Source organism: Aegilops tauschii, chromosome 5 (genome assembly GCF_002575655.3).
Source record: "Aegilops tauschii subsp. strangulata cultivar AL8/78 chromosome 5, Aet v6.0, whole genome shotgun sequence".
Classification (NCBI taxonomy): domain Eukaryota; kingdom Viridiplantae; phylum Streptophyta; class Magnoliopsida; order Poales; family Poaceae; genus Aegilops; species Aegilops tauschii.
In genome coordinates, this window is record NC_053039.3 from 381,935,508 (window position 1) to 382,077,962 (window position 142,455).

The following is a 142,455-nucleotide window of genomic DNA, read 5'->3' on the forward strand; positions in this document are numbered from 1 at the left end:
GTCATATGCTCTTCCAATATGAAGTTTAGCTTTTTTGGAGCCTCTTCCATTCTGCAGTACCTGCCGGCTCTGATCAACATACCATTCATCTTTCCTAATTAAATGCGTGTTCAACCTCAGTACCCTCAGCACCCTTGCTCTGGCAAGAAAGAACCTGGCGAGTGTAATCTCCGGTAAGGTCCCTCGGTAGGAGTTCAAAGTAATATTTGAGAGATGCACATCCAGGCATTCGATGTGATTGTCGTTATAAACATTATCCACCTCCGGGCCTATTATTATCTGCAAAAGAAGAGAACGCGTTAGTGCCTACATGCAGTTTTGACCACTACTACACCCCTATTTGGTTTGCAGGATTTGTAAAATGCACCAACTTGCCATCTTCGATCTGACATGATTAACATGGGCATTTGATTACAATCTAGAAACATGTAGCCTTCTTCACAAGAGGTTGGATTGGATAAAAAATTCCCTAAGAAAACTAGTACAGATGAATCCAAAGGAGAAATGCTTATGGATTGTAATCATATGAATCAAGCAACCAATATGGGGTGGGGGTGTATGTCCTGAAATCCTCCAAAACTCCTTCAAAAATCGTAGTACATTGTCATTGTAAACTTGGGAAAAGGTGCAAAAAATTGAACTCCCTTATGGTTAACATTTAACAGGAAAGGAAAGCATCTCGGGCAACTGACAACTTGGTCCAAGTTGGGGCTGACAGATTCTAGTGCCAAGACCTTCACTGTGCCCAGAATCTGGGTGAAGCTTTGCTGGATGACAGACGAACATACATCTTCAAAACTAGAAATAATGTTGATATCAAGAAGGAGAGGTATAAGGCGACTGTTGTACCTGAAAGTAGTAGTATTTGATGACGAGTAGCCCACCACTGTCAATTTCGGCGCAGAAATGACATTGATTCTTGTTGGACCTTGTTAATCAACTACAAGTAATCTCTCAAGTGAAGGTGTGTCCTCAATGACCATATTGTGGTCCACCTTTTGTGATCTCTCGTTGCAGCACCAGCAACACACATAAATAGTCCGGAGAGTCCTGGAGGTGATGTGGAAGGTACTCGACCAATTCATCGCCAGAAGACGAAGGAACTCGAGTGTAGTACAGCCGCGGAGCAGGCGCTCCATGTCATCCTTTGGGATGCAGACGACGACGAGCTCGAGGTGCTTCAGTCGTGGTAGAAAAAGAGCGGGTGTGTCATTAAGGGGGGTGGCAGTTCATGAACTTGGCGAGGCGCAGTGTGGGCGCGAAATGGAGCGCGGACATTGGCAGCGAGCGCATATGCCCATCATTAAAACTGAGCTTCTCGATCTGATCTATGGCGGGGGATCGGAACCACCCGTCAAGCTTGGCTCGGTTCTTGCCATTGGAATGGAACTTGCCCGTGATAAGGCCTCTGATTGGGCCATGGTGACTGCCGAGGATCTGGGAGAACGCATTCAAGCTTTTGCGATAGCCATGGCAGAGCTCGTGGGCGTCGAGGAGGTCGACAGGGGTGAGGAGCCATAGGGGGCGCCACCGCTGGGAAAGGGCGGCTGTCCTCGCCCCGCATTTGATTGGGAGGAGGGATATGATGACTCTCAACATATCATCGGGGAGGTTGCTGATGAAGTCTAGGCCTGCTGGAATCGCTTGCGGTTCTTTCTCGACCCGCCTCCGCTTGTTGGCAGCCTCGTTCTCCACCTCGTCGGCGGCGACGGAAACCTCTGTCTCCATATTCACGCCGTGCCCAGGTGCTTCAGCAGCCCCGGCATCGCCACTCCCTCCGATGGGGTGCTTCGGCGGCATCCTCATACACTGACGGCTTTGAGGACTGAGAGTGGCGTCGAGGATGTGGACGGAGAGAGAGGATTGTGTGTGTGGCGAGGATGGGGGTGCGTCCGCTCGGCCGCACCATTAATACAGACCAGTGGGAGCAAGGCGGGCGGCGGTCCAAGGTTGTCTCACTTCCCAGTGAGAACGACTGCTTAATCTATGAATGAAATCTATGCTTAATTACTGAATTTTAGTTGAAAAATTAGATAGTGCTAGTGATTTTTAGCTGCATATTTTGACAAATCGCAGTGTCTCTTGGCTTAGCGCCGAAGTATGGCTTTAATTTGTACCGTATTCAATCTGAACCGTTTGCGTTGAAGAGATGCACAAATACTGCGTTGAACAGCTCACACGCTTCCCGGTGAGCCTCTCGGTGAGCCTGCGCACCGTACTGCGCTCGAACGCCTCCCGTTCAGTCAAACAGCTGTCCGCACGGCACCTCCTATAGCCATTAAAACCAAGACACATGGCGTCACGTGAATGGTTAATAGAACGCACATGATTTGAATTATACAAACATTTGAGATATTAAAGTGGCAGCTATTTTTTTCAAAAATGCCTTTGTTGGCTGTTATTTGAGTGCGCCTTTCCTCAAAATGGACACAAAAAACACCACAGCATGTCAAGTGTCATTCCATGATAGCATGCCAAGTTTTATTAATTTCGGACTAGTTTTGGATTTACTAGAATTTACAAATAAAGTATCTCAACGTTTTGCCGGCAATCAACAGTGCCCTGGTGTTTGACATTCATTCTCATTTCTTGCATGGGACCTAAGCATGCACCCAAGGATGCAGTCACATTCATGTTTTTGTAAACTGGAATAAGGTTGTGTAATATTTTCGTAAATTAGAATAAGGCCGTGTTAGTCACTAGAAGCGGATTGGTTGTTGTCCAGGGATACAAATTCATTATCGCGTTCATGTTTTTTTATTTCAGAATTAAATGCCAGCTCTTTCCTTTTTTATAGATGTTGCCAGTGTAGGCTTTACTTACCTCCTGAGCACATCCTGTTGTGCATTTTTCTCACTTACCATGTTATAAGTTCAGTTTCCAAGAACTTGTGACTAACATATGCAATCATTGCACGTGTCAGTGTCCATGGAGAGCCACTTATGATAAAATGATCAGTAATAATGTCTTCAGACTTATCTGATTTCATTGAAATATTCATAATCTTCTCCTTTTCTTTTGTTAAAGGAAGTTGTATTGAAATCTTTGTCTATTATTTGTCGTATGGCGTATTTGTTCTCTGGGAAGAGCAAAGTGTACATGATCATTTGCATGGAGTACTATTATAACATTATTTCAGTGTATTGTTTTCCGCAAGAAACAAATATACTTTACTGCCACCCTTTATCCACTTACTATTAGACACTGATGTTAACTACTCAATCAGTAGGTTCTACAGATCATCTCCCTCTTTGTTTGGGTCAAAGGAAATTGTATATTGCCTGTTTTGATAAGTTGGACAAGAGGCTGTCAGTTCTGTTAATGGTTGCACATATGCTCAGTTACTGTATTAAGAAAGCTGCAGCCTGCCCAAGGGGCTGTCAATCCACCAGGTTACAGTCCAGGCCAAGATATTAATTCCCATCCTGCCCAAGGGAACTATGAGTATTGTTTTATCCGGTTTATATCGTGCTCCGCATTGGTTACCTAGAAAATATACTAATACATCAGCTGTTTCGTGCTGGAACAAGTTCCTAATGTTTTCACATTTCTTACTTTCTCTTGGATGTTCATATTTCATACAAACACACGTTATGCTCTTTGTGTATACGATACGTCTAGAAACTTTAAAACTTCTGCACAATCTGACAGTGATCCTTTATGTTTTAGGATCTTGAATGTACTGTTAGGATCAGATTGGTCAGGTTTTCCAGTTTATTATTCTTATCAGATTTCTGTTGTATGTATTTCCGCTCTCTACTCTGTTTTGCTTCCAATAAGTAGTAGTTAGTATACCATTTTCTTTTCTGATTTTGCAGTGGTAATTATGTATGATTCTCAATACATGCATTATTCTTTCTCTTGATTTGTTCCTCTTTTACTTGCATGCTATTCTTTTTTAATGGTTTTACATTCATTATGTAAAGTAAAATGTAGAGGCTGGATATATATTTGCTATGCATTATTTGACGCGTTGCAGTGCATAAGTATCTTTCCATGTATTTGGTGAACAGAAATGGAACCGCCACCTTCACAGCAAAACATCACACGCGAGTGGTCGATGGACTGCCAATGCTGCTCCAAAGGGGCTGAGCTTCACCTGCCCGTGTCCCTTAACAAGATGGACCAACGAGTTGTGACCATGTCCTCTGTGAGAAGTGCATCAAGGTGGCCATCAAATTGTCGCTGCTACTACTGCTCGACCTGTGCACTGAGCGGGGCTGACGCTGCATGTTGCTTGCCATTGGAGCATGGAGCTTCTGCTTGCCATGCGTGCCTCCTTCCTTCGGCAGAAGCACCAGGTAGTATTTACTATGTTGACTGATCTTCATTTTCCTCTTAAAAGTACAGATTTGAAAAAAAATCTAGACTGGTTCAGTGTTTTGCCTAATTAGAAATAACTCTAATCAATAACCATTACAAAGCCTCCTAATTAGAAATAATTCTAATCAATAACCATTACAAAGCCACCTAATTAGAAATAACTCTAATCAATAATCATTACAAAGCCTCTATGTGCCTAGCTCGAACCCATTTGTCACTCCAGCGTCTTCCTTTCTACTTCATATATGGTTCTGGTATGTCCTTTATACTCAGTACATTCATGTCTGGTCTGTGAGATCTGCTAAATTTAATGTTGCGCCACATGCAAGATAGATGATCTCCGTATATTATTACTTTTGACTGACAAGAAGTTCAGATATTGTTGCTCTGTACTGATTATACTGAGATTATTTCTCTCTTATTGCTTTGGATGCTGAAATGTATTTCTGACCCTATACGAAAATATTTTTGTGTGTAAATAATGCATCACATAGTTTTTCTGTTGATAAACAAATTTTGGATGTATAAGCACTACCAAATCAGACTACCAAATCAGATTACCAGACTAAGAAATCTACCGCTCGCTCCAGTTTAGCTGTAGTTCTGGATCAGGCTTTTAATCTAAAACTACTTGAGGCGACAACAAAATACATATACGAATCTGTAATTTGTAGACCACTGTGATAGCTATAGCATAGTCAAGATGTTGTTGTGTCACTATAGGTATTGATAAACGAAGAAAAATGATAAATCTAACTAGTCGGAGGACGTAAGCCAGAAGCGAGAATTTGAGCAAGCCATGCCGCAACTGAATTAGGAAGGCTTGCATCACCATTATTTTAAGGAAGTTTAATCCACGTATGTTTTGGTCATCTAATTTTGAATTCTTAGCTGCATAGAAGTGGTACCTTTTAGTTCTTTGTGCTGCTACAAAAATAATCATAGTTGGGCTGTACATTTGACTGGCAACCTAAGTTGATTTTTCGTATTTTTCTTCTTGGTAAGCTTTCAGTTATATTGGCAAAAATGTTGCTTGAAGGTTTCAAATATATCACACCGGAACTATTCCAAGATTGCTATTGAAATCTTCCTTCGGGAAGTACTTGAAGGAAGATTCTTGCCCAGTTCAGCTGCTTTAATATTCTTGAAGGACACATCAAAGTTTTCTGGATGATGCAAATTTATATGAATTACACATGGTATTTACTTTCAAAAATCTGGAGAGACTAAAAAGTAGTTATCTAATCCTACTTAGTATTAGCTCTTGCCAATCACATTGTATATGTATAGTCTGTAGTTCTCTATCGGCGACGGAGGATGAGGTGTGCGTGGAGGATCCCATCGAGGAAGAGGTGAGCCGCCGCGACATCGAAGCTCTCGCACCGCTGCTCCCCGTCGAGCTTGCGTGTGCGCCAGATCTGGTGGCCAATACAGCATGTCCATCTGCCGGCACCTCCAAGCAACACCTACAGCAGCGGGTGAGCCACCCTACTCGGCAGTTGTTCTTTGCATCCTTTGAAGCGAATCGACATACTACTGAACTTTATATCTGGTCTGTTGTCCTGAAAAATAATACTATCTACAAAGATGTCTCTGTCCAAAAGATCACCGATATTCCAGATGATCTGAAAGCAGTTTACAAGTATGTGAAATATGACCACCCCACGCTTTAATTTCAAAAGGTGTCAGTTTTCACATGTCTAATTTTTTCTATATCATTGAACTCTTTAATAGATCAAGCAGAAAATTGATGTTGACATGGCTGTCGGTCGTGGCTGCTACATTAATCAAAGCCAGGGCCTTAATTATCCTATAGGTTGACTATACCTTGATTTTAGTAGCTCTTTGTTGATAACTATCATACTTGCATAGCTGGTTGATTGATTTGATCATAACCAAACTGCACCGTAATAATTTTAAGATCGATCATTCAAATGAAAAATGATGAAACAAATACATGTACCAAAGTCGCATCTGTTGAGATCATGAGTAGGCATACAATTGCTCCTTTAAATTATTATGATATTGTAGTCCTCTTTAGTCTTATAAATTATGTATTGTGATGCTCCACCTCCTTTTCTCTTCTTGGCGGGACATATACTCTGCATGGGAAGTTGCGTGCTTGTTACGAGCTTAAGACGCATCGGCATCCGCTACACCTTTCGATGTACTTTTGTTGTTATGATGTATCTCTTGCTTTTGGTATATTGTAGTGAACTTATTATCGTGGACAACCATTTGTATGCTATGAATTGGGTCTCTATGCCTTTGTGATCAAATAGAATCTATCAAAGGGCAGCTACTCTGCTCTTTGTTATTTTGGAATCTGAGTTGCTTCTGGTATATTAAACATCTATCCTCTGTAATGAATGTATAGTTGTTAACCTTCTATCCTTTGTAATGAATGCATAGTTGTGAACCTATGTCAGACATGGGCTATTACTATTCCTTACTTGGGTCTTTATGCTGCCTAATCAAATAGCAATCTATCATAGGTAGCTACTTTGCTCTTTTATTTTGGATCTGGCATTACGTCATCATTTAGGATTGGGCATGCTGCACCTATGGGATGGACCAGACAATGTGCCAAGATATGTTGGCAACATTTACACTATCTATAAATACGATCTTATGTTTGATTACTCTTGCAAAAATGTGTACTTTGTTTACATCCGGGTAATGTGTTGAGCCAGACACCACCCGCCAGCAACAAAAGAAGAATATGGTGCCAGAACTTGGATTACTACTGACTTAGCATTATCTGCTTGAACAAAATATTGGAACCGGCACCCTCGCGCCAAGGCGCGATCCCGATCTAGTTGTAAATATCCTCACCCAGTTTGACCACCCCTGTGCGAAGCCACACCTCCTTGACGCACACGGCCGCCCTATTGGGACTCTCCATCTTAGTGTTTTTTTAGGATTGACTCTCCATCTTCATTTTTGTTTTTTTTGAGACAATCTCCATCTTTGTTGAGGTTCGACTTTGTGAGGTACGATGGGTTGGGCTGTTCTGCAAGCTTGCATGTGTGGCGGTTGCATTTCTAGTCGGCTTAGAGCATATCCAGCCGCGCTTCCAGAACAGCCTTCCCAGGCGATTTTTTCGCGCCGGCGCCGAAAAAACGGCCCAGGCGCGCCCCAGGAGCCCGATTTTCACCGGCCTGGGCCGAAATAAGCGCCGGCGGACCCAGGCCGAAGCCGGCGCGCTGGGGGGCGCCCGGGGCACGGGGGTGAGTGGTTTTGGCGCGAAGCAGCCGCGGTCCCGCCGAGTCAGCGAGACGGGCGCTTCGTCGCCTTCATCGCCTCGGTTCCCGCGGGAATCAATGCCAAGGCTGCCGCCGCCGGTCAGCCTTGCCATTGATTCCTCACGGGCGGCGCATCACGGGGCGGCACGGCGACGCCTCCCCTCCCGCCACGCATACACACGGGCGCGGCTATATAAGCCGGCGCCCTCCCTCGCCTCAGGCCACACCAGCCCTAGCCGCCGAGCTCTCTCCCTCTGCCGTGCACCGCCGCCGCCGAGCCCTCCCTCTCCCTCTTCCGTGCGCCGCCTCCGAGTCCACCCTCACTCCGACAGCCCCCCAATGGCCGAACGCTTCTCCGGCGACGAGGCAGCGGCCAACGGCTTCGGCCGCCGCTCGCTCCGCGAACAGGAGTCCTGGCTCCTGTTCGAGGCCAACATCCCGGCGCCGCCGGACATGTGCGCCGGGCCGTCGGGGTGGCGGCTCAGCTACGGGGGAGTGCCCGTTCCCCCGCTGCCCGACGCCGTGGCGCGGCCCGCCTACTTCGCTGACGAGGTCGAGCTCGCGCGCGCCTTCCTCACCGACGAGTAGCGCACCCTGCCCCAGTACGCTGCCGACAACCACTCGGCGTGGGCGGCGTACTTCGAGCACCGACAAGAGCAGAGGCTGGCGTCCACCGGTGGTGGGCGGCATGAAGAACAGCGAGGGGCGCCGCGTGTGGTGGGGCGTCCCCGGCCGCACGCTCGACGGCGTGCTGGCGCAGCTCGAGGGCGGCAACGAGCCGCCACTGGCATACCCTCCCCTGGCGGCTCCGGCCCCGGCCCGCCGCCGACGCGCCGGGCAATGGCTGCCCAGGAGGTTTCTCTCCTCATCGTCTTCCTCCTCCTCGCCGCGATCCTCTTCCCACTCCTCTGGCTCTCCGGCGCTGCTCGGCGTCAAGGCCGAGCCAGCGGCGGAGATGCCGCTCGGCCGGCGCACTCGCAGCCGGCATCGTCATCAACGAAGGCAGCCGGCGTGCCCCATCGTAGGCTCCTCCGCGCTTCATCAAGCCGAAGACGGAGCCGGGGCTCGTGCCGGTGAAAACGGAGCCGGGGCTCCCCGCCATGAAGACGGAGCCCAACGAGGTGGAGCTCGACGATGATGCGGCCCTGAAATGGGCGCGCAAGGACTTCCTCGGGACGGAGAGGGAGCGGCACGTCGCCGCACTGCGGCGCTTCGAGCAGCGCCGCCGGGGCCGCGAAGAAGGAGGAGTCGTCGTCCTCGACGACAGCGACGACGACGTGCCGCCGCCGCCGGCACCTGTCCGCCATGGCGACGCCTGGCAGGGGTGCAGCAGGGACGGCCGCGTCAAGGAGGAGAAGGCCGACGACGACGACGGCGACTACTCGGCGTTCAGTGATTTTTTTTTAAGTTTTATGTAACGCGTCGTGACCGTCTAATATATGCCGAAATTTAGCCGTGTTTAAACGAACTGCGTCGAATGTTTTTTTTTTGAAAAAATTAGACGCGCCCGGGGGCGGCCCTGGGGGCGGCGACTGGGCACCAACTCGCCCCAGGCCGGGTTTTTTTTGCGCCGGCTCGTCCGCAGGCGGCGATTTTAGGCACCCCTGAGGGGCCAACGGCTGGAGATGCTCTTATGTTATCCTTGATTTTAGGTCAGTTTTTCTCAAAGAAAAAGTGAATGTTGGATATATATATATAGAGACACACACACACACACACACACACACACACATATATATATATATATATATATATATATATATATATATATATATATACATATATATATATATATATATATATATATATATATATATATATACATATATATATATATATATATATATATATATATATATATATTCCATATGTTTTAACAAAATCAATGCATATTTATGTTTTTTTACCATATATTAAGAAAATTCACCAATTATTAAATAAATGTTCATCGCATATTAGAAAAAGATCAATGTACTTAGAAAATGTTTATTTATTATTTTAAAAAGTTCTCCATGTACAAGATAGTCGTTATATATTAAAAAATATCCAATGTACATTTAAAAAAGTTCACTATATATTGAGAAATGTTTATTGTAAAGGAAACACCAATTTGGAGTTCACTCAGAAATAGCATATAAAAATGAAATAAATAACTGAAAAAAAGCTACAAAAAAGGAAAGATGCAAAAGAAAAAACGAAAGATAAAAGATATCAAGAAAAAAACAGAAATGAAAATCTACCTAACCAGAATAAAAACCAAAATAAAAGAAAGAAAAGAAAAATTAAAAGAAAAATAAAATAATTGAAAGGCGGACAAACTAGAAAACAGACGCAAACCCATAAAAAAGGAATAAAAATCATTTTTTAACAATGCCATGTGTCGGCCTGGGTGGGGTGGGGGTGGGGGGGGGGGGGGTTGAGCACCGGCATGCGTCGCGTCAACTATTCAACGCCTTCGGGCTCCAATTAGGAGTACTCTCTAATTAGGAATAGCCGGGGATACACAACGCCTTCGTCAATGAGTGTGTTGGGTCCAGCTTGCATGAGTTCGCTAGGCCCATGCCAAATGGGAGGCCCATTTGTTAGCAGGGCCAGTTACGAGAACACGTAGCTTGTTCACTCCTATGTTTTTATGTCTATTCTCTACATATATACATCTTAATCATGATTTATCATCATTTAAGATGCCCCAAATTATCTCTTAGGGGGTAGAAGGTGTATTTAATCTTAGCCATCCATTGATCATGAGTAGTGATTTTGGTTAATTTGTGGCAATTTATTTTGATGTGTCGAAAATGAAAAGGTTTTAAATGGACTTAGCAATTATTTTGTAATATAATAGAGATCTCCCATATATGGTGGTAAAAGACCAGCATATTTTATGTCATACGGCAAATGGATCGTATGGCTAGATGTATCTTCATGCTTTTGTTGTGCAGCCCCTAAAGCTAAAGAGATCATTCCCGTGGTGTGTTTTGTTTGTGTAGTACTTGATGGATAGCACATCCATGTCTAACACAACAAAAGTAATGAATATCCCTAAAAAACACAACAAAAGAAATAATTCCATTAATTCTCCTTATTTATTTTATTTCTTACTTATCATGGTGGGTTAATGAAGCGTTATTTTCTTCCTTCTTTGTTCACATACGTCAAAAAATCTAATATCACATATCAATATTATTAATTACTCTTTCGTTATTCCCTTATTTATTATGAGGCATCAAATAAATATTTTTTCATTCCTTATTTGAACGAGATGAAGATTATAGAATTAATATCATTTATTAACCATGTTACTATTCCTTTACTTATCAATATGCATCAATTATGTATTTATTTCCTTACTGATTTGTATCCATTGTTGGAGAAGCAACCATCACGAAGACCGCCAACTCTCATTAATAGTACTCCCTCCTTCCATCTATATATGGCCTAATGCGTTTTTCAAGACTGTCTTTGACTATTGATAAGATTAGTAATACATGAGATGTATAATGTGAAAATTATATCATTGGAAGCTCCTTTCACGTATGAATTTGATGGTATGCTTTGTGTAACTTGCATGTCATATATTATTGCTTTAAAACTTGGTCAATTTAGCCTTGAAAACTGTATTAGGCACTATATAGATGGAAAGAGGGAGTAAAAATAATAATGTGTTTCATTTATTTCCTTATTGATCACCACAAAGGACTATTATTTTCATCCTTATTTGTGCACGACGAAAAGTTGAAATTAACCCTATGCGGTCACTGACACACCGTTAGTTTGAATGCATATTGAATTTTCTCTTTTTTTCACCATTTAGGGTTGGCATGAACCCATTGTCAAAAACCAAGGTCTAGGGATACATGAAGGAACTACTCTTCTATGTTCCAACGATGGTTGGTTCACTACGTGTCACCGCATGATGTACGCTCGAACCGAAATGCGCTCTGTTCTACTACGAAGAAAATGCCATTTTTCAAACAAACTATGAGGAAACCAACAACAACCTGTAGGTGGCTGGTGAAACGTTATTGCAGAACATAGCCAGCATCCAATCCAATCCCCAATTGGTACCGCAACCCACAAAAATCTCTCCCAATGGATATGCAGTATTCAAGAGTTGGTATCTATGTCACGGGCTGAGCACATCACTCACTCATCATCGCCATATCTTCAGTTAAAACCTCCCAAAAAGGGAAAAAAAATCCTATACGACCGGGTCATACGGACCCGATCGTGAGACCCACTCGAGCGTGCACCAACTGGCCGTCCGAATCTCAACGCAACAACCGTCTCCTTCCCCACTTTACTTCCAAATCACGATTCTAATCTCTCCAACGTCCCGAAAATCCAGCCGCCGGTCATGCCATTCTCGCCACCGCCTGATCGGACGCCTGCACCTGCAACACTTTCCCAGGGAGCCTCGCCGCCGACGGTGCCGGCGCGGTGGCGCCAATCAGCAAAACTGTACATCATTGTTATCACACAGTTTACATCAAATCCATTTATACAACAGAAAACCTCCACAATCTGCATGAACTATCCTATCTTGACTTGAGAAAATTCTGAAGAAAAATAAACAAAGCATCTACTATCCTAAGCAAATTCCTGATTGTTTGGTCTGCTGAGCGAAATAACTTCTCATCATTTCTAGAAAGCACTGAATCCTGATCGACAGAGGCATGCACGACATCAGATTGTTGGTCGTTCGTCAGTTTCGACAGAGTAAACGGATGCTGATGAAAAGAGCACATAGCTAGAGCCACCAGAGCAGACTAACCAAAACCAGGTTCACGCCCGCCGCGCTCCCTGCCTGACCACCCGCCGGCGCTGTCCTCCAGCGGTTGCCCGAACACCACCTGCCCTTATCCATGGTGCCCATGCCCCTGCCCGAACGGGAGCGGGCCACGGCCGCCGCTGATTGGCGCCACCGCGCCCGGCACCGTCGGCGGCAAGGCTCCCAGGGGAAGGTGTTGCGGGTGCATGTCAGGCGGTGGCGACGAGAATGGCATGACCGGCGGCTGGATTTTCGGGGCGCTGGAGAGATTAGAATAGTAATTTAGAAATAAAGTGGGGAAGGAGACGGTTGTTGCGTTGAGATTCGGACGACCCGGTCGTATAGGATTTTTTTTCCCAAAAAGGCTTCCGTATGCCACAGCCGAGGGAGGGGGCTGCGGAAATAATAACTGAACCGAAAGGCACGCCGCTGCTCCTCGCCAAAAGGCCCTTTTGGCGCACACAAAAGCTCCCATACTTTCAGTTACAGAGAGAGAGGACAAAACTCGCCCCATGCCGCTATAAAAAACCAACAGTGCCCAAGCACATTCCTTCCCAAGTACCCATTGCCTCGCAACGCCCCAAGGACCGACCCCGACCCCGAATCCACCCCAATCCCCTCTCGACAACAATCATCCAGTACTCACGAGATGCGTAGAGGCATGCATTCATCTGTGAAGAAGAGTAGCCCCCGTGCTCCTCCTCTTGCTCCGGTGCTCCTGCTGATCTGCGGCCTCTCGCTGCTGCAGCGCCCGGCCTCCGCCGAGATAAAGGCGAGTGGAGCGGGCGGGTTGCTGGCTGCTGGCCCTTGGCGCGCCCTCTTCTTCTTGGTTCGCTTCTCCTTTTGTTTGTTTTTGCTGGTGATGATAAAGGTTTGCTGATTGGCTGCAGTCGTATGTTGTGTACCTCGGATTCCACTCGCATGGCAGGGAGGGCGCCGCGCTGGCCTCCAACCAGGAACGCGCCAAGAACTCCCACTACCAGTTCTTGGGCTCCGTCCTGGGAAGGTAGGTCGAATCCAAACGTCCCTCCTGCCGATCAGTCCAAAGTAGATGAACATACTTCCGATTTCTGAATTTGATTTGTGTGTGCGAATCGAATGCCTGTATCTGCATGCAGCGAGGAGAAGGCGCAGGACGCCATCTTCTACTCCTACACCAGGTACATCAATGGCTTCGCCGCCACGCTGGAGGAAGAAGACGCAATGCAGATCTCAAGTAATGCCTTCAACTCTTCATCATCATCTTCATCGTTTGTCTTCTTCTTGCACTGGATAATTTATGTTTTCCTCTACACGGCACTTGCATGTGCTTTTTGCTGGGTGTGGGATTCTGTTTTGATGGGTTCTTATTAAGCTGTGATTACGTGGATGCAGAGCACCCGAGCGTGATCTCTGTTTTCCCCAACAGAGGGCATAAGCTGCACACCACCCGGTCATGGGAGTTCCTCGGGATGGAGAAGGACGGGCGGGTGAGGCCCAACTCCATCTGGGCCAAGGCAAGGTACGGCGAGGGCGTCATCATCGGCAACCTAGACACCGGTACGTGCTTATTACTCCTTGTACGTATACATACATGATCTCATCAGGCCATTACTCACGAGTACGGCAGTGCTGATCATTTCAAAAATGTCACCGGTTCAGTCTAGAGTCTACTAGGTCCACTCCATTTATTCACGTTAGTACTGTAGTAAATGGCCATCCCTTTGAGCAGTATAGAGTAGAGTAGACACTGTGCGTGGGTCAGACCAAAACAGCGGTCCAGTTTTCTGGCACGGGCCGACCCGTGTAGGTGTAGCGGAGGCACTAGGCAGGCAGCCGGTGCCTGCGCTGTGCAGTGGGCGTGTGCGGTGCGATGCGGTGCACGCAGAGCGCGCAGGCGCAGCCGCTGCCCGGCTGCGCCTGCATTGCAATCGGAATCTGGCCCAGACGCACCTCCCGTTTCCCTGGTGGATGGCAGGCTCGCCGCTGAGGATTTTATCACGGCCCTGTGCGGTGCGCGCGCTTGCCTTGAGTCGAGCGTCCCGGAGCCGTCGGTTTTCATGAGCCGTTGGGAGTTGGGACTTGGAACTACCACGGCCGTAGTTCAACGGCCGCTTTGGTCCTGGCAGTGCAGGTGTCAGAAATGGTGGCCGAAAATCTTATTGGTGCCACTAGTAGTATTTTGATAGGTGTGGCTAGGTCTCAGTCGACTAAGATTTAACAATGTCTCAGTCGACTAAGATTTAACAATGTCTCAGTCAGATAACATACTCCCTCCGTCCTTTAAAGAATGTACTTTCAACTTTGTTGGAAAGCCAAATTTTTTTATGTTTGACCGTATTTATATAATAATAGATCAACATTTATACCATCAAACTAGTAGCATTAGATTCATGATAAAATATATTTTTATCATATACTTGTTTGGTTTCATAAACATTGATATCTTTTTGCACAAACTCGGTCAAACTTTGAGATAGTTTGACCTTCCAATAATGTTGGAAGTACACTCTTTAAAGGACAGAGGGAGTAAGACATATCCCTAGACTATGTTACTACCTTCATGGTGGATAGTAACATAACTATGGTAACATGCAAAACTGAAAATAAAATTTTACACGGATCTTAATATAACATCTCACGGATATAGCATCGACTGAGACTTCGTTAAGCCTTAGCCTTAGTAGACTAAAACTTAGCATGTTTATTTCCTTGGAAACAAATGTTTTCTCGAGAAAAATGTATTCTCGTTTTTCAAGTGATGAAAATGGTGCTACCACGGCCGCAACTGACCGATGAAGTAGCTAGCCTGTGACATTGTAACTGTGACTGCGAGGGACACGGCAGCGTTCAAAGCGTGCATCACAAGTCCACTCCTCCACGCCAGCTGCTGCTTGGCCTGGCTTGTAGCACGCACGTAGACGTCCGTGGGGCGACAGCACAGGCCCGGCGTCGTCGACAGGGAATCCGGGACGCCGAGTCAAATCCCTCCTCATCCCCGGCCCCCGGCTCCGGCGACTACGCTACTCCTGCTACTATACCACGCAGCGCGGGGCCACCGCCCGGCATGCACGCAAGCATGCATGTGACTGAAATTATTTTAACTTATGTTTACACCGGTGGCCGGTTCGTTCATGCAGGGGTGTGGCCGGAGGCCGGCAGCTTCAGCGACGACGGCATGGGCCCGGTGCCGGCGCGGTGGCGGGGCGTCTGCCACGACCAGTCCTCCTCCGACGACGCCCAGGTCCGCTGCAACAGGTCCGTCCGTGCGTGCCCATCCTCCTCCTCCACCTCTTGTACTGTATACTCGTACGCACGGGCTCACGGCCCTCCGTGGCTCCATGCGTCGCCTGGGGCGCCGCGCATGCCGACGTGCGGTTCAAGCTCTGTACTGCGCGCGTTATCCCGACGTGGTTTGGTTTTTGTCCGCCGTTGGTTGGTTCGTGTTGTTTAGTGTTTCGCCAACGTGGCTTGACTTGACCGCTGTCGTTGTGCAATGTACAGCGCTTTGTAGGGCGTAAACTAACTATTGCCCCACCTACTGGCTGTCTTCTTTAGTGGCAAGAGGCCGACTGCGGTTCGAGAGAGACATGCCTTGACCTAACTAAGATTTGTCCCATAAGTTCAGGCAAGTGCTGGTGGTTATTTTAACCAACGATCTCGACATGCCCTTGGACACTGAGTTTGTGAATAATGGGCTTAAACTGTAGGGCTTGTGCTCGCCTAATCTGACTACAGACGGGCAGTGCATAAGTGGTAAATGCTCATGCTAACAATGCCTTGAACAGTTGGAACTGTGCAACATAACCACAAGAAAAAAGTCAGCCATGCCCATGCAAATGCAAGTGCAACAATGTCCACAGTTTCAGACACATGGTAATGGCATTGCACTACTGCCAGTGTGCCACCATGCTAACAAGGTGCGAAATGGAAAATAAACCAAACCAGAAAACCTCTAGCACTGTAGGCCTGTAGCGCACTAGCATGCTTGCCTCTGCACAACCGTGCCTCTCCTGCCCTCCTTTCCGCTGAGCATCTGCCCCTACCAATAGTCCACGCTGCAGTCCACGCCGCGAATCATGTGAGCGAGCCAGCGAGCGAGAGCGTAGGCAGGCAGGCAGAGCTCGCATCCTCAGTCATCGTCAACAGATCGATGGCACCTTTCCGCTGTTGGCTGCCAGTGTGAGTGTGGTGGCGCCACAGATTGCAGCCATGATTCCCCTCTAAGTATCACCCCAGAAAGATTTCCGTCTCTTTGTCGTGCGCTTTCCCATGATTACATGTTGCCCCCAGTCGCCCCGGGCATCGTGCTTGTCCCTACGTATCCCTCCCCTCTTTGCATCCAGCTCCATCGATCGGCCTGCTTCAGGTACCGTATCGATCCACGAGCAGCCGCTAGGCACCACGCAGTTCGCTCACATCTCAGAAAAGCTCCAAAGTGGCGCCCTGGTCCATGCACGGCACAAGCTTGGCTTCGCTCTCGACCCTTTCTGCGTCGGGGTCCATGGCTCCTGCGCGAGCTTAGCATGTGCTGTGCGATCATCTGCCGCGGCTAGGGCCAGCCCGCTCGCGCGACAACCTATAATGCAGCGTGCCAGATGAAACGCAGTCCTGGGTGGAAACATGCCAAGAGTGCATCTTGTCTGCATGCACGCTAGGACCATCCTCATCACACTAAGAAAATTCCTCCTTCAAATCAACAGTGTTGGCTGCTGCTCCTCCAAGCAAGATTCTCCTGGAAACATCATGGTGTTGTTGATAGTTAGACAATTATTACTAGCTTAACTTTGCAAGCGGCTCATCATGGCGTTCCATGCACGACGTTGATGTGAACTGTGGTTCTGATTGTGATTGTGATGAGCGCGCGCCGCATGCAGGAAGCTGATCGGCGCGCAGTACTTCAACAAGGGGTACGCGGCCACGGTGGGGCGGGCGGGCGCAGGCGCGAGCCCGGCCAGCACGCGGGACAGCGACGGGCACGGCACGCACACGCTGTCCACCGCCGCGGGCCGCTTCGTGCCGGGCGCCAACCTGTTCGGCTACGGCAACGGCACGGCCAAGGGCGGCGCCCCCGGCGCGCGCGTCGCGGCGTACAAGGTGTGCTGGCGCCCCGTCAACGGCAGCGAGTGCTTCGACGCCGACATCATCGCGGCCTTCGACGCGGCCATCCACGACGGGGTCGACGTCCTCTCCGTCTCCCTCGGCGGCGCGCCCACCGACTACTTCAGGGACGGCGTCGCCATCGGGTCGTTCCACGCCGTCAGGAACGGCGTCACCGTGGTCACCTCCGCTGGCAACTCCGGGCCCGGGGCCGGCACGGTGTCCAACACCGCGCCGTGGCTCGTCACCGTGGGGGCCAGCACCATGGACCGCGAGTTCCCGGCCTACCTGGTCCTCGGCAACAAGAAGCGGATCAAAGTATGTTGCTTCTGCCCGAATTATCTTCAGTCGATTCTGCTTATGTGACCATCTCTCCCGTGGTAAGGTAACACTTTTATCTTTTGCACAGGGACAAAGCCTGTCGCCGGTGCCCCTGCCTGCCAACAAGCATTACCGGCTGATCAGCTCTGTAGAGGCCAAGGCAGAAGATGCAACAGTGGCCCAAGCGTAAGATAACTCGATCGTGCTGCTGAAATTTACTTTCAATTGTTTGACAGACATGAAACTGTAACCATCTTATTATGATTGCAGGCAACTGTGCATGGAGGGGTCGCTGGACAAGAAGAAAGCGAGGGGGAAGATCGTGGTGTGCATGCGCGGGAAGAACGCGCGAGTGGAGAAAGGCGAGGCGGTTCATCGAGCCGGCGGGGTTGGGCTGGTGCTGGCGAATGACGAGGCCACCGGGAACGAGATGATCGCCGACGCGCACGTGCTCCCGGCCACCCACATCACCTATTCCGATGGAGTCGCGCTGCTCGCCTACATGAATTCAACCAGGTAGGTGCTGCATATATACACATATTTCAGGAATGCCATGAACAGGGCCTATTAGCTCAGCTGGTTAGAGCGTCGTGCTAATAACGCGAAGGTCACAGGTTCGAGACCTGTATGGGCCATTATTATTTTTGTCGACCTTTTTTTGATCCTGAACATCAAAATGTTGTGCAGGTTGGCGTCGGGCTACATCACCCTGCCAAACACCGCGCTGGAGACGAAGCCGGCGCCGTTCATGGCCGCCTTCTCCTCTCAGGGCCCAAACACGGTCACTCCTCAGATCCTCAAGGTCCGGCCGGCTTTTCTCTCACAAGATTGGCCATGCCGCCCTTAATCACAGTAACATCTCTACCACCATGCTAAGCATCTTAGCGTATGTTGCGTGTGTCGCAGCCTGACATCACCGCGCCGGGGGTGAGCATCCTGGCGGCCTTCACCGGCCTGGCCGGCCCGACCGGCCTCACCTTCGACAGCCGCCGCGTCCTCTTCAACTCCGAGTCCGGCACCTCCATGTCCTGCCCGCACGTCGCCGGCATCGCCGGCCTCCTCAAGGCCCTCCACCCCGACTGGAGCCCCGCCGCCATCAAGTCCGCCATCATGACCACCAGTAAATGAATTAGTTGAACAACAAAAACACTTCAGACCAATCTCCCCCGTGCTGCCGCTGACGAGAAGACTCGTCGTTTCGTCTCTTGCAGCCAGGGTGCAGGACAACACGCGGAGGCCGATGAGCAACTCGTCGTTCCTGCGCGCCACGCCCTTCGCCTACGGCGCCGGCCACGTGCAGCCCAACCGCGCCGCCGACCCGGGCCTCGTCTACGACACGAACGCCACGGACTACCTCCACTTCCTCTGCGCGCTGGGCTACAACTCCACCGTGATCGGCACGTTCATGGACGGCCCGAACGCCTGCCCGGCGAGGCCGCGGAAGCCGGAGGACCTCAACTACCCGTCGGTCACGGTGCCCCACCTGTCCGCGTCCGGCGAGCCGCGCACCGTCACGAGGAGGGTGCGGAACGTGGGCGCGGAGCCGGCGGCGTACGACGTGAGGGTCCGCGAGCCGCGCGGCGTGTCCGTGTCCGTGCGGCCCAGCCGGCTGGAGTTCGCCGCGGCGGGGGAGGAGAAGGAGTTCGCCGTGACGTTCAGGGCCAGGGCGGGGCGTTTCTTGCCCGGCGAGTACGTGTTCGGGCAGATGGTGTGGTCGGACGGCGCCGGGCGGCGCCGCCACCGCGTCAGGAGCCCCGTCGTCGTCAGGGTCGGCGCCCATAGGACGAGCAAAACCAGTGTCCCCGTCGCCTGACGAGCTTCGCTGTTTCGTTATCAGCAAACGATGCGCTGAACAAAAAAGTTCGGTCCGTCGACAACAAGTGTCCATATGTGCCAGTACAAACTGTTCTTTGAGCGGTTAATGAAGTTGGACTTGGATATACTTCTTGATAAAAAAGAAGTTCAACGTACTTTTCTCTACTCAAACAAAATTAAGATTGGGCGTCATCTCTACTGTCTCTACTCTCTTTTTTCTTCTTTTTTGCGGGTAGTAAAGCTTCTACTATTAATCAAGGAACGTCCAGATTACAGTCCAAATCCTATATACATAACGAGTTGATCCCCGCTATTCTATTTATCTCAACATGCACACATGCCACATTATCACAGGCCTAGCACTAATGCATGAGAAAAAGTTTTTCATTATTTTGGTCTCATGCACACCTTTCACCTCACCACACATGCCACCTCATCAAAAGTCCCACTCAAAATGCATGAAAAAAAGTTTTTCATTACATTATACTCCCTCTGTCCCATAATATAAGAGCGTTTTTTACACTACATTAGTGTCAAAAATGCTCTTATATTATGAGACGGAGGGAGTACCACTTATATTCAAAATATTTTTTTACTACACAATAATCAAATAAAATATACAATATTTATTTTTAGCTTTAATTCATATATTATTAATTTAACGATAAAGCTTCATAAAATCAAATCACTGAAATATATTGCAATCGATTCCTGCAGCAACGCGCGCGGTATTCTCTAGTTATATAAATCAACTACTTCAGAGGCTAGAACCCAGCCCGACTATTGTTTTACCCTCAACTCTAGCAAACTTTGCTAACAAGTCACTGACTAAAATTTGACTGCGAAACACAGGACAAACAAAGTGACCTCCGGAGTACGAGCAAGGCAGCCCAGGACCTGGTTGAGAAAATAGGTGCAAAAAATCGTGTGCGCATGTAGTTTAGTGGCATGTATGATGGTTGATGGGGTTTGGCAGCCTAGCACATTTGATAGCGGCGGCTTCTTGCATGCGTTTTTTTAGTTTTAAACAGTAGGAGAGGCTCAAGTAGAATCCTAAAAGAAGTTAATCCAGATAAGAAGGGATGGAAATACAAAAAATGACAACAAGACCAAAGAGGATCAAGACTTTCACTGTATTTCCGCCACAAAAGATCAGTTGTGGTTCTCTCTTTCCAAGCTCAGAGAGATGCAACTCCCACTCTGCTTACACCCTGCAGTCCCTGGGATCGACGACCGGCATGTATCAGGACCTGATCTGGGGTACTTGGGCTCCGGCGAAGCTCAAGCTGTTTGCATGGCTCCTCCACCAGAACAGATTGTGGTGCAACGACCGTCTCCAGCGTAGGGGCTGGACCAACGACTACTTTTGTCAGCTCTGCCTCAGAAACCTTGAGAGCTCTGCGCACTTATTCTGCGAATGCACTTTTACGAAGACGATCTGGGCTGAGCTGTCTTCATGGCAGCACTGTCAGGGTTTGAATCATGCTTGCGAAATCAACGACAACAGCTCTCTGGAGAAGGTGGCAACCTTGGTCTCCGCGACATAGCCAGCGTTCACGAAAGGAATAAAATCCTTGGTGATGCTTGCAATGTGGAAAATCTGGCAGTAATGCAACCACTGCGTTTTCAGGAGGAAGGAGGCAAGGGTGCGGGACGTGCTCGACGAAATCAGAAGAGATCTTAGCCTGTGGCAACAAAGTGGAGTTAAATTTCTTCAGAGCCCCTTCGGGGATCCGCCGTGAGATTGTAGCCTCCGCTACGGTGCAGTCGGCACCCTTTTTCTTCTTTCTTTTCTTATCTCCTTGATCCCAGGATCACCGCATTTGTCACTTTTACCATTGCTCCATGCTTAAATGAATGAAACACCAGCCAAGGCTGGCACTTAAAAAAAAGCTCAGAGAGATGGAGTAATGTGCCCGAAGATAAAATTGTTGCGTTCCTTCGAGATATTCCAGGCAACAATACCAACTATTTCAAAAGTGCATCTGCCTGCTGCTTGGTCAAGGGATTTGTTGAAGGCCTCCTTTCATCCATTCCTGCTCCAATGCCACTCACAATGCCTGCAAGCCTAGCCCTTTGTTCCCTTTCTCGAATCAGCTCTTCCCTCCTATCCCCTGCTATCCCCTGCATCGCCAATTGCATCCACTGCTTCATTCCCATTGAGGAAATGATTGTCAACAAGATACACCACGTACTCCAGCTCCCAATGCCAGAACCCACACGCATTCTATGAGCCAAATAGACCAGAAAAGAGGAAAAATTTAAGCACACCATGTGCTCAAATCCAACAAAAAATATTCATCCCTTGCAGAACAGAAAGAAGAAGGGTGGTGGGCAACTTACATTGCACACTTGTAGAACACCCAACCCTCATGCTTCTCTGTGTTCGACAAGTAGAACTGCACCTGCGTGCGGTAGTGAGGGCATCAGATGAGAGGGAGCACCACAGCCCGCTTGCTGAGAGATGACCTCGCCGAGCTCACGGACATGGCAGTGGCGGTGGCAGGTGGAGAAGGGGAGGGAACCTGAGGACTGGTCAAGCGGGGCGGCATACGAGCTCAATACGCGCTATTGTGACCGTATAATCACATCTTGTCGTATATAGTGAGCGTATTGCATGTATTCCTAAGTACGGTGACCAAAGTGAGCACATGCCGCACAATTAGTGACTTCCAATGCATTTTACTCTTTTTAGTAGGTTGGAAACGAAGACCTAAACTGTGCGTACTGATCTTAGCCTGGCCCCTTTGCTTCCATGGTGGGCTATGTTTCCCTTTTCTCTTTCTAGGATTTGGGCCTTTGAACTACAATTGCTTACCGACTAGGAAATCCTGATAAGGCAAGGGGACCCTATATCCCCATACTTGTTCTTGATTGCAGCAGAGGGCCTTTCATGCCTATTGAGATCAAAAAGTGAGTCATCAAACCTTCATGGTATAACTGTGGCACCTACGGCGCCGCCGGTAAACCATTTACTTTTCGCAGATGACAACCTGCTGTTTTTTAAGGCCAACAGTATGGAAGCTACGGAGGTCCACAGAACCTTGGATGTGTACTGCCAAGCTTCGGGTTAGCGTATAAATTATGACAAATCGTCAATCTTTTTGAGCAAAGGAGTTCCTGATAGTGTGTGCCAACAAATCAAAGATACATTGCATGTACCCAATGAAACTCTAAATGAAAAGTATCTGGGGATGCCAAGTGATATTGGTACCTCTAAGAATGGAGCGTTTAAATACTTGAAAGATAGGCTGTGGAACAAGGTCCAAGGATGGATAGAGAAAAACTTGTCCATGGCAGGCAAGGAGGTATTGGTCAAAGCGGTAGCACAAGCAGTCCCGGTCTATTCCATGTCATGTTTTAAGCTGCCAAGAGGCCTGTGCGAACACCTGAACATGTTGATTCGAAAATTCTGGTGGGGGAGTAAGAATGGACAACGCAAGCCTAACTGGGTATCATGGAAGGCTATGACACAACCAAAGAACATGGGGGTTTGGGCTTCAAAGATTTTGAGCTTTTTAACTTGGCCATGTTAGCTAAGCAGGCTTGGAGGATTTTGCAAAACCCTGAGTCCCTAAGTGCCTGCATATTGAGAAGTATTTACTTCACAACTTCCTTGTTTTTGGAAGCTTCTCTGGGAAGTCATCCAAGCCAAATCTGGCGAGCGGTAATAGAAGGGAAAGATGTGATGAAACAAGGGCTGATTAAACGGATTGGCAATGGAGAGTCAACCGACATTTGGAATGACAATTGGCTGCCCCGCACTGAAATGATGCGGCCCTATGGTAGCAAGGTTCTGAACCCTCCTTCACAAGCCTCAGAACTTATAGATGTCACATCTGCCGCATGGAATAATGAGAAGGTAGCACAAGTTTTTCTGCCAATGGACGTGTCGGTTATTATGAGTATACCCCTCTGTACACGGAACATTCAAGATTTCTGGTCCTGGCATTATGAATCATCTGGTCTGTTCACAGTCCGGTCAGCGTATGCGATGCTGGTTTCTACCAGACAGAGGAGGGAAGCATGGCTCGAGGACATCCCCGGCGCTTCGTGTCTAGGCTCCGAGGGAAGTGCATGGGAATCGTTGTGGAAGACAAAAGTGCCTGGCAAGGTTTGGATGTTTCTATGGAGATTGGCAAGGCAATCTCTACCCACGGAGGATGTGAGAGCTCACAGAAACATGTCGAAAACTAGCTCGTGTGGGCTGTGCGGCGCACCGGATTCATGGCGTCATTCCCTACTGGAGTGCACCTCGTCCAGATGTGTTTGGGCCCTGGCTGATGCGAGTTTAACAGAACAGATGAGTGTCTCAACAGAGCCGAATGCTAAGCTCTGGCTCTTCTCTATGCTAGAAGCGTTATCGCATGCATCTTTTGTCAAACTCTCGGTGACACTTTGGGCAGTTTGGTGGGCTCGTCGTCAGGCAATCCACGAAGGAATCTTCCAGAGTCCACACACTACACACAATTTTGTGGAGAGATTCTTTGGCGAACTACAAAGTCTGGGAGACAGCAAGCAGGCCAACGGCTGCATCGGGTGGGACAAGGATTGTACCCTCGACTCGGCGCAAGGCTCAGCCAACAGGTTTTGCGAAAATTCATGTGGACGCCGGGGTTGGCCGCTTCAACAGAGGTGGCTCGGCTGCGGCCATATGCGGGGATGATCATGGAAACTACCTGGGCAGCTCGGCATTGGTGATTCCGGGGGTGGTTGATGTGGCGACGCTAGAAGCAATCGCTTGCCGTGAAGCACTTTCGCTGGCAGAAGATTTGCACATTCATGAGCTGGTCATTGCTTCGGACTCCAAGCTGATGATCAACGACATCAATAGAGGCTATGGAGGGAAGCACGGGGCTATCATCTCGGAGATTCGCTTGCGAGCCGCTGCTTTTAATTGTACCTTTGTTTTTTAGGGTCGCGCGTTGAATGGTGATGCTCATATCATAGCTAGATCTTCGCTTTCTGTTCATGGGGGCGCCATCTTTGGCTTGTCCACCCCCATGCAAATTGTATCCCACAAACTGTGGCTTATAATCAATAAAGTGTGTCTTACCCCTAAAAAAAAAGAAATCCCGTACCTGAATCCGTCCCTAACGCATCTACACTGTTGGTTACCGACTAGGAAACAACACGGCCACGGGCCTGGTCGCCTCATATCCCGCCGTACGTGCAACGCAAACCCTCGGCAGCCCACGTCGATCCACCGCTCATCTAAATATAATCCCGCGACCTCGCCTCTCACGCGAACTTGTCGAGTCTCTGGTTCGCCGTCAAATCTAAAGCGGGAAGGTGCGTGGACTCGGGGATTTGGGACCCATGTCGTTCGCTTACAAGTTCAGGTACATCGTCGTCGGCGACACAGGTGCGTGCCTTCTTCTCGACGCCGCGCCGCCTCGCGCGCTCTCCCGCTGTCCCATCTGTTCTCTTGCGCCTCTAGTCCATCGTCCCCTGATTCTATCATCGGTTCGTTGCGTGATCTCGAGAATCCATGCCGGTTATAAGTATAGAAAGCTCCGCCTTCGTCACTCGAAATCGGCCGGCCGGCGAGGGTGATCCTGTGATGCGATGCCTCGTGTGTAGAAGGCCGAGACCTTGTTCGTTTTTCTTCGATGGTTTGGACGATCAATCTTAGCTAGCATAAATCTCTTTGAAACCATGACCCTATATATGACCATGTTACGAATTTGCTGTCCCAGGGGTTGGGAAGTCATGCCTCCTGCTGCAGTTCACCGACAAGCGGTTCCAGCCCGTGCACGACCTGACCATCGGCGTCGAATTTGGACAGCGCATGGTCACCATCGGCAAGAAGAAAATAAAGCTTCAGATCTGGGACACGGTCTGTTAACTTAATTGTTCCGCTATATGTATAAACCTTCAGACGAAACTAGTTAAATGCATTCTCTACTGCTTTCAACATCATATCTTTATTATAAATCTCTACTGAAGTGAACTGCATCCTGATGATGCAGGCAGGCCAGGAGGCTTTCAGGTCAATCACTAAATCCTACTACAGAAGTGCGGCCGCTGCTCTTCTCGTTTATGACATCACCAGGTACATTCAACAGCTTAAGCATTTTAAGTTACCCTTGTTTTAGGAGGATTTACTACTCGTAGTCAGATATGAATGTCGATTTTTCCTCTGATGGAGAACAGGAGGGAGACCTTCAACCACGTCGCGAGCTGGCTGGAAGAAATGAGGGAGCAGGCGGACGGCAACAACAACATCACCATCATGCTGGTCGGAAACAAATCAGATTTAGCTCAGAGGCGAGCCGTCAGCACGGAAGAGGGCGAGCAGTTCGCCAAGGAGAACGGCCTCGCCTTCATGGAGACCTCGGCCAGGACCCGGCACAACGTGGAGGAGGTAACTCGAAGCACCGCATCGTGTCGCAGCGGCGCACAATTCATTCGCCATGGCCTTTTCCTCACATGACCTATATATGCACGCAGGCATTCCCTCAAAGCTCGTCCATGGTGTGCCAGAAGATCCAGGAAGGTGCCATCGATCTGTCCAAGGTGAGTGCCGTACTGCATTATGTTGTCTTGTATTTTTTGCTAGCAGGTGCTTATGGGGTTCATTTGACCATTGTTGTTTCTCTTGCAGAGTAGTGGTGTCACGCCCGGAGGTGATGATTTCAGTCGTCTCGAGCCTCTGCCTCCGTCTCGAGCCTCCGTCTGCTGCAGCAGCTGAGCATAGCTTGGACGACTCAGTTCCGTCTCTCGGATCTTGTTTAATACTAGTGCAAATCAGTAGTAACTCCATGCTTTCAACCTCGAGCATATATATATATATATATATATATATATATATATATATATATATATATATATATATATATATATATATAGATCACTTGGCAGTTAAAATGATGTACATCGTTTCATAGTCTCTCACTTGTCTTGTTCTCCCGAAGTTATATTTTTTTACTAATGTCTTATTTTTAGTTTACTATTTTTGTCTTGTAAGTATTAAAAAAAGAACGAAAATCAGAAATTTCTTTTGACCCCAGGCTCCATGGAGCTCGGATATTGAAAAAATCCAAACTAAGATTTTTTTTTTAGTTTTAAAATTTCTAGAGAACACGCCCACACAGACATATTCCCTCCGTCCGGAAATACCTATCATAGAAATGGATGTATCTACACATATTTTAGTTTTAAATACATCCACTTTTATCCATTTGTGGACAAGTAATTCCGGACAGAGGGAGTATTAATGTATACTACTTGTTTGTAAAGTTCCATGATGAAATACATTAGGAGTCCCACACATACATATTGATGTATACTACTTTTTGTAAAGTTTCATGATGAAATACATTTTGGTGTGAGGTAAAAAAAACAAATTCAGGCCTTTTGTAAAAACTAGACGACATCGCACGCGTTGCTGTGAGGACTTTTAAGCATAAATGAGGATTTGATCAAATAAATGATACTACGACGTACGGTATTCTCGAATTTCGAATTATTACATCATGCACATCAATCTGGAGAGCAAAATATTTCTATGTTAGTGATAAGTGACGTAAGCAACATTGTACAGATAATTTGTGCACAGGAAGCCAATGAAGCATGTAGGTCGTGTGTGGCATTGTGGATGTTTAACATGCTTGGTTGATGGTGGAGTATTAACGAAACACAGCAAAATACAGTATTATCCAGGGGATTAAGGAAAGAATACAGGTTGATATATATATATACACACACACTAAATGCGTATTGAAACAACCAGGGATTTAGTGCTTATGTTTATCTGTCATTAGCTGCTTCATTTGATCAGCTGGTACTGCAAATCTGGTGTCCAACTAGCAGAAACTTATAGCAGCACAATAGGCTTACATCCATAGCTAAATGCTTCTAGTTCTCATGAATCACGAATTCAGGATCAGGCGTTCCATATCATGACGACTGCGATGACACCGACGCCAAGCACGACGGAGAGCCACCGGCCGACGGGCGTGTCGGCGGCGACGGGCCTCTGTAGCATGTACCCCTTGGCGAGGAGGTGGTTGATGGAGACGTAGACAAAGATGCCCGTGGCGAGGCCCATGGAGATGGCATAGATCCAGTCGGCCACCCGGCCCTCCGTGGTGGCGTCGACGAGTATGCCGACGCCGACGCCGATGGGGCTGGAGACGGCGAAGGCGAAGGCGTAGCCGAAGCAGGAGAGGAGGGGGCGATCGGGGAGCATCCGGAGCAGCGCGATGCCCATGGCGATCGCGGCGAAGATCTTGTGCAGGCTGATGGTCCACAGCGCCTTCCACGCGTCGGCTTCCGTCTCTGCTTGCGAGTAATCGTCGATTCAAAGACCGGATCAAGTAAAAGTAGGCATGAAAATCAATGGCTGGAGTAGGGTCGAGAGGTGCACACATATATAAGATGCAGAGACCCTCTCGTGGCGGTCAAAATTCAGGAAATATTGATCTCTGTCTCTGTCTTACCGGCGACTCCAATGGCGATGCCTTCGAAGACGGAGTGGAAGCAGAGCGCGGCGATGAGGAGTACGCCGTCGCCGATGGTGCTCGCGTTGCGCAGCATGGATGCAGTCGACGGTCCGTGCGCGTCCTGCACGTGCGACACCGCCAAGTTATTACATACTGCACGCGCGAGTACACGGAGCTGTGTGGTAGTCTGAATGACTGTCAAATCAACACCGGACTCGGAGGATGTACTTACAGCTGTATGTGGTCCGGAGCTGTTGCCATTTGTGCTGCTCAGCTTGCCCTCCTCCAGCGCTCCTGGAAATTTGTAAACAGGGGTGGATTCTGAACATTAAAACCATGACTAATGCACTACGGTGTATAAGATCGCAGTGATAGACCTTGAATCGGAGTAGGCTAGTAGATCCGGTGAATCTACCTTGTCCAGCAGTGGATGAACTCGAGCCGGAGGCCATCGTGGTGCTGGGGCGCACGGCGATGGCGGAGAGTGGGCCCGTGAGCACCGCGCTAACCCTAGATCGGTAGGGATTGTAGGTGGGGATTGTGGCAGCGATTAACCTCGTTCGTCGTGCCCCGGCCCCCACCTCTGTTTATATAGCGCGGGTCACAGAGGCCCACCAACCATGGTTTGGTTGGGCGCCCCCGATCAGGGCGCGAGTCAGGGGCCCGTTCGACCCGTTGGGTTCGAACGGGAGAGAGATCAACCTAACATTCTCCCCCTTGATCTCAACTTTACTTTTAACTTTATACTTTCTAGCTTATTTGTTTCATCACATATTGGTACATAGAGCATGTTTCATCGTCACGGCTTAATTGCCGTTAGAATCATACAGCTACAACATACGTTATGTTCAGAAACAAATTCTGTTCCTTTTGGGCCTATCCACGACTTAGCAATCCTTTGTCCAACAAAAATTGGAAACATGTAATTCATCACTCCCTGGTGCACAAAGCTTGGGCAACACAAATTATACTTATGCAATTCATGAACCGGGAATGCAGTACTCATTTAGCCCACTCATCGCCTACAAAGCCCCGACATTGTAGCGCTTCCACACACGTTTGAGCAAACACGTGCGAGACCTAGAATGGAAATCTTGTAACTGACGAAGCGGGCACAATTCACTTGGCCCACTCGTCGCCTGCAAGGCGAACATTGAGCCGCCGGGCCCGTTTATCCGGAGCGCCGCCATCGGGATCCTGGCTTGACGTGGACTTCCGCCGGCGGCCCCGTTTACCCGCCGCAGTGTTGCTTGCATCCAGCTTAGGCGTGGACGTCGGGACTTTGGACCTCCGAGCCGGAATGCTGCTGCCTGAAGCCTTGCCAGGCGTAGACTTTGGGCGCCGAGTCTTTTTAGCTGCAGGCTTCTTCTCCTTGGCCGCGAGCTTTCTCCCTCTGAGAATCGCAGTCGAGCGGATCTCGTCAGCAAGATCCTGGTCCGCAGCCGCCATGAACGCCTCGAAGTCCTCGGGGATCTCGTACATCTTCCCGAAGTCCACGAGCAGCCTGACGCACGTCCGCTTGAGCGCCGGCAGGCTGTAGGTGTGCGCCATCTGCAGCCTGTCCAGCATGTTCTCCACGCCCACGTCCTCCCGCAGGCTCTCCTCGCAGGCCTTCTTCAGGTTGGCGATGCCGTACTTGTCGCCGGCGGCGACGAGCTCGCTCCGGTGCTCCAGCAGCTCCCACTCGGACCTGGCGTCGCCGTAGAGGTAGCGGACCAAGGCCTTGCACGCGCCGATGGACATGTCGGAGATGTCCACCGTGGAGAGCTCCTTCTCCCTGAGGTTGTGCGAGAACATGCTCAGGAACACCGGCGACCGCGCGGCCAGGACGGCGCGGTGGGCCCTCATGCTGCCGCCGGCCGCGTTGACGGTGATGTCCGTGAGGATGCCTTCCCGTAGCATGCGCGCGACGCCAGACTGGGCTTGCTCCACTGACGCCGTCCTCATTTGTGTAGAGCGCAAAAATGATTCTGTTTTGCCATACTGTAATACAGAAAGAAAAACTGCATCGTCACACTAGCAGTAATATATCCTCCTGCTCCATTGTTCAATGCTGCCGCCGGCCGCGTTGACGGTGATGTCCGTGAGGATGTGCAAATGCGGGCGATGACATACATTCGGTCCGATTCATATATGAGGGATATTCTCTCTAAACTCAATGCAATCTAGCCTTTAAGTACAATCATCCATGTGATGTAAATTAAATTGGTAAAGGGACCTTATTTTAAATAATTTGACAGCATTATAATTATCCTAAAATCTAATAAAGCACAAAATTTGAAATCCAAATTCAGTCACACTGACAGACTCAGGTGCTATATAGTAGAATTTGTCGGTGTTCTGTTTTTCTATGTTATTTTGTATTTTATTCAATCTCAAAATTGCCAAATTTATGCTAAAGACTACTCATAGACGGTGGTGAAGTTACTTTGTGTCTTCCTCATTTCTCTATTGTGACTTTTTTCTCTCTATTGCCAGAGCTAATCTCGTGATTTCCATCTCTTTGCACAGTCAGAGGAATGAGGAAGTTATCTTCGAATCTCTTCATTTTGTGTCAGGTACAATTCTTATCTCTAGACCATCACAAAAGTCCTTCAACTATGATGTCGAATAGTCTTAGTCCCTAACTTATACTCTGACAATATCCGTAGAGCTCAAGAGTATCCGGAACAAGAAATTTAAGGGGCTGACTTAGAATCTTCTAATATTAGAAGTTGACAAATAACCATCTGTACTTTAAGGAAGAAAAAGAAAAGAAAAAATATATGCGATTTACCTCAGTAATGTTGCGAAACTCGATCTCAACCAAGCATCTTGAAGATTTACATCCATCCGTCACTGTCCATGTATGAGGACCATTGAGAGGTAGGTCAACTTCTGCATGTGTGTACTACTTGTTAGTACTGTTAGAATTTTTTTGCCCATGTTAAAGACGTAAAATAAGTGATACAAAGCCGTTCGAAATTACAAAATGCAAATGCATGTATGTGGAAAATACAAAGTCTAAAAAGAGAAAAGAAAAAATAACAGTAGTTCGAGATTTAGAACCCACGATATGGAGTAAACATTGCAAACAGGTAAGCCACGGATAAATATCATGTCATAAACATTGTTTGTAATGAAAGAGTCAACATGATTAGGGTGATTTGTTCCGCCAATAAATAGACCCGAGAAGAGTAGTTTACAATATATCTAGTTTTACGAAGTAGTACAAAACATTTAGTTGAGTGTTTAGTCTCGAGTGTAAATGACGGCCTGATAAAGGTCCTGTCATTTTTGTATACTTGAACGAATCTTGGTTCTAGATCGGACAGTTCTAGTTAGAGATCTCTTCTAGTTATTTATCAGTCGTCTAAGGAGAACATTTCATAGCAAGATAGGGGAAATAGGCTACCCTACAATATTTTGCAAACTACACATTGACCGGCGCTAACCATAGTTCACAAAAGAAAATTTTACCTTGACGATTATGAACTACCACCGGTTGATTTTCAGGAAAGAGCACAAGTTTTAGGGTAACGGAAGCCAAACATTTGTTCCAAAACAGTGAAGATGCCGAAAGAGTCACCGAGGTATGCTCGTCCACTCGGACGGCAGACAGTTGCCTACACAATTCAAATGAACAATTGGGAACGTTCAGGAAGAAACAACACTAACCGAAAACCCGTCCGCTACAAGGATTTTGTTGAAGAACGAAGAATAAAGGCAAATAGGAGCAGCGGCAATACCATCTCCGTTTCCCGACGGAGAACTCTTTCTTGGATCTCTTGGTTTGCTCATGGGGTCCGAGCTCCAGCAGCACGAATCTCCCTTCGATCTCCACGTCGTTCCTCGGGACCTGTCTCGACATCTCTCCGATGGAACTTTGTTCTTTGTCAGGCGAAAGGCGGCGTGCTGTTGAGAGAAGAACCCTAGACCTGGAAACGCCGAAGGAGAGGCTAAAACGGGTATGGGGGTACGTGCGGGTAGGTGAGGAAATTACGGGGTGGAATCCGAGACGACAGAGATCTTGCTCCTCGCTGACGTTGGCTTTGGCTTCCTGGGCATGCTGTTATCACGCTAATTGTAGTGTTCCAAAACTTGGCTGTGCTGATTAAATGGCCTAGCTTATTTTTTGGGGGAGGAACGATTAAATGGTTTAGCTTTGGGCAAGTATTTGTTTCACCATAAAATTCTGGCGAGGTTCCTTCCCCTCCTCTCTGTTTTTATTGTCTTGCCAAACTTCCATCTAAATTTTTGTTGCCAACTTGGTAACTGCCGCTTGCCCAGCACTATGGCTGGACCTGTGTGTGTGTGTGAGGTATGGAATCGTTGTGTTTCATTTCAAAAAAAAAACTTGGTAACTGAAATGTTGTCACCATCCCTGACATGGCGGCCCAGCTGGCAGCGACCTTGCCAACTCGTCGACCAGGGTCGCAAGGCCAACCCCCGTGTGGTTGGGCCGGACTAGGTGTGGTTGAGACCCAGCCCAGTCTCTTCGCTACGTATTCCCTTCCACACGAAGGAAGATGTCATCCACTGGACCAGGATTCGCTCAAAAAAAATCCAGTGGACTAGGATAAATTGGTTATGGCACAACTTGTTATTCTTCGTGTTCATTTTGTTTTCGCTACCAACTACTCAAACTCATCAGAATGTGGAACACATACACACAAAGGCCACTGGGATCATAAAATTTGGTATCAGAGACCAATCACCACTCCTTCCTCTTGCGCTATCACAATTCATGGAGACCAGGAGCCTTCAGCAAGTTTGTCTTCATCTAGAAGCCATTGATCCGTCGAAAGAGGAGTACTTCTAGTGGTTCAACGCCATGCTCAAGGACTTCTGTGCCGACCTCCGCACGAACACGGCCGCCGTCAAGTCCCATACCGCTAATCTTGACGACCTAGTCACTTGGTACCCGGATCTGAAGAAGAGGGTCACCAAGATTGGCATGGTCGTCGCTGCTTAGCAGTAGGAGAGTGCCTCTTCATCAGAGTCGCTTGGTAAGGAAGGGTTCAACGATCTCGCGGCTATTCCCCCTACCCGCAACAACCGGCGGCCCCATCGGCCTCGGGCACGACGCGGTCGGGACTCCTCGTGAGTCAGATGACCACGACGATGTGTTTCTTCACCGGAGTAGGTGCAAGTGACCACATTGATGCCCCTCCTTGTCACTAGTTAGTTTCCTCTGTAGTCCACACTATCTTTTCCTTCTCCATTCGATCATGATAGCCAGCTCCTCGCGGGGCTATGGCAAGCTCATCCTTCTATTTGTTCCCCGCAGTCCACTGGCGAAAACCCACGGTCGTGGAAAACTCTCTATGAACAATACTTTCAAATGTTCAACGTCCATTTTCGTTTTGGCTGTCGATGGTCTCTTTTAAGCGTTTGGATTTGGCTCAATTTGGTTGCAATCAATTAAAAAAAACTGACAAGGTTTGGTCGGGAATCGTTTCCCACCTTGCTTTGCACTCGTTTGGGTCGCGATCGACATCAACTATTGATCTAACAGTTCTATGCAATTTATCACACTTCTTCAGTTGCTGATTACGTTGACATTTTGAGCTCATTATCAATCATCGTACTTTGTATTCGGAGGCAACCCTATTACCTTACTAATTTTGTTGAGGGACTCCAAGCCGACCTCTAGGGAAGTGGTGCTCATTCAACGGCCACATGGCCTTGACACAACGTGCTTGTTCGCATTGCCCTGGGAGGAGGTTGCAAACTATGCCTATCAGACGCGCCCGCCATCACCTACTCCGGGTGTAGCGGATGCGAGACTGCGGGTGGTACATCTACCTTTGATGCCACCATCAATGCGCCCCTTCATGATTCTAGCTTTGGCTGCCGCGGTGGATCTACATGATGTCGAGGGCGCTCACAATGACAACTCTAAGGTCAAGGCACTTCGGGAGTACCGTCGTGCACATGACATGTGCTTCAAGTGCGGCGAATGATGGGGGGCGTGATCACACCTTCCCCACCACAGTTCTACTCCATGTTGTCGAAGTACTCCTGGAATTGTTTGGGATCGATGCGGTATTCGACGACCAAGAACAGCCGCCCATGGAACCAAGCTACGACACGAACATGGCTATCTCCATGAAACTCTTACCGGTGGCGTCTCTCCAAAATCATTTCAACTGCACGCATGGCTCCATAGCCAGGAGATCTTCATGCATGTTGGTGGACTTTGGAAGCTCCACATCCTTTGTGGATGATTAGTTGGCTACCAGGATCGTACACGTCATCGCTCACAATCACCCTGGTGTGTCAAAGTTGCAGGCGGAGGCGAGTTGCGTTGTTATTCAGTGATTTACCGGTGCAATTGGTTTTCTAGGGTCACGAGTTCACAAGTTACACGAAGGTGCTACCTCTGGGCACCTACGGCGTGATCCTTGATATGTATTGATTAGAAGAGAACAACCTCATGGCCTTGGACCGGATATCCAAGCACAATGAGATCCAAACTGATGAAGGCGTTGTGCATCTATCCACGAGAACCCGCGGTGTCATTAACAGCCTCTAGCCGGAGAGCATATGCCGTTGGGGAGTTGTCTGCATTTTTTTTTTGAAAAACAACGGGGGGGGGGGGGGAGCTCCCCACCTGAATATATTTCTCAAATTTGTAACCCAACGTTTGCTTGATTACAAAGGTGAATTACATAAGCACGTGTAATCGTGATAAGAGATAGGAACACCATGAGGAGGAGGCATGTTTGTGCTCTGGTTTCTTCATCCGGTGCGTCCAAAGCGTGAGGTCGTCAATGATTCGCTTAAGGGTGAAGATGTTGTGGTGATTTTGTTGCTTGAAAGTTATATGATGCAACTGTATCAAGTTGTCTGCATATGGTGCAATTGTATCAAGTTGAGCTTGTTGGTGTGGAATGAGCTTCCATTCCACCATCCATTCAATTTGTCATCGACAACTTATCTGAAGTGTTTGGTGAACTAGCAGGGCTCCCTCCTCGGTGCAACTTTTATCATAGAAAACCTATGGTGCCAGGGGCGCAACCTGTTAATATCCAACCATATCGACATAAGACAAAGCACGAAGCACAAAGCAGGGTTAGGTCGGCTAGTTGCCGAGTTGCTGTGTTCGGGTATCATCAAACGTAGCTCGAGTCCTTTCACTTACCCTATTATTCTAGTGAAGAAGGATGACACTTCGTGATTGTGTGTCGACTATCGCCATCTTAATGCAATGACTGATATTGCCAAGTGCATGTTGCCAATCATCGAGGAATTGTTGGACAAGCTCAATAGCGTTGTGATACGTCCATTTTGCATCATGTATTCTTACTGTTATTTATGATGTTTTTATCCATAATAATGCTTTTTGGAGTAATTCTAATGTCTTTTCTCTCATAATTTGCAAGGTACACACCAAGAGGGAGAATTCCGGTAGCTGGAAATCTGGACCTGGAAAAGCTACGTCAGGCTACCTATTCTGCACAACTCCATACAAGCTGAAACTTCACGAAGATTCTTTATGGAATATTTAAGAATTATTGGAGCCAATAAGTACCAGAGGGGGCCCACCAGGTGGGCACAACCCACTTGGGCGCGCCAGGAAGCCCAGGTGCGCCCTGGTGGGTTGTGCTCACCCAGGCCTACCTCCGGTGGCCATCTTCTGGTATATAGATCATTTTGACCTAAAAAAATAAGGGGAGGACTTTCGGGGGACGGAGCGTCGCCATCTCGAGGCGGAACTTGGGCAGGAGCACTTTTGCCCTCCGGCGGAGCGATTTCGCCGGGGGGACTTCCCTCCCGGAGGGGGAAATCATCGTCATCATCATCACCAAAAACTATCCCATCTTGGGGAGGGCAATCTCCATCAACATCTTCAACAGCACCATCTCCTCTCAAACCCTAGTTCATCTCTTGTGTTCAATCTTTGTACCGGTACTAGATATTGGTGCTTGTGGGTGACTAGTAGTGTTGATTACATCTTATAGTTGATTACTATATGGTTTATTTGGTGGAAGATTATATGTTCAGATCCATTATGCTATTTAATACTCCTCTGATCATGAGCATGTTTATCATTTGTGAGTAGTTACTTTTGTTCTTGAGGTCACGGGAGAAATCATGTTGCAAGTAATCATGTGAACTTTATGTGTTCGATATTTTGATAGTATGTATGTTGTGATTTCCTTAGTGGTGTCATGTGAACGTCGACTACATGACACTTCACCATATTTGGGCCTAAGGGAATACATTGTGGAGTAGCAATTAGATGATGGGTTGCGAGAATGACAGAAGCTTAAACCCCAGTTTATGCGCTATTCCGTAAGGGACCGATTGAATCCAAAAGTTTAATGTTATGGTTAGAATTCATTCTTAATACTTTTCTCATAGTTGCGGATGCTTGGGGGAGGGTTAATCATAAGTAGGAGGTTTGTTCAAGTAAGAACATCACCTAAGCACCGGTCCACCCACATATCAAATTATCAAAGTAGCGAACACAAATTAAACCAAAATGATGAAAGTGACTAGATGAAATTCTCGTGTACCCTCAAGAACGTTTTGCTTATCATAAGAGACTGTTTTGGCCTGTCCTTTGCCTCAAAAGGATTGGGCTACCTTGCTGCACTTTTGTTACTACTACCGTTACTTGCTCGTTGCAAATTATCTTACTATCAAACTACTCTGCTACTTACAATTTCAGCACTTGCTGACATTACCATGCTGAAAACCACTTGTCATTTCCTTCTGCTCCTCGTTGGGTTCGACACTCTTACTTATCGAAAAGAGCTACAATTGATCCCCTATAATTGTGTGTCATCACATTGTCTGGTTCCCCAAGCTGGATCATCGAGTTGGCTATCATTAGATCCTTCTGGTAGAAAGAGAACACCCTGCACCCCCTCCTTCGCGAATGTGTGCTTTTTTTACGATATCCTTGTCTCCAACAGCACTCTCGAGGACCATACCTTGCATTTGGCTCAAGTATTCAAGCTCATGCAACATGATCAATGGAAAATTAAATTCTCAAAGTGCTTTTTTGGAGTGACAATACCTTGCAGTTAGATGCTATTTCGCCCTCCTCTACCGCATCCCAATCCTCGTCCCCATCACCGAGCCCGGAGCTAGAGGAGGACGTGTGGGTTGGTGACAATGGCGATATCATCAGTTGAGCGGGAATTGACCCATCATCCTGGAGCGCATGTACAAAGTACATGTGGTTCGCAGTGTACCCTCAGGTCTGCACCGACAGCCGTGTCAACCAGTTAGCACATGTCACAGACGCGAAACTCTCATGAGCACCGCTGGGCAAAGGCCCGCTTTGCTCGACCCGCTAGCGCCCATCAGCAATGCATAAGGATTTGTACTCTGAGTCTATCATGTGACCAAAAAGAAATATTTAGTTCACATCATCACAATACAGGACAAAACAAAAAGATCCCCATACCACGTCCACGTTGTCGCTCCCGCGGCGAAACCCTAGCCTGCCGCCGTCGCCCCCTCCATCCATCTCCTCCTACCTCGGCACCGCCGGGGGAGGCCGACGGGTTGTCCGTGCGGCGGACGACGGCGGCGGGGAATTCCTCACGTTCCCATGGAGCATTTGGTGGGGGAGGCTCTGGTGCTTCTCGTCCTGCTTCCTGACGGCCGGCGGCTTCCCTCGCGGTGCGCCACGTTTGCGTCGTCCGGCCTCTCCGGCTGCGCTCGGTTGTGGCAGGGGTAGGCCGCCTGGCTTCCTGGTGGGTGCTGCGCGTCCGGCAGCGCGTCGGTGCGCCAGCGGCTGGTCCATGGTGGGGCAGGTGCAGGTGACCACCGGATCCGGCCAGGCTCGCCAGATCTGGCCTGCTGGCTTTGGTTGGAGTGAGGTGGTTTGTGGTGGTCCTCGGGTGCTGCTAGCACAATGGCGTTGAGGGTGGTGTGCGGGCTAGTGGAGGTGCGGTGTGTGGGGATGTGTTGGTGGGCGGTGCTCCGAGCGAAAGCTTGTCGAGCTTTGGCCGGCCGACAGTGTCCGTGTCCGTGGGCGTTGTGTTACCTCCTTGGAGGCGCCCTGTGGAGTCCACCCCCTGCACACCCCTGGATCCAGCTCTTCGGGTGAAAGCCTAAGGCCCAGTCGGGTCGGGCGACGGCGTCAGCATCGTCGCTTCCCTCTTTGGGGCGTCGCCTTGAAGAGCATTGGATCCCGTTCGCGCTCTCCATGTGCTAGACGCTCACGACACTGTGGTCGGCAGGTGCCCGGCCGGCAATGTGTCGGTGCGGTGTCCAGTTTGGCAACAATGATGATGGCTAGCGGTGCAGGGTCGCGGCAAGGCTTCGGTTGTCGGTTCTTACCTGGCTTGATCGACAGGTCTCTTTTGGGTCTCGGCGTGCCGTCGCGGAGTCGGAACTGCTCGGGAGGTGCCTAGGCGGTGACGATGACAAGTGGCTGGTGGTCTTCGAGGAGGTGTTAAGGTGTTAGTTGGCGCCAACTCTGCCTCCTGTGTTTTGGTGGTCTTCTTAGTCGGAGTTGTCTAGCGCCTGCGCCGGTGGCCGACTATTTGGCATGGGTTCCGGCGTTTGCTGCGACAAGGACTTTGTTGGTGGAAGTCGATGGTGAAGTCAGAGTCGCTGGCTCATGGAGGAGCGAAGACGATGACACTTGGTGATGACCTTGACTTTGTGTTTCTTCTATGCAGCGTTGTTGTATCTTCGTGTGGGTGGCCAGGTTGGCCGGTGTTGCCCTATGTGGGTTGTTGTGACAGTTTTAGCCCGGTTTTCCGTTAATTAACCGGACAACCCTCTTCTTTTTTAATGAATCGGGATAACACCGTGGCGTTGTGGGCGTTGTGGACAACCCTCTACCGTTAATTAAGCGGGCGTTGTGGGCTTCGAAAATAACATCATCACAATGACGCACAGTTGCTTGAGCGATACAATTTTACTCGTGTAATTCACGAACCCGGAAGCCCACTCGTCGTCTGCAAGACGGACACTGAACCGCTCAATTAACACCATGCCATCATCACACTCATGACTTGTGCACACAATTTTGAGCAAACAAACATCGTGCCAGAGCAAGAACGGAAATCAGCAACAACGTGGTGCTATCATGTCATGTAACTGACGAAGCGGGCACAATTCATTCACTTGGCCCACTCATCGCCTGCAAGCCGGACATTGAGCCGCCGAACCCGTTTACCCGGAGCGCCGCCATCGGAATCCTGGCTTGGCATGGACTTCCGCCGGCGAGTCTTTTCAGCTGAAGGCTTCTGCCTGTCCTCAAGCTTTCTCCCTCTGAGCATTGCAGTTGAGCGGATTTCACCTACAATATCCTGGTCTGCAGTCTTCATGAACTCCTCGAAATCATTGGGAATCTCGTACATCCTCCCAAAATCCACGAGAAGCCTCACACAGGTCCTCTTGAGCGCCGGCAGGCTGTAGGTGTGAGCCATCTGCAGCCTCTCGAGCAAGTTCTCCGTGCTGACGTCCACAATCATGCTCTCCTCGCACACCTTCTTCAGGTTCTCGACGCCGTATTTGTCGCTGGCGACGACGAGCTCGCTCCGGTGCACGAGCAGCTCCTCCTCGGACATGGCGACACCGTAGACGCAGCCCACGAAGGCCTGGCACGCCTCGATGGACATGTCGGAGATGTCCACCGTGGAGAGCTCCTTCTCCCTGAGGTCGTGCGTGAACATGCTCATGAACACCGGCGACCGCGCGGCCAGGACGGCGCGGTGGGCCCTGATGCTGCCACCGACGGCGTTGATGGTGATGTCAGTGAGGATGTCTTCTCTCAGCATGCGCGCGACACTAGACTGGGCTTGCTCCACTGACGTCGTGCTCATTCGTCTAGGGCGCAAAATATAGTGTGTTCTGCCATACTGTAATACAAAAGAAACACCATCGTTACACTAGCTGTAATATATCCTCCTGTTCCATTGTTGTCCTTAAGGTTCCATTCTATTTAGACAGAAAATCGTATGAATAAAGCAAGAAACGGATATGCTAGCTCGCGCAACACATGCATTCCGTCACATTCATATACTACTACATTAGGCATATTCGTCTAAACTCAATACAATCTACTCCCTCCGTTCACAAATACAATATGTTTTGGATATTTCAAGATGGACTACAAACGGACTGAAATGAGTGAATAAACACACTAAAATGCGTCTATATACATCCAAATCAGAAAAAAGTTAGAATATCTTATATTTGTGATCGTAGGGAGTTCGCCATTAAGTGCAACCATCTATAACTTAAATAGGTAAGGGGAAATAATTTTAAAATAATATGACAACATCAATTAACCTAAAATCTAATATGCCAGAAATTCAAATTTGACCACACCAAGAAACAAAAATGTAATATGTTGTGAATAGTAGCCTCAGGTGCTATACATTGTCTATATGTTCCATTTTTGTTTTATTTTCCTGACTTATTCAGTCTCTAAGTTGCTACATTGAGGCTAAAGCTTAGTGGATTGCACTGCGGCTACTTTCTGAATTCGTCACTCTCTATTGTATGTCTTCTCTCTATGTTGCTAGCACTAACATCGTGGTGTCCAAGTCTCTTGCACAGTCAAAGGAATAAGAAAGTTGTATTCTTATATCTTTTTTCTGCGGGGCACATTCCTTATCTCTTGACCATCAGAGAAGTCTAAATTTAGTCCTTCAACTATGAGGCCGAATATCCTGGTCCAGATGAGAATAATAGAAAAGAGATGAAAGGCTCGGAGCAATGAAGCACTCAAATGGAGGGAAAAAAATTGAAACCGATTTTTTTAGAAATTATGAGCATGCATGTAGCAATGTTAGATGGACGAAGCTGGACTGTGGCTGTGTCTGAAACTTAATGTAGATGCTAGTGTTGATCCTCAGTCCGTGAGAGCCACCTGGGGGCGGTGATTCAAGACGATAATGGGGATTTGGTTAGCCTACAATCCAATTGATCATTGCCCTGCCGCGCAGTTGGTAGAAGGAGTTGCATGCGTGGATGGTGTCCGAGGCCCGTGGGCGTCGCTGGCCGACTGGTCATCATGGAGAGCAATTGTGAGGGGCCTCCTTTGCTTCACAGGAAAGGAATATCATATGAATAGGAAAACTATAGGAAGCAAGAAGACATTTATCTTAAATCCTATTAATAGGGATAGGAACAGAGGTGTCATTTGGTTCACATGATATGGTTTTTTCCACTGGGTCTGAACTAATGTTTATTTCCTTTGAAATATGGTGGGTAGCAATAGGATTCTATTTCCCTAGAAAAGGAATAGAATTCTGTTCTTGCTAACCAATGGGCTCTAAAGAAAATTTTCCTACAGAAATCCAATCCTATATAATTACAACAAAATTCTTGCAAACTAAAGGAGACCCAAAGAGGTGGAGAGGTGCAATCGCTCAAAATCAGCACTAGTAGGGATCGCCAAGGATAGTGATCAGGGTGCACAACCGCTAAAGTTCACTGGAGGGCCAATAGAGTTGTGGATGGCTTAGCAAGGTTCAGCAGGGATGGGGTGCGTAGTGGTGTTTTGCTTCACCTGGTCCCAGCATGCATGTCGGGTCTTGTGTGACGTGATTATAATGACTTTGTTTCTTCTAACTTATGTAGACCTTTTAAAAAAATGAAAAACCATGCACCTTGAGTCAGAGAATGCGCAGAGAAAACCAAGGGGCTAAACTTAACTCACTTAGAAGTACACTTTTTTCTTTAAAGATCCAGCAATTCCATCATTACTCAAGAAAAAAAAAGAAATGGACATAAGCTCCCATGACATTTGTCAGGACCGACTTCCGTCGCTGATATGCTGTGACGCAATCAGACATGACGTACGTCAGAGGATCCGAGTCCAAAGAAATACGTGTGGGTCTTACCGCTTTATAGTTGACACCAAACTTGATCTCAACCAAGCATCTAGATTCACATCCACCCATCACTGTCCATGTATAAGGATGCTTGAGAGGTACATCAACTTCTGCGTGTGTGTGTGTGTATACTTGTCAGTAATGTAGGAAAATAGGTCATCCATGTTGAAGACAAGTAAATAATAATACAGGTCAGTTCAATCTTACTAAATGTGAACACATGCATGTAGAAAAATACAAAAGCCCAAAAAACTAAACAAGAACGATAGTGTACAACAAAATCATTTGAGGTTTAGAATTAGAACCCACAGAATATGGAGCAAACATCAGAAAGACAAATATATTGTAGGAAACCATAAGTATCATATAAAAACTAAGACCTACATTTGAGCCATTAAGCATGTTACGTGACAAGACGGAGCTCACGAGAGCCCGATTAAAGTGCCCCTTTCTAAATATCACGTCATACACATTTGCAAAAAAAAAATCAGCATGGTTAATGTGGTTTGTCCCACCATGCCCCTGAGGGTAAGTTAATGACAAGAAAAAGAAGTGTAGTTTTACAATATATACATTACAACAATATATATCATGTTTTACGAAATATAAAACATTATATGAGTATCTAGTCTTGAGGGTGCATAATCATCCGATCAAGATCCTCTCGTTATTTGCATACTTGCATGAATCTTGGTTCTACACAGGGACGGTTCTAGTTATTCATCGATCCATCGTAAAATCATATAGAGATGCATGTTATCCTACAATATTTTGCAAGCTATGCGTGGATCCGCAAAATTTACTCTAATACTTGTGAACCAAACTATACTGTGTGCAAAAATTGTTTGCATTTCAGATTTATATTTCACAACCGCTTATGTGCAAAAAGAAAGCTACTGCATGACAAGGGCATGCTCATAGTTTACACAAGAAATTTTACCTTTGAGATTATGAAGTACGACCGGTCGACCTTGAGGAAAATATGTAAGTTTTAGGGAGACAGAAAAAACAACTTCGTTCAAAATATGTAATGGTGAAAGCGTCACCAAAGTTTCCTTTCCAGATCGGAGCACCGATAGTTGCCTACACAATTCAGATTGATCAAATCAGAAACAATAATACAAGACACTTGAAAACATATAGTAATGATACTGAAAAAGGATAAGAGGATTTTCCGTTTGTTACAAGTTTTGGAGATTGTTTCTTGTAGGGAGCATAACCATATCATCCAGAAGAATACTGTCTCCAGCAAAGGAATTTTGTGAGAAGCAAAGAAGTTAGCAGTAGCCATACCATCTCCACATCCCAACAACAAAGTCTTTCTTGGATTTTCCTGTTTGCTCATTGGGTCCAAGCTCCAGTAGCACAAACCTTTCTTCAATTTCCACATCCTTCCCGGGGGCCAAGGTTGACATCTCTCAGATGAACTTGTTTTGTTTTGAGAGAAGAGAAACCTAGAACTGGCAACGCTAAATTACGACAGGCAGGAGGGGAGGACCGAAGGAGGGGGTGGTTCCTGATGTGCTCCAATATCTGTCCACACAAAGGAATCCAGCAAGGCAATCAAAACATAATTTAGGGTCCCTGCACGGTGATGTACAGGTAGATGAGTAAGCTCCTGTGAAAATAAGCTCCAGATAATGAGACAGCCAATTTCTTTTCGGTGCCTGTTTTCTCAGCTTATCTGTGGTATAAACAGTGAAAAGTTTGTAATGCCCTTGGACTGTATTGTTGTTCTGATTAAACGGTGTCGAGTTATTTTTTATCGTTTTGCTGCCCATATGAACATATATTCGACCTCCAAACACCACAACATGTTATAATCAAACAAAAGGAAGATCATTGTCTCACATACGAATATCATACAAGCATCATTGTCTTGCATATGGGGTACTTGAGAAGAAGACGTGAATAAAGACATGATTAAGGATTTGCCATTTCATCTTTAAAACACCAAAAGATCATTCGATGGCGTTTCTTAGTGATGAATGTCGATGATTGTAGGTCTCATTTCTCACTGTGCTTTCATCCCACTGTGCTTTCATTGTTTCCCTTTTGTTCATATGCGTGCAAACTAACTCGCTGCCAATACAAAAGAAACTTTTTTTGTTTCATCGTGGCAATACACATACTTAACAAATGGCCAATTTATCATCAAAATAGCCTCACTTTGTGCTGTACGTACCTATGCAAACATATCACATTTTCTATGCCAAAAAAAAGTGCTAGCAGGGAAATCAACAACATGTGCTGACAATTCCTATGGAAATCACCAAAATACTCTATGGCAATCACCAATTTCTATTCGTATGTGCTAAGAAGTAAGGACATAGGAGAGCTTCACCTGAAGGAACAGAGGAGAGCTGCGTGCATCACCTGAACAGAGGGGAGCTGCCGCTCCCGCTCCTGGATGACCTGAACAGCGCCTGGAACTGCAGGGAGCTGCCGCTCCTGCGGACCTGAATAGCGTCCGGAACTGCGGGGGCGGAGGCCAAGGGCAGGGGAGGAGGGGAATGGCCACGGCAGCTGGAGGAGCTCCTGCTCCTGCTCGGGCCACGGCAGAGGCGGAGGGAAACGGCGGGTGCAGAGGGGATCGGCCGGTACTGGATCTGCTACTCTCCGTCCACTTGGCGGCGGAGGGACGACGAGGGAGGGCGGCGGCGGCGGCGGCGACGACGGGGAAAGGGCGACGAGGCGTTCGAGTCTGGGCGCTACCGATTCATTTCCGTTTTTACTGACAAAAATATCCGTGCGTTGCAACGATATAAAACAAATATTACTTTCCTAAAAAAGATATTACTATTAAACAAATGTTACTACTAGTACATTTCCTTAGCCTAGTCAGCATAGCTTACGATCCCCTCCACGAACATGACCATTCTTGTATTTCAACACAACACCATCCTTCTCGTCGTTTATCCTTCACTTGAGGGTTGATAAGCATCTGATGAAGATCCTCTCACTTTTTTCATACTTGCCCGAATCTCGGTTCTAGACTGGACGGTTCTAGTTATTCATCGATCATCGTAAAAAATAAATAAAAATGTATGTTATCCTACAATACTTTGCAAGCTATGTGTGGATCCGCAAAAATTACTCTTATATTCTCTCTGTTCCATAATATAAGAACGTTTTTGACATTACACTAATATAGAAAACGTTTTTATATTATGGGACGGAGGGAGTACTTGTGAACCAAACTCCCATTTCCGATTTCTACTTCATACCAGCTTATGTGTAAAAAGAAAGCTACTGCATGACAAGGGCATGGTCATGAAATTTACCTTCAAGATTTTGAAGTATGACTGGCCAACTTTGAGGACAATATGTAAGTTTTAGGGAAACAGAAACAACAACTTCGTCCAGATTTGATAATGGTGAAAGCGTCATCAAAGTTTGCTTTTTAGATCGGAGCACCGGTAGTTGCCTACACAATTAGGATTGATCAATCAGAAACAATAATACAAGACGCTTGAAAGAAAACAGTAATAATACTGGAAAAAAAAGGAAAATAGGAGTTTCCATTAGATGCAAAGTTTTGGAGATTGTTTTTGTAGGGAGTATAACCAGGAGAGTACTATCTCCGGCAAAGGAATTTTGTGACAAGCAAAGGAGAGCAGCGGCAATACCAACTCCATATCCCAACATAAAAGTCTTTCTTCGATCCTTTTGTTTGCTCATTGGGACCGAGCTCCAGTAGTGCAAATCTTCCTTCAACTTGGACGTCCTTTTCGGGGGCCAAGGTTGACATCTCTCAGGTCAACTTGTTTTGTGACTCGAGAGAGAGGAGGGGGGGGGGGGGGGGGGGGGGGGATCGAAGGACGGGGTTGATTCCTGACGTCCGCGCAAAGGAATCCAGCAAGGCAATCAAGTGGGTAGATGAGTAAACTTCACAGACAAGGAGGAGTTTGAGATGGACACACGGACACGGTGGAGGTCGAGGTGGATTCGAGCTGCAGATAAAGTAAAAGGATTACTTTTAATTTTATTTTTCGAGAATAATTCCTCAAGGGTGTTATTTGACGCCAATTTTATTTTGAGGGATTTTCACGCCAATTGTCGTTTTACCAAAAATACTTAGGATTGATGAACTCGTTCGCTATCCGCTGATTTTGGCGAACACTCTCTGTTTATTTTATTTTTCAAAAACAACACACCCAAGGTTTACGTGCTGTGTCGGGTTCGAACCTGCCGGCGAGGGGGGCTTATCACTCGACTGAGTGGAGTTTTTGTGAACATTTGGGACTGAAACTGCTATATGTTATTTCAAACTAAATTTGTTCTAAATTCAATTTTTCATTTAAAAAAAATCAAAAGTCCTATCTTTGCATTTTCTAGAGAAAAAATCCCTACTTTTTAGAGGGTTTTTCCCCCGAACTTCCCTGTGCAAATTTTGTTTATAAGTCCTATCTTTGCATTTTTTTTAGAGAGAAAAATCCCTACTTTTTAGAGGGTTTTTTCCCCGAACTTCCATGTGCAAATTTTATTTATAGGTAGCATGGCATTTTTTATTTTTTATTGTAGGTGCCATGTCAATTTTATTATAGGTCACTGGTAGTTTTTATTATTAAAGAGATAGGCAATTAGTATTAACATAGCATTTTTTATCATCAAGAGGACGGCAGTTTATGATTAAGAGCATGTCATTTTTATTATTAATAACATGGTATTCTTATTATTAGAAAGATGGCATATTATTATTAACTGGATGATAGTTTTATTACTGAGAACATGTAATTTTCATTATTTGTTGACATAGCATTTTTATTATTAGAAGGATGGCAATTTAACTATCAACAGGTTGCCATTTTTATTATATAGAGCATGGCATTTTCATTATCGTTGGCATGGCATTTTCATTATTAGGAAGATGGTAGTTTAATTATTAACAAGATGGCAGTTTTATTATGTAGAGCATGGCATTTTTCATTATTGTTGACATGGCATTTTTATTATTAGGAGGGTGACAGTGTTTATTTCTTTATTGGCATGGAAAAAAAATTACATTTACACACCATTTTTATATGAATTTTTGCACAATGGTGCAACTCAAGCAAAAAAAGTTACATCATAGCATTTTGTATTTTTGGTCCATGGCATTTTCATGTTTTTCATAAGAAATGCATTGTTTTTTTGTTCACGGCATTTTTATTAAGAGGATGGCATTATTAATTTGTAATGGCATGGCAGTTTATAAGAAATGCATTTTTTATGTTCGGTATGATATTTTTTACTTTTAATAGCATGGGAAAAAATTGAACACAGTATAATCGAAGTCTGCTCACATACATTAGCATACACTCACCTCCAGAAGACTTAGCCGACACGTCAATCGTCATCCTATAACAATCCAACTCTAGCAACTGCCTGTTCCAGAGAGGCGAAAATTAAGGCGACGATTCCTTCCTTGTGATCTCCGGTGAGTGAACGGCCTCCGCCCCCCTCTGTCCAGTGCTACGGCGGCTGGAGGAGGGGGTGGGCTCCCGTCCCGTTGCTCTCCCTGGTAGTTCATAGATTAGGGATAGGTCTTCGAGTGGAGGCGTTGTTCCGGTGAGGGCAGCGTCGCGTCGAATAATGTGGCCTCGGATTCTCCCTCACCATGGCGACGCTTCCCACAGCGGCCTCGAGGAGCCGATGGTCTCGTGTGCCCATCGTTCACTCATAGCGTCGAGCTTTGTGTGGCTGTTCGTGTTGGGTTGTTGCTGCCTTCAACGCCTACAGCAAAAAGTATTTCATGTTCTTGGAACACAGATGGAGGACTGGTGGCAGCGGATTCGGCTTTTCTCCTCGTCTTCGACGGCGGCGAGTGGCGGATCTGATCCTGGACAACACGGGGACATTCCCTGGCCGACGTGCCACATCGACAAGCGCCTGTTCCACAGGCCCGGTCATCGGCGCTCAACGCAGGCTATGGTGTTGGCTTGGATCATGGGATTGTGGATGTCTGCCTCTTCTTCCGGCGAGTCTCACGGCGACGCTGGCGGTCGACGTCTGTTTCTGTGTATTCTGTACTCTGTTAATTGCTTAATGTAATGTATGTGGTTTCTCTAAAAAAAAAACCATCCACGTCCCTATTTTATTTGCTTTGCCAAACTTCCATCAAACAGTAATGGTCAACTTGTTGCCAAAATTGGGTCACATTCTTTTTGCCTAAATCAAGCACGGTTTGGTCCATGAGCCTACAAGTCGACTTAGGTTCAAACACCGTTTCCAAAAGAAGACTTAGGTTCAAACACCATCCGATCGGCCGAGCTGTGATGTGCGCACGACCTGACATATGGCTGAGTTCTAGGGTGTGGAGTGCGTCACGCGGTAGCGCATCCATTTTCTTCTGCAAGTGTCAAAATTGGCATGAGACATAGGAGTATTAAGTATGAGCCAAACACTCATGGTTATTCGCCTGAAATGTTAAGGCCAACAACGATTTATGGGCAAAGCGTGTCATGGTGAACTTCTCCACTTCTATCCATCTTTGTGGTTCGGCAATTGATTTCCAGCAGAATCCGCAAAATATGGATCACCACAAGTGTTAATGGAGGTGTTTGCCAAAAACTAAGAAAGCTCCAACGCCCACGCTCAAACTCGCCGCAAGAAGGCCCAAGAAGTGTGTTGAGTCGTTCGCTTTTCTTTCTTCCCCCAGAGGAAAGAAAAGGCGACCTCGCCGCAAGGAGTCTTCCCCGCCGCCGTCGTCCGACGGCTCCTCTCCGCCAGCAGCCTCGGTCGTCGGTGGTGAGGCGGTCGTCGGATTCACGCGTGTGGATCGTTTTCTCTCTTGTAGATTAGGATTTTAGGCCGTTCATCGTCTTGGCTTTGGCGGCGGCGATAGCGGCGTTGAATAAAGTTTCTTCAGATCTTACTCCAACGAGGCGATCGGTCCTATGGTTGGGGATGTTGGGGAACGTAGTAATTTAAAAAAAAAAATCATACGCACACGCAAGATCATGGTGATGCATAGCAACGAGAGGGGAGAGTGTGTCCACGTACCCTCGTAGACCGAAAGCGGAAGCGTTAGCACACCGCGGTTGATGTAGTCGTACGTCTTCACGATCCGACCGATCAAGTACCGAACGCATGGCACCTCCGAGTTCAGCACACGTTTAACTCGATGACGTCCCTCGAACTCCGATCCAGCCGAGCTTTGAGGGAGAGTTCCGTCAGCACGACGGCGTGGTGACGATGATGATGTTCTACCATCGCAGGGCTTCGCCTAAGCACCGCTACGATATGACCGAGGTGGATTATGGTGGAGGAGGGCACCGCACACGGCTAAGAGATCCAACGGATCAATTGTTGTCTCTATGGGGTGCCCCCCTCCTCCGTATATAAAAGGGGGAGGAGGAGGGGGCCGGCCAAGGGGAGGAGGCGCGCCCAAGGGGGGCAATCCTACTCCAAGTAGGTTTTGCCCCCCTTTCCTATTCTAACTAGGAGAAGGGGGAAGGAGGAGGTGGGGAGAAGGAAGGAGAAGGGGGGCCGCCGCCCCCTTCCCTTTCCCAATTCGGATTGGGGCAAGGGGGGCCGCGCGCCACCTCCTGGCCGCCTCTCCTCTTCCACCACTTGGGCCCATGAGGCCCAATAACCCCCTGGGGGGTTCCGGTAACCCCCCGGTACTCCGGCATATATCTGATAACCCCCGGAACCATTCCGGTGTCCGAATATAGTCGTCCAATATATCAATCTTCATGTCTCGACCATTTCGAGACTCCTCGTCATGTCCGTGATCACATCCGGGACTCCAAACTACCTTCGGTACATCAAAACACATAAACTCATAATATAACTGTCATCGAACTTTAAGCGTGCGGACCCTACGGGTTCGAGAACTATGTAGACATGATCGAGACACGTCTCCCGTCAATAACCAATAGCGGAACCTGGATGCTCATATTGGCTCCCACATATTCTACGAAGATCTTTATCGGTCAAACCGCATAACAACATACGTTGTTCCCTTTGTCATCGGTATGTTACTTGCCCGAGATTCGATCGTCGGTATCTCAATACCTAGTTCAATCTCGTTACCGGCAAGTCTCTTTACTCGTTCCGTAATACATCATCCCGCAACTAACTCATTAGTTGCAATGCTTGCAAGGCTTAAGTGATGTGTATTACCGAATGGGCCCAGAGATACCTCTCCGACAATCGGAGTGACAAATCCTAATCTCGAAATACGCCAACCCAACAAGTACCTTCGGAGACACCTGTAGAGCACCTTTATAATCACTCAGTTACGTTGTGACGTTTGGTAGCACACAAAGTGTTCCCCCGGTAAACGGGAGTTGCATAATCTCATAGTCATAGGAACATGTATAAGTCATGAAGAAAGCAATAGCAACATACTAAACGATCAAGTGCTAAGCTAACGGAATGGGTCAAGTCAATCACATCATTCTCCTAATGATGTGATCCCGTTAATCAAATGACAACTCTTTGTCTATGGCTAGGAAACATAACCATCTTTGATCAACGAGCTAGTCAAGTAGAGGCATACTAGTGACACTCTGTTTGTCTATGTATTCACACATGTATCATGTTTCCGGTTAATACAATTCTAGCATGAATAATAAACATTTATCATGATATAAGGAAATAAATAATAACTTTATTATTGCCTCTCGGGCATATTTCCTTCAGTCTCCCACTTGCACTAGAGTCAATAATCTAGATTACACAGTAATGATTCTAACACCCATGGAGCCTTGGTGTTGATCATGTTTTGTTCGTGGAAGAGGCTTAGTCAACGGATCTGCAACATTCAGATCCGTATGTATCTTGCAAATCTCTATGTCTCCCACCTGGACTTGATCCCGGATGGAGTTGAAGCATCTCTTGATGTGCTTGGTTCTCTTGTGAAATCTGGATTCCTTTGCCAAAGCAATTGCACCAGTATTGTCACAAAAGATTTTCATTGGACCCGATGCACTAGGTATGACACCTAGATCGGATATGAACTCCTTCATCCAGACTCCTTCATTTGCTGCTTTCGAAGCAGCTATGTACTCCGCTTCACATGTAGATCCCGCTACGACGCTTTGTTTAGAACTGCACCAACTGACAGCTCCACCGTTTAATATAAACACGTATCCGGTTTGCGATTTAGAATCGTCCGGATCAGTGTCAAAGCTTGCATCGACGTAACCCTTTACGACGAGCTCTTTGTCACTTTCATAAACGAGAAACATATCCTTAGTCCTTCTCAAGTATTTCAGGATGTTCTTGACCGCTGTCCAGTGATCCACTCCTGGATTACTTTGGTACCTCCCTGCTAAACTAATAGCAAGGCACACATCAGGTCTGGTACATAGCATTGCATACATGATAGAGCCTATGGCTGAAGCATAGGGAACATCTTTCATTTTCTCTCTATCTTCTGCAGTGGTCGGGCATTGAGTCTTACTCAACTTCACACCTTGTAACACAGGCAAGAACCCTTTCTTTGCTTGATCCATTTTGAACTTCTTCAAAACTTTGTCAAGGTATGTGCTTTGTGAAAGTCCAATTAAGCGTCTTGATCTATCTCTATAGATCTTGATGCCCAATATATAAGCAGCTTCATCGAGGTCCTTCATTGAAAAACTCTTATTCAAATATCCTTTTATGCTATCCAGAAATATTATATCATTTCCAATCAACAATATGTCATCCACATATAATATCAGAAATGCTACAGAGCTCCCACTCACTTTCTTGTAAATACAGGCTTCCCCAAAAGTCTGTATAAAACCATATGCTTTGATCACACTATCAAAATGTTTATTCCAACTCCGAGAGGCTTGCACCAGTCCATAAATGGATCGCTAGAGCTTGCACACTTTGTTAGCTCCCTTTGGATCGACAAAACCTTCCGGTTGCATCATATACAACTCTTTTTTCAGAAATCCATTCAGGAATGCAGTTTTGACATCCATTTGCCAAATTTCATAATCATAAAATGCGGCAATTGCTAACATGATTCGGACAGACTTAAGCATCGCTACGGGTGAGAAGGTCTCATCGTAGTCAATCCCTTGAACTTGTCGAAAAACTTTTGCAACAAGTCGAGCTTTATAGACAGTAACATTACCGTCAGCGTCAGTCTTCTTCTTGAAGATCCATTTATTTTCGATGGCCTGCCGATCATCGGGCAAGTAAACCAAAGTCCACACTTTGTTCTCATACATGGATCCCATCTCAGATTTCATGGCCTCAAGCCATTTTGCGGAATCTGGGCTCACCATCGCTTCTTCATAGTTCGTAGGTTCGTCATGGTCTAGTAACATAACCTCCAGAACAGGATTACCGTACCACTCTGGTGCGGACCTTATTCTGGTTGACCTACGAGGTTCAGTAACAACTTGATCTGAAGTTTCATGATCATTATCATTAATTTCCTCACTAATTGGTGTAGATGTCACAGGAACCGGTTTCTGTGATGAACTACTTTCCAATAAGGGAGCAGGTACTGTTACCTCATCAAGTTCTACTTTCCTCCCACTCACTTCTTTCGAGAGAAACTCCTTCTCTAGAAAGGATCCATTCTTGGCAACGAATGTCTTGCCTTCGGATCTGTGATAGAAGGTGTACCCAACAGTTTCCTTTGGGTATTCTATGAAGACACATTTCTACGACTTGGGTTCGAGCTTATCAGGTTGAAGCTTTTTCACATAAGCATCGCAGCCCCAAACTTTAAGAAACGACAACTTTGGTTTCTTGCCAAACCACAGTTCATAAGGCGTCGTCTCAACGGATTTTGATGGTGCCCTATTTAACGTGAATGCGGCCGTCTCTAAAGCATAACCCCAAAACGATAGCGGTAAATCAGTAAGAGACATCATAGATCGCACCATATCTAGTAAAGTACGATTACGACGTTCGGACACACCATTACACTGTGGTGTTCCGGGTGGCGTGAGTTGCGAAACTATTCCGCATTGTTTCAAATGTAGACCAAACTCGTAACTCAAATATTCTCCTCCACGATCAGATCGTAGAAACTTTATTTTCTTGTTACGATGATTTTCAACTTCGCTCTGAAATTCTTTGAACTTTTCAAATGTTTCAGACTTATGTTTCATTAAGTAGATATACCCATATCTGCTTAAATCATCTGTGAAGGTGGGAAAATAACGATACCCGCCGCGAGCCTCAACATTTATGGACCACATACATCAGTATGTATGATCTCCAATAAATCAGTTGCTCGCTCCATAGTTCCGGAGAACGGCGTTTTAGTCATCTTGCCCATGAGGCATGGTTCGCAAGTACCAAGTGATTCATAATCAAGTGATTCCAAAAGTCCATCAGTATGGAGTTTCTTCATGCGCTTTACACCAATATGACCCAAACGGCAGTGCCACAAATAAGTTGCACTATCATTATCAACTCCGCATCTTTTGGCTTCAACATTATGAATATGCGTATCACTACTATCGAGATTCATCAAGAATAGACCACTCTTCAAGGGTGCATGACCATAAAAGATATTACTCGTATAAATAGAACAACCATTATTCTCTGATTTAAATGAATAACCGTCTCGCATCAAACAAGATCCAGATATAATGTTCATGCTCAACGCTGGCACCAAATAACAATTATTTAGGTCTAATACTAATCCCGAAGGTAGATGTAGAGGTAGCGTGCCGACGGCGATCACATCGACTTTGGAACCGTTTCCCACGCGCATCGTCACCTCGTCCTTAGCCAGTGTCCGCTTAATCCGTAGTCCCTGTTTCGAGTTGCAAATATTAGCAACAGAACCAGTATCAAATACCCAGGTGCCACTGCGAGCTCTGGTAAGGTACACATCAATAACATGTATATCACATATACCTTTGTTCACCTTGCCATCCTTCTTATCCGCCAAATACTTGGGGCAGTTCCGCTTCCAGTGACCAGTCTGCTTGCAGTAGAAGCACTCAGTCTCAGGCTTAGGTCCAGACTTGGGTTTATTCTCCCGAGTAGCAACTTGTTTGCTATTCTTTTTAAAGTTCCCCTTCTTCTTCCCTTTGCCCTTTTTCTTGAAACTGGTGGTCTTATTGACCATCAACACTTGATGCTCTTTCTTGATTTCTACCTCCGCAGCCTTTAGCATTGCGAAGAGCTCGGGAATCGTCTTATCCATCCCTTGCATGTTATAGTTCATCACGAAGCTCTTGTAGCTTGGCGGCAGTGATTGAAGAATTCTGTCAATGACGCTATCATCCGGAAGATTAACTCCTAGTTGAATCAAGTGATTGTTATACCCGGACATTCTGAGTATATGCTCACTGACAGAACTATTCTCCTCCATCTTGCAGCTGTAGAACTTATTGGAGACTTCATATCTCTCAATTCGGGCATTTGCTTGAAATATTAACTTCAACTCCTGTAACATCTCATATGCTCCATGACGTTCAAAACGTCGTTGAAGTCTCGGTTCTAAGCCGTAAATCATGGCACACTGAACTATCGAGTAGTCATCAGCTTTGCTCTGCCAGACGTTCATAACATCTGGTGTTGCTCCTACAGCAGGTTTGGCACCTAGCGGTGCTTCCAGGACGTAATTCTTCTGTGCAGCAATAAGGATAATCCTCAAGTTACGGACCCAGTCCGTGTAATTGCTACCATCATCTTTCAACTTTGCTTTCTCAAGGAACGCATTAAAATTCAACGGAGCAACAGCACGAGCCATCTATCTACAACAAACATAGACATGCAAAATACTATCAGGTACTAAGTTCATGATAAATTTAAGTTCAATTAATCATATTACTTAAGAACTCCCACTTAGATAGACATCCCTCTAATCATCTAACTGATCACGTGATCCAAATCAACTAAACCATAACCGATCATCACGTGAAATAGAGTAGTTTTCAATGGTGAACATCACGATGTTGATCATATCTACTATATGATTCACGCTCGACCTTTCGGTCTCAGTGTTCCGAGGCCATATCTGCATATGCTAGGCTCGTTAAGTTTAACCTGAGTATTCTGCGTGTGCAAAACTGGCTTGCACCCGTTGTAGATGGACGTAGAGCTTATCACACCCGATCATCACGTGGTGTTTGGGCACGACAAACTTTGGAAACGGTGCATACTCAGGGAGAACACTTTTATCTTGAAATTTAGTGAGAGATCATCTTATAATGCTACCGTCAATCAAAGCAAGATAAGATGCATAAAAGATAAACATCACATGCAATCAATATAAGTGATATGATATGGCCATCATCATCTTGTGCTTGTGATCTCCATCTCTGAAGCACCGTCATGATCACCATCGTCACCGGCGCAACACCTTGATCTCCATCGTAGCATCGTTGTCGTCTCGCCAACTATTGCTTCTACGACTATCACTACCGCTTAGTGATAAAGTAAAGCAATTACAGGGCAATTGCATTGCATACAATAAAGCGACAACCATATGGCTCCTGCCAGTTGCCGATAACTCGGTTATAAAACATGATCATCTCATACAATAAAATATAGCATCATGTCTTGACCATATCACATCACAACATGCCCAGCAAAAACAAGTTAGACGTCCTCTACTTTGTTGTTGCAAATTTTACGTGGCTGCTACGGGTTGAGCAAGAACCGTTCTTACCTACGCATCAAAACCACAACGATAGTTCGTCAAGTTAGTGTTGTTTTAACCTTCTCAAGGACCGGGCGTAGCCACACTCGGTTCAACTAAGATTGGAGAAACTGACACCCGCCAGCCACCTGTGTGCAAAGCACGTCGGTAGAACCAGTCTCGCGTAAGAGTACGCGTAATGTCGGTCCGGGCCGCTTCATCCAACAATACCGTCAAACCAAAGTGTGACATGCTGGTAAGCAGTATGACTTGTATCGCCCACAACTCACTTGTGTTCTACTCGTGCATATAACATCAACGCATAAAACCTGGCTCGGAAGCCACTGTTGGGGAACGTAGTAATTTCAAAAATATTCCTACGCACACGCAAGATCATGGTGGTGCATAGCAACGAGAGGGGAGACTGTGTCCACATACCCTTGTAGACCGAAAGCGGAAGCGTTAGCACACCGCGGTTGATGTAGTCGTACGTCTTCACGATCCGACCGATCAAGTACCGAACGCACGGCACCTCCGAGTTCAGCACACGTTCAACTCGATGACGTCCCTCGAACTTCGATCCAGCCGAGCTTTGAGGGAGAGTTCCGTCACCATGATGGCGTGGTGATGATAATGATGTTCTACCTTCGCAGGGCTTCACCTAAGCACCGCTACGATATGAACGAGGTGGATTATGGTGGAGGGGGGCACCGCACACGGCTAAGAGATCCAAGGGATCAATTGTTGTCTCTATGGGGTGCCCCCCTCCTCCGTATATAAAGAGGGGAGGAGGAGGGGGCGGCCAAGGGGAGGAAGCGCGCCCAAGGGGGGGTAATCCTACTCCAAGTAGGTTTTGCCCCCTTTCCTATTCCAACTAGGAGAAGGGGGAAGGAGGAGGTGGGGAGAAGGAAGGAGAAGGGGGACCGCGCCCCCTTCCCTTTCCCAATTTGGATTGGGGCAAGGGGGGCCGCGCGCCACCTCCTGGCTGCCTCTCCTCTTCCACCACTTGGGCCCATGAGGCCCAATAACCCCCCCGGTACTCCGGTATATATCCGATAACCCCCGGAACCATTCCGGTGTCCGAATATAGTCGTACAATATATCAATCTTCATGCCTCGACCATTTTGAGACTCCTCGTCATGTCCGTGATCACATTCGGGACTCCGAACTACCTTCGGTACATCAAAACACATAAACTCATAATATAACCGGCATCGAACTTTAAGCGTGCGGACCCTACGGGTTCGAGAACTATGTAGACATGACCGAGACACGTCTCCCGTCAATAACCAATAGCGGAACCTGGATGCTCATATTGGCTCCCACATATTCTACGAAGATCTTTATCGGTCAAACCGCATAACAACATACGTTGTTCCCTTTGTCATCGGTATGTTACTTGCCCGAGATTCGATCGTCGGTATCTCAATACCTAGTTCAATCTCGTTACCGGCAAGTCTCTTTACTCGTTCCGTAATACATCATCCCGCAACTAACTCATTAGTTGCAATGCTTGCAAGGCTTAAGTGACGTGCATTACCGAGTGGGCCCAGAGATACCTCTCCGACAATCGGAGTGACAATCCTAATCTCGAAATACGCCAACCCAACAAGTACCATCGGAGACACCTGTAGAGCACCTTTATAATCACCCAGTTACGTTGTGACGTTTGGTAGCACACAAAGTGTTCCTCCGGTAAACGGGAGTTGCATAATCTCATAGTCATAGGAACATGTATAAGTCATGAAGAAAGCAATAGCAACATACTAAACGATCAAGTGCTAAGCTAACGGAATGGGTCAAGTCAATCACATCATTCTCCTAATGATGTGATCCCGTTAATCAAATGACAACTCTTTCTCTATGGCTAGGAAACATAACCATCTTTGATCAACGAGCTAGTCAAGTAGAGGCATACTAGTGACACTCTGTTTGTCTATGTATTCACACATGTATCATGTTTCCGGTTAATACAATTCTAGCATGAATAATAAACATTTATCATGATATAAGGAAATAAGTAATAACTTTATTATTGCCTCTTGGGCATATTTCCTTCAGGGGATTCATTTGGAAATCAGTCTGTTCAAGCAAAGATGGCGTGGCGGTGGCGACATCCTTGTTGTGGACCTGTGTCCTCGGCCTCCGCCGTTGCGACGGTGTTTGCTCCAGCGCCGGCGCGGAGCTTGGAAGGTAGTCCAGGAGCGGATGCAGATTGTGGTCTGCATCGGCGGCATATGGAAGATGGTGGATCGTGTGCTGGGTTCGCGGTTCGTGGATGGCAGATGTGGTTTTCTCCTCCGGCGTTCTAGTTGTGTGGGGGTGACAGATCTGGAGTTCGATGGCGTGTCCGGGGTGTTGCCCCGGTCTGATTCGTTCAACCGTAATGATTTTGCCTTTGGTGAGCCACCTTGGAGGTCCGCAAAGCTGCATATCAGCGATGGAGCCGCTACAAGCTCGGGTGTGAAGGTGATCCGTCATTTTTTCCTTTAGTGGCTGTTGTGGTGGTTCGAGAGGCAGGTGACGGGCGTTGGTGTCAAGTTCAGAGGTTTCTTCAATCTTGATTGTAATTTTACTTCTTGGTTGTTGTTCCTTTGTGCAAAGGCTAGCTTTCTGCTGTCTTTTCAGTTTTGTCAGGTCGGTTACGTGACTTGTACTATGATACTTATGATATAAATGAGACACGTATTTGTTGAATAAATAGGCAATTTCTCGATTAAACTAATCCACGAGTAAATCACTAGCATGGCATTGACACAAATAAACGCATACTGATATTCAGTCAAGCTAGCACATACTACGCTAATTGCAGAAAGATCTACATATAACGCTAGCATGGCTAAAACAGAAAACAGTAGGAGCGGGATAAACGAGTTATACCCTCCAGTAGGCCATGCAGAGGCCGCGGCTTTGGTGGCAGCAGCGGCGTCCTCGGCGGCCTTCTTGTCGGCTTCAGCTTTCTCGGCGGCGGCACGTTCGGCGTCGATGGACATGGTGATGATGAAGGCGACGCGAATGTAGAGGAAGTAGACGATCGGAAGCGAGCAGTCGCGTAATCGCTGCCCAAAAACCTATTCGCCCCTCACCCCATACAGGAACCAGAAGGGCGTGGTTTCGGAGACCTGCTCTCCCGTCGACCATGTACACGGCGGACGGGGTGGAGTCACCGGCGGCAGCAGCAGCAAGGGAACGACGGTGGGCGTGCGCGTGGAGCAGATGTGATCTGTTCGTGGCGGCTAGGGTTAGGAGACACCGTACACTTATATAGGCGCAGCCGCGTGGAGAGACGTGGGCTCGACCCACGATCCGACGTCTCAGATCATGGCCCAGCTGTCAAAGAACTCTCCGTTAGTGACTGGCAAAAATAAGCGCGTAGGAGTGATCTCGGCTCGGCCTAATCCCACAACCCGCGGCGCGTCGTGACGAGGCGTGGCGGTCGACGGAGGAGGAGTGCACGAGGGCCTCTTCTCTTCTCAAGCTCCAATAGCATGTAGAAGAGAAAACCCTTATAAGGAGGTCCAACTCCTCCACCCTTCCGAGGTGGGACTAAACTTCCCACTACACCTAGTGCCATATAACCCACATGGGCCCTTAGAGATTTTTCAGAAATTGCTATATGGGCCTAGAGCCCATCTCAAATTTCAGCAGTATTACCATGCAAAAAAAAGCTCAAACTCAGAAACCGCAAAATACAGCCTTCCAAAGTTCCTTGCGCGTGGGACTCGTATGTCATTAGCTAACTCTTTCTTCCTTGATTCCCCAACCCACCCATGCACAACACGTGTAAATTTGGCTTCTTGCGATAACATGTTCATATAAGTTAGAACTACAAACAATTTCATTCATAACTAGGGGCGAAAAATGAGTCCACACTGTGACTTGTAGTACATATAGAAAAACTGAATAAACTAAACTAACTAAAATACTAGTTACGCCGGCAGTGGGATTTGTCAGCGTTGGACATGTCGACGCGGAATGCGGCATTGGTGGCCTCAATCTCGCGGAAGTGGGCTAGGCTGGCCACATCCTGCGATACACGGGCGGAGGCATTTTGGGCCTCCATTACGCGTAAACGGGCCAAGGCGGCCTTGTCTCACTCCGATCATGTGCCATCATCGGCATCAACAACGGATGTGTGGTCCCAAAATGGCGGTCCCTCCCAACGTCCATCTTCCGAGCAGCCTCCACAACGAGCGTGTGATCAGTCCACCACTCTTTCTCATCATACACTGCTTCCTCCTGCCCCTGCTCCTTCTCCTGATGCTTGATGAGTGGGGTTTTGCTTGATGTTGGCGGCCATGGGGTTGCAACGTGCCATCGAGCAGAGTTGATAGGTGAAGTGGAAGTTGCCACGGAGGGAAGTGGAGGGGATGTGTCGGCCTTTTAGGGCAGTTTTGGGACCAAAACACCGTAGCAGTTATTATGATGATTAAGCACATGCCAGAGAGTGTTTGTGGCACGCAGGTGCGGGGGCACCGAGTCCCTCGGGCGTGCTTTTCTTTTGGCTTTCCATTTTCGATATTTCATAACTTTTGAACAAAAAATCCAAATTAAATTGTGTTTTCACATTCATGTTTTCCGTGACGATGGCTTTCAAACAAGATCCATTTTGAATACATTTGGAGGAGTTCTTTAAAAAAAGTTGAGTTTCAACCTTTTAAACTTGGTATGAGTGATAGACAAAATCACAACTTTTGCATAAAAAATCGCTTGAATTCTCAACTCTGAATCTTGTCCGAGCGACCGAAAAATTCGCAAGTTTCAACGATTAGAAGTTACTATTCCCTCGCGTGGGATCCAACTGCATTGCGAATCACAAAACAATCGGATGGCTGGGGAGGGCTTGGTAGGTCGAACGTGATTAGTAGTTCACATGACGGCATCGCCGTTTCAACTCAGCAGGTCGAACGTGCAAGGCAACGGAACCACTACAACCTTTTCAGTGGACGGGCAACCAAATATGCTGACTGACCATGACCCACGAGAAGTATCGTAGAGTACACAACAACACAGGAACGGACTAGCGTGGACGTCACTCCGTTTCCCCCGAAAGCGTTTGACTCCTTGCGTAGTGCAGTGCAGTTCGTGCGTCAAGCCAAACCGAAAAGCACATGCTGCCAAGTGCCAAGGCCAGACGCCGAGATTATCGCAACTCGCCGGATAACCCCGACCATCCATGTGCCTCCGTGATGGAGTATTTGCTAAACTAATGAGCAGTAATCCACAGGCACAAACGGAGCCGTGATGAAGCACTAAACTAATGAGCAGCAGTAATTAACAAAACGCAAACGGAGGGATACAGTAACGGTAATTGTCATCATCAATCTGTAAATATACTCTCTGCTAAAATATCGACATCATCGGAGCGAAGCAACGAAAGGAATTAATTCAGCAGAAAATCAATGCAAATCGACCGGCCCCGGAATCTCTTCTTCGCAGACGGCATGACGCTGTGCAGGGGATCGATCCCCACCGCGCGACGGAACGCCGGAGACGAAGCCCAATCCATGCCGTGCTGCTGGCGGAGTAGATCCCGGGGGAGGGAGGGAGCCCTGTGGGCTCTCTCTAGTAGTAGGCGGGCGGCGGCGCGAGGTTGAGGTGGCCGTAGGCGCGGTAGGAGGCGCCGTCCTGGAGGTGGATGCTGGAGGAGAGCTTGTGGAAGCCGCGGGTGTAGACGCCGAAGCCGAAGACGAGGCCGACGGCGATGAGGACGAGGATGATGAGCATGCAGATGCAGCACGCCTTGCTCGGGCAGCAGCACATCTTGCTGATCTTGGCCGCCGCCTCCGGCTCTTGGCTCCGCTCCGAGGTAGGGGAAGGAAAAGGCGAGGCGCTTTTGCTGGGGTCCGTGGGGGTGGGGCTTTTGGGAGGCGTGCGTGACCGGCCGCGCGGCTGTTTATAGAGGCCGCTCCGCTCCGCTCCGCTGCTCGTTGGGTGGGGGGAATCGGGTTGGTTCGGTGTCGAGTTGCGGTGCGGTGCGGTCACGTCCGTGGTTTGGCAGGCGGTCGTGGCTTCGGTCCGGTGCCACTTTTCATGGGCGAGGTGGTGGTGGTGGTGCTGGTGCTGGTGCTGGACGTGGACCCCGTTGCGGTTCCGGAGACGGGGAGCGGCACGGTTTGGTACCTGGGTCGTCGGGTGGGACGTCGTTCCGTCTCCAGGCTTCTTTGGACGTGGAGTCCACGTGATCCAAGGCGCAAATGCAATCTATCGCCCATACTTGAGTTATAATAGGCATCGCCTATAGGTGCTACAAGTACCGGCCAGCCCATTTTCGTGCGTTCGAGCGTAATGGGCTACAGTTCGCTTCGGACGGTTCCTGTTTTTATTTCTTTTTTCGGTTTTGAATTTTTTTTCTTCAGTTTTATTTTTGTTTCTTTCATGGTTTTATCGTTTTTTCTTTGTGTTTTTTCCTTCTTATTTTTTTATATTATTTCTTTGTTTCTTTCATTGTTTTCACCTTTTTCTGATTGTCTTTGGGTTTTTTCAACACATGTCTACATTTTTCATATGGATTGTACATAAGGAGCATTTTTAAATGTAACATAAGTTTTTTTAATGTACGAATCATTTTTTAAAATTATACAAACATATGTTTTACACACGTTTAATATTTTTCAAAAGATGATTAACATTTTTCCGAATATATGTTTTATTGTCTACTTTATTTGTACATGTTACACATTTTTCATGTACATCTAAAACACATTTTATAAAAATTCGCATTTTTGTAATACATGTTTTGAACGTTCTTTCAAATACATGTTAACATTTTTTAAACGATAATTATTTTCTGAACTATGCAACCTTTTCTGAATGTGTACAGTTTTTTTTAATGTCCGAACGCATTCTTAAAACTTGTGAGCATTTTTAAATGTAACATAAGTTTTTTTAATGTACGAATCATTTTTTAAAATTATACAAACATATGTTTTACACACGTTTAATATTTTTCAAAAGATGATTAACATTTTTCCGAATATATGTTTTATTGTCTACTTTATTTGTACATGTTACACATTTTTCATGTACATCTAAAACACATTTTATAAAAATTCGCATTTTTGTAATACATGTTTTGAACGTTCTTTCAAATACATGTTAACATTTTTTAAACGATAATTATTTTCTGAACTATGCAACCTTTTCTGAATGTGTACAGTTTTTTTTAATGTCCGAACGCATTCTTAAAACTTGTGAGCATTTTTAAATGTAACATAAGTTTTTTTAATGTACGAATCATTTTTTAAAATTATACAAACATATGTTTTACACACGTTTAATATTTTTCAAAAGATGATTAACATTTTTCCGAATATATGTTTTATTGTCTACTTTATTTGTACATGTTACACATTTTTCATGTACATCTAAAACACATTTTATAAAAATTCGCATTTTTGTAATACATGTTTTGAACGTTCTTTCAAATACATGTTAACATTTTTTAAACGATAATTATTTTCTGAACTATGCAACCTTTTCTGAATGTGTACAGTTTTTTTTAATGTCCGAACGCATTCTTAAAACTTGTGAGCATTTTTAAATGTAACATAAGTTTTTTTAATGTACGAATCATTTTTTAAAATTATACAAACATATGTTTTACACACGTTTAATATTTTTCAAAAGATGATTAACATTTTTCCGAATATATGTTTTATTGTCTACTTTATTTGTACATGTTACACATTTTTCATGTACATCTAAAACACATTTTATAAAAATTCGCATTTTTGTAATACATGTTTTGAACGTTCTTTCAAATACATGTTAACATTTTTTAAACGATAATTATTTTCTGAACTATGCAACCTTTTCTGAATGTGTACAGTTTTTTTTAATGTCCGAACGCATTCTTAAAACTTGTGAGCATTTTTAAATGTAACATAAGTTTTTTTAATGTACGAATCATTTTTTAAAATTATACAAACATATGTTTTACAATGTATAAACATTTTCGTGAACATGATTAACTTATTTCCATACACATGATTAGCATTTTCTACTTTTTTTAATTCACATTGTACATTTTTCGTATTAGTATATTTAGAATATTTCAACATATAAACAAAATAAAAAATAAAACACAAATGTGAATTAAAAATGGAAGAAAAACAAACATGACATTGGTAGACAAGCCATGGCTACTGGGCCGGACCAAAGCCTGCTCCCTGTAGGCGATCCCTAGTTCAGGTTTTCATATGGTTTTCCTCGATAAAACCAACAACCTTCCTATTCTTTCTTCTCTTTCAACACTCACCTTTATGTGTCGCATTCCTTCTTTGGAGGTGCTCTCCGGTCAACATTTAAAAGAAAAACATTTCTCTCCCACCTTCACTTAACCATATTTTTTCTGTGAGCCTCCTCCACATGTTGCCACCTCAGTCTATGAATTGAAGGTACAAAATAGACAAGACATACCACAAGAGAAACGAAAACCCTAGGAGCAGCCGCCGGAGGAACTTTCAATCCCCTCCCCTCTAGTTGTCATCTTGGTGATAAGAGGTGAGGGGACCTTAGATTTTCGAGAAATCTGTGGTTTCCGTTGGCATCTACTTGTCGTCGTGGTATTTTTTGAATAAAATAACACGGCCTCTTGACAGTGTCATGGAACAATAGAGTTATGTGTCCTCGCAGTGCTAGTTATTCGGATTTGATTAGTTTATGTTATTATGCCATGTTGCTTTTGTTGGTTTGGTCCTTTGTGGAGCTGGGACTTTTCCTTGATATCACCATGAAGATTTTGAGGTTCAATGACCTTCACTTATAGGGGACCATCCTTGGCCCAAGTTTGTTCATCACTCACAGCTTCCCACCTTTTTGCATGGACGACTCACATGGCTTTGATTAGTAGTAACCAAGTTTGTGCAGGTGAACGATTGACAATATCGCTGCTCTAGTCCAGTGCAGTCTCTAGTTTTTCATCTCGCAAAGATTGATACATCGGAGCAGATGCCTCCAAGAAATTTCCTTGTAATTCTTAGTATGCCAAGTTATTTATAACTTCTGGGTTCTTGGTACCAATAAGGGTTGGGAGTATGAATGAAGTTACAAGTTTCCTCCGAAAAATTATATCAATTGAGTATAAACAACTCACTCTATAAATTTAATTCCTTAGGATTTAGTCTGTAGGTGCAGCAAAGTTTGTTTACTTTCAAAAAGTCAAGTATTGGAACCACCCGTACTGAGGACGGTCTGCAGGGGTTGCTTTTGCTTGTGCCCATATTGGGGTGTTTCATGAAAGAACACTTCATTCACTCCGAAGAGATTTTAGTTGAAACATTTGAAGAAAGATTTATATTTGTCATTCAAAATTCTTGTGTACCCTTTTACCATTTTTGCAAACTCTTTTTTTTAGCTGGTAGAATCTAACTGTTGGTTGAAGGATGCTTTGCTCCTTTATCATGAGATAGTAGAATCCGGTTTGGAAAGGGACGTACAGAAAACTATATGGTCGTGTCCAACGCATGCGCTTGGTTAGGCTTTCGAGCAACAATAAATTAAAATGATTTTGGCTATAGTGTCAATGTAGAGTTTCTGCCTCTGCCGCCAATGATTTTAGTCACAGTGTCACCGGGCACCGGCAATAAACCTTGCAAAAAGACGAGATCACTAGAGGACATTGATGTCACTATGAGAGCTAGACATCCAAAAGTTAAATGTCAGATCCATAAATCATGTGATGCAACTGCCTCAAGAGTGATGGTTGGATCATGGCAATGACCTTTCTACTGATATTTCCATGTCAAAGGACAATTCTTCCATGCCCAATGGATATAGTCAATGGATCCAAACATCCCTAGCCAACCTCTCTCTTCACTCTGCCATGAGCCTCTCGGTAGCTTCATCAGTGAGAGCCCTCAAATACCCCGGTTCAGAGTTCAGAGATCTCGATCACTACTTTGGTGAATCTGTTCACATAGTCGAGGATGAGATCTCTTCCAATGCGCACATAGACATCAATGGCGCCGGCCGGACATCCATACGCAAGCACTCGCACGACCGATATAATCATCAACAATGGACTTGCACTTGATGCATCCGAGATCGACGTCGAAAATAGTTGGGTGGGGGCGGGGGTATACGGTTTTTGACGGAGGTAATCCCTCAGTAGATCATCATGACATTGGGTTCTATCTCGAAGAATCCATATACAACTAGTCTAAGAATCACGCCTCGGTCTCTGGAAATCATCTTTTTGACTGGTCGCGTCCAATGCCACCTCGAAATCGTCATCATCTTCTTCCCCTCTGACGAAGAATCGTTGAAGTACATCTGACACAATTTTTCACCTACACATTATAACGTTTCATGATCAATTTGAGGCCATATTCGATGAAGAGCACACAGAGAAAGAACAATAATGGTTTGCGCAATTTGTCAAACACCTATGGCGTGTTTGGTAGCCTGCATGAGGCCCGGCCTGGCTCGCGCGGGACGAAAACGGGCTGATTGGTTGCCTGCTTTCACTGTTCGGCCCGCATGGCACGAACCTTAAAGCACTCCTGGGCCTGGCTCCCTGGGAACGCACGAATCGGCAATTTCTCCAGGGCCAGGCCCGAGCGGTGCACGTGGGCGGCGGCGGCTGCACACGCGCGGCCATGCTCGAGAAGCCGCGTTGCTTCCCGAAGCGCCGGCATTTATTAGCCTCACCGCCCCTCACCGCTCCCTCTCCCCACTCTCCCCCCACTCTCCCAACTCTCACCGGCGGCAGCGGGTCGGAGCAAAGCAAGAAGACCACCGGACTCCATCACCGGCGAGCGGATCATCACTTGGCCCATGGCAATGGCGGTAAGCACTTCTCTCTGTTCGACATGCAGAACTTTTTCCCGTTCGATCCAGTGATAGATTCAATCCACGGTGGAGGGGAATGGGGAATAGAGGTAGATAAGCATGTAGAGGTAGTTCATACGAGTTCATAGTACTTCAAACTAGTTCATGCAAGATCGGAATAGCGGTAGATGCGGATGCAGAAGGGGGATTGGGGGATAGGGGTACACAACGGACACCGGCTCACCACGGCGGCCGTCACCGGCGTGCGGAGCGGCGGGTCGAGCCGCTGGCCTTCATCTTCTTCTTCATCGCCGTGCGGGCCGGCGGGTCGTCGTCGTCGTCATCGTCCTCAGCAGAGTCGAGGTCGATCTGCCAGGTACGACGGCCTGGCTCCGGCGCCCTCGCTGGCATCTACACCACTTCTTCCTCCTCCTTAGGCTCCCCACCGATGACCGCCGACGGCGCGATAGCCGTCTCCCAGTACACTGCGGCACGGCGGTCATTAGGAGCCCAATAGTTCTTGTACTTGCACCACTTCTTCCTCTGTTTAGCGTCATCGGAGACGGCCTGATTCATGGCCCAGCGAATGATGTCAACTGCCATCGCGCCCTTCGCTGGGTCAGGAATCAGCGTCTTCAGCTCTTCTGCAGTGGCCTTCATGAGCACTGCATTAGATTCCTTCTGCATGTCAGGCGTTGGAGCTAGAGCTAGAGCTCATGCGATGGGGAGGAGGAAGGTTGACAGTGAGAGAAGAGAGGGGGTGGGTAAGTAGTGTTGGGCAGGGTGAGTAAATATAGGCGCGTTGGAGAGGAAGAAGAGTGACAGTCATGCCGTTTTAATTACATGCTCTTCAATAAGTCATGAACTATGTGTTGTGCCTGACTCCATGAATTGTGTGCAGATCGAGGAGAGCATTGAGATGGGCATGGAGGTGCTCCCAGCCGTTGACAACAAGGGCAAGCAGCCCCTTCATCCAATGCCCGACGAGGTTGTGCTGCCGCCCACCGCCGAGGATGAACCGAAGACGCCTGAGGCTGGCGACGACGAGCGCATGGAGGAGCCCCCCAGCAACAAGCGCTGCAACTACGGGCACTACCATGAGAGGATGGCCGAAGTCACTTCTGCAAGGTCATCCTTGCACCGAAGCTTGAGTCCATCCCCATGCCCCTGGACTTCACCAAGCACTTCGTCGCGGTGCCGATGGAGTTCAAGCTCAGGAACAACACCGGCTGCTCCTGGAAGGTGACGGTGCAGCTGATGAACGGTAGGGTGACCCTGGATCAGGGTTGGGCCACCTACGCAGGCGTTCATCAGATCAAGATCGGCTACATGGTGACGTTCAAACTCCTCACTCCCGACACCCTCAAGGTCATCATCTTCGACGACGATGACATTGAGGTCATCAACAAGTGCGGGAAGCACGACGAAGCCTTTGCCGCCAAGGACTAGGGCCGGGGCACCTCCTTCCTAAGTACTATCGAGTCTGCTTTGAACTGTTTATGGTTTATGCGTTGAACTGTTATGAAGTGTGGTACTGCTTATCTGAATTATGCTATTAAGTAGTTGATGCTCTGTTCATACTCTGCTCTGCTTATGATGTGTGCTACATGGTTGTGCCGAAGTGTGCTGGTAACCTCACCAACTAGCCAAAGAGGTTACCACACACCAGGCGTTGCATACAACCAAACATCATGCCTTGGGTTTGTCCAGTAACATGCAGGCAACCAAACACCAGGCAGTGTGGTTCAGCCCATGCAGGCAAGAGGGCATGCAGGCAACCAAACAACTTGCAGATGGTGCATTTGAGGCTGCATTTGCATAGCCAGGCTGAGTTGAGAAGGCTATGCAATGCAACCACTGTAGACTACGGCAAACAAACACGCCCCTAGTGGGCGGAGCAACGTCGGACGACGATGGAGATTCAGCTAGGCCTAACGACAGTGGTCCTCAGGCATGGAGGGACTCACGTGGCCGGGATGTAGGGCCGACAATGAGGACATGGCGGTGGTTACTTGGACAGTTCTGGTGCCATCGGTTGGACATCATCATTGAGGTCGTCCGATTCGATTTTAAAGCGGACCTCGGCAACCGATGGGCGGGGCTACGCGATGGCGGCTACGAGGGCATTGAAAGCAGCGATTCCGACGGCGAGAAGTGCGGCAGCCCAATTTTTTCAGAATGTTGTGTTGCTGGAGTATGGACTGGAGGGTGAGATGCGGGGATTGAATATTTTGTTGTTGAAATCAATGAAATGATGATGGCTTAAAAGGGGCTTAATTCTTCAAATCACGGATTTTTGGAGGATGGGTTAGAGATGCCCTTGCTACTCTCTGAATGATTTTCTAAGTCGTCGAACTAGCTAGGGTTAGGGTTTTGCGGTCCACCTCGGGCGTAAAACACAGAGAGGCGATTGAGGCAATTGTGAGGCAATCGGCTTGATAGCTAGGGTTAGGGTTTTACGGTCGGTGGTGCTGAGGATCGCGGCAGCACGGGAGGAGGCGACGACGTCTCCAAGCGGGCCTGAGCTGCCCTGCAGTTCTCTCTCCGGTCAAAGAGACATGAAGGAGAGGAAGAAGGAAGGTGTTGCGGCAGCAAGGAATTCTGCAGCTGCTCACGGGACGGCGCGGCGGCTGGGGTGAAGACACAAAATACGACTACTACACCGCGGCCGCCGGCGCACAAGGAGGCGATAGACACTGCGATGTGGACGCCACTGGGCTCCCATAGCAGGAACACCTCCGTGTCTCCAGGCTTGACGGCTCGGCTGGGAGGCCTGGTGTTGACGGAGAAGGAGGCGAAGGGTTTTATCTTCAAGGAATCGGATCAGGAACATGTTCGGCCGGCAAGGTGGTCAGCGATCGGGAAAGCTTTTACACCCAAGCCGATCAACAAGAGTGCATTGGAGAAATCTATGGCAAGGGTGTGTGGTCTCCATAGAGAAGCACAATTCAAGATCATAGGAAGGAATCTTTTTTTGGTGACTTTCGATGGTGAAGGAGATTGGAGACACACTTTGAACAATGGCCCATGGCAATTTGATTTTAATGTGTTAGTGCTCAAGGATTATGATGGAGGAACTAGGCCATCCAAGATGATGTTTGATGTGGTGGATGTCTGGGTCCGGGTTGAGGATTTACCGTTAGACAAACGATCAAAAGCTTTCGGAGAGGGGCTTGGGAATTGGCTGGGTAAGGTTGCGAGGGTGGACGTGGAAAAGGATGGATTTGCAAAGGGGTCGGAGCTGCGTTTCAGAGTCAAACTACCTGTTATGGAGCCTCTTGTAAGGGGCTTTTATCTGAAGAAATCTGAAGATGACCTGGAGAAGACTTGGTTCGATTTCAAATATGAAAAGATACTGCATTTTTGTTTTGATTGTGGAAGACTGGTTCATGCACTACAAAAAAATACACTTCCGTGATGATACGTGTTTGTCACAGTAGGTCGCGTTTTTTGTCATGCATGTACATCCATGACAAATTTATGACAGAATCAAGATAGTCATACCTGTGCTGTCGTAGAAGTGTTCCATGACATTACCAAAATTATCATCACGGAAGTGTCCACTTCCATGACGATAAATCGCGCGTCACAGAAGTGCTTTTGTCAAGGGTGACCGACACGTGGCATCCACCGTAACGGAACGCCGTTAAGCTATCGGGTCGGGTTTTGGATCCGATAACCCATTAACAGCCCCAACCAATGGAGATTTTCCACGTGTAAAATCATCATTGGCTGGAGGAAACACGTGTCGGCTCATCGTTGGGACAGATGTCATCCACTCATTGGACAGAAGACGCCTATGATACGTCGACACGTGGCACGGCCCAACAGAGGCCCATTCCTGTGAAAAGGCCGGCCCATTTGACTTGGTCAAAAGGTGGCGGGCCGGCCCATGGAAAGCCTGTTAACGGCCTGTTCACATATAGACCATTTACAGCCCGCTAACCCAAGGCCCGTTACGCCCTATCCGAATTAGGCCCAGTAGCGTCATCTGGGCCATCCAATATGATTCCAGCCCGTTTTCACTTCTGGCCCATGTATGGCCCATGACGTCTTTCGGCCCATATGAGGCCCTATGTAACTCTTGGTCTATTAACGGCCCGTGGTGAAACTGGCCCGTAATGAACAGTGTATCACTTTACACCCATTAACGGCCTGTGGTGAAACTGGCCCGTAATGAACAGTGTATCACTTTATACCCATTAACGGCCCGTTATTCCGTTGGGCCGTTTACAGCCCATGTTATCTTTCGGCCTTCTCAGAGCCCATTTATTCTTGGGCTCATTTTCAGCATTCGTTTACTTACGGCCCGTTACTATAATTTTCTGCTTGTGGGCCAAATTCAGCCCGTGGTTACAGTCGGCCTGTTTGTGGTCCGTTAATACGTTGGGCCGTTTTCATAGCGTCATCAAATACGGCCTATTAACGATGGCCCGTTATGGTCGGCCCATGAACGGACGATTCCAACTCTAGCCCGTTTACGGCCATAATGCGGTCTGTTTGGCCCATGTTTGGCCAATCGATCATACGGCCCGTATAAGGCCCATTGATGATACGGCCCGCAGAAGGCCCATTGTTTCTACGGCTCGTAGAAGGCCCACTGTTTCTACGGCCAGTAGGAGGCCCAGTGTCACTACAGTAAATATTAGCCCATGGTTATTGTGGCCTAGTTTTAAAAAAATAGGTTATTGCAGCCACTAGCTAACCGCGGAAAAAGAATTGCAATGACTACAAGCAAACAAATAAACAAGACAACAAGGAAATAAATAAGCAAGCAACTAACGCTAGGCTATCACGGCTATTACACATATTACATCCACTGGGCATCAAAGTTCGCCACCAGTGCAAATATAGGGAACAAAGCAGCATATCATATACACTGGTTGTCAAAGTTGGCGACCAGCGCAAATAAACACCGCAGCAAAACAAATCCAGAACTGAAACCACTTCAGAAGATCTCAAGAAACAATATCCTGGGTACCCATAATGCTGGCAAGATGCTTAGCAAGCTTATTAACTTTCTCTTGTTTGGCGCTTAAATCCTCCAGCGCTTGTTGTTGCACCAGAAAATATGCATCTGAATTCTGTAGGGACTTCCTCAGTCCTTCAGCTTCCTGTCGCAGCACATCTGATCGATGTCTTTCAACTTGAAGTTGAGACTCAAGAAGACGAACTGATTCAGGCAGCGAGTTCGAAGAGCTTGTGTCAGCAGTAGTGGCCAGTAACTCGAACACTACATCAAGACAGGACTTTTGGGTTCCCTCACTGTCGTTAAGATAGTTTTTATCAGCTTTCTTGGAGACCAACAGGGATGTCTCACTATCTTGAACCTTATCTGCATTACTTCCTTTACCATTGGATAACGCGGTACTGTTCTCCAATATTTTGTCCGCATTCTAAAAGAGACACAAGCAGACACATCACATGTTTACCATGTTGTATATGAAACTCATTTTGGTAAATGAGTTCAGTAGTAAAGTGGACAGGATAACAGCATGAAACAAACATATATCTATGTACCATGGTCACTTTATGGTCTATATCATTCTAGTTTTTGTTGCCAAATCAAGATAGAGACACAGTTCAAATAATATTTGTTCAAGACAAAGCAGAATAGACAGAATATAAGCGTGGGTAACTATAGAGCAATAACAACACTTGTAATGTGCATGACATGAGAACATAACTGTTTATTCAATTGAAACTGAAATCAACATAGAGCAGGTTACAACAGCAAACCAGTTAAAGAAACAGGTTTAAAACATACCTGTTGCACCATTGGAGTTTCAATTCCATCCTTCAAATTTGAAAATAGTTGGTATGAGTAAATACAGTAATGCAAGAGCAAAGGAGTATGAACCATAGCTACAGAACCTGACCTGAGAACAAATCTTCTTCTCCTTTTAAGCGTTGAGTTGGGATTCGGAGTGGTGGTCCTCGTGCTTTGGGCACTGCAGTTCCCTTACTAACTGCTCGTGTTTGGGTGCTCTGTGGTGGAGACGGTGCTGTGTCAACTGGAACTGGGTTACTATCTGCCGGGGTTGGGGTTAGAAGGGGTGTAGCTGGTTCTCTGTCCAACTAGGTAGGGGTACAATCTGCGCGAGTCTGGGTTATGTGTGGTGGATCTGGTCCTTGGGCAAGTACAACCATGGTTCTATCTGCATCAACTGGTAGCACTATCTTTTCTGAAGACCGTGTTGTTACTCCCTTAGATACTGCCATCACGCTCTCTAATTCAAATGGCCGCTAAACAAGAAAAGTAATTGAAAGTATAGACATTGTATGATAGACAGGTGCAATGGATAGTGGGGAATAAAAGAGGGCATGAAATAATTCATATTTATGTTGTCTAACCAAATAGGATAGCATGACACAATTTCACATATATGATGGCTAACTAAACAGGATAGTACGACACAATTTCACATTATGATGGCTAACTAAAAAAGATGGAAATACATAGTTCAAAATATGAGACTACGTAAACAGGATGACATGACATAACTATATAATGTGTTTATTAAATAGGTTGGCATGCCATAATTCACATACATTCACGGATAGAATGCCATAATTCAAAATATGATGACTGTAAACACTAAACAGGATGAGATGATATAACTATATGATGTCTTTATTAAATGGGTTGCCATGCCATAATTCAGATAGATGATGTGTATGTACTATGTAAACATGATGGCATGATATAATTCAAATATATGATTTATATAGTAAGCAAGTAAGCAGATGGCAATCCATATATGATGTAAAAACTAAGCAATGCAAGACAACATGCATGACATGGGTAATATAACCCTACCAAGTTTGAGCATAGACCTCAGGGGGGAAATAGGACTGGTCATCAGTCTCTGAATCCTCCTCTGAGGAGCTCTCTGTAACCAGCAAGATGTCTGCTTCAGCAGGTAGCATTGTCTGCTCTGAATACCTTATTTTCACTCCAGATACTTCCATCACCGCTTCAAATGGCTGATGCACAGGAAGAGTAGTTGAATATACAAACATTGTCGACAAATGGAACACGTAATACAAAAAAATGATAGCATGATATAATTCACATACATAATGATTGGCTAAACAGCATGGCATTGCATAATTCACATATATAATGCCTTTGCAACAAGATAGCATTGTATAATTCACATATATAATGTCTTGCAACAAGATGGCAATGCATAATTCACATATATGGTAATTAGACACTGAACAGGTGGCATTCACACAAAGCATGTCTAAACTATTCAAATGACACAGCAATGCGAGACACCATACGCATGATATGAGCAACATAACCCTGCCAAGTTAGAGCATACACCTCGGGGGGGGGAATAGGACTGGTCATCTGTCTCTGAATCCTCCTCTGAGAAGCTATCTGTAACCAGCGAGATATGCGCTTCGTCAGATAGCATAGTCTGCTCTGAAGACCTTGTTTTCATTCCAGAATTTGCCATCACCGTGTCAAATGGCTGATGCACACGAAGAGCAGTTGAATGTACTAACATTGTTGACAAATGTAATATGTAACAAAAAAAGGATGGCCTGATATAATTTACATATAAGATGACTGTCTAAGCAGGATGGCATTGCAAAATTCACATATATGATGCCTGGCTAAACAAGATGGCGTTGCATAGTTCACATAAACGATGAATAAACCAAACAGATGGCATTCGCACAAAGGATGTCTAAACTAAGCAGATGACATATTTGATGTATAAAGTAAGCAATGCAAGACACCATATGCATGATATAACCAACATCAGCATGCCAAGTTAGAGCGAAGGCCTCAGGGGATAAATAGGAGTTGTCTTCTCCTTCTGAATCCCCCTCAGAACAGATATCTTCCTCTCGATTACAATCCGAAATGCGTGGAGGGGGGGCTGCCTTTGCGCCTACCATGGAGCGACGTCTGCATGAAATTTTATTGCCACGCAAGGCTCGTCTCTTTTGCTCTACATGTTCAGTTCCATTGTTTACAATAACTGTCATGCATAGGAATAAAACATAGTGAGATTATGTAAGGAGTGCATGCAGAAATCCAGAGTGATGGTAGCAACCTGTGGATAGACCCAAAACCAATAATAGTAGGCAGATAATGGCTTCAGTTAAAAAATACAGATAATGGCTTCTTTACTGTTTGTTTCCCACCCAACATGAAACTCATAGTAGACACCGGAGATTAACCAGATAGTAGATAGATACTATTGATAGCGGCCCCGATATGTACCCCACAACCATTTAAAAACTCAAGTTTGACCATTAGTTTGGAGCTGACTCAGAGTCTAAGCGGTGATCAGGACGATAAAGTAGCATGTAATATTAAGCAATGCATAACGTAAGCAGACACGAAAGAGTGTGACCTCTCTTGCGGACCCGTGTAGTCCTCGAGGTCATCTGCTCGGTTGATGATGGTAATGCAGTTTTCATGGCTGCCAGCGGCGGGGAAGAAGATCTGAGGTGGCGAAAGACAGTCTGGAGGCCGGATCTCTGCTGTGCTGGACCCTTCTGTCGTTGGAGCAGCTGAGCTGGGGTGGACGACGGCGCAGCAGGAGCGGGACAAACCACGCAAGGTTTTCTTTGAAAACTATCTGTAAGAGAAGTAATTCTGTAAGGGCTCGTTTGAATTGGAGGATTCCAACAATGCAGGGATAGGAAATAGACAGGAATAGGATAGGAATGCACGTGCAAAACAGAGAATTTAAAAACACAGGATTTCTGCCAATCTGGGTGTTTGATTCACAACAATTAGAAGATCACAGGATGCAAAGAAGCATGGTGAGATTAAGTCAAACCACAAGAAAATGTATGGTTATAATGCTATTATGCTACTATCTCTTAGTCTTGTGCTTCATGAATAGGAATTTGAAAAGGAGGACAAGTGAAAATTAAAATTCCTACGTTTTTTCTTTCAAGGAGACACTAAAGGAACAAATCCGTGTGCTCAGTGGATAATATATATAACATGTAGAGTAAAAAAGAGATGCAACAAGTGTACAACCTCTTTGGCGAAGCCATGTCGATCTCAGCGTGACTGGGTTGGCCGGTGAGGATGCTCCGGCTGACTTTGCTGTCGGAGGAGGGGGAGAAGATCTTAGGCGTCTGGAGATGGAGCCCGAGGTACTGCTCCGCTGTGATGGAGGGTTTCGTCGTTGGAGCAGCTCCGGTGAGTTGTACGACGCCGAGGCTGAAGCAGGACAAGAGAGACAATGAACAACGTTAACCTGAGTGGAATTCTAATAGCATCTCCAATACATGACGTAAAATACATAACCACAAAGTGCTAGATGTAAAATACATCAGCCGCTCATCTCTGAACTTAACTGTCGAAACTGAACTTAACTGTCGAAACTGAATTTTGCTGTCGAAACTGAATTTTGCTGTCAAAACTGAACGCACTAGAAAGGTGAGGCTACATGTCGGTCGACTGACTTTTTCATCTCTGGTCAGTCGATTTTGCAGCCGTTGGATATGAAATCAAGGGCCTGCGGTTCATCTTCAACCTCCACCCCCCTGAGCCGCCAGCCACCACCGGCCAAACAGCAGCCCCCCGCCGCCCGCGGCCGGTGGTGCGCCGCCCCGCCCGCCCTGAAAACACTCCCCACCGCCGGTCCGCCGCCGCCCCGGCCATCCCTCTAGCCCCCCCCCCCCCCCCCCGTGCCGAGCTTTTTCTCCGGCGATCCCCACGCCACCGCCCCGCCAACACCCCGCCACCGCCGGCGACCACCGCCCCCATCCTGAACCCTAAGATAGATAGTGGGGTACCTCTCCGGCGAGCCCCCCTCCCCGCTGCGGCTGGTTCTTCCTTCACCCCGGCGAGCCCCCCCCCCCCACCCCCTGAAAATCGACTGACCCAAAAGTCGATTCAGTCAACTGAAGTGTAGCTAAATTGGAGCAGCATCGCAAGCAAGAGCAAGAGCAAGAGCAGCAGCGCGAGCAAGAGCAATAGCAAGAGCAGACCAGGCAGGGGACCGAGAGCAAGAGCAGAGCAACAGCGCGAGCGAGAGCTAAAGCAGCATCAGCTCCTACTGATGTGGACGTCGCCGCCGAGGGAGCGACGCCGTGGAGGAAGTGGCCGGCGACGCCGCCGTGGATGGAGCCGCGCCATGTCGGCTCGGGACCGAGCGCCGGCAGCACCGTGAGATCGAATCAAGAAGAAAATGCGGCGATTAGTGTACAACCTCTTTGGTGGCGCCAATTAGGCCGCAGCTTCATCCGAGGAAACGGTGATGATGATGCTCTTTTGGTGGTGCAGGCGAAGACGGCGGTGTGGGAATGGAGGTGGCGCGAAAGATGAGGGGAACGTCAGGGCAGCTCCTTGGAGGTGGAGGACGGGGTGGCTGAGCCGGTAGGACAATGAGATCGACGACGGATCCTCATCCGATACGGTGGATGAGGGACGTCGAGGTGTTACTATGGACGACGTCGTCGGGGAAGAGGCTCCGGCTGGGTGGCGGACGGAGCAGGGTGTGGGGTTTCGTCGCGGGTTTTCGCGGCCTCGGTGTATGAATGGGTGGGCGGATGGGATGGCAGTGGGGAACCATGGCTTAGAGACGCGCTTGTCCGAAATGTGGGGTAAGTTACGAAAGTACCCCCACCGATTTGAGGCGGTTCTTTTGATTCAGGGGTACCACGGGCATTTCGCGTGTCGGGATTTCACAGGAGGTGGGAGTTTTCGCGCGCGTTGTAATTTCGGAATAGCAAGGCGTGGGTTGAGATGGAGGGAGTTGTCGGAGCACAACGAGACAAAGATATATCTTAAATATTTCGGGCTAACAAGGCGCGGGTTGAAATTTCCGGACAAGCCTAACGTGTACTGTACCAAATCAATGCGCACCACAAATGTCATTCAAAACTTTGAATTCATGTTATGTTCAATTAAAATATTTCGCTACGTGTATAATGCATGCAACCTACTACTCAAATGAACGTTTTAGTGCATTCCAAACGTATATACTACCGCTTCAATATGAACTAAATTTGAATTTGTTTCTCTATTTGAATAAGATCTACAGTAATGATTGTTGTGAAGTCAAAGCATTTGAATTCGTTTCTCTGTTTTAATAAGATCTACAATCATCATTATTGTCAAGTTAAACCATCGTTTGTGTATTATCTTCACAGCACACCACATGATTAGTCTCGAGTTACATATGAACTATGTGTACTATATGAACTCGAACTAGATTTTTTGAATCCACTTTATTTTGATTTCAAATCACATTACGTTTCTAGCTCTAGCTAGATCTTCATAATCTAAACCATGTCTCATATGTATAATGTGTTTATCACATTATGTATGGTGCCCCGCCCCCTACGCCTACAAGTATTTAGATGTGAGTTGCAAACACCACACATTACCACAAATTCAAATAAAATGTGAGAACGTTCGATATATAGTATTGTTTAGATTGTTCGATATTTAGTTGTAAGCTGCAAACGCCACACATTATCACAAATTCAAATAAAATGTGAGATTGTTTGATGTATAGTATGGTTTAGATTGTTCGGCATTTAGCTGTGAGTTGCAAACGCCATGCATTATCACATTATGGTATAACATGTGCACAGCACGTGTATCACCGCTATATTCATGCATGCAATGTTTAAAACACTATGATCTCCTATTCAAATATATGAATCCGCTTTCATATCAAATTATGATCTTTGTTAGTCTCTTACACCCACACAATCCTCTAACCTTTGTAGCTACCACTAACTTTCTCTCATTCATGCACATGCCCTCCTCGCCCTCCCCCTCCCCGGCATTCTATCCACCGGGCACATTGATTTTTCTCTTTAGTCCATTCTCCCAGAGTCTCCACAACTCCTTTCCGACACACACCGATCGATAAACCTCTCCAGCGATGCCTGCCTACAACATACACACACACCTTCAATCTCCTCCTTTATGTGTCCTTGCCTCGTGTCTCTCATACGGTGAGACACACGTGTAAACTCTCGCCCCTCTTTTCATCGATCTCACAACCGCACACTCCTCCCCCTATCTAGCTAGTAGTTGGGCCTCTCGCACCACCTCCTAGCTCCATTCTCTCTGTCTATCCGTCTCGCTGGGCCTTGTTTGCCTCTAACAAATGGACGTACACCGACCGATCTCTCGCTATACATATAGCTAGCTAGGTCCTTATAACTCGTTTTTACCCACACGTCAATCGATCTACCTCATTAGTTGTGTCTCTCCCTTCCTCCGACAAACAACAATTGATCTACCGATCTAGTTAGGTTTGCTTACCAAACACATGGTTCCCCTTCATCATCCATGGATGCGTCCCGACAGATCTATCACGCACAGGCACACACAGAAACACATCCCCACTCTTATTGATAACATTGCAGTTCCACCCTCAATTTGTCTAGTAGGCCTCTCCCACCATCTTCGAGAAGCAACTCCATCACCCATCCAGCACTCTACCCTCTCCCTCCCTCTCCCTCCCTCTCTCTCTCCTCTCTCTCCTCTCTCTCTCTGTCCCATCATATTTCCTGTCCTTCAGTTATGTTTGGATGTCGACCGATCTCCCTCAAGACATAGCTGGGTCTCTCCTTCTCAACACATATACGAGTCGTTCTACCTCTATAGTTAGGCCTCTGCCTACCCCTCCCCCACCCCCTCCCCCCCCACACACACCGATACATCGAGCGCTCTAGTCATGTCTCCCTGCCACACACAAACTTGACATGTGCCCTCTAACGTTCCGGTAGGCCAGTCGCCCTATATCTTTGACTTGCACACACACACAATTTCGATGGCTCTCTTCATCGATCTCGCACCCACCCACTTGATCCTCTCTTCGACTCTATCGATAGCTATGACCCCTCCCTCTCTTCTCGTGGATTGCCCGACCCTCTATGTATGATATGGATAGGCCTCCATTTCACACACATTGCATGCAAAATTTTGTTTGAGATGTCATCGACACATATTCCCACAAATAATTCACGAAATCAACCCCCACCCCAAAACAAAAAACACTCACGAACGCGGTTTGTATCTCTCACACACACCCACGTAGGTGGGGGACGTGCACGAAGAGAAGAGGTGCATGCACGGCGCACGTACTCCCGTCTCTTTCCCAACCACACCCGCGCGGGTACACGGTGGAGCTCATTTCTGTACGAAAAAGGCAGCCCACGTGGTAATTTGGCACGTGTACTGGTTGTCCACTTGGTGGAGGGAGGATCGTCTACCACGGGTGAACAAACAAATTGCGACTTGACGTGTTATGTTAAAAAAAGAGGCAAACCATGTGGGGCCTACCTTCGAGGCAAGGCTCTATACACTGGAGTACTTTTGATGTGTCCCGTCAACTCGCAGAATGAGGAGAAGCTTGCTTAGTACGCCGTCTCCCCCGCCCACGGGCACGGTGGCTTGCAGGATGAGGTGAAGCTTGCTCCGCCTTACGCCCGCTCCCTCGCCCATGCGCGCGGTGGCTCGCAGGACGAGGAGAAAACTTTACTACTCCCTCCATTTACTCCTCGTCCCTACTACCTTGGTTATAGAGATTATATCATATTATTTGGAATATATATGTCCTTTAGTAGATTTTAATATGAACTACTAGTACATACTCCAAACACTGATGTATATAGACGTATTTTAGAGTGTAGATTCACTCATTTTGCTCCGTATGTAGCACTCTCCCTCGCCACTCGACCCTCGCCCATGTGGTGGACATGCAACAGTTCATTCGGTCTCATATAGCCAGAACGATATATACTGCACTACCATTATTGCTCGACTTCCCGAAGAGGCGAAGAGCCAATCGCAAGGTTAATATTTTGGAGATGCCAAGCGCAAGGTTATAGGAGAACGAGTAGTAGGTGCCGCGTCATTTATAAATAAAGTTTTTTTTCTTCAGTGGCACGTACGCAATATGATAGGTTCATATGGAGAGAAAAGGAAACCGCTCCACTATATAAATAGTCAGGACGGGCCAGCCTACACGGTTGCTTGCTGGGGTTGCTCTCTTCACACTCTCTCGCACAAAACGACTGTGGCCACATCTCTAACATCCCGGCGGATCACGTCCGCTTGGGGAAGGGGTGGATGCTTAGTGTAGATGCGGTGGTCGTCGCCGACGGCGAAAACCCACTGTCGGCACGTCCCGATCAGGGGTCCCCGCCGTTCTCTCTCACAAAGCCGGTGAGGTTGCCTTCGTCCCTTGCTCACTGCCGCGACGTGGGCAGTTGCCGCCTCCCGCCGCCCTCCTCAAGGTTGAGCTACGTCCCTCAGGTACAACTCCCTTTACAGCCGGCTTGCACCACTGCTCCAGCTGCCCACATCACTCCCTGTGGATATTTCTCTACTTCTTTGCCCCGCACATACCTCTACTGGCTTCTACGTACTGTATTTGTGATGAGTTTATGTCTCATCAACTAGTCCCAGTAATCTTATTCTAATCACGCTTCTTCAATTTCTTTGCCACAAGGATGCTCATCTCGATTTTGGTGAAACTGCACAAAATGATCCGATGGTCAAAAGGTTGCAAACTTCATTTATTAGGAAGCTCGAACGTTGCCAGCAAATTGAAGCCTGGTCAGGGTTCACGGTTCAAGGGCTAGGGACTGCATGGATCATTTTTTTCTTTAGCTGCCTCTATTCCAAAATAAGTGTCAACTTTAGTAGTAGTACAACTTTGTACTAAAGTTTGCACAAAGTTGAGACACTTATTTTGGAACGGAGGGAGTACATATTTGCTATGATCTGTCAATCATTGAGATGCAATAGCATGCATGTTAGTCTCCTTTGTATTTGATGAAATGTTGCAACGGGAAACCTTGGACGCAAGATACATGTAACAGAAGCTGGAAGCTTCATAGCATTGTACAAATTTATCTCGCTGATAAATTACAGTACGTACTATACTAGTACTTCCTCTGTTCCTAAATATAAGTCTTTGTAGAGATTTCACCATGAACCACATGCGGATGTATATAGATGCATTTTAAGTGTAGATTCATTCATTTTGTTCCGTATGTAGTGGAATCTCTACAAAGACTTATCTACTAGTAATAGCTAGCCCCCACTACTAGGAATTCTCTATCCTCTCCTTGAGCCACATCATCAAAATTGATGTAGCCGTTAGATGAAGTAAATCAGTCCATAATAGCCGTCTGATCTAGACGTTGAGAGGCTCCGCACTAAGCCACATGCAAGCATGCAGAAATACCGTGGCACATGCATGTGAGTGGGTTTTAAATCACATCAACATGTCTGCATGCAAGCATGCACCGGTAGCATGCATGTAAATGAGCTTTTAAGTCCCATTAACATGTCAAAAAGAAAAATATAATCCCATTATGCAGTAGGAGTTGGCTGATCTTTTTTCCTTACATGGGATGATCTAAATGATGATGGGAGTTTATTTAGTTTGGCTACCACATTTGTCATGCGGTTATAGAGTTTTTTTTAGTTCTATGAAATCGATAATTTTGCGCAGAGAGATATACCGCTGTTCCGCGGCAACGCGCGGGGACTCTTCTAGTAATATTTAGGAACGGAGGGAGTACTATGTAAAGAGTTAGGTGTCGCACGGTGATAGTGTGAGGTGGGCCATGTAATCACTGAGCCTGTGTGTTTTCACTGCTCTTGCACGCCTCCACTGTAAGAATGGAGAAAATTGTAATCTAGTAGTAGTACCTCCTTTCGCTGAAAGCGTGGGACATCCAGCAGTCCTACCACCTCAGTAATAAAGACCAATGAGCCGTCAAATCACATAGACCCAGCAGTAAGTTGGACGGACGAAGCAACCATCACTCTTGCGCCAGTGAGAGGTCGCGTCCGCTCTGCCCGGGCATGAATGCGGCACCGATTCTTTGGAGCGGCGCTGACCGTTTCGGGCGGGAAGCGTGCGCGAGCGATGGAGGGGCTTTGGGTGGGCCAGGCTGGTCCGGAGCGGGCGTGGCAGCTGTCCACATGTCCCTACCGGACACGCCCGGAAACGAGAGGATGCACCGACTCTCGCAGCTAAAATCGTACTACACTACACAACATCTCTCTGTAGGAGTAGGTCGATCTGTCGCTCTCTCTAACAAACACATGCTGTTAAACACACACACACACACAGGCACACGCATGCACCTTGGTCCCGTTGCACCTTCTAACGTGACTTATTACACCTAGACGGAGGGAGTAGTAAGTATACGAGATACGGTGGCACACTGACTTAAGTCGAATACAAGTGCCCAAAATTTGTGTGCATGTTATAATAAGGATTCACTTAAAATAGTACGTGAGCGAACAGAGGGATCAATTGGATAGTGTTCCCAAGCAGTAGCGAGATGTGTGAGGTAAGATACACCGCTGGCGCTTTTAATTTTTCTTATTAATTTGTTTGTTTCACCCTCTGACTGGTGGGACCCAACATACTACGTGGAGAGAGGTAAGGTGACTAAGGCTGCATTATTTCTGCACCACTGTGGATGGTCTTACCACCAAAGCCACATGACACGATTATGATTGAAATCCCAATGACTCCCACACAAAAAAAAACACGGCATGCTTGTCACACGAATGCAGGAATGTACAAAAGGTTATTTCCCTCTCGTTGAACATAACGAGAGGGTTGTGTAGCTGGTTAACCTGTTCGCTCATCAAACTTGAGGTCTCGGGTGGATTCTTTGACTGGTCAAAATGTTTTCTAGGGTTTGCACGCTTCACACTCTCTCTCCAGTATATATATACACGTTGGAGCCTCAGCGCTTGTAGTTGCTCTCTTCACACTCTCTCGCCCTCTCCCGCTGGAGTCTCAGCGCTTGTAGTTGCTCTCTTCACACTCTCTCGCCCTCTCCAGATCTAAACAAGACTTCGTTGGCCTCTCTCTCCCCTCACTGTTGCTCAAAGAGCCGGCAGGATCCGTCCGCCGGGAAGGGAAGGAGGCTTAACGCTGTCGCCGTCGGCGAGGGACTACCGGCGCAACTGTTCACTTTCCACCCAGCGGCGGCGCGGGAGGGCCTCTGACCCCTTCTTCTTCGCCGCCGTCCCGTCGCCCACCGAACCACGCCCCAAGAACCTTAAGGTATAATTTACTTACTCCACATGCATTGCTCTAGCTGCATGTATACCATGAATCTAGGGCGTTGTTCAAAGAGGAAAGGAGTGGGGGAAAGTAGTGGCAAAAGTTGTATATAGCATGAATCTAGGACGTGGTTCAAAGAGGAAATGAAGGGGGAAAGTTGTATAGCATGAATCTAGGACGTGGTTCAAAGAGGAAAGGAATGGGGGAAAGTAGTGGGGAAAGTTGTGTCGCATAAATCTAGGACGTGGTTCAAAGAGGAAAGGAAGGGGCGAAAGTACTAGTTCAAAAAGGAAAGGAAGGGACAAGGCTGTAGAGTTTGAGCAGGACTAGATTTGCTGCGCTCACATAGGGAAAGGTGTCTAAAGATAACAAAACTGGGACCAACACAAATATGCTCCTTGGTTGTTTGTTCTTTGTTGCAACAGACTGTGCATGACCACAGTACATCGGTAGATGCACATGGTGCTGGTGCGTCCACTGTCCCGTGCAACTCATTAGCTGTTGTTAATCTAAGGCCCTGTTTGGTTAAAAACTCCCTAGTCCCTACCTGCTTGGTTCCAGGGACTAAACATGGACTAGAGGTTATTAAATGACATGCTAAAAGACCATGTTGCCCCTAGTAATGAACTAATAGAGACAAGGTGCGATGCGTGGCAGGGGCAACTGTTGGAAAAAGTCCCAAAAAGACTCCCTCGGGGTCTTCTTTCTTTAGTCCCAAATGCCCACTTTTAGTCCCTAAAAGTCCCTCCTGTTTGGTTTAGATGGGACTGACACGGAGTTTTTTAGTCCCTACACCAAAATGTCCTTGTAAACAAACAACCTCTAATAATGCCACTGGAAAATTGATGCAATGCCACAGTTAAAAGCAAATTACATGTTTAACGAATTTTATTGTTAATATAATCTCTATGTTAATATTAATCAATGCCACCGTTTGAGAAATGCTGCTGTCTTGCTTTCTTTCCCATTTAGATAAGGTAGATGCTTCTTTTTGTTGGCCTTTGTGTCATCCACCGTTATTACCACTAATTGTTTCCTTTGCACCTCTGTGTAAACAGGGTTATCTACTTCACCTCGTTGCCATTGTGACCTTTTGTTGCACTGCACAAAACACTTTTGTTTTAAGAGTGTTTTGTGCAGTTCAACCAAAATGTCACACCGACAACGTTGCTTGATTGCTTGATCTTAGTGGAACTGCACAAGAGGAGATCTTACTTCCTATCCGTTAAGGCGAATTTGGTTCAGATCTTCTTCTTGTGAGTTGTTTGAATTCCGCATCATGAGAGGTCAGTACTAGCCTTCTTTCACATGATTCTGCAGTGTGCTTTCATATGTTGTGCTACTTGTATGATAATGTTGCTTGATTTTAGTGAACTGCACAAATGGAGACAAGACTTCCAATCTGTATGTGCACCGTAATATCCCATTGAGGTAAGATAAGGATATTTCACAACTGCTGGCCTATATTTTGCCACTTTCATCAGAAAATTAAGTTTAGTACTATACTTGTGCTCCCTAATTGACATGCCAAATCTTACATTGAAGGCGAAGCTTGTCTGTTATTGAACCAAGTGATGAAGGGGAAGAACAAGCGGAAGAAAAACAAAAATCAACTCCCGGTGCTGTAATGAAGCACTGGAACTGTGATGAGACAAGTAATGATATAGTTTTGCATCTTAATTTATTGCTATGGCTGGAACGAGCAATTGTTTTGCCACTGATTTGATGCCACTCTTAATGTAATATGTAATTATCTCTACTTGTGCAAACAGGGAACTTCTTTGAAGATACCATATATTTTAGTGGAACTGCACAAGAAGATGTTGGAAACATTAAATTAATCGAGGAGTATATAGTAAGCATGGCCACCACCGTAGATAGCAACAGATGGTTCCGGAGAAGTGCTTCATCTGTATGCTCTACACAATAAGCCCCCTGACAAAGGTTGGTACTCGCCCACTGATTTCATCCATATGATTGAGCTTTGTCATCTCTATTGGTGTTGTGCTACTGTTTAGATACTGTCATGAAAAAGTGGTATTGTCCTTGAGAAGTGCTTCATCTGTGCTGTTTTAAATATTTCCTTTCCTTTTTTTTCGAGCAAACAGGGATGCTAGCATTTAGTAGTCCTCTTGTCTTTGCAGAACAGGATCATCTTCCTCTGAAGAAGAATATGGAGTACGTGAAGTGACTAGTTCCGATTATGCCAGGATGAAGAAGCCCTGTCTATCTTCTCATCAGAAGGAGCAGTTGGAGGATGGTTACATTACTCCCCACAAGACCAAACTAACTTCAGCTCAGAAGGACTGACAAATCTCCATTTTTTTGTTGTGATGCGCGAGTACAATGTTGTTCTAGGATTCTTTCTGGTGAGTTCCATTTTTCTAAAAGTGTGCTCTACATGGACCATGTATGTGCCTGTTGAAACTGTCAATTCATAGTACAGTTTGCTTTATACTAATCACTTTTTTGTATTTGTGCAAACAGGGGTGCTCAGCTTGATTTCAATGGGAACTGCACAAAATGTTCATGAATACATCGAATCATTCATTTCCACCACAAGAAAGGAGGTGCCGATAAGTTCAAGGCGTTGCAACATATAAGGGCGAAATCATACAAGCTACGCGCGAATTTGGTTGATTTTGGTGGAACTGCACAAAAAGAACAGCTAGTTTATTTAGCACGAGGTGCCATGTCAATGTCCGAACTGATGGCAAACCCTGCCCATTCCACAATCGTAGGCATTTGATATTTTGGAATGGGACAACCTTGTCAAATTTTGCTCATTGATTTTAGCAAGACATGCGTTTGATATTTTCGAATGGGACGCCCTTTGCTGTCAGCAGCGTCGATCAATTTTTTCTTTATTCTTTAGTTGTGAAGTAAATATTGCCTCTGACATGTGAGTAGCTGAGATGCATAATCATCGATTGTTTTGAATGTTCTCTATGAATTGCCAGGCCTGTGTGTTTGATTGCAATGTACAGAAACGCTAAAAAGTTGCTCAAACTCTTTGTACTCCTTCTGTTCCTTTTTACTTCGCACATTGTGAAAGTGCATACTTTTTTGTATAAGATTGGTCAAAGTAGAGATACTTTGACTGCAGACAAAACTTGTATGCAGACTACAAAGGACCGGAGGGAGTACATGTGAAACTGCTGCAAACGAGGTGATCACCCTGGGAATAATGCTAGTACATATTGTTTTGCATGTTCATCCAATGCCAGTGATACAGGAATTCGAACTAATCGAAATAAATTCATTCATACACGGTCGGATTTCATATAAACATGCCGAATTTCATTACATTTCATACATTCTTCAACTAAAAAGGGGTGCACTGGAGGTATAATTAATTAACCGAAGCTACCCACCTGTGTCCCGCTGAGCCGAACAGAAGCTTCAGTGACTTAACTGCAGGTGCAGTTGCGTAAATGACATGTGGCCTATTGGGCCCATGTGTCAGTCAGCCAACTGCACCAGCAGTTAAGTAGAAGCAGCGTTCTTCTCCAGCGCAGCTCTCCGACTCCACGTCGCCGCCAAGAAGCTAACCGGCCGTCAATGGTCAACCCGCCTAGCTTGGCTTCAACCGGAGGGTAGCAGCGATGGCCTTACTTGGACCCGAGCGGCAGCGACCTACCGTGTTCTACTCTTCCTCATTTTCTATGTGGCGCGACCTCGTTGGCAGCGGGGCGGGGCCTCGGCGGAGCCGGCGATGTCCTCTGTCTCGTTGCCGGCGGGCGGCGCCTCAGCGGAGCGGTGGAAATCCTCCCCCACGTTGCCGGCAGGGTGGGGCCTCAGCTGAGCCGGCGATGTCCTCTGCCTCTTTATTGGCGGGGCGGGGCCTCGGCGGAGCCAGCGGTGGCCTCTACCTCGTTGTTGGCGCCGCGGGGCCTCGGCGGAGCAGGGCCTCGTCGACGCCAGCGGAGCGGGGACTCGTCGGAGCCGGCATTGTCCTCTGCCTCGTCCTCGGTCTCGCCAAACAGCGCCTCGCCCGCTTCATCGCCCTCTTTGTAGGCGGCCGCAGCCTCCGCCACCCGCATGCGGTACCGCCAGCGCTCGAGGCGGCCCTTGCGGGCGGAGCGGTACGAGTCGAGCAGCGCCTCCTGCTCCGCCCGCTCCGCGGCGATTTGCTCCTCCGCCTACAGGTGCTCCTGGAGGAGATGGTGGTTGTAGGCGGCGTCGGCCTACGCCTCCCGGAACTGCTCCTCACGCATCTGCCTCACCCTGTCCATATATTGGGCACGGGCCTCGCCGATGGTCAGGGTGGAATGCACCGGCAAGGATGGCGCGGAGGAGGGGGTTGGCGCCGGATGGTCGACTACCATGTTCTCCATTGGGACGTCGTCGTCCTCCGGCTGCCTGCCGGCCAGCCGGTCGGCAGCAATGGCTGCCATCTCCTTGTGGTCCGTCGTCCGCCCGTCCCGAAGAGCGTTGGAGCGTGAGGAAGCCATGGTGGGCAGTAGTGGTGTGGACAGGAGAAAGGGAACGGATGCGGATGACTGCGGCTATGGCCAGCGCATCAGTTTATATAGCAATGGTGGGCGGGCGGAGGGACGGACGTGTGGCGCCGGAGTAGCCACCTCGGCAACCGCGTATCATTAATGTGGGCGGCAGATGGACGGACGGACGGCACTTGTGTCGTTTGAAGGCGGAGCAATCGCCTGCACCGGGAAGCGGGGCGGGCGGCGCTGACTGTTTCACGCGGAAAGCGCGCGCGGGCGAGGAGATGACTTTACTTGGAGAGGATGACAATGGGGACCCACCAGGTCCATAGCCTCACGTACGCAAGTGCCTCCTTATTATATATATATATATATATAACTATATTTTATTTTGCTTCCTCCTGGTTTCCTGACATCACGGTCCCACACCATTGTCAACCTATGTAGTAGTCAATAAACGAGAGAATTGCACAAGAAGCGGCCGACAGCTGGGACCAAGCAGCTCGAGCAGTATTTGTGTTTTTGAGGTGTGAGCACTGCAGAGTTTTTCGATGTTTAGCCCAGATATTAATTTTTCTCCTCTGAACAACAACGAAAACATCGCTGCAGGTATTAACTGGGCGGGCTGTGGCCCGTCTAGCCCAGGCCAGATATCCAGCCCAGATATAAATTTTTGTCAAGCTGAAAATGGCTAGCCCAGCTATACTTTTTTTAGGAATACCCAGGCAAGGTCAAGTTGTTATTCTCCGCCCCGCTGGGCTGCAAATCTTTCCTAGGAGGGATGCATTAGGCTTAACAAGAAAATGGGCTTTAAGAAATAATAAATGGGATGTAATTATAAAAACTGGGCAGTAACTATAAAAAATGCACCAAACACGTGATTACTTTATAAAATATTATTTTTGGATATTGAAAATTTTAATTTCATTAATTGTTGCGAGCGCAATGTTTCGTTGGATTTTTACGTAATATAAATTTATATTGAAATTGTATTTAATCTGACTAGAAATTTCGGGATAAAAATATTTCGGATCCCATCAAAATGTGGGAAATTTTATTGAATTCTGTTTTGAATGGTTGGTTGAAATGGGCTGTACTTTTAACAAACTGTAAATGGGCTATAGTAAATTCCATTAGAATTCAAAAATGGGCTACACATTCTTACAAATCTCAAATGGGCTATAAGTTCTCTGCCACACACTTCTGGCCTTACTAAGTTGACGCGTCCCCTAAAAAAACAGAGTTGACGCGTATGCAAGGCTTTGTCAACTTATAGTCAACACACGGTTCTAGCAGTAGTGGCCGTTGGATGTCCATCCAATGGATGCCGTGCTTCTTCTTCAATCTCGGATATTCTAGCTTCACCCGCCCAAAAAATGATTCCTCCCCCTGACATCTGGGGCGCACCGTTTCGAAAGCTGGCCTATGGGCCTACTAAGTTGACGTACCAAGGGCTTTGTCAACTTAGTCAATATAAACGATTCTAGCTGCAATGACCATACGATGTCCATCCAACGGTCGTCGTGCTTCTTCAACCTCTGGTCTTCTTGCTCCAGCCGCCCAAAGCAGCGCCGGTCGTGCCGCCTGCTCCTGCCTCCCGTGGCCGGCTGTGCTGCCGCGAAGGCCTCACCGCCCCCTACTACTCCCACCGCTGGTCAGGCCATCCCTCCACTCACCCACACCCCTGTTATTCTGCGGCGACGGCAGCGCAGCTGAACCAGTGAACCCTCGTAGTCCTCTCCGCGTGTGCATCCACTGACGCGTCTTCCCCGGCTCCGCGTCATCCCCTTCCTAGGCCTCGCCGTCGTCCACCGCCTTGGTGCTCTCGGCGCGGCGTGGTCAATGTGGTCAAGGAACGACTTCCATCGGACGTGGACTGTACGTGGAGAGGCTGACAGCTGGGTCCACGGCAGCCGTAAGGAAGTGCCTCCTTATTACGCGGAAAATAATTATTCCTCCACCTGACAGCGGGGACCCACCGGACGGGCCACCAGTATTTTGCGAAAAAAATCGTTTCCCCCTGACTGCTAGGACCCACCGGACGGGCCACCATATTTCGTGAAAAAAACGTTCCCCCCGCTGTCAGCTCGGACCCACCGGAAGTGCCTCCTTATTACGCACAAAAAAATGAATACTCCCCCGGCTAGCTGGGACCAACCTTGGTGGGAGGCTGACTTGTGGGCCTACTAAGTTGACGGGGACGAAGGGCTTTGTCAACTTAGTCAATATGAACGATTCTAGCTCCAGTGACCGTACGATGTCCATCCAACGGCCGTAGTGCTTCTTCAGCCTCTAGTCTTCTTGCTCCAGCCGCCCAAAGCAGCGCCGGTCGTGCCGCATGCTCCTGCCTCCCGTGGCCGGCTGTGCTGCCGCAGAGGCCTCACCGCCCCCTACTATTCCCACCGCTGGCCAAGCCCTGCGGCGACGGCAGCCTCACACCGCAGCCGAACCAGTGAACCCTCGTACTCCTCTCCGCGCGGGCTTCCACTGCCGCGTCTTCCCCGGCTCCGCGTCGTCCCCTTCCTAGGCCTCGCCGTCGTCCACCGCCGTGGTGCTCTCCGCGCGGCGTGGTCAACGTGGTCAAGGAACGACTTCGATCGGAAGAGTATTGTACGTGGAGAGGCTGACAGCTGGGTCCACGGCCACAACCCAGTTTTTTTGTGATTTGCCAAGTAAGTCGCTTTGTCAGGCCTGTTGGGCTGCAAATCTTTCAAGACGAGGAGAGCTTTCATTCGGCTGGCCGAGAAAATGGCCCATCAGTAATGAGAAATGGGTTGTACATTTTTAAAACACGTCAAACCGGAAATTAGTTTCAAATATCTTTTTTTCATTTCAAGATTTTAAATTACATTAATTTTTATGCGTGGAGAATTTGTTGGATTTTATATTGATATACATTTATTTTTAAAATCAGTTTGAATGTGAGTCGAAATTTCGGGATTAAAAACAGTTCGGACCGCACCGAAATATGCAAAATTTCGTATAATTTTTTAATCGTGGCCACAATATGGGCTGTAATGCTAACAAAAAGAGTATGGGCTCCAAAAAAACCTCAAGAATTAGCAAATGGGTTGTAAATTATTCGAAATAATGGCAGATAGGTTGTATGCTGTTTTCCATAGATTTGAGGCTTTCCTAAAAAAAAGGTTGACGTACAAGCACTGACTGTTGGATGTCCATCCAACAGCCGTCGTGCTTCTTCAATCTCTGCTCTTCCTGCTCCAGCCGCTCAAACAAGCGCCGGCGGGACTGCCTGCTCCCTCCTCCCCGCGGCCGGCTGTGCTGCCGCGCAGGCCTCACCGCCCCACCGTACTCCCATCGCTGGCCTAGCCATCCCTCTACTCACCCACACCTGTTGTTATTCTTCAGCGACGGCAGACGAACCAGTAAACCCTCGTACAGTCGCACTCCCCTCCGCGTGGGAAACAACTGCCGAGCCTTCCCTGCCTCCGTGTCGTCCCCTTCCTAGGCCTCGCCGTCGTCCACCGCCGTGGTGCTCTCGGCGCGGCGTGGTCAATGTGGTCAACGACCGACTTCCATTGGAAGAGTACTGTGCATGGAGGCGCTGACAGCTGGGTCCACGGCCGCAGCAAGGAAGTGCCTCCTTATTACGCGCAAAATAATTATTCCCCCCTGACTGCTGGGACCCACCAGCTACACCTTCGCACGCAAGGAAGTGCGTCCGGGCAAAAAAAAACGATTCGCCCCCCTGACTGCTGGGACCCACTAGCTACATCTTCGCACGCAAGGAAGTGCCTGACAGTCGGGACCCACCTGGTCGAAGCGTACGTACCGTTGTCATTCTGGTCGCGAACGTGTACGTACATATATACTGGTGGATGTAGAGGCGCGCACGTGTCGTAGTAGAGGCGCGTACGTGTCGTAGTAGAGGCGCGCACGTAGCATGTACACGTACGTACAACGGCCAGGGTGCAAGAAAGAAAATACGGCCACGTATGTGTACATACGGGCGGGGTCTCGAACGCTTACTCGCGCATACGTACGACCAGGGCTCGTGTACATGGCTGGGTCGGAACGGAGAAACAGCGTCGTCGTCGTGTTCATGGGGAGGCAACGGAATGCGTCGTCTTCATGGGGAGGCAACGGAATGCGTCGTGTTCATCGGGAGGCAACGGAACGCGTGGGAGCCAACCGGCTGGGTCGGAACGGAATGCGTGGTCGTGTTCATCGCGAGGGCTTGGACGGAACTGGCGATGGAAACAAGGCCTGGCGTACCGCACAACGGAGGAAACGGACCTCCTATGTTCGGAACGGGGTCCTGTTGATCGGGAGGGGTCTGGCGTACCACAAAACGGAGGAAACGGACCTCCTACGGTCGAAACGGGGGTCCTGTTGATCGGGAAGGGTGTGGCGTACCGCAAAACGAACGAAACGGACCTCCTACGGTCGAAACGGGGGTCCTGTTGATCGGGAGGGGTGTGGCGTACCGCAAAACGGACGAAACGGACCTCCTACGGTCGAAACGGGGGTCCTGTTCATCGGGAAGGGTGTGGCGTACCGCAAAACGGGACTCCACGGGATACTGTTCATCTCCACCGTCGACATCCTCCAGCCTCCACGGGCTCCTGTTCATCCAGCCTCCACCGCGCGCTACTCCACCGGCTACAGTTCAACCACCCCTCCACGGGCACCCTCCACCGTCTACTGTTCATCCAGCCCTCCACACCACGGGGTCCTATTCAACCACCCCTCCACGGGCACCCCTCCATCGTCTGCTGTTCATTCAGCCCTCCACACCACGGGGTCCTGTTCAACCACCCCTCCACGGGCACCCCTCCACCGTCTACTGTTCATCCAGCCCTCCACCACACCACGGGGTCCTGTTCATCCAGAGGCAACGCCACCGCTCACTGTTCATCCAACCCCCCCGCAACGCTCACTGTTCATCCCAGAGGCAGCATCGACCGGCTTCAGTTAGCAGCAGTAGCAAAGGAATCGCTCGATCGGGTTCAGTTAACAGCCATCGATCGATCGCTCGGGTTCAGTAACGCGTAGCCTGTAGTGCAATCGCTCGGGTTCAGTTAGAGCCCAACGCCTCGCTCGGGTTCAGTTAGAGCCAACGCCTCGCACACACGCGCGTACGTGTACGAGAGAAACGCGCATCGCTCGGCCCCCGACTTCCCACCGTAACCGGGAACTCCCCGAAATTTTCCTCGCCCTCGCTTCTACCACGGTTTTTTCCGTCATGGACGGCCCAAAGAATGTCATGCAGCTGCGTCTCCGGCCCGCCCAGGACGAAAACCCATTTTCTGTCATGATTTTTTGTCATAGAAGTAGGAGCCCACCACATCTATGATGATACCGGGTTTTGTCACAATTATCGTCATAGAAGTGTCATATGTATGACAGAAAAAAAATTTGTTCGGCCCAAAATGTCACGGATGTGTCTTTTTTTTGTAGTGATGGTGAAGGTGGTTGTGTCCCGACAGTGGATCCAGACCATCAGTGGGGCGAATGGCTACGAGCATCTCCAGGTCGCTCGATGGGGCACAAAGAGGGGCCGTTTCGTGAACTTTCAGGGAGCGCCAATAGCTTTGGAAGTGTGAGATCTAGTGAGGGGGAAAGGAACAGCAGGAAGACAGGTACTGTACGTGATCTCCCTACAAAGCGTAACCTGCACAATGAGTTTACTACTCCGGCCGTTTCCCGCACTGGTGGGGATGGCAAGGGGGACGGGGAGGACGGCAACAACCCCAATAAGCAGAAACAAGGAGAAGAGAACCTGAGGGAGAGAGATCTGCGGGATGATCTGGAACAGAAGAGGGAGAGGGAGATGCGCTCAAAGTTGAGAGAGACAACATGAGAAGCAGGCAGAGTTAAGGCACAACTACAGGCAGTATGGCCGATGGGATCATGATGGAGCGGGATCATCAAGCCAATTCAATGGGAAAGAGCGGAGACATGGTTACTATGTGCGTAAGCCTAGGCCAGAGTATACGGCAGTGCAACGTTCTCTGAGTAGCCCAAGACACGAGCCCCAGAGAGAGAGGAAGAGGAGGCCAAGGCAGTATTGGGTGGCTAAAGGTGAGGGTGAAAGGCAGGAAGGACATGATACATTCGTTCGCGACATGAGGCAGAAAACCTCGTCCGTGTTTGATCGTCTTGAGGAGCACAATGATACATCAGCGGACCCTGCGAGGTAGGGCCGCCGGTCACAATGAATCTATTGGCCTGGAATTGTCGAGGACTGGGGTTGGACTCGACAGTTGGCGAGCTTAGAGACCTGATACGGTCATACAACCCAGCGATGGTGTTCTTATCGGAGACAAAAAAGAGTGCAAAAGCAATGGAGAGGCTCAAGTGGAGCCTAGGGTTTAGGCGAGGAGTGGCGGTGAATTGTGCAGGAAAGAGTGGTGGTTTGGCGTTGTGGTGGAGAGATCATGTGAATGCGACAGTCAGACCGTGATGTAAATACTACATAGACAGTCAGATGGAAGTGGATGGGAATACCTATAGGTTCACTGGAATCTATGGCGAGCCGTGTGTGGAAAAGAGGAAGAAAACGTGGGAAGTGCTGAGGTATTTGAGGACACAAGATGATCTTCCTTGGATCTGTGTTGGAGACTATAATGAGGCAATCGTGCAGAAGGAGCAGATCGGAGGTAAGTCAAGATGCATTAGACAGATGGATGAGTTTAGATACTGCTTCGCCGACTGCGGGCTTGCGGATATGGGGTTCTCAGGGTACCCCTTCACTTGGGATAATAAGAGAGAAGGGTCGAAAAATATCCAAGTCAGACTGGATAGGGCAACTTGTTCGGCTTCTTTCATGCAGTTGTTCCCGGCGACCGAGGTGCAACATATACTGACCGAAGAATCTAACCACCAAGCGATGCTTGTCCGTCTTGCATCGGCACTGGTCGACAAAACGGCGTGGCCGCATCGCCCCTTCATGTATGAGGTGGCTGGGACAAGACACGCGGAGTACGAGGCCATGGTGACCAATGCATGGGAAGCGGCGCATGCAACCAATCATATGCAGCCGGGGATGGACGCGGCTTGTAAACATCTCGCCCTGATGGCCAAAGCCATGCAAACCTAGAGTAGGGAAGTATTTGGCTCTATCAAAAAACAAATCAGTCACATGAAGTGGCAGTTGAAAGATGCCAAGGAAAGGGTAGTTCGGACATGCTATGGGCAGGAATCAAGGACATAGAAGATCAGTTGCATGATTGTCAGAGTAATGGGCCACGGGTAGCCTAACCCGAGTCCCAGAACCTTTCAAGACATCGGGGCCGGCCGCGCCCCTCAGAGCATCGAGATAAAGCACCGCCTTCTGATGGCCGGCTGGTCCGGGCGGCCGGCTTCCAGAAGGCGGCACCAAGACGAGCCGACTCCTTGCAGGCGGCCTCCAGAGAGGCCGGCTTCCGGCAGACGGCCCTCAGCGCCCTCAGAGTCTGCGTCCCCATTAAGAAGACAGGACATGGTGAGGTTATAGAGTAGCCCATCCCCCCGAATCCAGGGCCGGGCGTGGCCACAGTGCTCTGTACCTGCGGAGATCTCCGCCTGGCGCGGCACTGTGGCCACCTCGCCCTTGACGTCACTATGGGCGGGCGGAGCCCTGTTCCCACGACGGCCTGTCGGTACGGCCTGCAGGCGGCAGGCCCTACCAGGCAGCGAGAGCCCGGAAGACGGCGGAAGCCCGGCCAGTCGGACCCGAGGGAGGCCGGCCTCCAGGAGGTGGCCCGTTCCTTCCTCGGGGCTCCACGTGCCATTAACCAGATAAGACGCGGCGTGGCTACAGTGATCTCCCACCAGGCGGCGGGGCTGTAGCCACGCTCCCCTGACCAAGCCCGCGTCATTAGCATCATGGCTATAGTAATCAGCAGCCGGCAAGACCCGCGAGCGGCGGGGGCGGCCTGTCGGCTCTGTACCAGACCAGTCGGCGGGGCCCACCAGGCGGCGGGCCCCAGCAGCCGGCGGAGAAGCTGGCGGACAGAGAGACTAACAGTCGGGTCCTACACCCAGCCAGATTACCATTGTACCCCTAGGGGGTAGGCCTATATAAACCCCCCAGGGCACCCATGCACAGGGTTCGAACCTGTTAGAATTAGACTCACACCTAGGGGGAAAGGAGAGCAAGCCCTGCCTTCTCCTACCTCTAGCATACAGCTCGAGGAGCACCATTGTACTCGCTAGTGCCTTAGTGATCATGCGGAGACCCCGCAGAGTAGGACTAGGGGTGTTATCTCCTAGGAGAGCCCCGAACCTGGGTAAAGTGCGCCGGCGTTCGTGTCTACGCCTCATCCCGCTTCCAGGCACCGGCGACGTTCTACTCGCTCCCACCATGATAAGCCATCCATTGGCATATGTCGCACCCAACCCCCGACAATGATCTATATGAAAGAGAAGAGATTTATTATAAGCAAAGATCAAGGGTGGATTGGCTACAATATGGTGACCAGAACACACAGTACTTTCAAAACCGAGCATCGCATAGGAAGCAGAAAAACACAGTAAAGGCGCTGCGGAGAGAGGTTGGGAATAAATGTATGGATGATGAAGGTATGCATGCGATGGCCGCAAGTTTTTATGCTAAGTTGTTCGCTTCAGAGGGATCGAGGGATGGAGAGAAAATTCTGCAACATATTGATACACTGGTCATGTAGGATATGAATATGAAATTGTCAGCCCTGTTTACCGATGAGGAGATTGAGAAAGTGCTTTTTCAGATGGGGCCATCAAAAGCGCCGGGGCCAGACGGTTTTCCGGCAATGTTTTATCAACGACATTGGTCGTTGGTAAAAGACGAGGTGTGTGCGGCCATCTGAGATTTTTTGACGGGGAGGATGATGCCGGAGGGTTTTAACGACACCGTCATTGTGATGATACCCAAGGTGTGCTCACCAGAGATGCTCAGTCAGTTCAGACCAATTAGCCTCTGTAATGTCCTCTATAAGATTGCATCAAAGGTATTGGCAAACAGGATTAAGGTGGTGTTACCAATGATGATTGCGGAGGAGCAGAGTGCTTTTGTCCCGGGGAGGTTAATCACGGATAATGTTTTGGTAGCATATGAGTGTGTTCACGCTATCAGAAAGAGGAAGAGAAGAAAACCTCTGTGCGCGATTAAACTCGACATGATGAAGGCGTATGATAGGGTGGAGTGGATCTTCTTGGACCAGGTAATGGCAAAATATGGTTTCTTCGCTCACTGGAGGGAGATGATCATGAGGTGTGTAAGGACTGCGAGGTTTTCAGTGAAGTTAAATGGGGGCTTTTCTCAAAGCTTTGTCCCATCGAGGGGCCTTCACCAGGGTGATCCTTTGTCACCATATCTATTCCTTTTTTGTGTTGAAGGTTTTTCAGCTTTACTCAAGCATGCCCAGGAGGAGAGGAAGATTAAGGGAGTATCGTTTGGGAGCATTGGCCCCACGGTCACTCATCTTCTATTTGCTGATGATAGAATTGTCTTCCTAGAGGGGTCTCAAGATGATTCTCAAGATGATTTTCTCTGTCTGCGGGCTATATTACAAGATTATGAGGAGGCTTCGGGACAAAAAATTTAACTTGCAGAAGTCTGCGATATTTTTTGGGAAGGGCAGTGAGGATGGGGATAAAGAAGCTCTCAAACAAGCGATCGACATTTCTTCTAAGGCCCTTAGCGAGAGGTATTTAGGCCTTCCAACGGTGGTGGGAAGATCCAAAAATGGGACTTTTAAGTACGTCAAAGAGAGTGCAAAGGGAAAGTCTCATGTTGGAAGGGCCAGGGGCTATCCAAGATGGCCAGGGAGGTGCTGATCAAATCGGGGTTGCAATCTACTCCTACTTTTACCATGAGTTGTTTTCAACTCACAAAGAAAATGTGCGGGAATATGTCATCTATATCTTCAAACTTCTGGTGGGGCAAAGCAAATGGTGAGAAAAGAGTACATTGGATTGCTTGGGATAAAATGTGCATGAGAAAGCAAGAAGGTGGTCTGGGGTTCAGGGATCCAGAAGCGTTTAACCAAGCTTTGCTTGCCAAGCAAGCCTGGAGACTGCTGCAGGAACCGAATTCCTTGTGTGCAAGAGTGCTTCAGGCGAGGTATTATCCAGAAGGGTCCATTCGTAATGCCACATGCCCCGACGGGGGTTCTTTCACATTCAGAAGTATTCTGCATGGCCGAGACCTCCTCCTGGAGGGGCTGGTTTGGCGCATCGGTGATGGATCCCAAGTTGGCATTCATCACGATAATTGGATTCCCCGCAAGGGAAGCCTGGAGCCACTGGGCCAGGTGTTTGTTCCGGGTATGACAAGGGTAATACATTTACTAAATGATTCCAACACTGGTTGGGATCAAGCAAAGGTGGAAAACATGTTCCCACCAGCGGAAGCATCTGAGATATTGCAAATACCTGGGGGGGCGACGGTAGAGGACTATCTTGCATGGAATCATACGAAGAATGGAGTTTTTATAGTAAGGTTGGCTTACCACCTTTGTATGGATCAGAAGCGGGCAAGAAGGGGCATGCCGGGTTCATCATCGTCGGTTGTGAACCATAGAGCTTGGTTGAATTTGTGGGATACGGTGGCTCCGGGCAGAGTTAAGATACATACCTGGCGACTCATACGCAATGGACTTGCAGTCGGATCTGAGCTACATCGACGTAAGATCAAACCAGGAGTGTATTGTGTGGTTTGTGGAGGAGAAGAGACAAATTTACATAGGTTTTGGAGCTGTCCCCATTCGGCAAAATTTTGGAAAGTTCTGTACTTGGAATTGGGAGTACCGGTGGCGATCCCGCGGGAGACAATCTGCTCCCAGAGTGCACTCTCTCATTGGCTCCTGAGCTGGTTTGCTGGTGCGTCGGAGGACGAGCGAGCTATTATGATCCAGGGGTTATATGCCGTATGGATGGCACGGAATAATACACGTGAAGGTAAGAAGATTGAAGAGGCGGCAGACATGGCAGGGATGGTTCGAAGGCTAATGGAGGAGTGGCAGACAGTCCATGGCAAGGTGAGCAAAATCCCTCGAGTGGTTCAACCTTAGAGGTGGAGCACTCCAGATGAAGGATGGGTCAAAGCTAATGTTGATGGGGCGAGCACTAAAAGAGGGGATAAAGGGGCCGTGGGTGTGGTCTTCAGAAACAATGCAGGAGCGTTCATCGGAGGTGCGTGCCACTACTATCCGACGGGAGGTGATCCAGTAAAGATGGAGCTCCAGGCATGCAAAAGGGCGGTGGAACTGGCGGAGGATCTCAACATCACTAGCTTGTACATCGAGATGGATTGCCAGGAGGTGGTTCGCAAACTTCAGAGCGAGGAAGCCGACCTCTCAGTGCTGGGACCGATGATCAAAGAGGTGAAAAACATGTTGGCGACAAGAGAAAGATGGAAGGTGACTTGGGCAAGGAGGATGGCGAACGGCGCCGCGCACGGGCTAGCCAAGGAGGGGGTAACAAATAATCTTAGCAAAGTTTGGGTGCAAGCACCATCAAACTGTATTCTTCACATTATTTCGGCAGAAATTCCTGCCTTTCATGAATAAATAGAGACGTGGTTGATTTTAAAAAAAAAGTTCGTCGAACTAGCCATTTTCCCGTAAAAAAGTACTACCCCCAAAAAACCTGAGAATTAGCCAAAATATATATATTCTCGCTGTTCTTTTCACACGGACCCTCGTTTCTTCTCGCCTTCTCGGGAGCAAAACGTCGGACACCTGCCGCCATCGCCACCTCCATGAGAAAGCCCCTCAAGCTTCTGCCCAACTGCCTTCTCCTCTACCGACACACCAGACCCTACACCCCAACCGCGGCCAACCCCGTCCCGGCCGCCTCCGCCGTCCTCCGTGACCTCGATCTCCTGGACGCCGGCGAGCTCGCCCCGACCCCGCGCGTGTACCACTCGTTCATAACCGCCTGCGCGCAATCCAAGAACCTCGAGGATGCCAGGAAGATCCACGCGCACCTGGCCAGCTCCCGTTTCGCGGGCGACGCCTTCCTCGACAACTCGCTCATCCACCTCTACTGCAAGTGCGGCAGCGTGCTGGAAGCGCGGAAGGTGTTCGACGAAATGCGGAGGAAAGACATGGTCTCCTGGACCTCGCTCATTGCCGGGTTCGCGCAGAACGACATGCCGGCGGAGGCCATCGGGCTGCTCCCTGGCATGCTGAAGGGGCGCTTCAAGCCGAACGGGTTCACGTTCGCCAGCCTCCTCAAGGCTGCCAGCGCTTATGCTGACAGCGGCATCGGGAGGCAGATCCATGCTCTCGCTGTGAAGTGTGGTTGGCATGAGGACGTCTATGTTGGGAGCGCGCTTCTCGACATGTATGCGCGGTGTGGGAAGATGGACATGGCCACCGCAGTGTTTGACAAACTTGACTCGAAGAATGGGGTTTCCTGGAACGCATTGATTTCCGGGTTTGCGAGGAAGGGTGATGGAGAGACTGCTCTGATGGCCTTTGCAGAGATGCTGAGAAGTGGGTTTGAGGCGACACATTTTACATACTCCAGTGTCTTCAGTTCTATCGCTCGTTTAGGTGCTCTTGAGCAGGGGAAGTGGGTGCATGCACATGTGATTAAGTCTCGGCAGAAACTGACTGCATTTGTTGGAAATACATTGCTTGACATGTATGCAAAATCAGGGAGCATGATCGATGCGAGAAAGGTGTTTGACCGTGTGGATAATAAGGATCTAGTTACTTGGAACACAATGCTCACAGCATTTGCACAATATGGACTGGGGAAGGAGGCAGTCTCCCATTTCGAGGAGATGAGGAAATCTGGCGTTTACCTGAATCAGATCACCTTCCTTTGCATTTTGACTGCCTGTAGCCATGGAGGACTGGTGAAGGAGGGCAAGCGTTACTTTGAAATGATGAAGGAGTACGATTTAGAACCGGAGATTGATCATTATGTTACGGTTGTTGCTCTTCTCGGCCGAGCTGGTTTACTAAATTATGCTCTGGTCTTTATATTTAAAATGCCCATGGAGCCAACTGCTGCAGTTTGGGGAGCCTTGCTTGCGGCCTGCAGAATGCATAGGAATGCTAAAGTAGGGCAATTTGCAGCTGATCATGTCTTTGAACTTGACCCAGATGATACTGGTCCACCTGTCCTGTTGTATAACATATATGCTTCCACGGGCCAATGGGATGCTGCTGCTAGAGTGAGGAGAATGATGAAGACAACTGGTGTGAAGAAGGAACCTGCATGCAGTTGGGTTGAGTTAGAGAACTCTGTGCACATGTTTGTGGCAAATGATGATACTCATCCACGAGCGGAAGAGATATATAAGACGTGGGGTGAGATAAGCAAGAAGATTAGGAAAGAAGGATATGTTCCTGATATGGATTATGTGCTTCTGCGTGTAGATGATCAAGAGAGGGAGGCAAACCTACAGTACCACAGCGAGAAGCTCGCGCTTGCATTCGCACTGATCGAAATGCCTGCAGGGGCAACAATTCGTATAATGAAGAATATTAGGATATGTGGGGATTGCCACTCTGCATTCAAATACATCTCGAAAGCTTTTGGAAGGGAGGTTGTTGTGAGGGACACAAATAGATTTCACCATTTCAGTAATGGATCTTGTTCCTGTGGAGATTACTGGTGATTCTGCCAAGCTGTAGTGCGTTTATGAATCTACAAGGCCATAGGCAGTGGCGGAGCTTCACTAGGGCCAAGGGGGGCTATGGCCCCCCTACCCTAGAGAAAGTATATGAAATACCATTAATTGGTAAGCTAAAATTTTAAAAATGATCATAGTTTAAGCAGAATATGTCCTTTTGCCCCCCCATAACTCGGCTTTGCCCCCTCAACAATCTCTGTCAAGCTCCGCCACTGGCCATAGGTTGATTCAGTAACAGCCAACAGGGACCTTTTTATGGACTGATAAAGGGCAAACTATTTCTGCTTGATTGTCTCTGTTGACAGGGCAAACAGCACGCTCCGGCCCTGAAGATCATTTGACATCCGTCATGAGGGATGGACTCCAGAAGACATGTGCTTTCATCCTTCTAGCGCAATCGATAAAATTTCATGGGTTGCTGAAACAGCATCATTGTCTGCGTGATTTCTGGGAGGAAAGTAGACCTGCATTTGGAGGCACAATCTCCGACTGGAAACACACTTCAGATGGCTTTATTTTCCAGGTAAACATTCCCAACAACCTATCTTGCTCATACGTGCAAATGAATGATAGTCTGCCGATTTCCGGAACCTAATTTCCACACCGGATAAATTCCAGAGAGAGAACAATTTAGATATCCGTAATTCTACAAGTGTATGGCTGGGTGATTTTGCTACATATGCACGGTGTGCATTTCAGGGTATATCGGGTTCAGCTCAGAGCTCACAAAGCGCAATGCACGGTGATTTTGCTAACCATTGCCCTCTGGGACTGATGATGGCTCTTTTTTAGTCACTACTCCACAAAATATGTCCCTTTTGGAACTGCCAGAAGCCTCTGGGAATATGCGTGGTTGTTCTGCTCGGCTACTGGAGGTGATTGTCCAACAAAGGAATGCACTTGATTCAGTGTGGCGACAGTGACAGATCGGTTTACTCTTCCTTGGTTGAGGAGATAAAGCTACTCCTAAACCTACGCAGAACTAGTATTTTACTGACGTTAGACGCTCACAACATAAGGTTAGCAATTGTTTTGCTATCTTTGATCGTGTGGAAGGCAGAACTATGACTTGGCTAGGGTCTGGCCGTCCTTGTGAGGTGATTGAGTTCAACAATGTTGATTGTAATCCTCTTCTGGTTGAGTAATACAAGTGTTTTACTCGGAAAAAAAAAGATCATGATTACAATGATATTGGGGGAGGTTTTACTTGATCCATCTTCATTTTTGTTTCTGTTATTGTGTAAAAGAGCGTGGCTACAGGTAAGTCGACTGAGTTTTCAATTAGGGTCGGTTGATTCGTTTGGGACGTCGGATGCAGATCCAACGGTCGGCGGCCCTTCTTCCTCCAGCCCAACGTACCACCGGCCACCACCGTGATGCCGCCGTTCCCGGCCATCCATCTAGCCTTGGCGATGCCCGGTTATTTGTCCGGCGAACCTCCTTCCTTCACTCCGACGTCTTCTTCCTTCCCTCCGGCGCCTGCTTCCTTCAGCGAAAACCGACTGACCCAAATTGGATTTTCAGGCGACTAACATTTAGCTATTGCGTAAAAAAAAAAGGCATGAACGCCAATCTCGTCGGTGCTACTACGATCACGATCAACATACCAACGACCACACACATTGTTCCATCGACAAGAAACTGAACACCCCGCCCATCTCGCCAATGGATCCAGGCAACAACGTTTGTTAAACGAGCACTGCGACTTCCTAGCATGCATTCGTTAAGAGTTTCAAAAAAAGAAGAAGCATTCGTTAGAGTTTCAAAAAAAAAAAGCATTCGTTGCCATTTTTTTCCCCTTCAGCGGAGCATGCACCGGCTGGCAATGCCAGCCCTAGCTGCACGGGCCGCCTGGGCCTGGCGTGCACGTCTCCATCGGTACATTCTGCATGAACATAATGCATGCTCCCCCACCCTCTCCACCGGTCTCCCCGTTATATACTCCCACCACCCCCTTCCCAGGAGCTCGACATCGCGACGTCGACGTACGGGCCCTCTCCTTCGTCGTCTCGATCAGGCCTCTCGTCTCGTCTCAGGTGCGTCGCGTGCATGCTGTCGCCGTCGCCGCCATGCGTATGATATGATATGGTTTGAAGCTAGGTCAGGTCGAGAGGCCGGATTGATCAATGTCGATGCATGTTCGATTTCCCCATGCAGTGCCCTCAGCCTGCATGGATCGGCGGCCGGAGGGCAGCAGGGCGAGGAAGCGCGCGCGGGAGGAGCCGGACCAGGCGGCGGACTTCCCCTTCGACGAGGCGGCGGCCGCGGCCGACGCCGGGGAGGCGTGGCGCAGGCCGCCGGGCGTGTTCCAGTTCCCCTGGCAGAAGTGCCGCGGCGGGCTCGGCGTGGCCGGCGGCGGCGGCTGGGAGCTGCGGGACGTCTTCTTCCACTCCCTCGTCGACGGCGGCGCCGCGGCCATCGGCGTGCCGGGCGACCGCCTCGTCTCGCCGCCGCCGCCCAGCAAGCAGCGCGCGCTCTTCGACGACGTCGACGCCTGGCTCGCCGCCGCCGCCGACGGCGAGGTCGACCCCGTCTGGCGGTCGGCGATCAGGGGCGCCGGGCCCTCCGCGTCGGCGGTGTGACGAGAAGATGCATGACGTGGGCCGTGGAGGGCCCCCGTCGCCGGTGGCCCCGCGTGGCATTCAGTGCGCGGCGCCGCCTGGCCCATCGGCCCCGTGAAGCTGGCCTGGGTTGGCACACGGGCCTGTTGATGATCACGATCAATTTCCTCCTGTATATATATGATGATTGCTGCCAATAATTATTTACTCTCTCTTCATTTTTAAGCATCACTTTAATAATCACAAGTCCTGTTTCCAAATAGTTACACATTCTCTCTCAAGCCTCTAGGTGAAAATTTCGAAACCACATACATATCCATCTGAAACCTACTCATTTCCCGTATTTAAATATCATGTTTTAGATGACAGTCTTATATCTCTTTTTTTGCAAATAAATTCTTGCATTACTCAAGGTTTAAAGATGGCAGTCTTATCATATGGTTACATTAGGAAAAAGTTGAATACATCTCACATATTGACAGGTTATTGAAGCGTTTTTTTCATTGATATATTTCTTGACGCTCTGCGGATTTTTGATTATTTGTGTCTAACGCAAAAGGCAAAACAAAACAATAGACAAATGACCAATACCATAATACTAGTACTCATGACCTCTAACTTTTTTTCTTCGAAAAGGGGCGCTTTATTACTTAAAAGGTTCTAACTTTTTTTTTGTAATAACACATTTATAGTTGTAGTTTTAAAGGCTCTGTGTCTCAGAGCATAAAATTTATCCACATACACAAATTTTCCTTTATAGTTTCTCACTACCTCAAAGTGCCTCAACTCCAATTGAGATGGAATGAACAACGATGGATTTCAAAACACAAATTGAGATGAAATGAATTGCAGAAAATCCACACTAATACATTCGTGGCATTCACCCCCTTTTGTTGGTCAAATGTCAAAAGTACAAGCATGAATTTAGAAAACCAATCTAATTAGAAATATATTACTCTTCGGCATTTTAAAAGTCTGACTATGTCCGTGGACAAAACGATAACTGGCAAAATGGGGTTGGAGTAATTCATTACAAATGAAGGTTGTGGTTGGAATCAAAATCTCATCGATCACGTTTGGTTGGAGGTTGTACCCTCTGCCCATCGGATAAAACCCTGGGATCGATGCTTCTGTGTGTCCTATTAATGTGGATCATTTTATCCGTGAAAGGCGACGTTCTCGTGGATAGCGAGACAACAGTGATGGCTTCATCAATCTTAAAGCTATGCAACTCTGATCCTTGATAGGTATTGTGTGTGTGTGTGTGTGTGTGTGTGTGTGTGTGTGTGTGTACACACCTACGTTGTACTCAGTGATTCTCAATTAAAAATCCTGGTCCATTAAGACACATGGTCTTGACATGACGCTTATGATAAAATTCTCATCAATTAAGGCACGCGGTCTTGACAGCATGCTCCACCAACATCTACTAGAGGATTGCAAACATTTTCTATTATCCATGTTGTTGTTTAGTACTACCCCTTGTTGAAACTTGAAATATACAAATCGACAAAGTTACACTCTGGGACTTACGATTGCAGTTTGATAAAAGAGCACCTTACGTTTTAGTTAGAACAAACTTAGCAATAAATCCAACTTCATCTTGAACATGTACTATAATCTAACATTTTTCAACTCGGTGCTTTTACACTGCCTTTATATTTAGTGATGAGAGACTAAACCAAGGTCAAACCATCAGTGAGAAGAGCTTGCAAAGGTGTAGAGATGAGAGACTAAAGGCACACAAAAAAAACACAGAAGGCATGGTGAGTAAACGACCAAAGGGCTTTGCTGAAAATCTGAACCAAAAGGGCACTTAAAGCAATCAAAAACATATGACAACCTTGTGTTATGGAGTTACATAGATAAATCACATGAGATTCTCTTATGCTTAAGTTAATAGTACCCGTTGTCTAATCTCAGCCATCGACATCAAACAGATAATGACACCAAAGGGAAAAACACAACCAAGATCGCAAGACCATATGCGGAAAGGCACGTGAGACATTTTAATATTTAAGTTAACGACACCGGTTGTCTGATTCAATCTTTGATGTGGGTGCATCAAACGGACAATGATATCAAAGCAAAAACACAACAAGGATTACAAGACCGTCTCACTTCCCCTCGGTTTTTTCTGTCCTAAGACGAGATCATTATGGGGAGCCGCTGTTCCCCGCCATCCAGACCGTTGGGGTTGAGTTCGTGCCCCTCCAAAGGGCGTAGAACCCCGGCGCCTCATGATATTGTTCAGATCTAGTTAGATACAGACAAACTCAGATAAATTATATCCCCTACGTTTCAAAATGTAAGATCATTTTTAACATTGTGATCTTGCATTTTGGGACGGGAGGGAGTAGCTAACAAAACCAACCCGATTAGGTTGGAATGAGTAATTGTGAGCGTGGCACGCGGGCCGTGCCCACAGTCCCGCAGCACATTTTCGTGAGGAGGTGGTTGTGGGAGGACGGCGGTGGATGTACGCGTTCACAAACCCGTGCGCAAGCGCAACAGCCCAGCGGGTACAGCACAGCTCATGTCGCCGGGGTAGCGCGCTGCACGGGTTCGTGGCCGCTAGGATGATTCTCCGTCGTCCTTGCTCCTTTCTCCACACAGCCCCATCATCATTTGCTGCTTTAACAAAGCCGATACACACGGCACGTACGGTACTACTACTACGATGCCATGCAATGCAAGCAACCTTTCTGCCTTTTGGTGGCCTGCGTCCTTTGTTTCTCCTCACGCTGTCAGCAAGCTGCCACGAACGTACTAGTGTACTACGTAAGCATATCTTGGCGGTTGCAACTGCTCGTACGTAGCGGGGATCCGCGCATGCACGCACACGGCACGCGCGGGCGACACGCACGCCGGATGCACAGGTCGCGCGCGCGGGGCCTGCTGATATGATATAGTCTGTTGAAGGTTCTGGCGATTCGTAGAATCGACGCGCGCGCGAGCAGGTCGATCACCCGATCGAGAGAGAAAAGCACCAAAGAATGGCGCCGTCTGATTCTTCTGAATGAAAAGCACGCACTCAAGGATAGATACCTTTCTTCTCCTCCGTCTCAAAATGTCACTCGAAAGATATGCTTAACTCACTGGTGTCACTTTCACCTTTTTTTGTTTTGTTTCTGACAACATTCACCCATTTAATTCGGCCCATCTCCACCCTAAAAAAACCCCAGTCTATCTGTAGTACCTGTGCGGTCTCATTAACTCGGTCTATCCATCTCTACCCGTGTGGTCCGTGATGCCTCTGGTGTCCCGTGCGCCCACAGACCACCGCTCCCAAATCCAAACTGACACCAACTCTTTTTTTCTATCCACAAATACCGAACCAAATCTGACCAAATGCTTAGCAAATGTAGGAGCAGTAAATACGATCTTACATCTCTGTACCACACATTATATTGTATCATTACGTTATATCTCCGTACCGTTGCAAATCTGGAGAGAAACATCTCCATGAAATCCATCTACCCCACACAGGCCACGGGAATAGAAAATTCGCGCGATCCAGCGCGTGAAAGGCAGGCAAAGGTGCCGGTGGAAAGGAAAGAAACCACTCGAGTCCAAACCGGCGCAGCACGCATCGCATGGGCCGCGCACCGCTCCCACGTTACCCATCCTGAGCCCGGACTGACTGCCGCCCCGGAATTTCGCGTCCGCCGCGCGTGCCGACGCCACCCAAACCCTTCCCGAAACCAAGCACCCGCCGCGCCGGAAAAGCGACGCCCCTCCCCTCCCCTCGTCCGGCGGCGGCGGTGCAGCGCGCCGTCTGAGGCACTCCGGCCGCCGGCTGCGGGGGCGCGGACATGGCGGGGGCCGTGCGGGGCCGGCGGTGCCGGGGCGCGGTGCTGCTGCTGCTCGTCGCGTCCGTGCTCGCGCCCCTCGTGCTCTACGGCCGCTTCCCCGTCTCGCCCCTCCCGGACTCCATCGGTATGTACGGCCCCCCTTGCCTCTCCCCGGCTTCCGGCGCTGGCGACAATGCGGCGAAGATCCGTTCTTGATTTCATTTGGGCGTCTTGTCTTGCAGTGGCGAGGGGCGCGTTCGATCGGGGGGACGGGTCCGGCCCCAGTCTGGTGTGGCCGCATATGGCCGCCTCCGAGGTTTCTCTCGCCAAAGGTCAGGCCGCTTTTCCTTCCCCCTTTCGTTTTGCTTGCCTAATCTCGTCCTCAAGGGAAGGCTTCACTGACTGTAGTAGATCGTGAAAATGTTAGAGAGATAGTTTGAGTCTGTTTTCACCACAGTAAGAACAAATGAACCAACTTCTTGCAATTTTTTTGGTGAAGCAGTCGCCAGTTGAGTCACCCGTGGGTAAACGCATCTGATTTTTGTTGGAATTCTCTGGGTGAATTGCTTTTGCAGATTTGACAATTGAGAGACTAGGGGAGCACAAGAACCGGGTGCTGTCGGCGACCGACGACTGGCAAGCAGTTGAGGTAGCCAGGAGCCATCCATCAGAAAAGAAAATTGATACATGGGAGGACCCTGCGTCGTGGGATGCCCATCAGGTGGTTGCTGTCGGAAATGACAGTGCTCAGTCGACACAGGATGACATGATAAAGGAAGTTGTTAGCACCGACGGACGAGCAGATGGATTCCATCATCCTGGCGATAGCAAGGTAGCTGAAGAGCAGGATGGACAAGGAATGGATGAAAAGGAGTTGCAGGATGCAAGTGAGGTAGAGCACAAAGATGGATCTGATGCATCAGAGAATAACATTGCGGGAACACATCCTGCGGCAAACCTGACTTCGTCTTTGGAAAAGGTAAAGTTTATTAGAGAAGACCAATCTATTGCTTGGCAAGGACGATCAAGCCCTTGCCTGCCCCTTCTAAGGGAGGGGGTAAATTACTGGAAGACTGTGAATCCTGGACGCAAAACTAACCTAGGACTAAACCTTGTTCCATCACATCTTTATTACTACTCACTTACTCAGTACCTAAGCCCATACTCATTGTATGGAGGTAAGATATTTGTGCACTGAATGAACTGGGAATAGAGGTGATATTGTTTATATTTGTAAAAGTCAATTTTACTCTATGACTACTCCCAAAGACATTGCAGCCATCTTAATATATTGGCAAAGATATGCCTATTATTTTCATTCTCATTTAGCAGCGGTACTGTTCTGTGGCCTGTTTCTTACCTTTTTGTGAACATTAGGATTAGAACACTGAGTTAAGAGCGATTAGATGTCCTGAGAATCCACTCTTATATTTGAAACTATATCGATAGTTATGTTTATACTTTAGCTTGTTTGGTCAGTCGCGAGAGATCATTTGTTCTAACAGCTAATGTTTCAATTGTCCAGGAAAGCGCTGCTGATACATTATCTGATCATGCTAGTATCAATGCTGATCTCGCCACATCAGCAAGTAGCACTGGTCATTCCGCAACTTCCCCAGATGCTACAATCCGCATTATCAAGGACCAATTGATAAGAGCAAAGACATATCTTGGCGTTCTAGCTTCTAGAGGAAATCATGGTACCGCCAAGGAGTTACGTGCACGAATGAAGGATATCCAGCGAGCACTAGGTGATGCAACCGATGATGGGATGCTTCCTCAGAAGTACTTTCTCTTTTACTGTACTACTGAATTTCCATTGTCATTATTGGTGTCTTGTACTTTGTGTTGGGATAATTATCTCTGAACTTACAGAACTTTCTGTTGCATGAAGTGTCCATGGCAAAATAAAAGCGATGGAGCAGACACTGGGTAGGATCAAGAGGATGCATGATGGTTGCTCAGGTGCTGTGAACAGGCTCCGTACATCCCTTCATTCAACAGAGGAGCGTCTTCAATCTCACAGAAAGGATGCCAACTATCTAGCTCAACTAGCAGCAAAATCTTTACCCAAAGGGCTTCATTGTCTCCCATTGCGGCTTACAAATGAGTATTATTCCAGCAACTCCAATAATAAGGATTTTCCAAATATGGAAAAGTTGGAAAACCCCAAACTCCATCACTATGCAGTTTTCTCAGATAATGTATTGGCTGCTGCAGTGGTTGTGAACTCCACTCTTGTTCATGCTAAGGTATACCACTTGGTCACCGAGATATATAGCTAGCCAGGCTGCTGATTAATGGCTGTGAATCGACTTTTGTTGTACCATAAATCTCACTGTATTTAAGTTTGTACCTAAAGCACTAATATGTACTCAATAATCTGTTCTGCAGAAACCAGCAAACCATGTCTTCCACATTGTGACAGATCGGCTCAACTATGCTGCAATGAAGATGTGGTTCTTGGCTAATCCCTTGGGTGAAGCTGCGGTTCAGGTTCAGAACATTGAAGAGTTTACCTGGCTGAACTCAAGCTACAGCCCAGTTCTGAAGCAGTTAGAATCCAGTTCGATGATTGATTACTACTTCGGGAGTGGGAGGGCTAGGCCGGGTGAAAATCCCAAATTCCGGAACCCAAAATACCTGTCGATTCTCAATCATCTGAGGTTCTATCTCCCTGAGATATTCCCGAAGCTTAACAAGGTGTTATTTCTAGACGATGATACCGTGGTGCAGCAGGACCTAAGTGCGCTTTGGTCGATAGATCTCAAAGGCAAGGTCAACGGTGCTGTTGAGACCTGTGGAGAGAGCTTCCACAGGTTTGATAAATACCTCAACTTCTCCAATCCTCTAATTGCCAGCAATTTTAATCCACACGCTTGTGGTTGGGCATATGGCATGAACATGTTTGATTTGTCCGAGTGGAGAAAGCAAAACATCACCGACGTCTACCACACCTGGCAGAACCTGGTAAGTTTATGAACTTATGAACAACATATTATATATATTCACCAGGAGCTGAGCAGAGTATATCCCCTAATAAGCTATCAGCTATTCTGCCATATTTTGATCTACAAGGAAATCTCTGTACTTCACCAACACTATGATCTCCCCATTCGTCAGTGGTATTTGACCCATGGCTTATCTCATTTGTGCAGAATGAAGACAGGCTACTATGGAAGCTAGGCAGCCTCCCTGCAGGCCTTGTGACGTTTTGGAACCGCACGTTCCCGCTTGATCGCTCGTGGCATCTTCTGGGGCTCGGGTACAACCCAAACGTCAACGAGAAGGAGATCAGGCGGGCATCCGTCATTCACTACAACGGAAACCTGAAACCCTGGCTCGAGATCGGATTGTCGAAATACCGAAAATACTGGTCGCGGCATGTCAATTACGATCAAGTGTTTATACGGGAGTGCAACATAAACCCCTGAGTGGCAAACACACTTTGTGTATGGTTTCGTTATTCTTTTTTCGCTTGCTATAGGTTAATTCTTTATGCTCTAGGTTTTGTAAGATATCTGGAGCATCTACTATGGTTTTTCAGTGGTAAAGGTGCCCGTTCCTCCTATGTATGACTAACTGTAAAGGTGCCAGCTGTTTAGTGGTAGGCTTTAGAACCAGACAGACACACGCTCCAGTTAAGAGCCATGTAGGCTATATTACATTTTTGTACTTACTGATGTGAATGCAATAAAATGGTAGAAAAACTATGTCCAGTTCATTCGTACTGCAAGTCTGCAATGCGAATGGTCAGTTCGTTCTCTGTTCTGCAGCCCCACACGAATTTCGATGTGGTTTCTGTGCTTATTTCCATCAGCTGAATAATCGTAATAATCCGCACGAAGTTTGCAAACCCAGGTTGCAAACGATGGCTCCCAATGACCGTTCAAAATGTGATCAAATGGAACTGAAAACCTAGTATCTTAACAAGATAGTGTAGGCGTTAACAAGAAGATGAGCCCTAATCCCAACAGAATTCCTTATCCAATCTCTACTTAGTCGGCGATTTGTTGAGATTCGTTTCTCCGTACCGCATCCACGGGCATCATATGCCTATATATATACGCTCTTTTCGCTCATCCTTCTGAAGTTTCGCTGTGTACGCCCGTCTTTGCGATCAGGTTAACTCTGCTCACCGTTCACGATGGCGAGAGCGCTCCTAGAGTCCGCGGGCAGCGCGGCAACGGCGGCGGCGTGGGGATTCCTGCCGCCGTGGCTCGCGGCGCTCGGCATGGTCGTGGCGTCGGTCTGGATCGTCTCGTTCGCCGTGTTCCTCTGCGGCCGCAGCAGCTCGCGCGACGACGACGACGACGTCCCCAAGAAGAAGCCCGCCCCTGCTGCCACTGCCCCGATGGCGAGCCGGCCCGCGAGTGTCGCCGCGGCCCCGAAGATGAACACGCCCGCGAGTGTCGCCACGGCCCCGATGGCGAGCACGCCCGCGAGTGTCGCCACGGTCCCGATGGCGAGCAGACCGGCGAGTGTCGCCGCGGCCCCGAAGATGAGCACGCCCGCGAGTGTCGCCACGGTCCCCGATGGCGAGCACGCCCGCGAGTGTCGCCACGGTCCCGATGGCGAGCAGACCGGCGAGTGTCGCCACGGCCCCGATGGCGAGCCGGCCCGCGAGTGTCGCCGCGGTCCCGGAGGCCAGTGTTTGAATTTTGCTAGTAGGCCTTTGGCAAAGGCCCAAAGCCCAACTAAAATTCTGAAATTCTCTTGACCCATTCATACACATATGTGAGTGGAGTGAGTGAGATTAAAGTTTAGTCCCACCTCATAAGTTGAGAGAGAGTTGCACCTCTTTATAAGGTGAGCTCTTCTACCACTTGTATGAGCATGACAAAAGGAGACCTACACGCGCGTTCCTCCTCATCGCTCGCCTCGCCACGCCTCGTCCCGACGCGGCACGTTGTCTATATATTTTTGTTGCTCGGGAAAAATTAATGAGTCATTAATTAATAATTAACGGACGCGTTAATTTTTGCTGCTCGGACGTGGGGTTTACTCTCACGACCTGCCCGGCCCGCACTATATAGTCAGGCAGACGTCTACCCTAGCCGCCGCCGCTTCGTATGGTTTCTCATCACCGTTCCAGATCATTGCGCCGCCAAGCAAGTCTTCTCCATCCCTCCTTTCGGCGTGCACCGGCAGAAGGGACAGCAGGCCTCCGGAACCCCGCCTCTCGTGATCCTGTACGGGAGAGGGGCGATCAGGTTTTTGGGGAGCGCACTCGCGCGTCTGCTGGCAGCGACGACTAATTCCCCGACCTCGGCAACCTCATCCTCGACGACATGGGCGACAACGTCAACGCCGGCGGTGCTGCTCCCGCTGCACCGTATGTGATTCTATCCTTCCTGTTCGAGATCGTGGTAGAATTCATGTTTCTAGTATGTGCCCTAGATGTGATCTGTTCATCTGCTATGCTAGTTCACATGATTAGTTTAATCTCTGCTGCTGTAGTCATGTTTTATCTTCTGTTTATTCGGATTAAATCTCGTAGTAATTTGCTCATATTTCCAACAATCCAAAAACCTGATCATAGGCAATTTACTCCGAGTGGTTTTGCTGCGCATCTGAAGCCGCCTGCCTTTAAGGGGGCGCAATATAAGAGGTGGCGCACGAGAGCAGTCTACTGGTTTCAGACCATGGGCTGCTATGACGCCACCAAGGGCAAGTCTGAGGGCGATCTTAATCCAGCACAGCTGGAAGCTTTTGAGAAGATCGATACTCTCTTTAAAGGCGCTCTTCTGAGTGTTCTTGATGACTCCATTGTGGATTCGTATATGTCGTTTGACGACGACAAGGACATGTGGGATGCGCTCGAGGCCAAGTTTGGTGCCTCGGACGCCGGCAGCGAGTTGTACGTCATGGAGCAATTCTATGACTACAAGATGACTGATGAGCGCCCTGTTGTACAGCAGGCTTATGAGATACAGTCGCTCGCAAAAGAACTTGGGTACTTCAAGTGTGTGTTGCCGGACAAATTTGTTGCCGGAGGCATCATTGCCAAGCTTCCACCTTCATGGAACAATTTTGCTACTTCTCTGAAACACAAGAGACAGGAGTTTTCCGTTGCGGATCTCATCGGTACTCTTGATGTTGAAGAGAAGGCGAGAGCAAAGGACACACGTGCTCGAGTTGCTGAGGGAGGTTCTAGTGCCCACATGGTACAGAAGAAGAACTTCCAGCCCAACAAGTTCAAAAACAACAAGAACAAAACTCAGGGCAAAGGCAAGTTTGATACAAAGAACAAGCCATCACATTCTACCAACTTCAAGAAGAATTCTCATAAGAAGGGGAAGGGACTTTGCCATGTCTGTGGTGATCCTAATCACCGGGCTCCGAAGTGTCCTAACCGCTTTGAGGAGCGCGAACATGAGAAGAGCGGCAAGTCCGCTAATGTTGTCATCGGTGATACTGATATGAAGGAATCAGGGTACGGTATTTTTCCTACCATCCTTTCAGTATTTCAATCCCCTGATTGGTTAATTGACACCGGTGCCAATGCACATGTTTGTGCTGACGCCTCCATGTTTTCTTCTTACCAGGCAACAGGGACTTCTCCCGTGCTGATGGGGAACGGGTCACATGCCATCGTTCGAGGTGTTGGCACGATCGATCTGAAGTTTACTTCGGGGAAGACTGTGCGTTTGAAAAACGTTCATCATGTGCCGTCCATCCATAAAAATCTCGTTAGCGGTTCCCGTTTATGTCGAGACGGTTTTAAGTTGGTTTTCGAATCCAATAAAGTTGTAATTTCTAAGTATGGACAATTTGTTGGAAAAGGCTATGAGAGCGGAGGCTTGTTCCACCTGTCTTTGTCAGATATTTGCACTAAAGTTATTAATAATGTTTGCCACAATAATGAGTCTGATATTTGGCATTCACGACTTTGTCACATTAACTTTGGTTGCATGACGCGGCTGGCCAATATGAATTTAATTCCGAAAATCTCTACTATCAAAGGCTCTAAGTGCCAAGTATGTGTGCAAGCTAAGCAACCTCGCAAGTCCCATAACACTGCACAGGCAAGAGACTTGGCGCCACTAGAGCTTATACATTCTGATCTTTGTGAGATGAATGGCGTGTTGACAAAAGATGGAAAGAGATACTTCATGACGTTGATTGATGACTCCACTAGATATTGTTATGTGTATCTTCTGAAATCAAAAGATGAGGCTTTAACTTTCTTCAAAAACTATAAAGCCGAGGCAGAGAACCAACTTGATCGAAAAATTAAACGGCTTAGGTCTGATCGTGGTGGAGATTATTTTTTCAATGAATTTGATCTATTTTGTGCGGAACATGGTATAATCCATGAGAGGACGCCTCCCTACTCACCTCAGTCAAATGGGGTAGCCGAAAGAAAGAACCGAACTCTAACTGATATGGTTAACACCATGTTAGACACATCGGGTCTTTCCAAGGAATGGTGGGGGGAGGCGCTAATGACTGTGTGTCATGTCCTAAACCGAGTTCCCACAAAGCATAAGACCATGACTCCATTTGAGGAATCGGAAAGGAAAAGATTGAAACTCTCTTACCTACGTATTTGGGGTTGTTTGGCGAAGGTCAATATACCAATTTCCAAGAAGCGCAAGCTTGGACCAAAAACCGTGGATTGTGTTCTTCTGGGCTATGCTTTTCATAGCGTCGGCTATAGATTTTTGATAATAAAATCTGAGGTATCCGACATGCATGTTGGTACGATTATGGAGTCGAATGATGCAACTTTCATTGAGGACATATTTCCTATGAAGGATATGTTGAGTTCATCAAATCAGGAGATACCTACTCCATCTAGTGAGGAATTCGCTGTAATTCCTGAACCCACCATTGCGATGGAACACGTTGAGAATCCTGTTGAGGGTGACAATGGAACTCCTGTGAGGAGTAAGAGACAGAGGACTGCAAAGTCTTTTGGTGATGATTTCATTGTGTACCTTGTGGATGACACTGTTGGGGAACGTAGCAGAAATTCAAAATTTTCTACGCATCACCAAGATCAATCTATGGATTAACTAGCAACGAGAGAGAGGGGAGTGCATCTTCATACCCTTGAAGATCGCAATGCGGAAGCGTTGCAAGAACGCGGTTGGTGGAGTCGTACCCGAATCGATTCAGATCGCGGCCGAATCCGATCTAAGCACCGAACAACGGTGCCTCCGCGTCAACACACATGCAGCCCGGTGACGTCTCCCGTGCCTTGATCCAGCAAGGAGAGAGGGAGAGGTTTGGGAAGACTCCGTCTAGCAGCAGCACAACGGCATGGTGGTGATGGAGGAGCGTGGCACTCCAGCAGGGCTTCGCCAAGCATTGCGAGAGACGAGGAGGGAGAGGGGTAGGGCTGCGCCAAGAGAGAGGGAGACTCGTGTCTTCTGCAGCCCCAAAACCCCCACTATTTATAGGAGGAGGGGAGGAGGGTGTGCCCCCTCTAGGGTTCCCACCCCTAGGGGGCGGCAGCCCTAGATTGGATGGAGGGGGGCGGCCAAGAGGGGGAGAGAGGGGGGGCGCACCCTAGGTGGGCCTTAGGCCCATCTGAGCCTAGGGTTTTCCCCTTTCCCCTTTTCCATGCGCCTTGGGCCTCTTGTGGGAGGCGCACCAGCCCACCTAGGGGCTGGTACCTTCCCACACTTGGCCCACGCAGGCCTCCGGGGTTGGTGGCCCCTCCCGGTGGACCCCCGAAACCCTACGGTGGTCCCGGTACATTACCGGTGACGCCCGAAACTCTTCCGGTGGCCAAAACCTCACTTCCTATATATTATTCTTTACCTCCGGACCATTCCGGAACTCCTCGTGACGTCCGGGATCTCATCCAGGACTCCGAACAACATTCGGTAACCATGTATATCTATTCCCTATAACCCTAGTGTCATCGAACCTTAAGTGTGTAGACCCTACGGGTTCGGGAACCATGCAGACATGACCGAGACGTTCTCCGGCCAATAACCAACAACGGGATCTGGATACCCATGTTGGCTCCCACATGTTCCACGATGATCTCATCGGATGAACCAGGATGTCGGGGATTCAATCAATCCCGTATACAATTCCCTTTGTCAATCGGTATGTTACTTGCCCGAGATTCGATTGTCGGTATCCCAATACCTCGTTCAATCTCGTTACCGGCAAGTCACTTTACTCGTTCCGTAATGCATGATCCCGTGACTAACTACTTAGTCACATTGAGCTCATTATGATGATGCATTACCGAGTGGGCCCAGAGATACCTCTCCGTCATACGGAGTGACAAATCCCAGTCTCGATTCGTGCCAACCCAACAGACACTTTCGGAGATACCTGTAGTGCACCTTTATAGTCACCCAGTTACGTTGTGACGTTTGGTACACCCAAAGCATTCCTACGGTATCCGGGAGTTGCACAATCTCATGGTCTAAGGAAATGATACTTGACATTAGAAAAGCTCTAGCAGACGAACTACACGATCTTGTGCTATGCTTAGGTTAGGGTATTGTCCATCACATCATTCTCCTAATGATGTGATCCCGTTATCAATGACATCCAATGTCCATGGTCAGGAAACCATAACCATCTATTGATCAATGAGCTAGTCAACTAGAGGCTTACTAGGGACATGTTGTGGTCTATGTATTCACACATGTATTACGGTTTCCAGTTAATACAATTACAGCATGAACAATAGACAATTATCATGAACAAGGAAATACAATAATAACCATTTTATTATTGCCTCTAGGGCATATTTCCAACAGTCTCCCACTTGCACTAGAGTCAATAATCTAGTTCACATCACTATGTGATTGTAATGAATCCAACACCCATGGGGTTTGTTCATATCTCGCTTGTGAGAGAGGTTTTTAGTCAACGGGTCTGAACCTTCCAGATCCGTGTGTGCTTTACAAATCTCTATGTCATCTTGTAGATGCAGCTACCACGCGCTACTTGGAGCTATTCCAAATAACTGCTCTACTATACGAATCCGGTTTACTACTCAGAGTCATCCGGATTAGTGTCAAAGTTTGCATCGACGTAACCCTTTACGACGAACTTTTTTACCACCTCCATAATCGAGAAAATTCCTTAGTCCACTAGTTACTAAGGATAAGTTCGACCGCTGTCATGTGATCCATGCCTGGATCACTCTTGTACCCCTTGACTGACTCATGGCAAGGCACACTTCAGGTGCGGTACACAGCATAGCATACTGTAGAGCCTACGTCTAAAGCATAGGGGACAACCTTCGTCCTTTCTCTCTCTTTTGCCGTGGTCAGGTCTTGAGTCTTACTCAATACTCACACCTTGTAACACAGTATGAACTCCTTCTTTGCTGATCTATTTTGAACTCCTTCAAAATCTTGTCACGGTATGTATTCATTTGAAAGTACTATTAAGCGTTTTTGATCTATCCTTATAGATCTTGATGCTCAATGTTCAAGTAGCTTAATCCAGGTTTTCCATGGAAAAACACTTTTCAAATAACCTTGTATGCTTTCCAGAAATTCTACATCATTTCTGATCAACAATATGTTAACAACATATACTCACCAAAAATTCTATAGTGCTCCCACTCACTTCTTTGGAAATACAAGTTTCTCATAAACTTTGTATAAACCCAAAATCTTTGATCATCTCATCAAAGCGTACATTCAAACTCCGAGATGCTTACTCCACTCCTTAGAAGGATTGCTGGAGCTTTGCATAATTGTTAGCATCTTTCAGGATTGACAAAACCTTCTGGTTGTATCACATACAACCTTTCCTCAAGAAAATCGTCGAGGAAACAATGTTTTGACATCCTATCTGCAAGATTTCATAAATAATGCAGTAACTGCTAATATAATTCCAACAGACTCTTAGCATCACTACGAGTGCGAAAGTCTCATCGCAGTCAACTCCTTGAACTTGTCGGAAAACATCTCAACAACAGGTTGAGCTTTCTTAATGGTGACACTTACCATCATTGTCTGTCTTCCTTTTAAAATCCATCTGCACCCAACAGCCTTACGACCATCAAGTAGTTCTTCCAAAGTCTATACTTTGTTTTTATACATGGATCCTCTCTCGGATTTTATGGCCTCAAGCCATTCGTCGAAATCCGGGCCCACCATCGCTTCTCCATAGCTCGTAGGTTCATCGTTGTCTAGCAACATGACTTCCAAGACAGGATTACGTACCACTCTGAAGTAGTACGCATCCTTGTCGTCCTACGAGGTTTGGTAGTGACTTGATCCGAAGTTTCATGATCACTATCATAGGCTTCCACTTCAATTGGTGTAGGTGCCACAGGAACAACTTCTTGTGCCCTGCTACACACTAGTTGAAGTGACGGTTCAATAACCTCATCAAGTCTCCACCATCCTCCCACTCAATTCTTTTGAGAGAAACTTTTCCTCGAGAAAGGACCCGTTTCTAGAAACAATCACTTTTGCTTCCAGATCTGAAATAGGAGGTATACCCAACTGTTTTGGGTATTCTATGAAGATGCATTTATCCGCTTTGGGTTCGAGCTTATCAGCCTGAAACTTTTTCACATAAGCGTCGCAGCCCCAAACTTTTAAGAAACGACAGCTTAGGTTTCTCTAAACCATAGTTCATACGGTGTCGTCTCAACGGAATTGCGTGGTGCCCTATTAAAGTGAATGCGGTTGTCTCTAATGCCTAACCCATAAACGATAGTGTAATTCGATAAGAGACATCATGGTATGCACCATATCCAATAGGGTGCAGTTATGATGTTCGGACACACCATCACACTATGGTTTTCCAGGCGGTATTAGTTGTGAAACAATTTCCACAATGTCTTAATTGTGTGCCAAACTCGTAACTCAGATATTCATCTCTATGATCATATCATAGACATTTTATCCTCTTGTCACGACGATCTTCAACTTCACTCTGAAATTACTTGAACCTTTCAATAATTCAGACTTGTGTTTCATCAAGTAAATATTCTCAGCATCTACTCAAATCATCTGTGAAGTAAGAACATAACGATATCCACTGCGTGCCTCATCACTCATTGGACTGCACACATCAAATGTATTACTTCCAACAAGTTGCTCTCTTGTTTCATCTTACTGAAAACGAGGCCTTTCAGTCATCTTGCCCATGTGGTATGATTTGCATGTCTCAAGTGATTCAAAATCAAGTGAGTTCATACGATCCATCTGTATGGAGTTTCTTCATGCATATCTACCAATAGACATGGTTCGCATGTCTCAATCTTTTCAAAAACGAGTGAGTCCAAAGATCCATCAACATGGAGCTTCTTCATGCGTTTTATACCAATATGACTCAAATGGCAGTGCCACAAGTATGTGGTACTATCATTACTATCTTATATCTTTTGGCATGAACATGTGTATCACTACGATCGAGATTCAATAAACCATTCATTTTAGGTGCAAGACCATTGAAGGTATTACTCAAATAAACAGAGTAACCATTATTCTCCTTAAATGAATTATCGTATTGCGATAAACATAATCCAATCATGTCTACGCTCAACGCAAACACCAAATAACAATTATTTAGGTTTAACACCAATCTCGACGGTAGAGGGAGCATGCGATGCTTGATCACATCAACCTTGGAAACACTTCCAACACATATCGTCATCTCACCTTTAGCTAGTCTTCGTTTATTCCATAGCCTTTTATTTCGAGTTACCAACATTTAGCAACCGAACCGGTATCTAATACCCTGGTGCTACTAGGAGTACTAGTAAAGTACACATTAATATAATGTATATCCAATATACTTCTGTCGACCTTGCCTGCCTTCTCATCTTACCAAGTATCTAGGGTAGTTCTGCTTCAGTGACCGTTCCCCTCATTACAGAAGCACTTAGTCTCGGGTTTGGGTTCAACCTTGGGTTTCTTCGCTAGAGCAGCAACTGATTTGCCGTTTCATGAAGTATCCCTTCTTGCCCTTGCCCTTCTTGAAACTAGTGGTTTTACTAACCATCAACAATTGATGCTCCTACTTGATTTCTACTTTCGCGGTGTCAACCATCGCGAGTTGCTCAAGGATCATCATGTCTATCCCTGATATGTTATAGTTCATCACAAAGCTCTAATAGCTTGGTGGCAGTGACTATGGAGAACCATCACTATCTCATCTGGAAGATTAACTCCCACTCGATTCAAGCGATTGTAGTACTCAGACAATCTGAGCACATGCTCAACGATTGAGCTTTTCTCCCTTAGTTTGCAGGCTTAAGAAACTTGTTAGAGGTCTCATACCTCTTGACGTGGGCACTAGTCTGAAATCCCAATTTCAGTCTTTGGAACATCTCATATGTTCTGCGACGTTTCAAAAACGTCTTTGGCGCCTCAATTCTAAACCGTTAGCATTACACACTGAACTATCACGTAGTCATCAAAACGTGTATGTCAGATGTTCGCAACATCCACAAACCACGCTCGAGGTTCAACACACCGAGCGGTGCATTAAGGACATAAGCCTTCTGTGCAGCAATGAGGACAATCCTCAGTTTACGGACCCAGTCCGCATAATTGCTACTATCAACTTTCAACTAAATTTTCTCTAGGAACATATCTTAGTAGAACTAAAGCGTAAGCTACGACATAATTTGCAAAGACCTTTTGACTATGTTCATGATAATTAAGTTCATTTGATTATTTAATGAACTCCCACTCAGATAGACATCCCTCGTCATCTAAGTGATACATGATCCGAGTCGACTAGGCCGTGTCCGATCATCACGTGAGACACACTAGTCATCATCGGTGAACATCTCCATGTTGATCGTATCTACTATACGACTCATGTTCGACCTTTCGGTCTCTTGTGTTCCGAGGCCATGTCTGTACATGCTAGGCTCGTCAACTCAACCTAAGTGTTTCGCATGTGTAAATCTGGCTTACACCCGTTGTATGCGAACGTTAGAATCTATCACACCCGATCATCACGTGGTGCTTCAAAACAACGAACCTTCGCAACGGTGCACAGTTAGGGGGAACACATCTCTTGAAATTTTAGTGAGGGATCATCTTATTTATACTACCGTCGTTCTAAGCAAATAAGATGTAAACATGACAAACATCACATGCAAATCATAAAGTGACATGATATGGCCAATATCATCTTGCGCCTTTTGATCTCCATCTTCGAGGCGCGGCATGATCACCTTCGTCACCGGCATGACACCATGATCTCCATCATCATGATCTCCATCATGATCTCCATCATCGTGTCTTCATGAAGTTGTCTCGCCAACTATTACTTCTACTACTATGGCTAACGGTTAGCAATAAAGTAAAGTAATTACATGGCGTTTTTCATTGACACGCAGGTCATACAATAAATTAAGACAACTCCTATGGCTCCTGCCGGTTGTCATACTCATCGACATGCAAGTCGTGATTCCTATTACAAGAACATGATCAATCTCATACATCACATATATATAATTCATCACATCATTTTGGCCATATCACATCACATAGCATACCCTGCAAAAACAAGTTAGACGCCCTCTAATTGTTGTTGCATGTTTTACGTAGCTGCTATGGGTTTCTAGCAAGAACGTTTCTTACCTACGCAAAAGCCACAACAGTGATATGCCAATTGCTATTTACCCTTCATAAGGACCCTCTTCATCGAATCCGATCCGACTAAAGTGGGAGAGACAGACACCCGCTAGCCACCTTATGCATCAAGTGCATGTCAGTCGGTGGAACCTGTCTCACGTAAGAGTACGTGTAAGGTCGGTCCGGGCCGCTTCATCCCACAATGCCGCCGAATCAAGATAAGACTAGTAACGGCAAGCAAATTAAACAAATCATCGCCCACAACTACTTTGTGTTCTACTCGTGCATAGAATCTACGCATAGACCTGGCTCATGATGCCACTGTTGGGGAACGTAGCAGAAATTCAAAATTTTCTACGCATCACCAAGATCAATCTATGGATTAACTAGCAACGAGAGAGAGGGGAGTGCATCTTCATACCCTTGAAGATCGCGATGCGGAAGCATTGCAAGAACACGGTTGGTGGAGTCGTACCCGAAGCGATTCAGATCGCGGCCGAATCCGATCTAAGCACCGAACAACGGTGCCTCCGCGTTCAACACACATGCAGCCCGGTGACGTCTCCCGTGCCTTGATCCAGCAAGGAGAGAGGGAGAGGTTTGGGAAGACTCCGTCCAGCAGCAGCACAACGGCATGGTGGTGATGGAGGAGCGTGGCACTCCAGCAGGGCTTCGCCAAGCACTTCGAGAGACGAGGAGGGAGAGGGGTAGGGCTGCGCCAAGAGAGAGGGAGACTCGTGTCTTCTGCAGCCCCAAAACCCCCACTATTTATAGGAGGAGGGGAGGAGGGTGCGCCCCCTCTAGGGTTCTGTTGGGAATCGTAGCATAATTTTAAAATTTTCCTACGCTCACCAAGATGCATCTATGGAGTGTACTAGCAACGAGGGGAAGGGAGTGCATCTACATACCCTTGTAGATCGCGAGCGGAAGCGTTCCAATGAACGTGGATGACGGAGCCGTACTCGCCGTGATCCAAATCACCGATGACCGAGTGCCGAACGGACGGCACCTCCACGTTCAACACACGTACGGTGCAGCGACGTCTCCTCCTTCTTGATCCAGCAAGGGGGAAGGAGAGGTTGATGGAGATCCAACAGCACGACGGCGTGGTGGTGGATGTAGCGGGTCTCCGGCAGGGCTTCGCCGAGCTTCTGCGAGAGAGAGAGAGGTGTTGCAGGGGAGGAGGGAGGCGCCCAAGGCTGTAGGTTGCTGCCCTCCCTCCCCCCTTTATATAGGCCCCCTGGGGGGGGCGCCGGCCCTGGGAGATGGGATCTCCAAGGGGGGGCGGCGGCCAAAGGGGGGGAAGGGGTTGCCTTGCCCACCAAGGCAAGGGGGAACTCCCCCACCCTAGGGTTCCCAACCCTAGGCGCATGGGGGGAGGCCCAAGGGGGGCGCCCCAGCCCACTAAGGGCTGGTTCCCTTCCACTTTCAGCCCACGGGGCCCTCCGGGATAGGTGGCCCCACCCGGTGGACCCCCGGGACCCTTCCGGTGGTCCCGGTACAATACCGGTAACCCCCGAAATTTTCCCGGTGGCCGAAACTTGACTTCCTATATATAATTCTTCACCTCCGGACCATTCCGGAACCTCTCGTGATGTCCGAGATCTCATCCGGGACTCCGAACAACTTTCGGGTTTCCGCATACACATATCTCTATAACCCTAGCGTCACCGAACCTTAAGTGTGTAGATCCTACGGGTTCGGGAGACATGCAGACATGACCGAGATGCCTCTCCGGTCAATAACCAACAGCGGGATCTGGATACCCATGTTGGCTCCCACATGTTCCACGATGATCTCATCGGATGAACCACGGTGTCGAGGATTCAATCAATCCCGTATGCAATTCCCTTTGTCAATCGGTATGTTACTTGCCCGAGATTCGATCGTCGGTATCCCAATACCTTGTTCAATCTCGTTACAGGCAAGTCTCTTTACTCATACCGCAATGCATGATCCCGTGACTAACGCCTTAGTCAAATTGAGCTCATTATGATGATGCATTACCGAGTGGGCCCAGAGATACCTCTCCGTCACACGGAGTGACAAATCCCAGTCTCGATCCGTGCCAACCCAACAGACACTTTCGGAGATACCCGTAGTGCACCTTTATAGTCACCCAGTTACGTTGTGACGTTTGGCACACCCAAAGCACTCCTACGGTATCCGGGAGTTGCACAATCTCATGGTCTAAGGAAAAGATACTTGACATTGGAAAAGCTCTAGCAAACGAAACTACACGATCTTTTATGCTATGCTTAGGATTGGGTCTTGTCCATCACATCATTCTCCTAATGATGTGATCCCGTTATCAATGACATCCAATGTCCATAGTCAGGAAACCATGACTATCTGTTGATCAACGAGCTAGTCAACTAGAGGCTTACTAGGGACACGTTGTAGTCTATGTATTCACACATGTATTACGATTTCCGGACAATGCAATTATAGCATGAATAATAGACGATTATCATGAACAAAGAAATATAATAATAACCATTTATTATTGCCTCTAGGGCATATTTCCAACAGGTTCCCACCCCTAGGGGGCGGCAGCCCTAGATTGGATGGAGGGGTCGGCCAAAAGGGGGAGAGAGGGGGGCACACCCTAGGTGGGCCTTAGGCCCATCTAAGCCTAGGGTTTTCCCCTTTCCCCTTTTCCATGCGCCTTGGGACTCTTGTGGGAGGCGCACCAGCCCACCTAGGGGCTGGTCCCTTCCCACACTTGGCCCACGCAGGCCTCCGGGGTTGGTGGCCCCTCCCGGTGGACCCCCGAAACCCTCAGGTGGTCCCGGTACATTACTCGTGACGCCCGAAACTCTTCCGGTGGCCAAAACCTCACTTCCTATATATTATTCCTTACCTACGGACCATTTCGGAACTCCTCGTGACGTCCGGGATCTCATCCGGGACTCCGAACAACATTCGGTAACCAGATATATCTATTCCCTATAACCCTAGCGTCATCGAACCTTAAGTGTGTAGACCCTACGGGTTCGGGAACCATGCAGACATGACCGAGACGTTCTCCGGCCAATAACCAACAGCGGGATTTGGATACCCATGTTGGCTCCCACATGTTCCACGATGATCTCATCGGATGAACCACGATGTCGGGGATTCAATCAATCCCGTATACAATTCCCTTTGTCAATCGGTATGTTACTTGCCCGAGATTCGATCGTCGGTATCCCAATACCTCGTTCAATCTCGTTACCGGCAAGTCACTTTACTCGTTCCGTAATGCATGATCCCGTGACTAACTACTTAGTCACATTGAGCTCATTATGATGATGCATTACCGAGTGGGCCCAGAGATACCTCTCCGTCATACGGAGTGACAAATCCCAGTCTCGATTCGTGCCAACCCAACAGAAACTTTCGGAGATACCTGTAGTGCACCTTTATAGTCACCCCGTTACGTTGTGACGTTTGGTACACCCAAAGCATTCCTACGGTATCCGGGAGTTGCACAATCTCATGGTCTAAGGAAATGATACTTGACGTTAGAAAAGCTCTAGCAGACGAACTACACGATCTTGTGCTATGCTTAGGTTTGGGTCTTGTCCATCACATCATTCTCCTAATGATGTGATCCCGTTATCAATGACATCCAATGTCCATGGTCAGGAAACCATAACCATCTATTGATCAACGAGCTAGTCAACTAGAGGCTTACTAGGGACATGTTGTGGTCTATGTATTCACACATGTATTACGGTTTCCAGTTAATACAGTTACAGCATGAACAATAGACAATTATCATGAACAAGGAAATACAATAATAACCATTTTATTATTGCCTCTAGGGCATATTTCCAACAGACACACCCAGGACTATTTCAGAAGCCTATGCATCTCCTGATGCTGACTACTGGAAGGAAGCTGTTCGTAGGGAGATGGATTCCATCTTAGCTAACGGTACCTGGGAGATCACTGACCGTCCTTATGGGTGCAAACCTGTAGGATGTAAGTGGGTGTTCAAGAAGAAGCTTAGACCTGATGGTACGATTGAAAAGTACAAGGCACGGCTTGTGGCCAAGGGTTATACCCAGAAAGAAGGTGAAGACTTCTTTGATACTTACTCACACGTGGCTAGACTGACCACAATTCGGGTGCTACTATCACTGGCTGCCTCACATGGTCTTCTCGTTCATCAAATGGACGTTAAGACGGCTTTCCTCAATGGAGAATTGAAGGAGGAAATTTACATGGATCAGCCAGATGGTTTTGTAGTACCTGGTCAGGAAGGAAAGGTGTGCAAGTTATTAAAGTATTTATATGGCCTTAAACAAGCTCCTAAGGAGTGGCATGAGAAGTTGGAAAGAACATTAACTGCTGCCGGCTTTGTAGTAAACGATGGTGACAAGTGTGTGTACTATCGCTATGGTGGGGGCGAAGGAGTTATTCTTTGTCTGTATGTCGACTACATATTGATATTTGGAACCAAACTTGATTTAATCAAGGAGGTTAAGGATTTCTTATCTCGCTGTTTTGAGATGAAGGATCTAGGAGTAGCTGATGTTATCTTAAACATCAAGCTGTTGAGAGATGAGAATGGTGGGATCACACTGCTTCAGTCTCACTATGTGGAAAAGGTCTTGAGTCGTTTTGGGTATAGCGACTGCACACCTTCTCCAACTCCATATGATGCTAGTGTGTTGCTTCGAAAGAATCGATGGATTGCTAGAGATCAAGTGAGGTATTCTCAGATTATTAGCTCGCTTATGTATTTGGCGAGTGCCACGAGGCCTGACATCTCTTTTGCTGTGAGCAAGCTGAGTCGGTTTGTGTCAAAACCGGGAGATGATCATTGGCATGCGCTTGAGAGAGTTATCGCTATTTGAAAGGCACCGCGAGCTATGGGATTCACTACACCGGGTATCCAAGGGTACTGGAGGGTTACAGTGACTCAAACTGGATTTCTGATGCCGATGAGATAAAGGCCACAAGTGGTTATGTTTTTACACTTGGTGGTGGCGCTGTTTCCTGGAAGTCTTGCAAGCAGACCATCTTAACGAGGTCAACTATGGAAGCAGAACTCACAGCATTGGACACTGCCACTGTTGAAGCAGAGTGGCTTCGTGAACTCTTGATGGACTTACCTATGGTTGAAAAACCAATACCCCCTATCCTGATGAACTGTGATAATCAAACTGTGATCGTCAAGATAAACAGTTCGAAGGACAATATGAAGTCCTCAAGACATGTGAAGAGGAGACTAAAATCTGTCAGAAAATTGAGGAACTCCGGAGTTATTACGTTGGATTATATCCAAACGTCGAAAAACTTGGCAGATCCCTTCACAAAGGGTCTATCACGTAATGTGATAGATAATGCATCAATGGAGATGGGTTTGAGACCCACCGCATGAGTTGTCCATAGTGGTAACCCACTCTATGTGATCGGAGATCCCGTGAAGTAGAAGTGGAAGACAAGTTGTTGGTCAGCTGGGAGGAGAGTATCCCTATATTAACTATCCCTCTCCGTGAAGATGCAATACTCTCCTGATCTGCGTGACAGGTTGATACTTATCTTAATGTGTTCCAAGTGGCTTATTCGGGTAAGCAGAGATGTTGTCCTGCAGAACATCTTCTGAGGAACACACCTATATGAATTTGACTGTTAACGTTGCAGCCTGTGAGAATTGGATGTTCTCTAATAAATTCATGAAAAGGCCCTGGAGTACGACGTATATGCTCCACCCGCGGGGAAGCCTTGCGGCAGCCCAGTATCGGTCAAGAATTTGTGTGAAACTAGTCTCACAGAAAACTTGTAGTTCAAGGCATAGTCCACTATTCAAGTTGTGATCTAGTGTAGCATAAATCTCTAAGTGGAAGTTCAACTTCACAGTCTCCACTAAGCACCGGTATATAAACAATGTTTTGGAACTAAATGATGAGATGTGCCAATGAGACTTTGTGGGGGATTGTTGGAATTTTGCTAGTAGGCCTTTGGCCCAAAGCCCAACTAAAATTCTGAAATTCTCTTGGCCCATTCATGCACACATGTGAGTGAAGTGAGTGAGGCTAAAGTTTAGTCCCACCTCATAAGTTGAGAGAGAGTTGTACCTTTTTATAAGGTGAGATCTTCTACCACTTGTATGAGCATGACAAGAGGAGACCTACACGCGCGCTCCTCCTCATCGCTCGCCTCGCCACGCCACGCCACGCCTCGTCACGACGCGCCGCGCCGCGGGTTGCGGGATTGAGCCAAGCCGAGGACAGAGCTATGCACGTTGTCTATATTTTTGCTGCTCGGAAAAAATTAATGAGTCATTAATTAATAATTAACGGACGCGTTAATTTTTGCTGCTCGGACGTGGGGTTTACTCCCACGACCTGCCTGGCCCGCACTATATAGTCAGGCAGACGTCTACCCTAGCCGCCGCCGCTTCGTATGGTTTCTCACCACTGTTCCAGATCATTGCGCCGCCAAGCAAGTCTTCTCCATCCCTCCTTTCGGCGTGCACCGGCAGAAGGGACAGCAGGCCTCCGGAACCCCGCCTCTCGTGATCCTGTACGGGAGAGGGGCGATCAGGTTTTTGGGGAGCACACTCACGCGACTGCTGGCAGCGACGAATTTGCGAACGACGACTTCTTCCCCGACCTCGGCAACCTCATCCTCGACGACATGGGCGACAACGTCAACGTCGGCGGTGCTGCTCCTGCTGCATCGTATGTGATTCTATCCTTCCTGTTCGAGATCGTGGTAGAATTCATGTTTCTAGTATGTGCCCTAGATGTGATTTGTTCATCTGCTATGCTAGTTCACATGATTAGTTTAATCTCTGCTGCTGTAGTCATGATGTATCTTCTGTTTATTCGGATTAAATCTCGTAGTAATTTGCTCATATTTCCAACAATCCAAAAACCTGATCATAGGCAATTTACTCTGAGTGGTTTTGCTACACATCTGAAGCCGCCTGCCTTTAAGGGGGCGCAATATAAGAGGTGGCGCACGAGAGCAGTCTACTGGTTTCAGACCATGGGCTGCTATGACGCCACCAAGGGCAAGCCTGAGGGCGATCTTAATCCAGCACAGCTGGAAGCTTTTCAGAAGATCGATACTCTCTTTAAAGGCGCTCTTCTGAGTGTTCTTGATGACTCCATTATGGATTCGTATATGTCGTTTGACGAAGGCAAGGACATGTGGGCTGCGCTCGAGGCCAAGTTTGGTGCCTCGGACGCCGGCAACGAGTTGTACGTCATGGAGCAATTCTATGACTACAAGATGACTGATGAGCGCCCTGTTGTACAGCAGGCTCATGAGATACAGTCGCTCACAAAAGAACTTGAGTACTTCAAGTGTGTGTTGCCGGACAAATTTGTTGCCGGAAGCATCATTGCCAAGCTTCCACCTTCATGGAACAATTTTGCTACTTCTCCGAAACACAAGAGACAGGAGTTTTCCATTGCGGATCTCATCGGTACTCTTGATGTTGAAGAGAAGGCGAGAGCAAAGGACACACGTGCTCGAGTTGCTGAGGGAGGTTCTAGTGCCCACATGGTACAGAAGAAGAACTTCCAGCCCAACAAGTTCAAAAACAACAAGAACAAAACTCAGGGCAAAGGCAAGTTTGATACAAAGAACAAGCCATCACATTCTACCAACTTCAAGAAGAATTCTCATAAGAAGGGGAAGGGACTTTGCCATGTCTGCGGTGATCCTAATCACTGGGCTCCGAAGTGTCCTAACCGCTTTGAGGAGCGCGAACATGAGAAGAGCGGCAAGTCCGCTAATGTTGTCATCGGTGATACTGATATGAAGGAATCAGGGTACGGTATTTTTCCTACCATCCTTTCAGTATTTCAATCCCCTGATTGGTTAATTGACACCGGTGCCAATGTACATGTTTGTGCTGACGCCTCCATGTTTTCTTCTTACCAGGCAACAGGGACCTCTCCCGTGCTGATGGGGAACGGGTCACATGCCATCGTTCGAGGTGTTGGTACGGTCGACCTGAAGTTTACTTCGGGGAAGACTGTGCGTCTGAAGAACGTTCATCATGTGCCGTCCATCAATAAAAATCTCGTTAGCGGTTCCCGTTTATGTCGAGATGGTTTTAAGTTGGTTTTTGAATCCAATAAAGTTGTAATTTCTAAGCATGGACAATTTGTTGGAAAAGGCTATGAGAGCGGAGGCTTGTTCCGCCTGTCTGTGTCAGATATTTGCACTAAAGTTATTAATAATGTTTGCCACAATAATGAGTCTGATATTTGGCATTCACGACTTTTTCACATTAACTTTGGTTGCATGACGCGGCTGGCCAATATGAATTTAATTCCGAAAATCTCTACTGTCAAAGGCTCTAAGTGCCAAGTATGTGTGCAAGCTAAGCGACCTTGCAAGTCCCATAAGACTGCACAGGCAAGAGACTTGGCGCCACTAGAGCTTATACATTCTGATCTTTGTGAGATGAATGGCGTGTTGACAAAAGGTGGAAAGAGATACTTCATGATGTTGATTGATGACTCCACTAGATATTGTTATGTGTATCTTCTTAAATCAAAATATGAGGCTTTAACTTTCTTCAAAAACTATAAAGCCGAGGCAGAGAACCAACTTGATCGAAAAATTAAACGGCTTAGGTCCGATCGTGGTGGAGAGTATTTTTCCAATGAATTTGATCTATTTTGTGCAGAACATGGTATAATCCATGAGAGGACGCCTCCCTACTCACCTCAGTCAAATGGGGTAGCCGAAAGAAAGAACCGAACTCTAACTGATATGGTTAACACCATGTTAGACACATCGGGTCTTTGCAAGGAATGGTGAGGGGAGGCGTTAATGACTGCGTGTCATGTCCTAAACTGAGTTCCCACAAAGCATAAGACCATGACTCCATTTGAGGAATGGGAAAGGAAAAGATTGAAACTCTCTTACCTACGTACTTGGGGTTGTTTGGCGAAGGTCAATATACCAATTTCCAAGAAGCGCAAGCTTGGACCAAAAACCGTGGATTGTGTTCTTCTGGGCTATGCTTTTCATAGCATCGGCTATAGATTTTTGATAATAAAATTTCAGGTATCCGACATGCATGTTGGTACGATTATGGAGTCGAATGATGCAACTTTCTTTGAGGACATATTTCCTATGAAGGATATGTTGAGTTCATCAAATCAGGAGATACCTACTCCATCTAGTGAGGAATTCGCTGTAATTCCTGAACCCACCATTGCGATGGAACACGTTGAGAATCATGTTGAGGGTGACAATGGAACTCCTGTGAGGAGTAAGAGACAGAGGACTGCAAAGTCTTTTGGTGATGATTTCATTGTGTACCTTGTGGAAGACACACCCAGGACTATTTCAGAAGCCTATGCATCTCCTGATGCTGACTACTGGAAGGAAGCTGTTCGTAGCGAGATGGATTCATCTTAGCTAATGGTACCTGGGAGATCACTGACCGTCCTTATGGGTGCAAACCTGTAGGATGTAAGTGGGTGTTCAAGAAGAAGCTTAGACCTGATGGTACGATTGAAAAGTACAAGGCACGGCTTGTGGCCAAGGGTTATACCCAGAAAGAAGGTGAAGACTTCTTTGATACTTACTCACCCGTGGATAGACTGACCACAATTCGGGTGCTACTATCACTGGCTGCCTCACATGGTCTTCTCGTTCATCAAATGGACGTTAAGACGGCTTTCCTCAATGGACAATTGAAGAAGGAAATTTACATGGATCAGCCAGATGGTTTTGTAGTACCTGGTCAGGAAGGAAAGGTGTGCAAGTTATTAAAGTCTTTATATGGCCTTAAACAAGCTCCTAAGGAGTGGCATGAGAAGTTCGAAAGAATATTAACTGCTGCCGGCTTTGTAGTAAACGATGGTGACAAGTGTGTGTACTATCGCTATGGTGGGGGCGAAGGAGTTATTCTTTGTCTGTATGTCGACTACATATTGATATTTGGAACCAAACTTGATTTAATCAAGGAGGTTAAGGATTTCTTATCTCGCTGTTTTGAGATGAAGGATCTAGGAGTAGCTGATGTTATCTTAAACATCAAGCTGTTGAGAGATGAGAATGGTGGGATCACACTGCTTCAGTCTCACTATGTGGAAAAGGTCTTGAGTCGTTTTGGGTATAGCGACTGCACACCTTCTCCAACTCCATATGATGCTAGTGTGTTGCTTCGAAAGAATCGACGGATTTCTAGAGATCAACTGAGGTATTCTCAGATTATTGGCTCGCTTATGTATTTGGCGAGTGCCACGAGGCCTGACATCTCTTTTGCTGTGAGCAAGCTGAGTCGGTTTGTGTCAAACTGGATTTCTGATGCCGATGAGATAAAGGCCACAAGTGGTTATGTTTTTACACTTGGTGGTGGTGCTGTTTCCTGGAAGTCTTGCAAGCAGACCATCTTAACGAGGTCAACTATGGAAGCAGAACTCACAGCATTGGACACTGCCACTGTTGAAGCAGAGTGGCTTCGTGAACTCTTGATGGACTTACCTATGGTTGAAAAACCAATACCCCCTATCCTGATGAACTGTGATAATCAAACTGTGATCGTCAAGATAAACAGTTCGAAGGACAATATGAAGTCCTCAAGACATGTGAAGAGGAGACTAAAATCTGTCAGAAAATTGAGGAACTCCGGAGTTATTACGTTGGATTATATCTAAACGTCGAAAAACTTGGCCGATCCCTTCACAAAGGGTCTATCACGTAATGTGATAGATAATGCATCGATGGAGATGGGTTTGAGACCCACCGCATGAGTTGTCCATAGTGGTAACCCACTCTATGTGGTCGGAGATCCCGTGAAGTAGAAGTGGGAGACAAGCTGTTGGTCGGCTGGGAGGAGAGTATCCCTATATTAACTATCCCACTCCGTGAAGATGCAATACTCTCCTGATCTGCATGGCAGGTTGATACTTATCTTAATGTGTTCCAAGTGGCTTATTCGGGTAAGCAGAGATGTTGTCCTGCAGAACATCTTCTGAGGAACACACCTATATGAATTTGACTGTTAACGTCGCAGTCTGTGAGAATTGGGTGTTCTCTAATAAATTCATGAAAAGGCCCTGGAGTACGACGTATATGCTCCACCCGCGGGGAAGCCTTGCGGCAGCCCAGTATCGGTCAAGAATTTGTGTGAAACTAGTCTCACAGAAAACTTGCAGTTCAAAGCATAGTCCACTATTCAAGTTGTGATCTAGTGTAGCATAAATCTCTAAGTGGAAGTTCAACTTCACAGTCTCCACTAAGCACCGGTATATAAACAATGTTTTGGAACTAAATGATGAGATGTGGCAATGAGACTTTGTGGGGGATTGTTGGAATTTTGCTAGTAGGCCTTTGGCCCAAAGCCCAACTAAAATTCTGAAATTCTCTTGGCCCATTCATGCACACATGTGAGTGGAGTGAGTGAGGCTAAAGTTTAGTCCCACCTCATAAGTTGAGAGAGAGTTGCACCTCTTTATAAGGTGAGCTCTTCTACCACTTGTATGAGCGTGCACCGTATGTGATTCCTCCTTTCGGCGTGCAACTGCAGAAGGGACAGCAGGCCTCCGGAACCCCGCCTCTCGTGGTCCTGTACGGGAGAGGGGCGATCAGGTTTTTGGGGGGCGCACTCGCGCGACTGCTGGCAGCGACGACTTCGCGAACGACGACTTCTTCCCCGACCTCGGCAACCTCATCCTCGACGACATGGGCGACAACGTCAACGCCGGCGGTGCTGCTCCCGCTGCACCGTATGTGATTCTATCCTTCCTGTTCGAGATCGTGGTAGAATTCATGTTTCTAGTATGTGCCCTAGATGTGATCTGTTCATCTGCTATGCTAGTTCACATTAGTTTAATCTCTGCTGCTGTAGTCATGATTTATCTTCTATTTATTCGGATTAAATCTCGTAGTAATTTGCTCATATTTCCAACAGCGAGCACGCCCGCGAGTGTCGCCACGGCAGCGAAGGCGAGGACGCCCATGAGTGTCGCCACGGACGCGGCGTCGAGATGGCCCGAGAGTGTCGCCACGGCCCCGAAGGCGAGCACGCCCGTGAGTGTCGCCACGGACCCGATGTTGAGATGGCCCGTGACCGTGAGTGTCGCCACGGCAGCGAAGGCGAGCAGGCCGGCGATCTTCGCGCCCACCACTGTGAGCTCGTCGAGGTCCGGGAGCACGGTGGTGGACACGACGGGGTGGTACGGAGCCACGTACGCCCCCGGTGGATGCCATGGCCACGGCCACTGCCATGGGCATGGAGGAGGAGGTGGTGGCGGCGGCGGAGGAGGAGGTGGTGGCGGTGGCGGCGGCTGCGGCGGCGGCGGAGGTGGTGGTGGTGGCGGCGGTGGCTGCGGCGGCTGCTAAAGTTCTGGTTGAGTCATTCGGTCTTGTGGTGGCATGCATGCACGGCGTATTAATGGCAGCATGCATGCGTGGTTATCTTAGTTGAGTCAGTCTAGTCATGTTAGCTTCAGGATCATGTATAACGAACGACCATGGTGTTCTTTTAGCGTACAACCATTGTGCTCGTTAGCTGCGGAGTCGTGTTTTGGACTTTCCGTTAGTTATTAGTTAGTCTTGCTAGATTGCATCGTGGTGTTATTTGTTGTCCAGAAAACCAGGAATGTCTTTTTCGCTGTACTTACCCAACACTTCAGTTTATTTGATTTGAATCTGCTATCTCCTTACTCCCTCGCTCATGCCCCTCGCCGCTGCCTGCTACGGCGCGGCGGCCACTAGCCAACGTCCTTCCTTGCTGCCCGCTCGGGCACCGGCGCCACCCCACGCGCACCATGGGCCGCACCCACCCCTCCTGCTGCTCGGCTGGACAGTGCCGGATGGGGAACCCCGCATCAGTGCCAGATCTGGATCCCGTGTATCCTGCTTCGGGGAGAGAGCTCCAGCGCGGCTCCCTCCCTAGACACGCCGGATCTGCCAGGCCCCAGTTGGGACAACAACGGCTTAAATCCATCGTCATTGTGCCTTCCCCTCCTGCCCAAGATTTCGTCTTCAGGAATGGACAGTCAGTGGACGAAGGTTTCGTCCCGGAAGAACATGCGCTCCGGCTTAGATCCAGTTGTCCGTAGCGCGCACCTGCAGGCGCAAGGCTCTGGCTAGTTCGGCCCTTCCCATGCTGATCCAGGGCGCGAGGCCTTCTTAAGGCGCTTCAATGGCATCTGTCTTTGACGCCTCAACTCTCGCCACCTTCGAAAGAACGCAAAGACCCCCTTTTGCTGCATAATATGCAAGCTTCATGGCCACTTCGGCAAGGAATGCCCTCAAAATCCCGGAACAAGGGTAGAGGAGGTAGTGCCAAAGATAAGACTAGGTCCTCGGCTACCGGTACTCTCGATGCAAGATCATCTCCGATAGCCTACTCCACCTCCACCGCGTACTCCGCCTCCTGCCGCCATATGGCCACTGCGGTCCGTTTCTCTCAAAACGACCCATTGCACCGCCCCCACTCCATCGACAAGGTGGTTGTCTCCTCCCCGCCATGGACCACGAGGTGTTTGCCTTCGCCACCACGAGGTCACGCTCTCGGCCATGGGCGACAGGGGGACAACAACCCCCCTGATTATGGGGCGCGCTCTGGAGAAGCAGCTAAACGTATCACCTCACCTGCTACTGGTCACGACGCACCACCTGGAGGACTACTTCGTCCAATTCGACCTGTCGACGCTCCGTGACAACGTCGTAGCAAAGGGCTTCGTCATGGTGGACGACGTGCACTTCAACATCATGCCTTGGCACGAGAATGACCACACGACAGTCCATAAGTTCTCGCTCCACGTTTACGTCGTCATTGAGAAGATGCCCATGGAGTTCTGGTCAATGGAGGGGGCAGAGGAGGCTCTCGGGGACCTCTGCGGCGGCGACAACGCGACCACACAAAGACATTCGCATGCTGGTTGTGGATATGGGATGTCGCCCACATCCCAACCAAGCGCACACTCTGGGTGATGAAGCGCGATGCAGGATGCATCGAGGAGATGATTGGTTACTCGCCGCCGGACCGCAAGGTCTCGCCGCCCCCAGGTTCATACGGGAGTGCAACATAAATCCCTGAGTAGCAAACGCTTCGTGCATGGTTCCTTTTTTTTTGCTTGCTAGGTCAATTCTTTATGCTCTAGTTTTGTAAGATAGCTGGAGCATTTACTATATTATTTTTCAGTCGTAAAGGTGCCCGTTGCTCTTATAGCCAACTGTAAAGGTGCCAGCTGTTTAGTGGTATGATTTAGAACCAGACACACGCTCCAGTTAACAGCCACGTAGGGCCGTGTTACGTTTTGTACTTACTCACGTGGATGTAGCTAATTTTTTCGCAAATAACAGTCTTAAGTGTAGTCAGCTCGTTCTCTGTTCTGCCACACCATACAAATTTCATAATCTGCCGTGAAGAAAAGAAGTAGCAACGGAACTAGGTCTTAGATTTAGCTAAGTCTCGGTCAAGTGACATAACATATGGTCTCGGATGGCTCCTCTTCCTTCTCCCCCTTCGTCCCCCCGCGCGCCGCTCCCCTCCTCCCCCCCTGCCCTCGCCGTGTCCCATGGCTCCCCCCTCCCCCTCTCCCCCCCTCCCTTCCCTCCCGCTGCCCCCCCCCCCCCGCGTCTACTGCGAGTCGGGATGGCTCTCCCTGCTCCTCTTCGGCGGCGGCCGTCCCCGGATCGCGTTTCTGGGCGCTGGGTGACTCGGTGGAGTCGGATTCAGACTCGGCGGAGGAGGCCTCGTCGGGTGCGGTCTCGCTGATGCCGTCCGTGCTGGCGCCGGGCCGCGTCCGGAAATTTGCTCCGGGGGGCAGGGGCCGGCCGGTGTCGCTTCCCTCTGGGTCGTCTGGGTGGTGGTGCGTTGGCCGGTGTCGGCGGCGTGCGGGACGGGGCCCGGCAGCCTCTCCTGAGTGTGGTATCCTCGGTTCCTCCCCATCCGCTGGCCTGTTGGATTTGGATGTTGGTGCTTCTCCGGTCGCCTGTCCTAGTCACCCTCCTCCTTGCCGGCCCGGGCTGGTGACGGCGGCGGCGGCTTCGCCGGTGTGTGCGGGGGCGGGCGTTGGCCTAACCCTAGATCCGGTCTGCTCTTTGGTCGATATGGGCCTTGGTGCGCTCGTGGGCCGGGCGGTACCTGGTTCGTCTTGTGCTGGGCCGCCCGGGCCCCCGGCTCTGTCGTCCCTCGTGTCTTTTCCCCCCTCTCGTCTATGGGCCCGGGGCAGATGGTTGTGGCCACTGCTCCGCGTCCGCCCCCTTCCCGAGCCTGCGATTCTGTTACGGCCCACTCGGCCCTCACTGGCCTGGCTTGCGGTGGATATTTATGGGTGCGTCACGGCGCTTCCCCCCTCCTTCCTAGGGTTTCCGGCGTTCGCTGCTGATATCCGCAGGGTGCGTCGTCCTATTCGCCAGTTCTCCAGATCCGCTCCCTCCCCACCCCCACTGCTTCTCTCCTTCGCTGAGGTGGCCGCCATGGACAAATCTCGGGGTTCCTCCTCTGAGGCCCTTTCGGGCAGCAAGCGTGCGCGTGAAGTGTCGCCGGGCGATGGGGTCGATCTGGCCTATGAGGCGGAGCTGCGATCCAAGCTTGCCTCGGAGCGGGCGGCGCACGTGCTGCCTTCTGAGCGGGAGGAGCGGGTGGCGGGGGCGGAGCGCTCCGTGGCCAGATCTGGGTCGACGGTCCCTGGCGCGGGGCTGGATCCGTGGGAGGCCGCGGCTGCTTCGGCTGGCGGTGGCTCTTCCTCGTCGACGCCGCGCCCCGTTCCGGCCAGGGGCCCGGTCCCTCCGCCTCGGCCCCCACCCCGCTCGTTTGCGGCGGGCGGTGCTTCTCGCTCGGGGCCGCGCTTTGGGCCTGGCTCCTCCTCTTCGCTCGTCGGGGATCGGCGCCCCCCTCCCCCTGCTTCGGGTCCCCCTGCTGCGGTCCGTGGCGATGGCATCCTGCCGCCGCCGCCTCCCCCTCCTCGCCAGCATCCTGCCTCTTCGGGCCCTTCACCGACCCTGACCTGCTTCGCGTGCCACCGCCCGAACCACTTCCAGTCTAGATGTACGAATCCACCCTTCTGCCTCATCTGCCGCTCGGACGGCCATCTCACTGTCGACTGCCGTAACCGTGCCCAGATTCCCTCTTTCATCCAGTTTGGCTTGGGTATTCCCGGGTGTTCTTTCTTCGCTCTCGATGCTGATGTTCCTGTGGTGATGGCTGCGCCGTCCCTCTCTAACGCGGCCATCGTCACGGTGTGTGGGCAGCTGATCTCTCCGCAGACCCTCTTGGACGGCTTGAAAATTTGGGACGATGGTGGTTGGGATTGGCAGGTGCGCCAGCTTTCTGAGTATGAGTTTGCAGTGGTTTTTCCTTCTAAGGACTGTCTACGGATGATCTCCTCGTGCACCAGTTTTACCCTACCCCTCAACCAGCTTGTGGTTTCTGTCAAAGCAGCTACTTGTGGTGCCAAGGCGGTGGGCCCGCTTACCAAGATCTGGGTGCTAGTTGACGACGTGCCCGTGGGGCTTCGATCTGTGGAATTCATGATGGCGTTTGGCAAGCTCATTGGCAAGCCCGTGGAGGTGGATTCGGAATCCCTGGGCAAGGTTGGCCCGGTTCGTCTCAGTGTCTGGTGCATCGATCCCGCTTGTGTTCATGGCTCTGTGGATGTCTTCCCTTCTCCTGAGGGTGTGCGCCTTCGGGTTCAGGTGGAGGGGGCAGATCGTGTTCCTCCTCCACCCCGCCTCCTCCTTCCAAGCCTTCGGACCAGGACAAGGATGGCACGCAGGGGATGGGTCGGCTGGGGGGCAGAACCCAAGTGGAGGAACTGAGCCGCGCTTCACTCAGTCTGAATGGGATAAGCTGGATTCGGATGAGCGCGAGCTGCTCAAGGACAATGCCCCTGCCCCTAACCCTCAGAAGGAGGACCTGACATCTCGTGCCACTGGTGCTGGTAAGGGGACCCCCATCTCTGGAGCCTGTTCCAATGTGCCTACTCGCCCGCAGTCTCCTTCCTTCTCTGGGATCGAGGACCTTCCAGCTTTCCCCTTGTGCACCACCGAGCCCTCGTCTAAGCAGAAGAAGAAGTCTTCGGTCCGGAAGTTTTCGACTAAGAGTCGGGCCTCCTCCACCTCCAAGCTGTCGGCGACGGGTCTGGCGCGGCGTCTGGACAAGGACCTGGGCTCCGTCTCGGGGTCTGGCCCTGGGCCGACGTCGCCGATTCGGTGCTCCCCTGTGTTGCGCTCCCCGGCATCCACGGCGCGGAAGGGCCGGCGTGTGCGCGATTCTGGCATCTCGGTGGCGGTGCGGGCGGAGCGGCGTGCCGCGGCCAAGAACCTCCCTCTTTCAGGTTCGTCTACCCAACCATCTCTCCCTGCCTCTCCTATTCGCCTTGTTTTACCAGCTCTGTCAGATGACCATTTGCTGCATATCATGTCTGATATTAGGGTGGCTGCGATACCGGGGATGAGCTCCCCTTCTCACCTGCTTTCTGTCATTAGGGCCAATGAGGCAGCCCAGGCTGCCATTGCTAAGGCCGTTGAGGCTGCGAAAGGTGCTGCTCATGTTGATGCTCAGGGCCAAGCCGGGGGGCTGGAGGCGACGAATGGTTGTGGCCAGTCGTCGGCCCCCCCGGTCCTTTCTAGGGGGGGCGTCCCAAACGATCTAAGCCTTGTGGGGCTCCGTGCAGATCGAGTCTCCGTATTAAAAACCTTTCCTACAAATGAAAACTCTATTCTGGAATATTCGTGGTTTCGGTGCTAGGGGGCGCCGTGACCAGATTCATGACTTGGTTTGTGGTGAACATATTGACATTTTAGGGCTGGTCGAATCGTTCAGGGAACCCTTTTCCCCTTCTGAACTATCTTCGATAGCTGGGATGGATAGGTTTGATTGGCACCTTCTCCCCGCCTCAGGCCACTCTGGGGGAATCTTGATTGGGTCCAAGCGGGACGTTTTTGATTTCATTACTTTTGATCATGGCATCTTTTGGGCTAGTTGTGTGGTTCATCATCGTCAGCTCAACACTTTGTGGGAATTTATGGTGGTATATGGCCCTGTGGATCACACGCTTGCTCCTCTCTTTTTGGACGAACTATCGACTAAGATTGAAACTTGTTCTATTCCTCTTCTAATTGGGGGCGATTTCAATTTGCTACGTTCTCTGGCTGACAAGAACAATCCTAATTTCTCCTGGCCTCTCGCCAATGCTTTTAATGATTTCATCAGTAACTGCGCGCTGCGGGAGCTCCCTAGGGTGGGGGCGCGTTTCACCTAGTCTAACCATCAATCCTCGCCTGTCCGGTCGGTGCTGGATAGGGTTTTCGTTTCTGTTCAGTGGGATTCGCTATGTCCTCGCGCGCTGCTTAAGGCTAGGCCTGCGGTGGGCTCTGATCATGTTCCCCTGATCCTGGATGCGGGTATCCTTTCTCTTGTTTCTCCCTCCCGTTTCCAGTTTGATGCTTCCTGGCTTGTTGTGGAGGGTTTTTGTGACATGGTGGCTTCTAAGATCACTAATTTTCTCTCCTCTACTCACCGCTCCTTTGGCCCCCTGGATGATTGGCACAAGCTATCTTATGAGTTGCGTAAATTCTTAAGGGGGTGGTCTCGGAATAGGGCGGCCGGGTTGCGTCGAGACAAGGAGTCCCTCGAATCTCAAATCCGGGAGTTGGATTTATCTGCTGACACATCTGGGCTTTCACCTTCTCAGTGGGCCTCTCGCTACTCCCTGGAAGACGCTTTGCTGCTGCTCCACCAACAGTCAGAGATTTACTGGCGCCAACGAGGTGCCCTTAATTGGACCTTAAAGGGGGATGCTATGACAGCCTATTTTTTTGCGATCGCGAATGGCAGATGCCGCAGGTGTTTCATTGACACTCTGTTGATTGACGGTGTCAGAGTTTCTGACCAGTCCCTCATTATGAATCACATTGTTAGCTTCTATTCTACTCTACTCGGTTCTAAGCCGGACCCTGGGCTTGGCCTTTGTCCTGACTTTTGGGGTGAGGGGTCTAAGATCTCTCCGGACGAAAATTCGGACCTGATGGTTCCCTTATCTGATGATGAGATTTGGCAGGTGATTAGCTCGGCTAACCCGCAGGCTGCTTCCAGCCCTGATGGTTTCTCGATCCCCTTCTTCAAAAAATTCTGGCCGCAGTTGCGGCCTCTCATTTGTTCGATCATCCAAGGGTTCTGGTTGGGTACGGTGGACATTTCTCGCCTTAACTACGCTGTCATTACCCTTATTCCTAAAATCAAGGGCGCGGATTTGATCTCGCAATTTAGGCCGATCGCCCTTATTAATAACTTCGCCAAGTTTCCGGCTAAAGGGTTAGCCACTCGTCTCTCCCCCATCGCCCACCGTACCATTAGCCCTTTCCAGTCGGCTTTCATCAAGGGTCGTTTCATTCTGGACGGGGTCCTCTGTTTGCATGAAATCGTTCATGATCTTAAGATTCGTAAGTCAAAAGTGTGATTCTAAAATTAGACTTTGAGAAGGCATGTGACTCGGTGATGAAAGAACATGCAGTGCCCCCATGTTTGGTTTTGGTAATTGATGACAATCTCTATGGACTAATGGTTGCCTTGAGTTATATTTGAAGGATTTGTCCATAGGCATTTCTTGAAGTTCATGTGTTGGTTTCAAGGAGTTTATGTGGTGACCAAGGTGTTATTAAGGAATTATCCAAAGATTGGTCATGTGAGAGTTGAGCTTATTGCAAGCATGTCTTGGAGAAGAAGATTGTGTGATCATTCATGTATATCTTCAAGACATCATCCAAATAAAGAGAGTTGGTTGATCAAGACTAAGTCAAGAGTGAATCAACTTGATCAACTCACAAAGCGTAGAAGATGTACCAAGAGGGATCAAGCGATCCCATGGTGTGGTAAGCATTGTCAATTACGCTTTGTGTACTAACCCATGATCTTCGTGAGAGTTCTTTCTGGGGTTAGGTTGCGGTGTGCAAGTTCAAGTGAAGCATCATGAAGAGATCAAATGCTTGAAGCTTGCCGTCCATTGTGGTGACAATGGACTTGTGAAGATGTTGCGGTGTGCAAGTTCAAGTGAAGCATCATGAAGAGATCAAATGCTTGAAGCTTGCCGTCCATTGTGGTGACAATGGACTTGTGAAGATGTGCGGAAGAGTGGCTCACCCATAGTGGAGCATGGGGGAGCAATCAACTAGTCTTCATCGAGCCAACGCAACCAAGAAAGGTGGTCCAACTTGAGGGAGTCAAGATCGTCATCATCTAGCTCAAGTGGACCATGTGCAAGGCAAAGGTTTGCTCTTGATAGGTTTTCTATTTTACCGGTCTCATGATGGTAGGTGGGAGACCGGGTTATAGGATCGATTGCCGTACTATCAAGGGGGGCTCTCGATGAGTAGCTTGATCGTATCATTCATAGAGAGCTGAAACCATTGCATCCTTGCATCATCTTTATTGGTTCTTGTTTGGTTCTTCTCT

The 142,455-nt window shown here is 48.0% G+C and overlaps 9 protein-coding genes and 1 non-coding gene across 14 annotated transcripts; 6 read left to right on the forward strand and 4 right to left on the reverse strand.

Annotated features, from left to right (window-relative positions):
* Window positions 1-12,826: 12,826 nt before the first annotated feature.
* LOC109757587 (subtilisin-like protease SBT5.3) lies at window positions 12,827-19,743 on the forward strand. Its single transcript, XM_020316414.4, has 11 exons — window positions 12,827-13,108; window positions 13,227-13,342; window positions 13,455-13,552; window positions 13,711-13,875; window positions 15,456-15,573; window positions 17,193-17,733; window positions 17,825-17,922; window positions 18,007-18,252; window positions 18,424-18,538; window positions 18,643-18,856; window positions 18,948-19,743. The coding sequence occupies exons 1-11, from the start codon at window positions 12,986-12,988 to the stop codon at window positions 19,547-19,549; spliced, it is 2,436 nt and encodes an 811-aa protein (XP_020172003.1). The 5' UTR covers window positions 12,827-12,985; the 3' UTR covers window positions 19,550-19,743.
* TRNAI-AAU (transfer RNA isoleucine (anticodon AAU)) lies at window positions 18,298-18,371 on the forward strand. Its single transcript has one exon. It is a non-coding gene; the product is annotated as a tRNA-Ile (tRNA).
* A 5,127-nt stretch (window positions 19,744-24,870) lies between the features above and the next one.
* LOC109757580 (ras-related protein RABB1c-like) lies at window positions 24,871-26,137 on the forward strand. Its single transcript, XM_073498639.1, has 6 exons — window positions 24,871-24,916; window positions 25,251-25,390; window positions 25,524-25,606; window positions 25,708-25,918; window positions 26,005-26,070; window positions 26,117-26,137. The coding sequence occupies exons 1-6, from the start codon at window positions 24,871-24,873 to the stop codon at window positions 26,135-26,137; spliced, it is 567 nt and encodes a 188-aa protein (XP_073354740.1).
* A 306-nt stretch (window positions 26,138-26,443) lies between these two features.
* LOC109757573 (zinc transporter 2-like) lies at window positions 26,444-28,450 on the reverse strand. The gene is made up of 4 exons (XM_073498640.1): window positions 28,414-28,450; window positions 28,231-28,319; window positions 27,996-28,119; window positions 26,444-27,834 (listed from the first exon to the last, which is right to left on the reverse strand). Exons 1-4 carry the CDS (start codon window positions 28,448-28,450, stop codon window positions 27,440-27,442), a joined length of 645 nt encoding a protein of 214 aa, XP_073354741.1. The 3' UTR covers window positions 26,444-27,439.
* Window positions 28,451-28,715: 265 nt separating this feature from the next.
* On the reverse strand, window positions 28,716-29,945 carry LOC109757574 (BTB/POZ domain-containing protein At1g55760-like). Its single transcript, XM_020316397.4, has one exon. It carries the CDS (start codon window positions 29,943-29,945, stop codon window positions 29,118-29,120), a length of 828 nt encoding a protein of 275 aa, XP_020171986.1. The 3' UTR covers window positions 28,716-29,117.
* An 8,986-nt stretch (window positions 29,946-38,931) lies between these two features.
* LOC109757581 (BTB/POZ domain-containing protein At1g55760) lies at window positions 38,932-44,550 on the reverse strand. Of its 4 annotated transcripts, none has more exons than XM_020316406.4 (5): window positions 44,174-44,550; window positions 43,091-43,330; window positions 42,738-42,880; window positions 41,807-41,907; window positions 38,932-39,814 (listed from the first exon to the last, which is right to left on the reverse strand). In XM_020316406.4, exons 2-5 carry the CDS (start codon window positions 43,210-43,212, stop codon window positions 39,074-39,076), a joined length of 1,107 nt encoding a protein of 368 aa, XP_020171995.1. In that variant the 5' UTR covers window positions 43,213-43,330; window positions 44,174-44,550; the 3' UTR covers window positions 38,932-39,073. The 4 variants fall into 4 exon arrangements, with proteins under 4 accessions (XP_020171995.1, XP_020171992.1, XP_020171996.1 ...); XM_020316403.4 differs by having other exon boundaries at window positions 44,142-44,550; XM_020316407.4 differs by having other exon boundaries at window positions 43,091-43,381; window positions 44,174-44,539.
* A 16,033-nt stretch (window positions 44,551-60,583) lies between these two features.
* On the reverse strand, window positions 60,584-61,215 carry LOC109757582 (uncharacterized). Its single transcript, XM_020316408.3, has one exon. It carries the CDS (start codon window positions 61,099-61,101, stop codon window positions 60,904-60,906), a length of 198 nt encoding a protein of 65 aa, XP_020171997.1. The 5' UTR covers window positions 61,102-61,215; the 3' UTR covers window positions 60,584-60,903.
* A 37,988-nt stretch (window positions 61,216-99,203) lies between these two features.
* LOC109757572 (pentatricopeptide repeat-containing protein At3g24000, mitochondrial) lies at window positions 99,204-102,389 on the forward strand. 2 transcript variants are annotated; one of them, XM_020316395.3, is made up of 2 exons: window positions 99,204-101,706; window positions 101,883-102,389. In XM_020316395.3, exon 1 carries the CDS (start codon window positions 99,294-99,296, stop codon window positions 101,166-101,168), a length of 1,875 nt encoding a protein of 624 aa, XP_020171984.1. In that variant the 5' UTR covers window positions 99,204-99,293; the 3' UTR covers window positions 101,169-101,706; window positions 101,883-102,389. The 2 variants fall into 2 exon arrangements, with proteins under 2 accessions (XP_020171984.1, XP_040246452.1); XM_040390518.2 differs by having other exon boundaries at window positions 99,204-101,291; window positions 101,489-102,389.
* A 744-nt stretch (window positions 102,390-103,133) lies between these two features.
* Window positions 103,134-104,553, forward strand: LOC123494161 (uncharacterized). Its single transcript, XM_073498641.1, has 2 exons — window positions 103,134-103,219; window positions 103,341-104,553. Exon 2 carries the CDS (start codon window positions 103,355-103,357, stop codon window positions 103,763-103,765), a length of 411 nt encoding a protein of 136 aa, XP_073354742.1. The 5' UTR covers window positions 103,134-103,219; window positions 103,341-103,354; the 3' UTR covers window positions 103,766-104,553.
* Window positions 104,554-107,101: 2,548 nt separating this feature from the next.
* On the forward strand, window positions 107,102-111,251 carry LOC109757576 (probable galacturonosyltransferase 4). Its single transcript, XM_020316399.4, has 7 exons — window positions 107,102-107,683; window positions 107,781-107,870; window positions 108,114-108,517; window positions 109,064-109,323; window positions 109,433-109,790; window positions 109,933-110,508; window positions 110,697-111,251. Exons 1-7 carry the CDS (start codon window positions 107,560-107,562, stop codon window positions 110,970-110,972), a joined length of 2,088 nt encoding a protein of 695 aa, XP_020171988.1. The 5' UTR covers window positions 107,102-107,559; the 3' UTR covers window positions 110,973-111,251.
* The last annotated feature ends 31,204 nt before the right edge of the window (window positions 111,252-142,455 follow it).

What these genes read in the sequence shown, in the direction of transcription:
- LOC109757587 (XM_020316414.4), top strand. Translation starts at nt 12,986, where the DNA reads ATGCGTAGAGGCATGCATTCATCTGTGAAGAAGAGTAGCCCCCGTGCT. An exon ending in GCCTACATGAATTCAACCAG is followed by an intron (nt 18,253 to 18,423) that starts GTAGGTGCTGCA and finishes AATGTTGTGCAG; the next exon opens with GTTGGCGTCGGGCTACATCA. An exon ending in TCACTCCTCAGATCCTCAAG is followed by an intron (nt 18,539 to 18,642) that starts GTCCGGCCGGCT and finishes CGTGTGTCGCAG; the next exon opens with CCTGACATCACCGCGCCGGG.
- LOC109757580 (XM_073498639.1), top strand. Translation starts at nt 24,871, where the DNA reads ATGTCGTTCGCTTACAAGTTCAGGTACATCGTCGTCGGCGACACAG. An exon ending in CATCGTCGTCGGCGACACAG is followed by an intron (nt 24,917 to 25,250) that starts GTGCGTGCCTTC and finishes TTGCTGTCCCAG; the next exon opens with GGGTTGGGAAGTCATGCCTC. An exon ending in AGCTTCAGATCTGGGACACG is followed by an intron (nt 25,391 to 25,523) that starts GTCTGTTAACTT and finishes CTGATGATGCAG; the next exon opens with GCAGGCCAGGAGGCTTTCAG.
- LOC109757573 (XM_073498640.1), bottom strand. Translation starts at nt 28,450, where the DNA reads ATGGCCTCCGGCTCGAGTTCATCCACTGCTGGACAAG. An exon ending in TTCATCCACTGCTGGACAAG is followed by an intron (nt 28,320 to 28,413) that starts GTAGATTCACCG and finishes TTTAATGTTCAG; the next exon opens with AATCCACCCCTGTTTACAAA. An exon ending in CATCGCCATTGGAGTCGCCG is followed by an intron (nt 27,835 to 27,995) that starts GTAAGACAGAGA and finishes ACTCGCAAGCAG; the next exon opens with AGACGGAAGCCGACGCGTGG.
- LOC109757574 (XM_020316397.4), bottom strand. Translation starts at nt 29,945, where the DNA reads ATGAGGACGGCGTCAGTGGAGCAAGCCCAGTCTGGCGTCGCGCGCATG.
- LOC109757581 (XM_020316406.4), bottom strand. Translation starts at nt 43,212, where the DNA reads ATGTCAACCTTGGCCCCCGGGAAGGATGTGGAAATTGAAGAAAGGTTT. An exon ending in CGTACTTCATAATCTCAAAG is followed by an intron (nt 41,908 to 42,737) that starts GTAAAATTTCTT and finishes ACACACACGCAG; the next exon opens with AAGTTGATGTACCTCTCAAG. An exon ending in TTGGTGTCAACTATAAAGCG is followed by an intron (nt 39,815 to 41,806) that starts GTAAGACCCACA and finishes TTTGTATTACAG; the next exon opens with TATGGCAGAACACACTATAT.
- LOC109757582 (XM_020316408.3), bottom strand. Translation starts at nt 61,101, where the DNA reads ATGTGCTGCTGCCCGAGCAAGGCGTGCTGCATCTGCATGCTCATCATC.
- LOC109757572 (XM_020316395.3), top strand. Translation starts at nt 99,294, where the DNA reads ATGAGAAAGCCCCTCAAGCTTCTGCCCAACTGCCTTCTCCTCTACCGA.
- LOC123494161 (XM_073498641.1), top strand. Translation starts at nt 103,355, where the DNA reads ATGGATCGGCGGCCGGAGGGCAGCAGGGCGAGGAAGCGCGCGCGGGAG.
- LOC109757576 (XM_020316399.4), top strand. Translation starts at nt 107,560, where the DNA reads ATGGCGGGGGCCGTGCGGGGCCGGCGGTGCCGGGGCGCGGTGCTGCTG. An exon ending in CGAGGTTTCTCTCGCCAAAG is followed by an intron (nt 107,871 to 108,113) that starts GTCAGGCCGCTT and finishes TTGCTTTTGCAG; the next exon opens with ATTTGACAATTGAGAGACTA. An exon ending in TGACTTCGTCTTTGGAAAAG is followed by an intron (nt 108,518 to 109,063) that starts GTAAAGTTTATT and finishes TCAATTGTCCAG; the next exon opens with GAAAGCGCTGCTGATACATT.